At 43.0% G+C, this 144179-nt stretch overlaps 1 protein-coding gene across 1 annotated transcript; it reads right to left on the bottom strand.

The window, feature by feature from the left end:
* Positions 1-4110: 4110 nt before the first annotated feature.
* On the bottom strand, positions 4111-69640 carry LOC147439934 (large ribosomal subunit protein bL19cy-like). Its single transcript, XM_086484430.1, has 5 exons — positions 69400-69640; positions 68955-69131; positions 68675-68761; positions 68454-68587; positions 4111-4673 (listed from the first exon to the last, which is right to left on the bottom strand). The coding sequence occupies exons 1-5, from the start codon at positions 69439-69441 to the stop codon at positions 4562-4564; spliced, it is 552 nt and encodes a 183-aa protein (XP_086340556.1). The 5' UTR covers positions 69442-69640; the 3' UTR covers positions 4111-4561.
* Positions 69641-144179: the final 74539 nt, after the last annotated feature.

The raw sequence follows: 144179 nt of genomic DNA on the forward strand, positions 1-144179 counted from the left end.
CAATTAATTATTTCAAGTAATGTTGACATTGATATAGCTTCTTTTAGGAATTCTATCGCTTGGTGGCATTTTGTTTATGGCTCTCAAGTGTGTTTCATATTATAGACTCTTGTATGCACTCCCTTATGATTACATATAAATCATCCCTTTCAAGCTTTCTAAAACAAGCCTTAAAGAAGAAGGGACTTAGCCATACATTTGGTTGTTGCATGTCAAGCCATTGAATGATTGAAATCCTATGTTCTATTTTAGTTTGCAAATGAGTTTTCATTTAAGAGTCTCATGGGTGTCCTTTTGATTCTAATGTTTTAAATTGCCAATGTGACCCTTCACCTTGTTTGGATCAAGAAGAAGAAGTTGCGACATTATATCCATTGTTGTTGTTTAGTGCTTGTATGAGTGTAATCAAGCTTGTAGAAGCTCAAGATCTATTCTATCTTGCATAGTATCATAGCCTAGCAAAAAAATTGAGTATGTTGGGGAGTGCTAGTGCTCTCTGAGCCTCTCAACACCGTCAGACACAATCTTGATAGCCATCAAGCTAAAGCACCAATGTCATCAATAACATCAATCTCAGTATCAATCACATATGCAATTGGTGCACCTTGAATCAACACCGACACCATACACACTAGATGGAATCATTTGTGATAGCGATTGGTGTTGTTTATGGTTGGTGGGGTGATTCAATCAAATACAACCAAGTCATCAACTTATTTACAATCGACATGGCTTCAATTTTGTCATCTTCTCAACTCTACAACCATCATCAATTCCCAATGATGTAACAGCCATAGAGACTGCCTCAACCCAAGCATATTATTCTCATTCATCATAGCCCTTGCAACTTTTGCAAAGTGCATGTCCCTCTACTCAAAAACACCATTTTTCTATGGAAAGAAGATTCCCAAGTGGATCAAAGAACTCCCTGGTGAGACCATCCCAACAACCTGGTGACTTCCATTTACCCAAACCACTAAGTGCCACATTCAATTATGTTTTAGTAAATGAATGTTCTAACACTTGAGCTTTGACAAGGGGAAAAAATGATTTTTCAACCAAAAAAAAACATCATGAAGGGAAAACGTACTTCATAGTAAGAACAACACGTCAACCACATGCAGTGCTCATCCATGTACCATCTTGCACGACATGCACAATACCTTGCATTTGTCCTGAAGTATGGAGTCCTTTGAAAAAGGATTTAAATGAGTAACCTTTATTTTTCAAGGACTTATGCCAAGCCCGGAATGACCATTTCTCAAGCTTGTGTAAATCATTAGTGGAAATACAAGATTTTGCACCTATAAGAGCTTCATATTCTTGTTCCGTCAAAGATCTAAGACGATTAAGTTTACTGTAAGTTTGGAGCAAACATTTTGTAGCTTCCACTTATTCTCTAAGATGCCTCAAATACCATTTACCATACTCATGCATGATCATTTGCATGCCAACAACAAAAGTACCCCAAGAAAAATCAAGATTCTCATGAATTTGTAAAAGCAAGAGATGAACAATTGAACAAATTTTGCAACAAAAGAGTGTCGTACACAACTATTGTTTGTAATAAGCAACTGTTTAGGAAGATCATGAGTGGATACCCCAAAATCCAATGATAACCATAGAGTAGCATGATCTAAAAGACATAATAGATGGTTTATCCCCATCGGACAAGCGTAGGCATCATATTGATTTCTATTTGGAAAATACCATCGATCCAAGCGAACAAATATGCATTATGTTGAAATATAAAGCTAGGAAGAACACATATGTGTCTCCCAAAGATCAGATGCATGTGAAACCAAAAGCAAACAATTCCAATCCTCATCTTTCTGTGTAAACATGTGTGAGTGATATGAGGAATTTTCAGTGGCAGCAGACGAGTTAAAAACATCAAATACGAAAGCATCGACTCTTTACTAGGAGGTGAAGGAATTGGCTACTGCTTTGCCTTTATCTTGAGGAACATCTCCAACCTACTTCTCTTTTTGAGACAGTAGTAGGTGGGATGGTTTAGAGACCCGAGGAGGAGGTATGGCCGTAGCAAGAGGTGGCAATGTTTAAGGTGCTTCAGAAGACATGTGCCCAAGTAAAACATGCATCATCAAATACTCCCCGTGTCAAATGTAAGCCGCATACAAACTCCAACACAAACCATTATGAGAGGAGGGGTAATATCCATATCCCCCAACATACAAAATCTACTTGAGTTAGGATGGGACGGACAAATAAGCTTTCCCAAGCTAAAAGCGATTTGGGCAAAGCAGCACAAAGATATTTGGGAAATCAACAACCGCACCAACCTTCAAGGGCAGTTATGAGGAATCAAACTTTGATAATCCCAAGTCATGGCATTACATGCGAGATCTACACCCCAAAAGGCAATGAGGATTACTCAATTGTGGCTCTGAGAATTAGACCTCATATAATCCACGAGCCGCATAATAGATGCCATCTATGCCATGTGCTCCCAATTGCAAATTGAGCCACTGATCCACATCATTTCCGTTTAGCATTTTGCCAAGGACAAACAAAATAGCATCATCCTCTAGAAATCGGTGTACCAAAGACAGAATATCAGGTAGGGTGAGTGTGACATCATGTTCTGGAGGAGCCTTATCAGCATTTTCCCGAGCATGACAAAACATAGCATCAAACAGAATGTGAGCATCTGCATTCTCTGGATGTTGAAATTGCTATTCATCATGCCTGTGCTTAGGTTCCACACTTGCGGACCAATTCCTCCGCTCTGAATCACAGCTATATACAACTAGATGGAATGTAGTTCAAAACAAAACGGTGCCATTATCAGGGAAATCCTTCACAATAATCTTTGCAAAAGCTAAGCCATCAAAATTCTGTTCAAGTGCTTTCATGTGCGTTCCTTCACCATCAGAGTTAGGACAAGAAATTACTATTTCATAATTGTTCGAAAGGGAAGCCACATTTCTATCTTTGTCAAGAATGTTAAACTAAGCTCAAGTTCAATAACCAGTCTAGTGCATAAAAAGTCAAGACCATCCATCTTGTAGAGTTTTTTATAACCAAACCGATTCAAGTCGGGAACAATAAAGTGTAGAAGTGTACCAGCAACACATTGGAGATGACCACAAACCAAATAACAAAAGCCATTTCAAATATCAGAAACCATACACCAACAACCAGAGCAACAACCACGACAAAAGCCCTATTTCAAAAAAAACCACAATGCCAGTACCACTCCTAAAAGCGTAATCAAGTTCTTAGTATCAAGCATCATGACCAATAACGAACCAATCAAATACTATAATAACAAGGAATCCAAAACCAGTCAATAAAGATTCATTGTTCCCACTTAGTGCAGGAAGCAAAGCCACTCAAGCAATGTAATTCCTCTCTATTTTAACAAAAACCCAAAGCTAAAAGACCATTATAGTACTGCCAGAATCATGAGTATGAATTACAGCCAAGCAAACATAAAGAAAATAGCTCAACTTGCTGTAATTTAATTGATGGCAAGGTATCACAAAAATGGATAGTAAATTATCCAATAAGTCCTTAGCAATGTTATTAGTAGACTAGTCACAGTATCTGCAAGGTGACTATCATAAGCTACTTTAGTGAGGGATAGTGTCCTTACCTATTCCCCGACTCAAAACAGCAAAGAGAATCAATAAGTCTACTGTGGGCAAGGTAACAGTTTCCTCCCAAGCAAATCATTGCAAATCAATGATAGAAGTAATCTTATATGTTATAAGATCAAGTCAAATTTAAAGGCACAAATTCAAAATTTGACCCAAGAAACAAAAGATCTTCAGGAAAGGCTACAATCAGAAGGCTACAACCAGAGGGGAACCCTACTTGCATAAAATGTACGACTCATGTAAAAACAAGACCAAAAGGTAGCAAAGCCTTGAGAGGAAATCAAAGCAAGTAATAACAGAGTGTGTGCGTGCGTGCGTGCGTGTGTGTGTGTGTGTGTGTGTGTGTGTGTGTGTGTGTGTGTGTGTGTGTGTGTGTGTGTGTGTGTGTGTGTGTGAGAGAGAGAGAGAGAGAGAGAGAGAGAGAGACTTGTATGCAAGAAAAGGAAAAAAATAAATTTTCCAAAAAGTTCCTCTTAAGCAATAGACGTACCCGAAAAAACCAAATAGATCCTTTTGGAGGAAAATTCTCAGACGATACTACTACCTATAAAGCATCCCAAACAAAGCGGTCAATTTACTACAGTAAACATTCCTCCTCCATATTTCCTGATGGATGCAGGATGCTTTTAAGGAAATATTCAAAAGAAGCATATCGTAGCAAAAGAATTTATGAGATGAGCACGCCAAACAGCTACTCACTGGACTATAATTGAGCAAAATTTTTATAACAGCTCATTATCATGTGTATGTAACATCTTCAATAAGCCCCAATCAGTGACCGTAACCTGCAACAGCCATCACACAACCCAGTAACATCTTATCATCATGGCCCTGATTTGTGTGCAGGATCTTCCTTGTTCTCTTAAGTATTCACGATCTATCTATCTTTTGCACTTGCTTTCCTTGGACCATGAAGCATCTCAAACAAAGAACAGCTTCTAAGTTATCTTGTTTCGCTTGTCCTGCAACTTGTCCCGCATGTAATACAGCTTGTTTCGGCGTACCCTTCTATGCTCAAGAACTTTCATCTCCTTTATATTGGGTGAGTACCTGCAATATAAGTCAACCAGTTATCAAATCCTACATGAAGATTGTTAATGCTATATAAAAAAAAGTAGTGATCTAAAATACATTAGCAATAATATCTATCCTGGTTTGCTCTCCCGGAAGACTCGCTGCTGCTGCCCTCACGCGCTCGCCATCGCTGCCCATCTCCAAGCTCCCCCTGGGCTGCCCTAAGCCTGCCAGCCTGCCCCATCTCTCCCCCGCCCCCCCGCCCCTCTCTCTGGGTTGCTCACCTAAGCTCGTCTTTAGTGTTGTTTCCCAAACGGCATCAACTCGCCTTGTCGCTTCATCTCGCTCTCATCGACGCCCTCGATCCACCTTCGCTCGCCTTCACAGCAACAGACACAAATGGAGGATTTTGTTCCGTCACAAAGGGACTTGACTAAAGCCCCCTCGCCCGACCCTGAGAAACCCACCATCCAACTTGCTCTTTCGCCGACAGAACAAGCGAGCTTAGAGGCAGAGGTAGCACGCCTTCAGGCCACCTCTATTATCTGCAAGATCATCGGTACCCAGCCTAGCAAAGGGGAGGTACGTGATCTCCTTCATGCCTGCCTTTTAGCAAAGCTGGGAAAGATCATCGACATTCAGCTTTTTGGGTGTGGCTATTATCAGATTGAGTTTGAGACTTCCAAGATGGCATCCAAGGTCATTGTGATAAGCCCCTTGGCCATCCGAGCAGCCAGAGCTCATTTTCGACAATGGCGCAACAACTTTGATCCAGCTACCGATGCTCTTGTCGAGGAGGCAGACCTACCCACCTCAGCCTGCTTCCCTGGCCAGAGGAGAGAGTACCGCAGGCTACTTTCCAGGATAGGCTCCGAGATTGGGACTATCTTGGAGACCCCTTGCACGACAGCTACTATTGCTACCAAGGCACTGGGCATACCTATAGTACAAGTTCTAGTTCGAGACACCCACACCCTCCCGAAGATCTACCTCGGGTGAGTGGTGGTTGGCTTCATCGAGCCGCCCGAATCAGTGCTTCATTTATCGACAAATGGGACATCTTGCGAAGGCCTATCCACGGAGGAGGCCAGGAGGAGGAGGGCTAGCAGCAGGTGCATGGTCGACGTTGCCGGGGACCACCACGCCAGTTCGGCGCCCCTGGTGAATGACCTGCACCAAGCTAGCAGCAGTGGGAACCATTTCGACCCCTTGCAATAGGACAAGCTGACGGATACCCCTTCGACCTCAGCTTCGCCACCAACAGCCCCTCCTCTCGCTCCGCCTACCGCCCCTACCTCACAGCCGGCCCAAGGGACAGGACCTTAATCGACAGCTAGGAGGTCACTTGGCAGTGCTTTTGCCACAAGCCGCCTAGCGCAGGAGCACAAGCCATTCCTATGGATGCCCCTGTTGGTGCAGACGTCACCTTTAGCAGCAGTCCCTAGAGAAATGACTAGTTTCGACATCCGTCGCCTGCGGGACTTCTTCGCTTACGACTTCACACAATTCCTCTCCCGACCTTGAGGCGGCTTGCTTCAGAGTCCACCTACTATTTCTAGAAGCTAGAGGGACGGAAGCCCTTGACACAGCGGTTGGTTTCTCCATCTCACTGTGTGGCAGGCAGACTGAGTGGACTTTGGATTCAGTGATGGACTCACTTCAAGTTCAGGCTCTCGAGTTCTCTCATCACATGGGAGACTTGGGGGTGACAGATTTGATACAGACTTTTTGGCCGTTGGCCAAGTTTTCTGTGACACCACCGGATACAACAAGATGTAGGCACATTGTGGTACACTTTTCTGCTAACACGCAGAGTAAAACCCTGCTATGTATATGTACATGAGAACTCCTGGACAAAGGATGTAGCTCGACGGACCGCACGCTCTTCCTGGCCCTGGGTTGGATAGTCACGACTATCTCCAGGTCGCTCGGATGCGGATTATTCCCCATCCAAGTCGGCCTTGAGAATAGCGAGGTTGGCTGTTGTTGTAGCATCGGTCTTTTCTCACTCGTCCCATGAGGGTTGTCTCATGGAATGTGCAGGGATTAGGTGGACCCCAGTTTCAGTGTCAATGGGGTCGCTTGCATCAGGAGCTTCAAAGGTGCCTTGTGGGTGGTATGATTGATATTCTTATGCTTCGGGAGCACCATCTTTGCGAGAGCCGCATTTGGTGATATGGCCAGATTCTGCATGGCCGCTATGAGACTTTGGTCAGCTGCTTTTGGGCCTGGAGGCATTCAAGGAGGGGTATGTATGAGTATTGCAGACTCATGGCAGCATGCCATTGTGGATAGAGGTATTATTGTGCCACGTAGAGCCCGGTGGATCACTATGCACGTTCATGGCTGCCTCATGGGCTTCCTAAACATCTATGCGCCCAATGTGGCAAGTGTAAGAGCTTAGTTCTCATCTCGCATTGTAGAGTAATTGCCGCATGCAGAGTAGTGGTGTGTCGAGGAAGACTTCAACATGTTGGAGGACCCCTCAGATAGGATTGGAGGTAGCCATGCTACTTTGCATAGGGAGGCTCAATTGGCAGCTTGGGAGCAAGCCTTGAGGATTTCAAATGTTTGGCAACATGCAAGCTTTATGCAATCCCAAGACAGCTTCTCTCTCTCTCTCTCTCTCTCTCTCTCTCTCTCTCTCTCTCTCTCTCTCTCTCTCTCTCTCTCTCTCTCTCTCTCTCTCCGCAGAGTAGGAGGAGTGAATCTATCTCGGATAGATCACTTCTATGCGAGTGAACGCATATGTGACATGGGAGGATCTGTTTGCATTCTGGAAGGGACTTCTTTCTCAAATCATGCGCCAATGATTCTTACTGTGACAGACAGACACAAGAGTGGGAGTGCGATGATGCACATCCTCGAGAGGATTTTGCTATATACAGAGCTCAGAGACCCGGTGGTGGCACTTTGGACACAGAGTCAGGGTACCCCTGCTAGCAGAGTGGCCACTAGACTTGCTAAGCTTAGTAGGTTCTTCCTTCAGGAGTCTGTAGCTTCCTTGGCTGCTAGCAGAGTGGCCACTAGACTTGCTAAGCTTAGTCGGTTCTTCCTTCAGGAGTCTGTAGCTTCCTTGTCTGCTAGCAGAGTGGCCACTAGACTTGCTAAGCTTAGTCGGTTCTTCCTTCAGGAGTCTGTAGCTTCCTTGGCTGCGGCCAAGGAGCAGAAGCGGCTCAAACGAGGCATTGCTTCCTTACAATGGATGCATGAGCGCCAACCAAATAGTCCTTGGTTAGAGGAGCAGATGCAGCAGTCTCGACAAGAGCTAACCTTGGCTCCACCTCTCAAGCGTTCAAGACAAATGCATCCACATCAGAGGCTTCCATTGCGCATCGCCAAATCACCCTCAACAAAAATTGGAATCCTAAATTGAAGGAAGAGGTGGATAGATCGGTTGCCAGATTCTTCTTCCACGATCACATTGCCTTCCATGCTTCGCGGTGAGTGTGCATTGTGACTTATGGCATATGCACATTGCAATCTCCCATTTTGTATTTCATTATGGGGTCTCCATACTAACGCAACATGCTCTTTTTTGTCTGGATAGGTCTCCATACTTTCGAACCATGGTTACGAAAATAGGGGAACATGGCCCCTCTTATGTGCCACCTTCATCGGAGAGGCTTCGCACCGCCCTCCTTGACAAAGAGAAGCTTGACGTGGAGCAAGCGGCCCAAGCAACAAAGGATTTGTGGGAGACCAATTGCAAGCGGTCCCCATCCACTGAGTGGTGGCCTACTCTTAGGGGGAGATGTACTTTGTGGAGTCACATGATGCATCCGATAGTGGCAAGGCTGCGGAGATGCTTGTTGCAGAGTGGACAAGCACCATAGAGATACTGGCCCGGAGAATGTCCTTTGTATGGTTGCAAATGGAGAGGCGTCAAATAGGGGAGCCGTGGCTATCATTGAGGGCATGTATCCCACTATCCATGTCACATTTTGCACGGCGCATTGCCTCAACGACCTCCTCAAGGACATAGAGAGCTTGTCATGGATTTCACCCACCATTAGTGACGCCAATCAAATTGTGTCCTTTGTGCTCAACCATCAAAAAGTGCGCCACGAGTTCTCAAAGAGGAGCCATTTGTCCTTGCTCAAATATTCAGAGACAAAATTTGCATTCAATTGGCTTATGCTAGGCCGCTTGTCTACATGTGGCGGAGCCTTAAGGGGCCTCTTTCTGAGTGATGAGTTCCATGCCGTGCCGGAGTCTACATTAGCAACAAGGTTGAAATGCCGAGAATGGGCCGACGACGCCGCTTGGTGGGAGGAGGTGAAGACTCTTGACGCCATGGTCAAGCCCATTCTACACCTACTTCGAGTTGTGGATAGCTTGCAACCATGCATAGACAAAGTCTACGAAGCCATGGATGTCACGTGACACATCCCAACCCTATGTGTCCGTGGACAAGCTACACCACAGCAAGGTTCAGAGAAGTCTAGATTAGCAGTGATCTGGCACTTTTGTGAGTCTATTCGTAGACCGTGCATGCCCAATCACTTAGCGTAGATGCATATCCTCCGGTTGCACACAGCATGATCATCGGAATTCCCATCAGAATCCATTGGCATCAGTTAGGGGAATTTTCCAGTGCATTTAGCCTATTTTCCTATTTTTGGTTATTTTCACTTATTATTTTTAAGTGACTTTCCAACAAAAGTACGTAGGGCAATTTTGCTAAGTTAATATATAAGCAAACCCAAGTTAGCACTTTCTGGCAGAAGAGGCAGCAGGAGCTTCCCGCTCAACAGGCAACTTCTCAGCAGTAACCCCCCCCCCCCCCCCCCCCCCCCCCCCCCCCCCCCTCAGCACCCTAGCGTTTCCATCTCCAGTAGCCATCGCAAGCAACCTCCACTTCTTGGCGTTTTTACCCCTTTACCAGCAGCAGCATCAGGCTTCTACTAACGCTAGCCAACCTCAGCAAATACATAGAGATTTCAGCCAAAAACGCCAGCAAGACATCAGCCCCTTCAGCGTTTTTGATTCTCAGCCTTTACCGCATCAGACCACAGCATTATCAGCCCTATGACACAGCAGTAGATCAGCCCCAAGATGGTTGCAGATGTTCCCCCATTTTCAGCCATAAAAACGCAGCCAAAACAGTCATTTCCAGCCACCGAGACAGTCCCGAATTTCAGCAGTTAGAAGATCTCAGATTTCAGCCATCAAGTCGCCGTCGTCATCACCGTCATCGGCATAGTCCCATTGCATCAGTCCATTGCATACGCATTGTACACATTTGTGCAATCAAAGTAGACCACTCTCGCCGACGAGAGTGGGGCCTTCGGAGGAGGGTTTTACAACCTCTCGGGTGTCGTATCTCTTCTCTCTCCTTCTCTCAGTCTCATTCACTTGCACGCACAATATCCACTCACTTTGTTCGTGATCATAGCACTCTCCATAAAGACGGAAGGCTCTCTCCTTCCCTAAGAACTAAAAGGAACCTTGAGCAATAAAGATCACTAATCTTGAGAAAATACAACATTCATTCCGCTGCACCTTACATTGGTATCAGAGCTTTGGAAGTGTTCTGCATTACTCAAGGAAAGAACCACAAGAATTTTTTTGCTTGTTGCGATCGCACGAACCCAAGTTCGCTTGGGCGTGTCGATTCCTAATCGTGTTTTGTTGAAGAGTGACAGGAATCCCAAGAAAGAAGGGTTTGTCCAGCCTCCCCTTGTGTCTCTTTTCACTCATTAAGAGCGGACCGTGCACTTAGTGGCCGGCCAATCAACGTGAGGTGGAAAAAAGCAACATTGGTGTGAGCGCAAGGCCGCCAAGGAGTGCGCCCGCAGAAAGGAGTAGAGCTCGGGTGAAGAGAAGATCCTTCTCCAACGTGATTTGCAAGCGAAAGAAAACCTCAAGATCCTCAAGAACCCAAGAACTCAAGAACCTAAGAACCCAAGATCATAGTGCATGGTCGTCACCTGAAGCGGAATGGATACTTCGCATACAGGTGATGAGCATGAGACAGGCGACGGAGACTCGTCCCCACCCAAAGATGATTTCTTCAACCCTCCCCCTTCGCCATCTACGCCACCAAGTGCACCAGACCCTATGGAGGCAATGGTCAAGCAGATGATGGCCATGATGGATAGACAGGAAGACAAGCGCCTTCCTTTGGAGCGTGAGCGCGACGCAAGAAAAGAAAGAAAAGAACTAAGGAAGGAGGAAGTGGCAACAAGAAACGCAGTATTGGAGGCCGATCGTGCCGCTCATAGATTGGCTTTGGAGGCCGAGTGTGAAGCTCGACGAGAGCTACGCACTCAAGAATTGATTGCCCAAGTCCTAGCCTCGAAGACCGAACCACCCAAAGATCGTGGGAGTTCATCAAGTGGCGCAAGCCACGATGCGGATTCCAACCATCCAGTCACAGAGAAGTTGACTTCAGTAAGTATGACGGTAAGATGGATGCTACAGTTATTCATTCTTGGTTGCATCAATTTAATACTTATTTTGCGACAACTAAGAAGACAGGAAATAGCAAAGTTTTGACGGCAGCTATGTACCTTGCCGCTCATGCCATTAATTGATACCACGCATGGCAAGAGGCACAGCTAGCCGCGCACCTAGAGGCAGCCGACGATTTCACGTCCCTCTCTTTTAGTTGGGTTGATTTCCAAGACAAGCTCAAGGCGCGGTTTATGCCACCTCAGTACCTCGCACGATTGAAGGACGATTGGCACGCTCTCAAGCAAAATGGTATGCCGGTTATGTCCTTTTCTAATCGTGTTTTGCAGCTAGGTACTCAATTACGCATGTCGGATGATGAGCGCAAAGAGGCTTTTCTCTTTGGATTGGACAAAATCTATCAAGTACGATGTTGAGGTACTCGATCCAATCGATCTCAACGAGGCGGTAGCGATTGCTCTCGCACAGGAGATGAAGCACAACAAGGGAAACCCTAAGGAGAACAAGACTTCCACAAGTACCTCGCAGACTTCTCAGAACCCTCAGAACGGTAAGAACGGTAAGAATGATAACTCTTCTAACCAATCTTCCAACAGTCTCTCATCAAAGAATTCTTCCAATGAATCTAAGGGTAAGGCTAACACAATTGCTAAACCTAAGCTTACTCCAAATGAAAAGGTAGCACAAGGAATTGTAGAAGGATACATCACTTCGGAAGAACAAAGCACTTATTCTAAGGAAGGTCGTTGTTTTCATTGTCACATTAAGGGTCACATAAAAAGCACATGTCCTAAGCTTGAATTGAATGAATCTAAAGAACCCACAGTACCCACTACATCTATCAATGCAATGAATGATAACGCGATTGTGCCCAAAGTTTCTCAGGACCCTCCCATTGATGATTCTCTCATTAAATGTTCTGGTCGTACGTCGGGGCACCGTTTTGTCATATTGTTTGACCAAGGTAGTAAGCATGATGTGATCAGTTCCTCTCTTGTTGAGAGAGCCCACCTCGAGGTTAGTCCGAGATCTCCTATCGAGGTCTCTGGCTTTCGTCCCGGTATGGACGCTCTCATCACAGAGGAATGCCTTGATATGTTGTTTGCAATTCAACAGATTGCCTTCACTAGAAGATTTGTTGTTTCTCCTCTCTCAAGATGTGATATGATTTTGGGCATTCGATGGTTTCGTGATAATGACGCTCTCATGAAATTTGCGGCTAACACTATAACTATCAATGCCGACACTGATTCTCCTATTGTCATTCATGGAGAGGACATTGCTCCTTCTCCATCTCTCATTGCTAATATGCAGGACAAGGTTGCAAGGATTAGGGATAAGGAGGTTTTCTCAATCTCTTTTTCTCCACAGCATGACACAAAGGATTTGCATGATTATGAGAAGCATGATGATTTGAAGGATAATGATTTGCATGATGATTTGGATGACAAAGACAAGCATGATGAATTGCATGAAGATGATGTGATTGTTCACATGGATGATGTGTTAGTGGATACTTTTGCTAGCGAAGCTAACCTCGTTGTAGATTCGAGCAGTCACGAAGATCTGATCTTGGCTTTCGAGTCGAGGTCCAAAGAACCCCCAAAGAACCCCCACAGGACAATTCAATCATTCAGGACGAACCGATCTTGGCTCTCGAGCCTTGGTCCAAAGAGCCATCACAGGAAGTATTATGTGTTCGCATGATTGATACGCACGCATTGTTCGAGTGTTTCATTCGTGACGGTTTCCTGTATTTTAGTCAGCATCGTTATGTGATCCCTTTTCCTAGGCATGACATATTGTATATTGAGCACGTTTCTCTCATGGATGAGCACGAATGTATGCGGATTGTTCATGAAAAGTTGAAAACTTTGTATGTAAGGAAGTCACATTCCATGTCTCTTCCTTGCATGCCACAGTTTCTGAACGAGCACATGATTGTATGAGCACCAAGCATGGGCATTTCCGTTGTGAATTGCCACAGTTGATTGATTTCGATCAAACAGAAAAGATTCGATTTCATTGTTTGCATGTGTTTGATGAACGGGTTGTCACTCCGTCTCTATGTTCATCTACATTGCATACACAATCTTTAGAGAAGACAATATTTTTTTCCTTCACTTTACATGGAATGGGTATGTTCATGGTTTTGTGTTGGAGATGGTTTCAGGAATTTTCAGCCATGTAGATTCTTGAAGACGAAAGAAGCAGGATACTCAACGAAGTTGAAGCATCAAAGGAGCCACAGAAGACTTTGAGTCGCTTTCGACGCGACCCAAAGAAGCAAGCGTTGCAGACCTTTATGAAGTTCAAGTACCGCACGACCCACATAGCAGATATAACCGGCTTGTTAACTTCAAGAAGGACGGTAGATTTTACTTCAAACCTTGATTTAGCTTTCACCCATTATTAGTCGTCTATTCTACCTGTGCTATAATGACACAAGAGAGGGGAATGGGATACAGATGCTAGAATGCATCTCTATGCGAGTCAGACACTAGACTGGCCCCTAAATTGGCGCCCCTTTCGGTATTTCTTATTCTTTTACAGTTAAGAGGAAGTACAAAGAGTGCTTATAGCACTAAACCTATATCCCGCAGTTTTTAACCTGTATCCCGCAGTTTCTATCCTGTTTGGAGGAATTTGGGCAACATAACGACGCAGAACCCTGCCCAAAACAGTCTACAAGTAGGGAATCCTAAGGAGACCACTGTCCTTGTCCCAATTCCACCTTTAATTGACCAAAACAGAGCATAACCAGCCTCTGTAATTTCTGGTTATTGACTGGTTTTTCTCTGTTTTCAGCTCCATGTAGCCCTTGCACTGTTCCCTGCACCTTGGGCTGGTTGCCCCTTGAATCTGGAAGGATTTAGGGCATCGAAACAGCCCCAAACTTGCAAAAATCAGAGTTTTGGGAATCCTAATCTGTATCCAGCAATACAACACCTGTTTTGGCTAAATTTTGGTAGCACAACGGCTCCAAAATTGACCCCAAACAATTCCCAACACTGGAACTTGATTCAACTGACAAAAACCCTCTGATTCCAACTCAAAAAGAGCAATTACAGCTCGCTGGAATTTCTCGTTTTTCACTTGTTTTGAGCCCCAACACTTCCCAGAAGTGTTCTTTGACAATTGGGCAATGTTCCCAATGCATCTGGCATCCATACGGCTGTAAAACAGTAAATTTCAGACCGCTGTATTTTCTGGTTAGGACCTGTTTTTGACCTAATTTCAGCTGTCAACTGTCCCTGCACTGTTCCCAATGCCTTGGACTACGTGCCCCTTGATTCTGGCATGATTCCGAGCACAAAACAGTCCCAAAATCAGCAATAAAATAGTGCTGATTTTTGCGTGTTTACTTGAGAGGTTATCACCCTCTCGTTTCCCTGCTTTGGAGTAGCAGTTAGCTACTCCTATTCCTATTCAGGGAGGCTCTTGCCTCAGCAATAGAGCATCAAACCACAAGACTGTACATGGTCAATCTGATGAGCCCACTAGAGGGGCATAACCATAAAGAATAGGGGACAGAGAGAGCAGTGAGAGGTGTGCAGGTCATGACATCCTGCACCTCACTGTACATAGAGGGTAAGCCAGCGCTCCATTGAAGCTCTCCCACCTGTGATAGCACTCAAAAACAAGCTCACAGCTGAAAATCACGTTTTTGCCTTCTCTTTAAGTAGTAAACTAGCCTCAGAATGCCAAGTGTCACTCATTTGTTCATTTTCCCGCTTTAGACCCTCGGGTCTAAAAATACCTCACCTGCAGCCTCTGTTGACTTGGCCACAGAGTAACAAAATGATCCCCATGTCAAACTGCACGTAATGATGCGAAGACATTTTGTCGTCCAAAAATAGCAGTCCCTAAAATTTAGGAGTTTCTACCATTACATTCTTCTAGGTCACTTGACCCTCTTTGTACACTGCAGCCACACCCAGAACTAAAATGTAGCCTATGTAGCAAAGGATTCCGCTTTGGCTGGCCAATGACCCCACTTTGGCTAACCATAGTCCTTGTCCAACCTTAGTGCTCTTTAGCCCTCAGTCTTGGACATGGAACTGGCTATGCAATGCAGGGCAGTTAGATTTCCAGAGGGGTGTTTCCAAAAGGTAAAACAAACGAAATTCCCCAAAGAAAGAGAAAATAAACAAAAATGGAATTGCCACTGGCTGGTGACATACCCCCCTCTTGAAATCTCAAACGTCCTCGTTTGCACCTATGTCGTACATGCTTACAGTCAACACTCGGGTGTATTCAACACCTCGTCGACACATGTGTTGCCTGCGCGTGAACCCTGTCCCAATGACATAGTGGTAGCTTCGCACTCTGCCATTGCTTTGAGTCATTAAATTTCCAATGACAAAATGGTAGCGACGCATTTTGCCACTGTCTTTTAGTACACGTTGGATCCAGTAACACTTTCGAGCATACCCAAACCGACAGTTTAAGAATGCAGTTACACATGTACCCTTTAATAGAAGCAATTACTATATCCTTGACAAACTCACAAGAAATACTCACTTCTATAGCACTAACCAAACTTTTGGACATTCCATAAGAGCAATTGCCAAACTGGCAATCTGTACAGCTCTAACATTCATGTAACATGCACTTCATTTGAGCTCACTGTAAGTAACATGTACATCATTTCTTTCAGAAGCCATTGTCACACTGACAATCCAGGTAGCTCTGAATCTCAAGGGGTCAAGGTAGGTTGCAAACCAAGGTTTTAAGTTCCCATACTTTTAGTGACTCTGCAAGTTCACTTTTTTCCATCCACTTGACATCCAGAGGTGAATAGCTTTTGAACTTTACAAAACAGCACCTTGCAACCTTGCCTTTTCTTTTCTTTCTTTATGTGCCAGAAACCTTCACAACCAAAAATCCACATATCCAAGTGATTATCCACACATAATAGAGCACTTTTGCAAACCTGTCCTGGAAATTCAGCACGCTGAATTCTCTGTTTTTAGCTCCTAAAATGCTCCAGATCACTTGTATTACTGTCCTCTAGCTTCCCCGAAGCTCTTGGGACAAAAAGGCATCAAATAGGGTCAAAACCCTAAATCTACAGAAAAATACAGCAAGCTGTATTTTTTTCTTTCGCGTTCTGTTTTGCGTGCCAATCGCACCAATTCGTAGCCTTTGATCTTTTGCATCAGTAGGACTACTTGCCCTTTGATTTACACGAGATTTCTCGCAAGAAATCTTGTTAAATCATCCTGTACCTGTTTTGAATTAGCCTTTAACTAATTCGGTACCTGTATGAAATCATTCCAAGTGGAAGGAGTCTGTCCTTGTAACAATAGTGTATTCCACCACTGACTTGCATTTTTTTTTTTTCAGAAAAGTAGCAGCTTTCCAGACTTAAATGCTCCTTCCAACAAATGCTTTGTCAAACTGTTCGAGGAAAGAGAAAACCTTTGTCCTCTCATCAAAGCCATTGAATGTGTCAATGGACTCACTGATCATCTTCTTTGTATGACTTTAGCTTATCCATTGACTCCAAATTGTCAAAAGAGACAGTTTGCATAATGGGTATATCTATGGGAGCCATCTGTACTCCCTGGCCAGTAACATGTTGATGTGCAGGTGTCATATTCACTGATGGGATTGAAAAACCAGCCATACCCAAGTTGCCTTGTGACACCCCAAACTGACCTTGTGTGCCCTGAAATCCTGGGTGCAAACCAATGTTTGCATACATGGGGTTGGGCACCATGCCTTGCATACCTTAAACATTGTTCCTGGCATGCCAAAACTGCCTTGAACTTGATGTGCTATTGATGAAGATTGTATGAACTCCATAAATCTTGGATTCTCCATCAATTGCTTGAACATGGTCACAGCAATAACAACCTGCAAAGCTTTCTCTGCTTGGCATGAACTCTCGCCAATTTCATCTGCAGTTGGAACAGGCTGTCTATCCTCTGAAGAGGAACCCTCTTCCTTGTAGCTATCCATCCTCTATCCAAAGAAAGACTCGTAGCCTTTCTCACCTGTAAATCCAAAGAAAGACTCTCGTAGCCTTTCTCACCTGTAAATCCACTCGATCTACTTTCAAACTCTCTGTGTTTTCAAGGTCATCCCAAACTCTCTCTGTGTCTTTAACACAAACTGACCAAGGCTCACTTTTTGAGGAAAAAGTGATTTAATCCCGTCGATGGAACCATATAACCGGCCTGTTAACTTCAAGAAGGGCGGTAGACTTTACTTCAAACCTTGATTTAGCTTTCACCCATTATTAGTCGTCTATTCTACCTATGCTATAATGACACAAGAGAGGGGAATGGGATACAGATGCTAGAATGCATCTCTATGCGAGTCAGACACTAGACTGGCCCCTAAATAGGCGCCCCTTTCGGTATTTCTTATTCTTTTACAGTTAAGAGGAAGTACAAAGAGTGCTTATAGCACTAAACCTATATCCCGCAGTTCTTAACCTGTATCCCGCAGTTTCTATCCTGTTTGGAGGAATTTGGGCAGCATAACGACGCAGAACCCTGCCCAAAACAGTCTACAAGTAGGGAATCCTAAGGAGACCACTGTCCTTGTCCCAATTCCACCTTTAATTGACCAAAACAGAGAATAACCAGCCTCTGTAATTTCTGGTTATTGACTGGTTTTTCTCTGTTTTCAGCTCCATGTAGCCCCTGCACTGTTCCCTGCACCTTGGGCTGGTTGCCCCTTGAATCTGGAAGGATTTAGGGCATCGAAACAGCCCCAAACTTGCAAAAATCAGAGTTTTGGGAATCCTAATCTGTATCCAGCAATACAACACCTGTTTTGGCTAAATTTTGGTAGCACAACGGCTCCAAAATTGACCCCAAACAATTCCCAACACTGGAACTTGATTGAACTGACAAAAACCCTCTGATTCCAACTCAAAAAGAGAAATTACAGCTCGCTGGAATTTCTCGTTTTTCACTTGTTTTGAGCCCCAACACTTCCCAGAAGTGTTCTCTGACAATTGGGCAATGTTCCCAATGCATCTGGCATCCATACGGCTGCAAAACAGTAAATTTCAGACCGCTGTATTTTCTGGTTAGGACCTGTTTTTGACCTAATTTCAGCTGTCAATTGTCCCTGCACTGTTCCCAATGCCTTGGACTACGTGCCCCTTGATTCTGGCATGATTCCGAGCACAAAACAGTCCCAAAATCAGCAATAAAATAGTGCTGATTTTTGTGTGTTTACTTGAGAGGTTATCACCCTCTCGTTTCCCTGCTTTGGAGTAGCAGTTAGCTACTCCTGTTCCTGTTCAGGGAGGCTCTTGCCTCAGCAATAGAGCATCAAACCACAAGACTGTACATGGTCAATCTGATGAGCCCACAAGAGGGGCATAACCATAAAGAATAGGGGACAGAGAGAGCAATGAGAGGTGTGCAGGTCATGACATCCTGCACCTCACTGTACATAGAGGATAAGCCAATGCTCCATTGAAGCTCTCCCACCTGTGAGAGCACTCAAAAACGAGCTCACAGCTGAAAATCACGTTTTTGCCTTCTCTTTAAGTAGTAAATTGGCCTCACAATGCCAAGTGTCACTCATTTGTTCATTTTCTCGCTTTAGACCCTCGGGTCTAAAAATACCTCACCTACAGCCTCTGTTGACTTGGCCACAGAGTAACAAAATGATCCCCATGTCAAACTGCACGTAATGACGCGAAGACATTTTGCCGTCCAAAAATAGCAGTCCCTAAAATTTAGGAGTTTCTGCCATTACATTCTTCTAGGTCATTTGACCCTCTTTGTACACTGCAGCCACACCCAGAACTAAAATGTAGCCTATGTAGCAAAGGATTCCGCTTTGGCTGGCCAATGACCCCACTTTGGCTAACCATAGTCCTTGTCCAACCTTAGTGCTCTTTAGCCCTCAGGCTTGGACTCTCTCTGAACAGTTCCACACTGGCTATGCAATGCAGGGCAGTTAGATTTCCAAAGGGGTGTTTCCAAAAGGTAAAACAAACGAAATTCCCCAAAGAAAGAGAAAATAAACAGAAATGGAATTGCCACTGGCTGGTGACAGCAGAGGTCGGCGAAGAGTCCCATTCAGGATTTCGGATGCTGTTGGCGATCTCCCTCAACGCCATACAGTTCGGTACCAGTACCTCACTTTGAAAAGGAGGGGATGTCACGTGACACATCCCAACCCTATGTGTCCGTGGACAAGCTACACCACAGCAGGGTTCAATCAAGTCTAGATTAGCAGTGATCTGGCACTTTTGTGAGTCTATTCGTAGACAGTGCATGCCCAGTCACTTAGCATAGATGCATATCCTCCGGTTGCACACAACATGATCATCGGAATTCCCATCAGAATCCATTAGCATCAGTTCGGGGAATTTTCTAGTGCATTTAGCCTATTTTCTTATTTTTGGTTATTTGCACTTATTATTTTTAAGTGACTTTCCAACAAAAGTAGGTAGGGCAATTTTGCTAAATTAATATATAAGTAAACCCAAGTTAGCACTTTCTGGCAGAAGAGGCAGCAGGACCTTCCCGCTCAACAGGCAACTTCTCAATAGTACCCCCCCCCCTCAGCACCCTAGCGTTTCCATCTCCAGTAGCCATCGCCAGCAACCTCAAGTTCTTGGCGTTTTTACCCCTTTACCGGCAGTAGCATCAGGCTTCTACTAACGCTAGCCAACCTCGGCAGATACATAGCGATTTCAGCCAAAAACGCCAGCAAGACATCAGCCCCTTCAGCGTTTTTCCAGCAGGTACAGATTCAGCCAGCGTTTTTTATTCTCAGCCTTTACCGCATCAGACCACAGCATTATCAGCCCTATGACACAGCAGTAGATCAGCCCCAAGATGGTTGCAGATGTTCCCCCATTTTCAGCCATAAAAACGCAGCCAAAACAGTCATTTTCAGCCACCGAGACAATCCCGAATTTCAGCAGTTAGAAGATCTCAGATTTCAGCCATCAAGTAGCCGTCATCATCACCGTCGTCGTCATCGGCATAGTCCCATTGCATCAATCCATTGCATACGCATTGTACACATTTGTGCAATCAAAGTAGACCACTCTCGCCGACGAGAGTGGGGCCTTCGGAGGAGGGTTTTACAACCTCTCAGGTGTCGTATCTCTTCTCTCTCCTTCTCTCAGTCTCATTCACTTGCACGCACAATATCCACTCACTTTGTTCGTGATCAGAGCTCTCTCCATAAAGACGGAAGGCTCTCTCCTTCCCTAAGAACTAAAAGGAACCTTGACCAATAAAGATCACTAATCTTGAGAAAATACAACATTCATTCCGTTGCACCTTACAATGGATCGGATGATAGAGACACTTGAGAAGCTTGAGCCTCTGACCCTATTCAATATGCCGAGATTCGTGGCTTGTGTGAGTCCAGGTGGAATGCATACTACTCTCCACGTCATGCGGCGGCTTATGTGCTTGACCCCGAGTTCCAAGGAAGGCGTCAAGAGACCGACAAGGAGGTGAGCAAAGGATGGCGGCTTGCATTGGAGCGCCTTGAGCCTAGCAGTGACATTAGGCGCAAGATTAGAGATGAGCTACTCAACTACAGGCAAATGGAGACGCACATTCTTCAGAATGGGCCAATTTTGCACTTTATCCAACTTTTCAGGGTCGACTCAAATTCCATCGCGAGTAATGATGTGACTCAAATACAGAAGCTCTTTCTTGAAGAATTCACACTTGGAAGCCTTAGCATAAAGCTTCTCAATTATAAGTACTTCGAGAACATCGCGTATATGCGCTAAGTGCTCAGACAAACTTTGGTTGTAGATCAAGATGTCATCGAGAAATACAACAACGAAGTTGCCTATAAACGGTCTCAGCAAATCATTCATCATCTGTTGAAATGTAGTTGGAGCATTGGTCACCAAAAACTCGTAGTGACCATAACGCGTATGGAAACCCATTTTGGGAACATCTTGCAGTTTGATCTGTATCTGTGATAGCCTGATCGCAGATCTATCTTCGTAAAATACAACGCTCCATGGAGCCGATCTATCAGATTATCCATGCGTGGGAACGAATACTTGTTCTTGACAGTGAGCTTATTCAACCCCTTGTAATCCACGCAAAAGCGCATAGTGTTATCCTTCTTTCGAGAAAGTAACACTCGCGCTCCCCACAGGGAATTACTTGGCCAAACAGTTTAGTGACAGAAGTACCAAGCACTAATGAATCAAACCAAGCAGATGGTACACATTGATAAAAGTCAACGTCAGAAGACTTTGTATCTTTATACATTTCCAAAGCAGTAACAATTGGTATTGCAAAACCATTATTTACAGAAGTCTGATTATGTCACGTGGCACATCTAACCCTATGTGCACGTGGACAAGCTACTTCATGACAAGGGTTCAGTCCAGTTCAGTCAGTCTAGAATAGGAAGTGATCTGGCACTTTTATGAGTCTGTTCGCAGACCGTGCATGTCCAGACACTTAGATTAGATGCATATCCTCTGGTTGCACACAGCATGATCATCAGATTTCCATCAGAACCCATTAGGAGCATTTTTACAGTGCATAGACCTATTTTCCCTATTTTTGACATTTTTCACTTATTATTTTCAAGTGACTTTTGTTGGAAAGTAGGTAGGGCAATTTTGCTAAGTTTGTATATATAGAAACCTAGCGCTAGCACTTTCTGGCAGAAGAGGCAGCAGGAGCTTCGGTTCAACGGGCACCTTCTCAGCAGGACCCCCCAGCAAGGCCTAGCGTTTTTGCATCAGATCAGCCAGTGTTTTTGCACTAGCAGATTCCCAACGAAGGTAGACAGCAATCAGCCCTAGTGTTAGCAGATTCCCCAGAAGACAACAAATTCCCAGTGTTAGCAGATTTCCACAGCAGGAAGCAAAATTCAGCCTAGCGTTTTTGGTTTGCAGATCATCCTCAGCGTTTTGCAATTCCATCGCGATAGATCCAACAAGAAGACAGCGTTTTCAGTTTTCAGCACGTCGTCATCGCATCGTCGCCATCGACATCGTCACCGACATAGAGTCAGAATTCAGCAGATAAAGATTTGCAGTTTTCAGCCCTTAGCATTTTCAGATTTCAGCCCGTCTCCTCGTCGTCCTCATCGTCATCGACATCATCGGCAAGTCCAAGCATTGTAGAGATTTGTGCAATCAATAGTAGACCGCTCTCGCCATAGAGAGTGGGGTCTTCGGAGGAGGGTTTGACAATATTCTGGTGTCTATTCTTCTCTCTCTATCTCTCAGTCTCAACACCTTCATTCACAGTGTCTATCCACTTTGTTTGTGATCATTTGCACTCTCTCACTAAAGGAACGGAAGGCTTTCCCTTCCGTAAGTAAAAGGAACCCTTGAGCACAGTTCGGAGCACTCATCTTGAGCAAAGTTCAACATTCACTTCCGCTGCACCTTACATTGGTATCAGAGCTTTGGCAGTGTTCTGTATCACTCAAGGAGAGAACCACATAATTTTTTCTTTTGCTTGTTGAGGTCGCACGTAACCCAAGTCCTCTTGGGCATGTCGATTCCTAATCGTGTTTTTGAAGAGTGACAGAAAACCCAAGAAAGAAGGGCTTGTCCAGCCTCCCCTTGTGCCTCTTTTCACTCATTGAGAGCGGACCGTGCACTTAACGGCCAGCCAATCGATGTGAGGTGGGAAAAAGCAACCTTGGTGTGAGCGCAAGGCCGCATTGGGTGCGCCCGCAGAAAAGAGCAGAACTCGAGTGAAGAGAAGATCCTTCTCTAACACGGATTGCAAGCGAAAGAAGAACCTCAAGACCCTCAAGAACCTCAAGAACTCAAGACACCCAAGAACCCAAGAACCCAAGACCCGCAAGAACCCAAGTTCCTCGTGAACTTAAGAACCCAAGACTTCAGTGGATGGTCATCACTCGAAGCGGAATGGATACTTCGCTTGGAGGTGATGAGCATGGAAGAGGCGAAGAAGAATTTTCCCCACGAGGAGGTTTTTCCGACCCTCCCCCTTCCCCATCTACGCCAAGGATTGCACTAACTCCTATGGAGGCTTTGGAGTAGATGTTTATGGAGAGGAAGTTAGAACGCGAAGTAAGGAAGTTAGAACGCGAAGAAAGAAAAGCAAAAATACAACGTGAACACAAAGAAAGAATGGCAGCCATAGAGCATGAGCACAACGAAAGGAAAGCCGCCTTGTTCCGATTCTTTTCTCAAGTGCAGGCACAGATGCAAGAGATTCGCGAAAAGGAGACTCTCTCAAGTCTCTTCTTCTCCAAAGCAAGACACATAGGAGTTACATGATTTGCATAATGATTTGAATGATAATCACAAGCATGATGAATTGCATGATAATGATGAGCATGATGATTTGCCTGATCAAGATGTGATTTCTCACGAGCATGATGATTTGCAGGAAAAAGATGTGATTGTTCACAAGGATGATGGTTTAGTTGATACTTTTTCTAGTGAAGCTAACCTCATTGCAGATTCGATCAATCACGAAGAACCGATCTTGGCTTTCGAGTCGAGGTCCAAAGAACCCCCACAGGAAGATTCGGTCGATCACGAAGAATCGATCTTGGCTCTCGAGTCAAGGTCCAAAGAACCCCCACAGGAAGTATTATGTGTTCGAATGATTAGTCAGCACGCATTGTTCGAGTGTGTCATTCGTGATGCTTTCCTGTATTTTAGTCACCATCCTTATGTGATCCCTTTTCATAGGCATGACATATTGTACGCTGAGCACGGTTCGAATGATTAGTCAGCACGCATTGTTCGAGTGTGTCATTCGTGATGCTTTCCTGTATTTTAGTCACCATCCTTATGTGATCCCTTTTCACAGGCATGACATATTGTACGCTGAGCACGATTCACTCATCGGATGTATGCGGATTATTCATGAAAAGATGACATGTTTGCATTAAAGGAATTCACATTCCATGTCTCTTCCTTGGCATGACATAGTATCCGTGTCACGTGACACATCCAACCCTATGTGTCCGTGGACAAGCTACAGCATGACAAGGGTGCAGTTCAGTCAAGTAAGTCTAGAATAGGAAGTGATCTGGCACTTTTGTGAGTTTGTTCGTAGACCGTGCATGTCCACACACTTAGATTAGATGCATATCCTCTAGTTGCACACAGCATGACCATCAAATTCCATCAGTAGCATTTTTACAGTGCATAGGCCTATTTTCCCTATTTTTGACATTTTTCACTTATTATTTTTAAGTGACTTTTGTTGGAAAGTAGGTAGGGCAAATTTGCTAAGTTTGTATAGAAGCAAACCTAGCGCTAGCACTTTCTGGTAGAAGAGGCAATAGGAACTCAGTTCAACAGGCACCTTCTCTGCAGGACCCCAGCAAGCCTAGCGTTTTTGCATCTGCAAGAAGGTCTAGCGTTTTGCACCCAGATCAGCCAGCGTTTTTGCATCTACAGTAGCCTTGCGACAGCAGAAGACAGATCAGCCCTAGCGTTAGCAGTTTGCACCAGCAAATCAGCAGCGTTTTTTCAGATTAAGACAATTCAGCCCTAGCATTTTTGCATCAGCCTGACCACTCAGCGTTTTTGCAGATCTTCGCGATGGAATCAGCCCTAGACTCAGCGTTTTCGGTTTTCAGCAGTTAGAACCTGCAAAAGAAGTCCCGAACCTCGCAGATCTCACCTTCCCGCAGTAGATCCTCGCCGCACGGTCAAATCCCACAAAGTTCACAGTTTCAGCCTGGAAAACGCAGATTTCAGCATCTGCATTTTCAACGCGTCGTCATTGCATCGTCGTCATCGCATCGTCGTAGAGTTAGAATTTAGCAGATAAAGATTTGCAGATTTCAGCCCTTAGCGTTTTCAGATTTCAGCCCGTCTCGTCGCCGTCCTCATCGTCGTCAACATCATCGGCAAGTCCAAAGCATTATAGAGATTTGTGCAATCATAAGTAGACCGCTCTCGCCATAGAGAAGAGGGGCCTTTGGAGGAGGGTTTTGACAACATTCTCGTGTCGTATTCTTCTCTCTCTATCTCTCAGTCTCAGCACCTTCATTCACAGTTCATTCACTATGTTTGTGTCCATTGCACTCTCTCACTAAAGGAACGGAAGGCTCTCCCTTCCGTAAGTAAAAGGAACCCTTGAACACAGTTCGGAGCACTCATCTTGAGCAAAGTTCAACATTCACTTCCGCTGCACCTTACATTGGTACCAGAGCTTTGGCAGTGTTCTGTATCACTCAAGGAAAGAACCACAAGAATTTATTTTTTTGCTTGTTGCGGTCGCACGTAACCCAAGTCCTCTTGGGCGTGTCAACTCCTAATCGTGTTTTTGAAGAGTGACAGGAAACCCAAGAAAGAAGGGCTTGTCCAGTCTCCCCTTGTGCCTCTTTTCACTCATTGAGAGCGGACCATGCACTTAGCGGCCGGCCAATCGATGTGAGGTGGGAGAAAGCAACCTTGGTGTGAGCGCAAGGCCGCCAAGGGGTGCGCCCGAGGAAAAGAGCAAAACTCGGGTGAAGAGAAGATTCTTCTCTAACACGGATTGCAAGCGAAAGAAGAACCACAAGAACCTGAAGAACCTCAAGACCCGCAAGAACCTCAAGAACTCAAGAACCCCAAGAACCAAGACCCCCAAGAACCCAAGTTCCTCGTGAACTTAAGAACCCAAGACCACAAGAACCCAAGTCCCTCGTGAACTTAAGAACCCAAGACCCACTAGAACCCAAGTTCCTCGTGAACTTAAGAACCAAAGACTTTCGTGGACGGTCATCACCCGAAGCGGAATGGATACTTCGCATGGAGGTGGTGAGCATGGGAGTGGCCTATCGGGCGAGAAAAGCGACATTGACAACAGAGAAGGGCAGAACCATTGTACTCGATATAAAACTTAAGGGCAAGTCTGTCCCTATTGTATCGGCTTCAGCCATTTCTAAATTAATGAAATCGAGTCTGTTTGTTTACTCAATCTTTTTGAAAGAGTTGAGTGATGAGGATAGGACAAATATGTCTGAACTTGATGATTTTCTCCATTCTCATGCCGATTGCTTCTCGGAGGGCCTGCCAGGCGAGCTATCACCCGCTTGTCCTGAAGATCATACCATTGATCTGATACCTAGAAGCACACCACCGAACCGGCCACCGAACTGTGTGAGCCGAGCCCAAAACGAAGAGATTATGAACCAAGTGAAAGACCTCTTGGAAAAGGGTCTTGTCCAGCCTAGTACTTCACCATATTGCTCTCCAATGTTGTTGGTTTTGAAGAAAGACAGATCTTGGAGAATGTGCATCGATTATAGATCTCTCAACAAAATCACCATCAAGAACAGATTTCTGATTCCTAGGATCAATGATATACTTAACAGATTACACGGATCCTCGTGTTTTAGCAGGATTGATTTGAAGAGTAGATATCATCAGATCCGAATCACGCCGAGAGACGTATACAAGACAGTCTTTCGGACTTTGGTGATGCCTTTTGGCCTAACCAATGCTCCTGCGACATTTAACCGGATGATGGATAGGATTTTTCGAGAGTACAGGCTATTTGTTGGCACTTTCTTTGACAATATCATTGTTTTCTCCAAGGATGAGGCAGAACATAGAGATCATCTGCTTCAAGTCTTTCAGGCATTACGATCACAAGTTAGTGATTAATGCAAAGAAAAGTGAATTTTTCTTACCAGAGATACACTTTTTGGGACACATTGTCTCAGCAACGGGAGTGCAGATGGATCCGCCAAGATAGAGACTATCCGTGATTGGCCCGATTCAAAGAATGTCCATGAAGTTAGAAGCTTCTTGGGACTATGTTCGTACTACAGGCGGTTCATTAGAAAGTTTGCAGAGGTTGCTTCCCCTTTGCATATCTTGACACAGAAAGGAGTCCCTTTCTCGTGGGGACCCACAGAGATAATTGCCTTTCAGACTTTGAAAGAGAAATTGACTACGGGACCAATTTTGACTTTGCCGGACTTGCAGAAGTCATTTGAAGTATATTGCGATGTTTGTGGTCGTAGTCTGGGTGCTTAATGCAAGAAGGCCATGTCATTGCTCAATGCTTACGAGAGCCAATTGTTCTCAAGGCCAGAATTCTTTCAGGCATTACGATCACAAGTTAGTGATTAATGCAAAGAAAAGTGAATTTTTCTTACCAGAAATACACTTTTTGGGACACATTGTCTCAGCAATGGGAGTGCAGATAGATCCGCCAAGATAGAGACTATCCGTGATTGGCGCGATTCAAAGAATGTCCATGAAGTTAGAAGCTTCTTGGGACTGTGTTCGTACTACAGGCGGTTCATTAGAAAGTTTGCAGAGGTTGCTTCCCCTTTGCATATCTTGACACAAGAAGGAGTCCCTTTCTCGTGGGGACCCACAGAGGTAATTGCCTTTCAGACTTTGAAAGAGAAATTGACTACGGGACCAGTTTTGACTTTGCCGGACTTGCAGAAGTCATTTGAAGTATATTGCGATGCTTGTGGTCGTAGTCTGGGTGCTTAATGCAAGAAGGCCATGTCATTGCTCAATGCTTACGAGAGCCAATTGTTCTCAAGGCCGGAATTGACAACACAGATTTATGAGAAAGAGCTTTTGGCGTTTATCCATGATCTTACTTAGTAGCGGCACTACCTACTCAGAGCGGATTTTACTATCTTTACAGACCATCAGAGTTTACGCTACTTCTTGTCACAGAAGCAACTATCGGAAGAGCAGATGCGGTGGGCGAGCATCTTGTCACAGTTTCACTTCCAAATTGTCCATGTTCAGGGATAGAAGAATTTGGTGGCAGATGCTTTGTCTCGGAAGCCGTTGGTTCTGGCTATTTCCGCGATACATCATAGGAGCTTCAAGGATATGGTCGACCAGCATGCCACACATCGGATTTTGCAGACGTTTTCACATGGATACGGGATGGGGAGACAATAGCGGGATATTCCATTCGGGATGGCTACTTGATGAGGAAAACCATGTTGTGCGTTACACAGCAGTTGAGGGAAAATGTCACAAACGGGAGCGCATAGCAATATAAAATATACTCGGATAAATAAAATTTATCACTTAATATTGAAGCCAGAGGATATAGAGAGAAATAGATAGAGAGAGAGAGAGATAGAGTGAGAAGATCGACACAGTACTGGGGACCAGAAGATGGGCTGGTCCCCCCCCCTAATAGTATCTTTATTACTGAGGAGAAGTCTATACAAGCACTTGAACCGAACGTATTACCACGTTCGTTCTAGAATAAGACTTGATGGTTCCCGGAAGCCTCAGCTTCCGATTCCTAGGGCAAAACCCTATTCCAAGGAACTTCCGTTCCTTATTCCAATTCCTCGAGAATCAAGGTTCTCGCCTCTGGATCTCACCTTCCAGACTCACGGCATGGCATCCCTGCAACTCTTTTCCAACTCTCTTTCCAGAGTCCTCTTCCCGCAGAACAACTCTGCTTTCCCGGACACGAAGTCCTTACTTGGGAATCCCAACTTCCGGATCGCAACTTGAGAGACTACCTCTCTCCGATCCGTGGATCTACTTCCCAAACTCGGGTACGAAACCCTCAGGCTGATCTGGCTCTAGTTCCTCAGAGCGCTTTTCTCCTATAGAGGCTCATACCTTCCTCTGCTCCTACTCCCTCACTAAGAGGAAGTACACCTGCAAACAAATACTCAGAGTTCATAACATGAAAATCGTTACCTTCAAAGTCTCGACGCTCGAAACGCAACTCCGTTCTCGAAAAGCAATTCCCCGGAAGAGATCTCTCCATAGAAAATCCTCTCTTCCAATCCTACACACAAAAGAGGTGTGTTCTCGGGTTCCTTCTCGTAAATCAACCCCGTCTACGACGTTTATGGGCTGAAAACAGAGAAAAACAGCAACTTGTCGCGATGGAAACACGCTTCGTAGGCACTTCTTCGCAAGGGAACTCGCGCACTGGGTCTTGGCGACATCTGGTACACTTGGGGCAGCCATGGGCATCACCGGCAACGTCTTCTTTACGGCTGAAATCTGCAGCAACATCTCCTCCTTGCAAAGATTGGTCCTCCCCTCTGAGTGAGGGTATGTGATGCTTTTATAGCTCCTAGCCACGGGCACGAATAGCTGCTCGCGTAGAGATCACGCCGTTTTTTTTTTTTTTTTTTTCAAAACTTCTTTTTTCTTTTTTTTTTTTTCTTTTCTGCCAGAAAAAGAGAGAGAAAACGCTGGCTAATCTGTTGCCTTATTTATCAGATGGCTGCCCACTTATTAAGTGGGCGGCCGGCGTATTTTAAAAATAGTCTGAACCTGCCCAAAAACTCAATAAAACCTTATAAGTTAAAAACAATGCTTTCACAGCACTTCCCAGGCGTCCCTGGATGCAATCACACGCACAATTGCAATGCAAACATAAACTTCCTCGCGGGAAAGCATTTGCTTTCCCAAAAAGCAATCCGCTTTCTCAGAAAGCATCTGTTTTTTCCTCAAAGTTTCCTCTGAACCCATCTTCATTCAAGTGCTTGCTTTTTCCTTGTGCACAATTCTAACACAATTCGGAATTTCCTCCCGACTATGGATATTCCCTTTCCGATGCACCCGTCACCCACACTTGTGACGCATCAGGAATACCCATCATCTAGTCCTTTCCTACCGAACTTACGGTACAATCTCCTTCACGATGCTCTATGTCACCCATCCTATGACGCATCAGAGATGTCCGTTCCCGGATGGTCGGATACTTCTTTCCGATGCTCCCTGTCACCCACCCGATGTGATGCATCAAAAGTACCCGTTCCTGGTGGCCTTACAGATATTCCTGTTCTCAGTGTTCCCGTCATTACTTTAAATGACGCACTAGGAATACTCTGTACTCGGATGTCTCCAGTGAGAAAAGCCCTCTCACTTAAAATTCCAATAATTCATTTAGAATTATTTTTTCCTTGGTGTTCCAAGCGAGAAAACCCTCTCACTTATAAATCCAATAATTCATTTAGAATTATTTTTCTATAAGATAAAGCCAATTTAGCAACAGAAAAGGTTATGACGCAATGTCACTGTCCGCCTTTTACGGGTCACCGCAGCATTGCTACCACCATGAAAGGGGTGGAGAGATACTTCTTTTGGCTGAGACTCAAGAAGGATGTGGACGAGTTTGTGCACAATTTCTTGGTATGCCAAAAGGTCAAGTTTGACAAGCATAAAGCACAGCGATTTACAGCCTTTGCCCATACCCACCGGCCCCTGGGAAAGTATTGCAATGGATTTCATTTTTGATCTCCCGAGAACACAAAGTGGTCACAATGGTATCTGGACTGTTATTGACAAATTTAACAAGCAGGCTCATTTCATTCCAGTGAAGAAAACAGTCAAGCCGGATCACTTAGCGAGACTGTTTGTGGCCCAGATTTTCAGATTACATGGCATGCCCGAGACGATTGTCTCCAACAGGGACCCCAGATTTACGATTTTGTTTTGGAAGGCAATTTGGGAGAACATTGGCACGCAGTTGCAGTTCTCGTCATCTTTCCACCCGCAGATTGACGGGCAATCTGAGATTGCCAATTCAGTGGTTTTAGATTTATTGAAGTCTTATATCTCGGATTAGAAGACTCAATGGGAAAAGTATCTACCTTTGGTGGAATTTGCCTACAACAACACAATACACTCTTCGACGGGAAAGGCACCATTTGAGATTATTGAAGGTGCTGAGAAGGTTCCACCGTTCCTAAGCACGAAAGACAAGATTTTTGAAGCTTTGCAGAAATCTCAAGAAAGACAGAAAAAGGCAGCGGATCGCCATCGTCGCGATTTGAAATTGAAGGAGGATGATTGGGTGCTCTTACATTTTAAGAAGGCACGCTTGAGAAAGAAGAAGGGAGGAGAGGCTTTTTCCAAAGCTTAGTATGAGATACTACGGACCTTTCCAGATCTCTGAAAAGATCAATGATGTCTCCTTCTGACTGAAATTGCCTGACGCTTGGAGGATTCACAATGCATTTCATGTGAGTCTCTTAAAACCTTTCAAAGGTGATGTGCCTAAAGATGGGGAGCCCAATGAGCAACCCGAAGTGGAGGAAAACGAGGAGATCTTTGTTCCTGAACAAATTTTGGCACATAAGGACACAAAGAATAAGGGTAAAGTAAGAAGGCGGTTCTTGGTTAAATTCAAGAACTATCCTGCATTGGATGCAAAGTGGACGGAGGAGGAGGACCTAGCAGATACTCCTCAGATTGTGAACCTTTACCTTGAAGCTTTTGGTTTAGCATAGTCTATTCCAAATGGAACCCAGAATTCAGTTTGGACGCAGATCTGGTGCAGTGGGATGCACAAGAGGGGAGTTACTCCGTTCCTTTGTCAACAAATGCCTCGATTTTTAGAATACTAGAGTCACTGATGTCTCTTTGAGCTTCAAGGATACTGAGAGCTAACAGTATTCTGCTCTATGACTTTATGAAATGGAATTCCTGAATATGAAACTGATTTGTTCTTGACTTGTTTTTATTTCCAGGAACTGATAGACGAAATGACTGCAGATTTTAGTCTGAATGATCTCGAATAGACATGGTTGCAATAGGGGTTAGTCAATCGGACATCGATGGGGTTCCTGAGTGGATCTAGATGCGATTGTTAACTGCATTGCCGATAAATCATGGTCTAAGATCCAAATGAATGTTGAATGTGATTTGTCCTGTGATGTCTTGTGATGTTGTGTGATGTGACTGTTGAGTGGTACATGTGCTAGATGTGTGTTCCTAGTGCGTAGGTACTAACAGTCGGTGTCTGCTAAGGCAGTTTATGGCTTTTGTCTATTTTGCAGGCGTAATCGAGGGCGATGACAATGCTTTCAAGAGGGGGGTATGTCACAACCCAGTGACGTGGCGTGCCCAGTACACATACACACACACCCTCTCGGGCAAGGATAGGGGGTTGCCCCGTACATACACCCTTTTTGTGGAATGGACAGCCCTGGCGTGAAAAAATTTGGCTGCAGCTTCTCTTGCGCAAAATGATGACGTGGCATACTGTACGGCACTCTCCGCGATTCACGTTGGTGGAGCGTACGGAAAGGCTTTTGCGTTTGCTTGGGCAGTTTTTGGCAATGTGGGATTTTCCTACGCAAGGAGTTAGAGAGAGAGCTTTTTTTAAAAGCTTTGCTTTATTTGCCAAGGCTTGAGAGAGAAAAGATTAAACTGCTTTATTTTCCAAGGCTTTTCATTTTCAGCTTTTGATTCCAGCTTCTGGGGCTCTGCTTTTGGCATCCCTTGTACTCTTTAAATAAGCAGGCAGGGCCTCATAACTCAGAGCATCTGGACACACAATCTAAGTGTGAGCGCCTGCCCGCACTCTTGTACTTTGAACACAGATTAATACAAAAAGAAATACCGAAAGGGGCGCCAGTCTTTGGGGCCAATATCTCTACGCACGGAACTCCGCCGGGCCAGTGTCAAATCAATTGTGAACTGTGGATTGTTTTGAAGTGTTTATTTGTGTTGTTGTCGCAGTAGATTCTCGACTTGGAGTGTCCAAGTCTGTTACAGTGAGCGCTTCTTTGGAAGCTGTCGTATACTTATCAAAAGACAAAGCTTTCATCAAAAGACTCTGCAATTTGCCATAAGCTTTCAAAGGATCCATTTTGGCGAAATCCTTCTTGAATTTCACGCAAAAGTCAGTCCACGTCGTAGGCTTCTCTGTCATATCACGCCACCGAGTAAGCGCCTTGCTGCGCAAATAAAGAGGAATTGTCTGAATCCTCCATTCATCATGCTCCCCATGGAGATCAAAATACGTCGTCCACTGATGAAGCCAGTTATTTACGGCCAATTTTGTACATTCTTTCTCTTCTCCCGAGAAATTAGTGGTTTTGTATAGAATGGTGACAGTAGGACCACCTTGTGAACGCCAAAAAGCAGCAACCTGCGTCCACAGTTTTTGGAGATGGGTTTCGCCCTCGAAAATACGCGCAGTCATCGACCGAGCCGTATTTTCCAGAGCAGTAAGTCGGGAATTAAGCCCTTGCATGGCCCCTTCGAGAGGCCAAGCGAATGTTCGTTTGAACGTTTCGCGTGGTCCAAGCTCTGGAAAGTACTCGTAATCCATGTGTATAGAGCATGCCTGAACGGAATTTGAATGTTACCTGGCGTGTCGTCACGCTGCACATCCGAGCTGGAGAAATCCATGCCAAAATCCGTGAAAAACTAAAGGTTTCACGCAAAACTCGGGCCTTTTCTATTCTTTTGATCATGAAAAGTTGTATTGTGAGTAGCTCTACGCGTCATCGTGAGCGTCTGAAGGCGGGCAGGTGATCGCGGGGGTGCGGGAGCGCGACCAGGTGAGAGAGAGGAGCGGTGGGAGAGCAGCAGCAGAGCCAAAAAATCTATTCTCTACAAACTTTCTAGTCTCTGTAAATGAGTCTTAATAAACTGCACGTTTCAGACCCTTTTTAGAAAACTCAAAGTGTCTACATTTAAAAGAGCCTGCCCATTTTTCTTTAAGGTAATGGGTACACCCTTAAAAAACTCAACGCAAACCTGCACCCTGGAAAAATACATTCGTGGCTGAAGCTACCGAGTGGAGAAAAATCCAGCCCTCGTGCACCCAACGTGGGTGCGTGTGCCCACGACACTCACAAGCACCAAATTGGAGCCACGTTGGAGAGCCAGCATGTCACAAACCAGTGACGTGGCAACCAAGATACACACACACTGCTGGCTCCACAATCCCATAAAACGCGCTGCAAATTGGCAAACCCGTGAATTGTGGCACAAAATCCAGCAGAAAAAGCGGATGCTGACATGGCGTAACGTACGGAAAAGCAACAGCTGTACGAATTCTCAATTTTGCGCTGGGAAAAAAGCAAGGAAATCCTACGCAATGTTTGGGAGAAGCTTTTTGAAGCTTTGCTTTATTTTTATGAAGCTGATGAGACAATTGCTTTATTTTTAGAAAGATGGTGTCACAAGGCGGGCACCACGTGCCAATAGAAAAGAACAGACTGAACAGACTTTTAGCACTTCAATAACAACTGAACTGAAAGAGAGAGACGACACGTGACACGGAGTGGCGAAATTCCACCCAAGAGAGTATTGGCCCCAAACCTTGTGTTGCTAATTGGACTATTTTCATATTTTTAATGATTAATCTCTTTTTTAGGATATTTTATTGTGTGCACTAAGAACTGTTAAAAGATTGTAGCTACAGGACTACCATCAAGAACGGACAAACTCTGATGTGTCGTTTGATGGGTGACAGTAAACATCGCCAAGGAGTTTCCGTAAGTTCGGTGGAAAGGGCCGGGTTACGAGTGCCCCTGATGGGTCACATGATGGGTGACAGGTGCATCAGTAAGGGGGCATCCCGTAGGCTAAGGAGGAAATCCAAACTGAGTAAGAAAATACGCGTAAGAGCGCAAGCACGAGAATAAAGATGGGTTCAATGAAGCTTTTTACGAAAAGCAGGAACAGTCGCGGGAGGACAGATGTTTCCCCGCGAGGAGTCTGTGTCTGCATTGCACCTGTGTCGTGTCCTGCACCCGGGGACGCCTGGAATGTGTCCGTGTAGCATTGTTTTCGTTAACTAAGTGAGTTTTTAAAGTTTGAACAGGTTCACACTTTATTTTATTAAAGTGGCCGGTCACTTTTAAGTGACCAGGCCTTTATTAATAAAATAAAGCAAGTCCCTCAAAAAAAAGGCAGCGCTAAAAAGCTACGCAGGGGGGCGGGACAGAATTTGCGATCTTTCTCTCTCCTCTCTCTAGGAGCGCCAGGCTCTGCTTTTTGGGCCCCTATTCCCGCCGGGTGCCAGGGCCTATAAAAGGACAGCTAGCGTTCAGTTTCTGGACATGCCAGAAGCAGCAGAAAGCACTAGCGCTGGGATTCTAGAGCAGAGACTGGCGACGGGAACTGCAAGTGTTCGTGTGACGACTGAGTTCGGAGGTCGCTTTTCCGAGTAAGGAGCGACAAGTATACAGTGTTGATACGCATTGAGAATTGTTGCTTTGTGTGGTTTTGTTTTGCAGGAACCTCCCGTCTTACGGGAAAGTACGGCTTTACGCCTAAGTCCCTTAGGGGAAAATACGGCCTCGCGCCTAAGTCCCTTACGGGAAGGAACGGCCTTGTGCCCAAGCCCTTTACGGGAAAGCAGGACCTTCGGGTCTAAGATTACAGAACGGAGGGGTTTCCTCGGGTTCTCGTGCTTGTATAAGAATTCTCCCTGAATAAAAGAATACTCTTAACGGGGGGGACCAGCCCATCTTCTAGTCCCCAATACTGTGTCGATCTTCTCCCTTCTCTCATGTTTGCAAAGTATTATAATTTTCAGATTTTCTTAAGTGCTGGTGTACGCTCCCCTTTTGTGACAGTGGTATCAGAGCTCGGACTCCTCTCTCTCTCTGCAAAGAAGGACGATTCCGGGAAGAACGGGAAGAACCATGTCGGGCCAAGGGAGAAGCGTTGAAGAGGAGCTTTAACAAGTGCAAGCTCAGCTTGCGGAGTTGCAACAAATCTTACTGTTGCCAGACGTCCAAAAGCTTTTGGGCCGAATGAAGAAAACGAATGGAACTGATGCAGCCAAGCATCCAAACAACACTATTGGCGCGAGACCACAGGAGGCAAAAGAAGAAGAACGTGACGAAGTGCACAAAGGATCTTCGGATCGGAATGAACGGCCTACTTCAAGGAAAGAGCGCTCTCTCTGCTAGACGAGAGCAAGGACATCTCTATTTCATCTCCATCTTACTCTCCGGACTATACTTCTACTTCTCGATCATCTCGTCAGAAGAAGGAATCCGCTACCATTGCCACTACCCTACATCAACCTAAAGATAAGCCTCGATTCAAGAAGCATGGTCGCAAGTCTCAACATCGCATGAGAGTCTTCAAATCGGGCGATAAGGACATCAAGTTCGAAACCTACAACGGACGGAGAGACATCTCCAAAGCACTGTCCTTCATCAGACAGTTTGAAGTCGCCTTTACCAATGGGCACTTCACAGAAAGATCCAAATTACGCCATGTGGGGATGCACCTCAAGGAAACGCAAAGTAATTGGTGGTTAGCCAAGATTCTGGAAGGTTCACAAGCCAGAACTTGGGAGAGCTTCAAATCTGAATTTTATGAACAATTTCTGCCACCTGACTTCGAGCAGGACATACGGAAGGAATGGGACTGGCTTGCCCAGAAGGAACATGAAAGAGTAACGACCTATGTGGACAAGTATTGGTCGGTTCTTCTGAAGGTCACTCCCTTCATGAAGATTGCCGACGAGGAAAAGAAACGAAAGTTCGAAGCGGGTCTCCAACCGCAGCTTCGAAAGAGTATGAAGGTGTATCCACATACTCTTCTGAAGGTGTATCCGCATACTCTTCTGAAGGTCACTCCCTTCATGAAGATTGCCGACGAGGAAAAGAAACGAAAGTTCGAAGCGGGTCTCCAACCGCAGCTTCGAAAGAGTATGAAGGTGTACGGAAGGAATGGGACTGGCTTGCCCAGAAGGAACATGAAAGAGTAACGACCTATGTGGACAAGTATTGGTCGGTTCTTCTGAAGGTCACTCCCTTCATGAAGATTGCCGACGAGGCAAAGAAACGAAAGTTCGAAGCGGGTCTCCAACCGTAGCTTCGAAAGAGTAAGAAGGTGTATCCGCATGATACTCTTCAGACGATGATGGAGTCAGCAATCATTGCTGAGGATTTGCACTCAACTGGGACGCCCAGAAAGATGGAGCATAGCACTTACCGTGCAAGACAAAGAGGGGTCTACAATGACCAAGGGGGTCAAGGAAGAAAACGTCCTCCATCTAGGGACGATGATAATTCTAAGAAGCCAGAGGGCACTCGCAAGCGAACTAAGTATCTTTCTCCTACTCAACTTCAAACTTTCAGAGAGGAAGGAAGATGCTTCTACTGTGGCGAGAAAGGACATATGAAACCGGATTGCCCGCTAAAGCAGCAACGGCAAGAACAAGCCTGTACGAGGCAAGAGAAAGCAAGGAAGTAACCCGCACCGCCAAGCTCGAACTCAATCCCAGATGTTCAAGGAAACACAGAAATGGAGAAAGGGAAGCGTCAACTTCTGAAGGGCTGGGGGTCTTTGAACAACCAGCGAGTACTGATTCTTTATGATCCAGGATCCACGGATAACTTCGTCTCCCTGGATACTGCAGAACGTTTGTGCCTCACACCGGCTCAGCTTGGCACACCGGTTACATCCGGATCGGCATTCGAGGGGTTGACAACCAATGAAACTCCCGTGCAAGGATAGCTCAATCTTCGGATTGGCGAGTACAAGGACCGCGAATCATTTTTTATGGCACCCATCAAGGGATGTGATATCATCTTGGGTATGCCATGGCACTTCCACATGACACCTATTCCCGATTATGTGGAAAAGACCCTCAGTTTTGATCATGGGGGTAAGAAAAAAAAGATTCAAGCTGATGCAGGAGATTGGCAGTTCCCAATTGTAAGCCATATCTCCATTAAGAAAGAAATGAAGAAGTGTGTTTCTGCTTACTTGATTTTTGCATGTGAAAAGGATAAAACTAGTAGGGACTCTCTCTCTAGTCTGGAAATTAAGCGTCTTCAATTTATTGAAAAGTACAAAGATTGTTTCACGGAAACACTCCCTGATGAACTCCCTCCGGTACGCCCGGAAGATCACCGCATAGATCTCATACCGGGTAGCTCGCCTCCCAATCAACCCCCTTATCGGGTAAGTCTTGCTCAGCAAGAGGAAATTTTGAAGCAAGTCAACGAGCTTCTAGAGGAAGGGTTAGTACGGCCAAGTGCTTCACCTTGCTGCTCTCCAGTTCTACTGGTGCAGAAGAAAGATGGCACGTTTCGAATGTGCATAGACTGAAGGTCTTTAAACAAGATCACAGTCAAGAATCGCTTTCCGATCCCTCGGATTGATGATATACTTGATAAGTTGCACGGTGCAAGTGTATTTAGTCGCATAGACTTAAAGAGTGGGTATCATCAGATACGGATCGTCCCTGAGGATGTCCATAAGACTGCTTTCCACACAACCTTTGGACTATATGAATTTTTGGTAATGCCTTTCGGCTTGACCAATGCTCCTGCGACGTTCAATCGCATGATGGACCGCATTTTCAGCCCGTATCGAGCTTTTACGGGAGTATTCTTTGACGACATACTCATCTTCTCTAAGTCAGAAGAGGAACATCGGAAGCACTTGGACTTAGTGTTTCAAGAATTGCGAAAGCATGAGTTGCATGTGAATGCAAAGAAGTTTCTCTCAGAGATACACTATCTCGGCCATATAGTCTCTCACAATCAAGTGAGTATGGATCCTGCCAAGATATGAGTGGTAGAAGATTGGCCTATTCCCACTACGGTACATGATGTACGTAGCTTCCTGGGATTATGTTCGTATTATCGAAGGTTTGTCAGAGGATTTGCTCATGTAGCAGGACCACTTCATGACTTGACAAAGAAGAAGATTCCTTTCAGATGGGGATCGAGACAACAAGGAGCTTTTGATCGGCTCAAGTACTTGCTAAGCCATGGACCTATTTTGATAGTGCCTGACTTAAGAAAACCATTTGAGGTTCACTGCGATGCTTTAGGCGATTGCATCGGAGCAGTGTTAAACCAAGAAGGCCATGCAGTGGCTTACGAAAGCCGACGGCTTAAGGATGCAGAGTTGCATGCATCAATCTACGAAAAGGAACTCACGGCTGTGATTCACGCCTTATCCAACTGGAAGCACCATCTTCTAGGAGCGGATTTTGTGATCAAGACTGATCACCAGAGTTTGCGGTATTTTCTTACGCAAAGGAAACTATCTAAAAAGCAGATGAGATGGGCAAACTTTTTGTCTATGTTCCACTTCCAGATCCTTCACACGGCTGGGAGTAAGAATGTGGTCGCGGACGCATTGTCTAGGCGGCCAAGGGTGAACGCTATCACTTCGGTGTATCACCAAGAATTAGAAGCACTACCGGATTTGTATCCGAATGATCCAGACTTCTCCACCATTTGCGGAAAGCTACATCGTGGAGAGAATGAGTTTCCCTATTCCATTCGGGACGGGTATCTCTACCACCATCAGGCCATATGTGTGGCGGAACCATTAAGAAAGAAGATCATGGAGGAAGCACACGCTTCGCCTTATGCGGGTCATCGGGGTATTCTCCCTACGACCTTAGCAATGGAAAGATATTTCTTTTGGCCTAGCCTTAAAGCAAACATTGATAAATATGTCAGGGAATGCTTGGGTTGCCAAAAAGTGAAGTATGATCGGCATAAGACGCCTGGGTTCCTACAACCTTTGCCTGTGCCTAATGAACCTTGGGAAAGTATTGCCATGGACTTTATTATGGACCTCCCTAGAACTCAGACTGGAAATGACGCGATCTGGACCATTGTGGACAGGTTTAGCAAGCAAGCACACTTTATACCAGCCAAGAAAACGATCAAAGCAGATCATATGGCTAGGGTCTTTCTAGCACAGATCTTTAAGCATCATGGAATGCCTAAGTCTATTGTGAGCGATCGAGATCCTCGCATGACAGGAAATTTTTGGCGTGCCTTGATGGATAATCTTGGTACGAAGCTGAATTTTTCATCCGCCTACCATCCTCAAACGGACGGGCAAAGTGAGATAGCCAATTCCACAGTATTGGATATGTTAAAAGCTTATGTGTCAGACCGGCAATCTGACTGGGAGAAATATTTGCCTCTTGTCGAGTATGCGTATAACAATACCATACACTCATCGACGGGGAAAGCACGTTTTGAGATTCTCTATGGTAAGCCTTTGCTTCCACCCATCCTTTTAACTAAGGATAAGATCTTTGCAGCAGATGAATTTGTCCGGGATTTGGACACAGCCTACGGGCAAGTGAGGAGAGCTATTCTACGTTGTCAGGAAAAGCATAAGAAAGCAAGAAAGCTGCAGACAAGCACAAAAGGAATCTAGACTTAACAGTCGAACAGTTAGTCTTACTCAAGTTTGAGAAGGCAAGACTTAAGAAACAAGCGTCTCATAAGGGGAAAGTGGTAAAACTTTCTACCCGTTATTCTGGGCCGTTTAAGATCACTGAGCGAGTGAATGATGTCACCTTCCGATTAGAGCTACCACCTAATTGGAAGATCCATAATGCTTTCCATGTCAGTTTACTCCGGCCGTATGTGGGACCGCCTCCAAGCCAACCTAGTGCTGAGGAACCTCCTGAGGTTGAGGAAACAGAAGAAATACTCCAACCGGAGCAGATAGTAAGTCATGAGGAGTGGTCTCTCAAATCCGGAAAGATAACACGAAAGTATTTGGTTAAGTTTTAGAACTATTCGAATCTAGATACTCAGTGGATGACGCAGGAGGAATTAGCAGCTTATCCCGAGATACTGGAGGTATATGTCCAAGCACTACAGTTGAGGTCAACTGTTTAGAAGCCAGAGGGATGTTGCTAATTGGACTATTTTCTTATTTTTAATGATTAATCTCTTTTTTAGGATATTTTATTGTGTGCACTAAGAACTGTTGTAAGATTGTAGCTACAGGACTACCATCAAGAACGGACAAACTCTGATGTGTCATTTGATAGGTGACGGTAAACATCGCCAAGGAGTTTCCGTAAGTTCGGTGGAAAGGCCCAGGTTACGAGTGCCCCTGATGCGTCACATGATGGGTGATAGGTGCATCAATAAGGGGGCATCCCGTAGGCTAAGGAGGAAATCCAAACTGAGTAAGAAAATACGCGTAAGAACGCAAGCACAAGAATAAAGATGGGTTCAATGAAGCTTTTTACGAAAAGCAGGAACAGTCGCGGGAGGACAGATGTTTCCCCGCGAGGAGTCTGTGTCTGCATTGCACCTGTGTCGTGTCCTGCACCCAGGGACGCCTGGAATGTGTCCGTGTAGCATTGTTTTCGTTAACTAAGTGAGTTTTTAAAGTTTGAACAGGTTCACACTTTATTTTATTAAAGTGGCCGGTCACTTTAAGTGACCAGGCCTTTATTAATAAAATAAAGCAAGTCCCTCAAAAAAAAGGCAACGCTAAAAAGCTACGCAGGGGGACGGGACAAAATTTGTGATCTTTCTCTCTCCTCTCTCTAGGAGCGCCAGGCTCCGCTTTTTGGGCCCCTATTCCCGCCGGGTGCCAGGGCCTATAAAAGGACAGCCAGCGTTCAGTTTCTGGACATGCCGGAAGCAGCAGAAAGGACTAGCGCTGGGATTCTGGAGCAGAGACTGGCGACGGGAGCTGCAAGTGTTCGTGTGACGACTGAGTACGGAGGTCGCTTTTCCGAGTAAGGAGCGACAGGTATACAGTGTTGATACGCATTGAGAATTGTTGCTTTGTGTGGTTTTGTTTTGCAGGAACCTCCCGTCTTACGAGAAAGTACGGCTTTATGCCTAAGTCCCTTAGGGGAAAATACGGCCTCGCGCCTAAGTCCCTTACGGGAAGGAACGGCCTTGTGCCCAAGCCCTTTACGGGAAAGCAGGACCTTCGGGTCTAAGATTACAGAACGGAGGGGTTTCCTCGGGTTCTCGTGCTTGTATAAGAATTCTCCCTGAATAAAAGAATACTCTTAACGGGGGGGACCAGCCCATCTTCTGGTCCCCAATATTGTGTCGATCTTCTCCCTTCTCTCATGTTTGCAAAGTATTATAATTTTCAGATTTGCTAAGTGCTGGTGTACGCTCCCGTTTTGTGACACCTTGGCGCCCCTTTCGGTATTTCTTTATATTGCATCAACACAGTACAAGCCGGTACTCCAGACTCTGCACCTTCGCCAGGAAACATACTAGAGAATGAGCCCTAACCTCATATTTAAAGGCCCTTGGCCTAAAAAGCAATTACAATGAAAAGCCCTCAAAACTCAAAAGCTTTTGGTCCAAAAAGTAATACCAAAAGCTGCCAGCTTTTCGTAAATCGCGCTGGTGTCCGTACAGTAGGCTACGTGTCAACCCGTCACGTCAGCAAATCAGGGGTAGGGTTAGGGTTTCTGATTTTAGGGTTAGGGTTTCAATAGAATTAGGGTTTTGGGCAAAATTAGCGTTTTTGATTTTAGGGTTAGGGTTTCAACAAAATTAGGTTTTGGGTAGAATTAGCGTTTCTGATTTTAGGGTTAGGGTTTCAGCAAAATTAGGGTTTTTGATTTTAGGGTTAGGGTTTCAATAGAATTAGGGTTTCTACACGTCAACAGTTTGTTCCATCTTCCCTTCTTGAAAGAGAGTAATCGTCCGCGATTACAGCATATCTGCAAAACAACTCAAGGTAGCTCAAAAATTTCCGAGGGACAATCAGTTTGCTCTTTTTATTAAGGAGTTAACTTCTCCTTTCTGCTCTTTTGATCAAGGAGTTAGCTTCTCCTTTCAGATGTTTTGATAAAGGAGTTAGCTTCTCCTTTCGTCCAGATCGGAACTCTTGATATTCCGGCATAGTACAATTAGCCATCACACCCAGACCGTACTGATCTAGTACGGGTGTCTTGATACACTAAAATTACATACCCAAGCAATCTCATCCAATTAGGAATATTCAGTAGTTGGCACATCACAATGCAACACAAATGCTTACATATGCATGTTACAAGACATAGAAACATAAAGCCGCCGATGAACACTCCTCCCGCATAACCTAACAAGGTCCGGGCCGGGAGATATTCAACGACTCCCTCATCACTCCTCCCGCATAACCTAAAAAGGTTCGGGCCGGGAGATATAGAAGCCTTTTACAACCAAACGCCCCCAAGACCGCAGCCTACGTCGTTTGGAGGTGCTGACAGTAACCACTGCTCAGACTTCTTAATACTCCTCCCGCATAACCATCCAAGTCCGGGCCGGGAGTCACAACAACAATTATTTCACAAGCATACAACCAAACGCTCCCCAGGCATCGGCCTATGTAACAGACTTGGACACTCCAAGTCAAAAATCAATCGCGACAACACCAAATAACCACTTCAAAACAATTCACAGATCACAATAGATTTGCACTGGCCCGGCGGAGTTCCGTGTCTAGAGATGTTGGCCCCAAAGACTGGCGCCGCTTTCGGTATTTCTTTTTATATTAATCAGTTCAAAGGACAAGAGAGCGGCTAGGGTTTCACTCTCAGACTCTGCGTCCAGATGCTCTGAGAAGTGAGACCCTCACCACTAATTTAAAGGTTACAAGGGATGCCCAAAAGCAGAGCCCCAAAAGCTTTTAAAAATAAAAAGCATCAGTTCTCTCTCTCTCTTAGAGAGTCTCTTTTTTTTTTTTTTTTAAAGCAAGTTCTCTCTCTTTCTCATGGCGTAAAGAAAAACCAAGATTCGTATCACTCGTCATTATTAAAAAAATTTATAAAAATAAAATAAATTCAGTCTCCGCGATTTCCGGAAATTATGGTTTCTGGTAGAAATTAGGGTTTGCTGGAATTTTAGGGTTTCTGTTGTCCGCCACGTCATCACTTTGTGACATACCCCCCTCTTGAAAGCATTGTAATCGACCGCGATTACGCCTGCAAAACCGACAAAAGCCATAAACCGTCTTAGCAGACACTGACTGTTAGTACCTACGTACTAGGAACACACATCTAGCACATGTACAAAATCGACAGTCACATCACACGACATCACAGGACATCACAGATATCACAGGACATCACATGACATTCAACATTCATTCGGATCGTAGACCATGATTTATCGGCAATGTAGCTAGCAATCACATCTAGGTCCAATCGGGACCTCATCAATGTCCGATTGACTAACCCCTATTGCAACCATGTCTATTCGAGATCAAGTAGACCAAAATGCTGCAGTCATTTCGTCTATCAGTTCCTGCACTCACAAGAAGTTAAGAACAAATCAGTATCATAATCAGGAATTCCATTTTATAAAGTCATCCAGCAGAATACTGTCAGCTCTCAGTATCCCTAAAGCTCAAAGAGACATCAGTGACTTTAGTATCAAAATCGAGGCATCTGTTGACAAAGGAGCAGAGTAACTGCCCTCTTGTGCATCCCACTGCACCAGATCTTCGGCCAAGCTGAGTTTCTGGGTTCCGTTTGGAGTAGACTATGCTAAACCAAAACATCGAGGTAAAGTTTCACAATCCGAGGAGTATCTGTTAGGTGCTCCTCCTCCATCCACTTCGCATCAAATGCAGGAAAGTTCTTGAACTAAACCAAGAACCGCCTTCGGACTTTACCTTTCTTCGTATCGTTATGTGCCAAAATCTGTTCAGGAACAAGGATCTCCTCGTTTTCTTCCACTTCAGGTTGCTCATCAGGCTCCCCATCATCAAGCACATCACCCTTAACAGGGTTCAAGAGACTCACATGCAATGCATTATGAATCCGCCAAGTATCTGGCAGTTTCAATCGGAAGGAGACATCCTTTATCTTGTCAGTGATCTGGAAAGGTCCGTAGTATCGCATACTAAGATTTGGAAAAAGCCTCTCCTTTCCCTTTTTCTTTCGTAGGCGTGCCTTCTCAAAAGTAAGAGCACCCAATCATCCTCCTTCAATTTCAAGTCGCGACGATGGCGATCCGCTGCCTTTTTTTGTCGTTCTTGAGACTCCTGCAAAGTCTCGCGAACCTTGGCAAAAGCCGTATCCCAATCTCACGAATATTCATCCACTTCAAATATCTAATCTTTCGTGCTCAGGAAGGATGGAACCTTCGCAGCACTTTCAACAATCTCACATGGCGTCTTCCCCGTCGAAGAGTGTATCGTGTTATTGTAGGCAAATTCCACCAAAGGTAAGTTCTTTTCCCATTGAGTCTTCTGATCCGAGATACAAGACTTCAATAAATCTAAAATCACTGAATTGGCAATCTCAAATTGCCCATCAGTCTGCAAGTGGAACGATGACGAGAACTGCAACTGCGTGCCAATGTTCTCCCAAACTGCCTTCCAAAACAAACTCATAAATCTGGGGTCTCTGTCGGAGACAATCGTCTCAGACGTGCCATGTAATCGGAAAATCATCGTGATCATTCTGTGTTCTTGGGAGATCAAAAATGAAATCCATTGCAATACTTTCCCAGGGGTGGGTGGGTATGGGTAAAGGCTGTAACAATCCCTGTGCCTTATGCCTGTCAAACTTGACCTTCTGGCATACCAAGCAACTGTGCACAAACTCTTCCACATCCTTTTTGAGTCTCGGCCCAAAGAAGTATCTCTCTACCCCCTTCATGGTGGTAGCAATGCCGCGGTGACCCGTACAAGGTGGACAGTGGCATTCAGTCATAACCTTATCCCTCAACGGCTGTGTAACGCACAACATAGTCTTTTTCATCAAGTAGCCTTCCTGAAGGGAGTATCCAGCTACTGTCTCCCCATCCCGTATCCGTGTGAAAATATCTGCAAATCTGTATCTGTGGCATACTGATCGACCATATCCTCGAAGCTCCTATGATGTATCGCGGAAACAGCCAGAACCAACGGTTTCCGAGACAAAGCATCTGCCACCACATTCTTCTGTCCCTGCACATGGACAATCTGGAAGTGGAACTGTGACAAGATGTTCGCCCACCGCATCTGCTTTTCCGAAAGCTCCTTCTGTGACAAGAAGTAGCGCAAACTCTGATGGTCTGTAAAGACAGTAAAATCCGCTCCGAGTAGGTAATGCCGCCACTGAGTAAGAGCATGGATAACCGCCAAAAGCTCTTTCTCATAGATCTGTGTTGTCATCTCCGACCTAGAGAACAAACGGCTCTCGTAAGCTATGACATGGCCTTCTTGCATCAAGACCGCACCCAGACTACGACCACAAGCATCACAATATACTTCAAATGACTTCTGCAATTCCGGCAAAGTCAAAATAGTTCTTGTAGTCAATTTCTCTTTGGCAGTCACCTCTGTGGGTCCCCACCAAAAAGGTACTCCTTTCTGTGTCAAGGTATGCAAAGGGGAAGCAACCTCTGCAAACTTTCGTATGAACCGCCTGTAGTACGAACACAGTTCCAAGAAGCTTCTAACTTCATGGACATTCCTCAAATCGGGCCAATCACAGATAGTCTCTATCTTGGCCAGGTCCATTTGCACTCCTACTGCTGACACAATGTGTCCCAAAAAGTGTATCTCTGGTAGGAAAAATTCACTTTTCTTTGCATTAATCACTAACGTGTGATCTCGTAATGCCTGAAAGACTTGAAGCAGATGATCTCTATGTTCTGCCTCATTCTTGGAGAAAACAATGATGTCGTCAAAGAAAGTGCCAACAAATAGCCTGTACCCTCGAAAATCCTGTCCATCATCCGGTTAAATGTCGCAGGAGCATTGGTTAAGCCAAAAGGCATCACCAAAAACTCAAATAACCCAAAAGTCGTCCGAAAAGCTGTCTTGTAGATGTCTCGCGGCGCTATCCTGATCTGATGATATCCACTCTTCAAGTCAATCCTGCTAAAGCACGAGGATCCCTGCAACCTGTCGAGTATATCATCGATCCTAGGAATCGGAAATCTGTTCTTGATGGTGATTTCGTTGAGAGTGCTATAATCGATGCACGTTCTCCACGATCCGTCTTTCTTCAAAACCAACAACACTGGAGAGCAATACGGTGAAGTACTAGGCTGGACAAGACCCTTTTCCAAGAGGTCTTTCACTTGGTTCATAATCTTTTCATTCTGTACTCGGCTCACACGGTAAGGTGGCCGATTCAGTTGCGTGCTTCCAAGTATCAGATCAATGGTTTGATCTTCAGGCCCTCTGAAAAGCAATCGGCATGAGTGTGGAGAAAAATCTTGGCGTTCTTTGATCAGATCAAAACATATTCAACCTTTATCCATCGTTCAGTTCTCTCCCAAAAGAATGAGTAAGAAACTGAAGTTCAGCAAGTACAATCTCTAAGCCCTTCATTTATCAAAATCGCTTTCTCGGCCCAGTAGTCAACCACGGCGTAGTTCTTGTGGCACCAAGGGATCCTGAGTAGAACGTCACTCGCGTGCCCTGAACACCCCTGTCATTGCAAACAAAGTTTGCCAATGCTCGGTGTAATGGCAACATCCCATCCGGGTGCCAGTCGAACTACCTCTGCCTGTGGCGTCAGTCTGTCGGGCGTAATTCCAAATCGAGCCGCCAATTCCAAGTGAAAAGAAGTTGGCCTTGGCTCCTTCAAAAGAGCTTCCTGATCCTTCACTTTGCCCCTAAAGCAGCAAAGTTTGTACTTTCATTCATTAGATTCGGTGCAGGTTCCACGCCATGTGGTACGAGTTCTGTTTTTCTATCTGCCTTTTCTGCCACGTTCCTCAGCTGCTCTCGAACTCTCAGGCCTGTCGTCGTCTTTATCATTCTATTCTTTCTGTGCCTTTTTAGGGCACTTCGTGGAGATATGTCCATGTTCCCCGCATCCAAAGCACTTCCCCTCTCTGATGAAGCGAGCTCTCTCCTCATGAGTAAGCTTGGGTTGTGCATCCTTTTTCTCTGGGTTGCTCTTTTTCTTTCTACTTTCATTCCCAGAAGTCTGTTCGGCTCGTTGTGTCATGGCCTCATCTGTGGGGTAGGTCAGACTGCCAGAGTGAATGGCAAAGCCCCGCTTCGCATGACTCATCAACTCCTGAATAGAAGCTGACTTCTGTTCCAAGCAGTGATCTTGGATCTTTGTAGGTAGACCCAAGGTAAACCGCTCAATCTGTTCTCTGAACGAGACCTTCTTGAATGAAGAGGCGGGTAGAAAAGAGCTCCAGAATCTTTCACAATAAGCATTGATTGTATCTTTCTTGGTCATCCGAAGATGGTTCCAAGCAGCTCGTACATCTCGTTCATATTCTTGCGTCAACCAAGAAGAAATAAAAAGCTTCTTAAATTTCAACCATTTAACTGGCGCACTCTTGTTAAGAGAAGCGTGGACCACCAAGTACGAGCATTCCCCTTAAGGTAAGAGGTAGCTCTCCGAATCTTGGAGTGCTCTGAATAGCGTCCTCCCGCGAAAGCGATGTCAAACTGCTGTATAAAAGACAAAGCCTTCGAAGCATCTGAGTATCCTGAAAAGTATCAAACTTGATCGAGTGGCCACCTTCCTTAAACTCTCGGACTTTCTTGCTTTTATCTTCGAGAAAGTCATACTGGTTGGCTTTGTAAAAATTCTTCTTGTTCGCATAAAACTTTCCGTCATCGGAATCTGAGCTGTCTGTAGACGAGTCCTCAGTAGAACTGTCAGTCTCTGGGCGAGATGTAGCCTTCTTTGCCTTTTTCTTGCCCTTTCCGAAGCTTTGTTTCTTGCTTCGCTTTTTACCTTTTCTGTCTTCTTCGCTCGAATCCGAGGAGCTAGAAGAACTATCAGAAGAAGAAGAAGAACTGGGTACTCCTTCAAATCGAACACGCTTCTTTTGTTTCTTTGCCTTGTCAAAAGTCGACTTACGACCCAAATAACCTGGAAAGTCAGTGCTTTTCTTCTGCTTTTTGCCGTGCTTTTTGGATTTCTTTTGCGCGTCAAAAAGCTGAGCAATCCGTGCATCAACCACATTCTCCAGTTCCTTCTCCGTATATTTTCTTGGAGGCAGAAGGTTTCTTGAGAGCGGGTTTCGGGAGTGGTGTTGTGGTTCTCTGCCACTCCATATGTACCTCTTCCAAAGAGGTCTGGTTCATATATTTTGCCATCTTCGGGTCCTTGGCAAAATTGAGCATCATCTTTCTTGCATCGCCGATCAACTGGCGACGCTCCATCTCTCGCCGCTCCGCCTAAGTAGGCCAAGGCGGGCCATACTCTTTACCGGAATCTTCGTTGTGATCCCTGCCCGCATCTCCAGATGATGCAGAGGGAGTCGATTGATCATTGCCTGAAGCCATAGGTGCCGCGGAAAAAAAATTCGGGGATCGGATTTCCCATAGAAGAGAAATCGGCCATGCTCTAATACCACTGTAACACACTTGGACACTCCAAGTCAAAAATCAATCGCGACAGCACCAAATAACCACTTCAAAACAATTCACAGATCACAATAGATTTGCACTGGCTCGGCGGAGTTCCGTGCCTAGAGATATTGGCCCCAAAGACTGGCGCCCCTTTCGGTATTTCTTTTTATATTAATCAATTCAAAGTACAAGAGAGCGGCTAGGGTTTCACTCTCAAACTCTGCGTCTAGATGCTCTGACTCCTGAGAAGTGAGGCCCTCACCACTAATTTAAAGGTTACAAGGGATGCCCAAAAGCAGAGCCCCAAAAGCTTTTAAAAATAAAAAGCATCAGTTCTCTCTCTCTCTCTCTTAGAGAGTCTCTTTTTTTTTTTTTAAAGCAAGTTCTCTCTCTTTCTCATGGCGTAGAGAAATAAAATAAATAAATAAATAAATAAAAAATGACGAGCGACGCGAATCTTGCTTTTTCTCTATGCAATGAGAAAGAGAGAGAACTTGCTTTTTTTTTTTTTAAGAGACTCTCTAAGAGAGAGAGAGAGAACTGATGCTTTTTATTTTTAAAAGCTTTTGGGGCTCTGCTTTTGGGCATCCCTTGTAACCTTTAAATTAGTGGTGAGGGTCTCACTTCTCAGAGCATCTGGACGCAGAGTCTGAGAGTGAAACCCTAGCCGCTCTCTTGTACTTTGAACTGATTAATATAAAAAGAAATACCGAAAGGGGCGCCAGTCTTTGGGGCTAATATCTTTCAGCCTCCGCGATTTTCGGAAATTAGGGTTTCTGGCAGAAATTAGGGTTTCTGTTGTCCGCCACGTCATCACTTTGTGACAGCCTGCGTCGTTCGAAGGTTTTCAAACATACAACAAAACGCTCCCCAGGCATCGGCCTGTGTCGTTTCGAGGTTCAGACAATACCAAAACAGTATTTCTCACTTCACCCGGGAGTAAAATCACCAAACATTGAAACCAATATCAAACCAGAGTCAAACAATTCAAATCAGCACCAAAACAGGTTCAAAACAGATACCATCCATTTCAAACAATTCCAAACAGGATCACCAAACAAGATCAAACAGAACTCAAACTTAAAAAGCAATCTCGAAAAGTCGACTGACTTTCCATCTTGAAACCTACACCAAAAATTAGGGTTAAGCTCCTTCCATGAGGTCGTAGCCGATCACAGCATGGTCCGTCAGCTCTTGGACAAACAGTGTTGCTTTGGCGGCGATGGTAGTCCCAAGATAGCAATCGCACTAAACCTCCAAGGTCATCTGCTCGTGAAGAGACATCTACTAAGAGATGTCGAGAAATTTCAAGATATAATCTGCTAGGGTTTTCATGGCAAGCATTTCAGGATACCCGACTCTACCAGAAGTTGCACTCCGAAGGAAGATGTCAGAAATCATATAACTTCGGATCTTTTTTTATTTTGAAAGCTTGCCAAGTACTTGGAGTGTGCTGCTTGGTAGCTGTAGACATCAACATCTGCATGGCACTGCCTCTGAGAAAAACAGTGACTCGAAACAAATCTTGGATCCTTCTTTTGCAAGTGATCTTAATGGCCTTATGCCCGGTAAGACATGAGCGGTGAAGACGGGAGCGCGGCCGATGCGCGATGAAGTAAGGGTAGGAGTAGCTAATACGTCCGGGTTGCAGGGCGAAGATCCCTCAAATAAAATTCAAATACCTCTGTCTGCTCTTTTATAGGACCGGTATGCTTTCAGAAAAGCACACACTTTCCAATATCTCTGTCTGCTCTTTTATAGGACCGGTATGCTTTCAGAAAAGCACACGCTTGATGCTCTAATACCACTATCACAAGGTGGGCACCACGTGCCAATAGAAAAGAACAAATTGAACAGACTTTTAGCACTTCAATAACAATTGAACTGAAAGAGAGAGACGACACGCGACACAGAGTGGTGAAATTCCACCCAAGAGAGTATTGGCCCCAAACCTTGGCGCCCCTTTCGGTATTTCTTTATATTGCATCAACACAATACAAGCTGGTACAACTGCATCTTCGCCAGGAAGCATGCCAGAGAATGAGCCCTAACCTCATACTTAAAGGCCCTTGGCCTAAAAAGCAATTACAGTGAAAAGCCCTCAAAACTCAAAAGCTTTTGGTCCAAAAAGCAATACCAAAAGCTGTCAGCTTTTCGTAAATCGCGCTAGTGTCCGTACAACAGGCCACGTGTCAACCCGTCACGTTAGCAAAACAGAGGAGGTTAGGGTTAGGGTTTTCGATTTTAGGGTTAGAGTTTCAACAGAATTAGGGTTTCGGGCAGAATTAGGGTTAGGGTTTTGGGCAAAATTAGGGTTTTGGGTAGAATTAGGGTTAGGGTTTCAAGGAAATTAGGGTTTCTAATTTTAGGGTTAGGGTTTCAACAAAATTAGGGTTTCGACACGTCAGCAGTTTGTTACATCTCCCCTTCAGTTTGTTACAGATGGAAGCTTTTGGGGCTGTGCTTTTAGCATCCCTTGTAAACATATAAATAAGTGGGCAGGGCTCCCACTCTGCAGAGCATCTGGAGGCAGAGTCTGAGAGTGAGAACCCTCCCACTACCTTGTACTTTGAACTCAGATTAATACAGTAAGAAATACCGAAAGGGGCGGCAGTCTTTAGGGCCAATATCTCTAGGTACGGAACTCCACCGGGCAAGTCCCGAGCAAGTCCCGAACCTCGCAGATCTCACCTTCCCGAAACAGATCCTCGTTGCACGGTCAGATCCAGCGAAGTTTGGCCGACATAGAGTCAGAATTCAGCACTGATAAAGATTTGCAAATTTCAGCCATTAGCATTTGCAGATTTCAGCCCGTCTCGTCGTCGTCCTCATCGCCGTCGACATCGTCAGCAAGTCCAAGCATTGTAGAGATTTGTGCAATCAATAGTAGACCGCTCTCACCATAGAGAGTGGGGCCTTCGGAGGAGGGTTTGACAACATTCGGGTGTCATATTCTCTTCTCTCTCTATCTCTCAGTCTCACCACCTTCATTCACAGTGTTTATCCACTTCATTTGTGTTCATTGCACTCTCTCACTAAAGGAACGGAAGTGTCACGTGACACATCCAACCCTATGTGTCCGTGGACAAGCTACAACATGATCAAGGTTCAGTCAGTCCAATCAATCTAGATTAGAAGTGATCTGGCACTTTTGTGAGTCTGTTCGTAGACCGTGCATGCCCAGTCACTTAGTGTAGATGCATATCCTCTCGTTACACACAGCATGATCATAAGAATTCCCATCAGAATCCTTCAAGGGAATTTTCCACTGCATTTAGCCTATTTTACCTATTTTTGACATTTTTCACTTATTATTTTTAAGTGACTTTTGTTGAAAAGTAGGTAGGGCAAATTGAGTAAGTTTGTATATAAGCAAACCTAGACTAGCACTAAATGGCAGAAGAGGCAACAGGAGCCAAGCTCAGCAGGCAACTTCTCAACAAGAACTTGGTGGACTTTCCCTCCAAGCAAGACTCATCCCTCTAGCATTTTCTTCATCAAGCACCTTCGCTATCCACTGCACAGTCTGGCGTTTTTGCATCAGGACAACATCGCCATAGAATCCCCCCATCAGCTAGCGTTTTTGGATATTCCTTCCACTAGCGTTTTTGCAGACCACAGCGTTTGCAGTTTTGCAGCGTTTTCAGCAATGAATAACCTGCAAATTCAGCCCTAAGAAAGTAGCAGATTCAGCCCGGAAAGACCATCAGTTTTCAGCCTTTAAGAACCTCAGTTTTCAGCCCTAAACCTGCAGATTTTCAGCGACAAAGATCATCAGGAAACAGCCCCAGAATCAGTGTTTTTGGGCTAGTCGCAGATTTCAGCTCATAGCGTTTTTGGACAGCAAATAAAAGATTGCAGATTTCAGCCCTAGTGTCGGCCTCGTCATCCCCGTCGTCGTCGTCAACATAGCCTAGACTTGCATCAGTTACATGCATTCAGTTTGTACCAGTTTGTGCAATCAATAGTAGACCACTCTCGCCGGCGAGAGTGGGGCCTTCGGAGGAAAGTTTTACGTCTCTGGTGTCGTATCTCTCTTCTCTCTCTATCTCTCAGTCTCATGCACTTTCACGCACAGTGTCCATTCACTTTGTTTGTGATCATAGCACTCTCTCATTAAGAACGGAAGGCTCTACCTTCCATAAGAACAAAAAGAACCTTGAGCACAGTTCGGAGCACTCATCTTGAGCAAAGCACAAACATTCATTCCGCTGCACCTAACATTGGTATCAGAGCTTTCGCAGTGTTCTGTATCACTCAACGAAAGAACCACAAGAACCTTTTTTTTGCTTGTTGAGGTCGCACGAACCCAAGTTCGCTTGGGCGTGTCGATTCCTAATCGTGTTTTTGAAGAGTGACAAGAATCCCAAGAAAGAAGGGCTTGTCCAACCTCCCCTTGTGTCTCTTTTCACTCATTGAGAACGGACCGTGCACTTAGCGGCCGGCCAATCGACGTGAGGTGGGAAAAAGCAACCTTGGTGTGAGCGCAAGGCTGCCAAGGGGTGCGCCCGCGAAAAGGAGTAGAACTTGGGTGAAGAGAAGATCCTTCTCAAACACAGATTGCAAGCGAAAGAAAACCTCAAGAACCTAAAGAACCTCAAGAACCTCAAGACCCTCAAGAACCCAAGAACCAAGACCCCCAAGAACCCAAGTTCCTCGTGAACTTAAGCACCCAAGACCCCAAGAACCCACAAGAACCCACGACTTCAATGGATGGTCATCACTCGACGCGGAATGGATACTTCGCTTGGATGTGATGAGCATGAGAGAGGCGACAAAGAATTTCCCCACCAAGAGGTTTTTCTGACCCTCCCCCTTCTCCATCTACGCCACGGATTGCACTAACTCCTATGGAGGAGTTGGACCAAATGTTTATGAAAAGGAAGGTAGAACGCGAAGCAAGACATGCGGAAAGAATGGCAGAAATGGAACGCAGACACACAGAACGAAGAGCAAAAAGAGAAGCAGAAAGAAAGGAAGTCAAAGCAAGACAAGAACAGAGCGACCGACACAACAAAGAGTTCTGGCGACTCTTTTCTCAAGTTCAGACACAAATACAAGAGATTTGGGGAACGGAGACTCTCTCAGTCTCTTCTTCTCCCAAGCATGATACACAGGATTTGCATGATGATAAGCATGATGATTTGAATGATGATGATAAGCATGATGATTTGAATGATATTGATAAGCATGATGATTTGGATGCCAATGACAAGCATGATGATTTGCATGATCAAGATGTGATTTCTCACGAGCATGATGATTTGCATGATCAAGATGTGATTTCTCACAAGCATGATGAGTTGCATGAAGAAGATGTGATTGTTCACAAGGATGATGTGTTAGTTGATGCTTTTTCTAGCGAAGCTAACCTCGTTGCAGATTTGATCAATCACGAAGGATCGATCTTGGCTCTCGAGCCTAGGTCCAAAGAACCCCTTCAGGAAGAACCGATCTTGGCTCTCGAGCGTAGGTCCAAAGAACCCTCACAGGAAGTATTATGTGTTCGCATGATTGATACGCACACATTGAACGAGTGTTTCATTCGTGATCATTTCCTGTATTTTAGTCAGCATCTTTATGTAATCCCTTTTCCTAGGCATGACATATTGTATGTTGAGCACGTTTCACTCATGGATGAGCACGAATGTATGCGGATTGTTCATGAAAAGCTGAAAAGTATGCATTCAAGGAAGTGACATTCCATGTCTCTTCCTTGGCATGACACATTCGTAGAAGAGCACATGAAAGTATGAGCACCAAGCATGGGCATTTCCGTTGTGAATTGCCACAGTTGATTGCTCTAGATCATAAGAGAAAGATTCGATCTCATTGTTTGCGTGTGTGTGGTGAACGGTTTGGCACTCCGTCTATTGATTCATCTACATTGCATGCATAGTCTCTGAGGAAGACAATATTTTTTTCAGTCACTTTACATGGAATAGGTATATTCATGGTTTTGTGTTGGAAGTGGTTTCAGGAATTTTCAGCCATGGAGATTCTTGAAGAAGAGAGAAGCAGGACACTCGACGAAGTTGAAGCATTGAAGGAGCCACAGAAGACTTTGTGTCACTTTCGGCGCGGCCCAAAGAAGCAAGCGTTGCAGACCTTTATGAAGTTCAAGTACCGCACGACCCACACATCAGCGTGGGCCAACGAAGAGTCCCTTCCAGGATTCCGAATGCTATTGGCGATCTCCCTCGACGCCATACAATTCGGTACCAGTACCTCACTTTGAAAAGGAGGGGATGTCACGTGACACATCCAACCCTATGTGTCCGTGGACAAGCTACAACATAAACAGGGTTCAGTCAGTCCATTCAGTCTAGATTAGAAGTGATCTGGCACTTTTGTGAGTCTATTCGTAGACCGTGCATACCCAGTCACTTAGTGTAGATGCATATCCTCTCGTTGCACACAGCATGATCATAAGAATTCCCATCAGAATCCTTCAGGGGAATTTTCTAGTGCATTTAGCCTATTTTACCTATTTTTGACATTTTTCACTTATTATTTTTAAGTGACTTTTGTTGGAAAGTAGGTAGGGCAAATTAAGTAAGTTTGTATATAAGCAAACCTAGACCAGCACTAAATGGCAGAAGAGACAACAGGAGCCAAGCTCAGCAGGCAACTTCTCAACAAGAACTTGGTGGACTTTCCCTCCAAGCAAGACTCATCCCTCTAGCGTTTTCTTCATCAAGCACCTTCGCCATCCACTGCATCAGTCTGGCATTTTTGCATCAGGACACCATCGCCACAGAATCCCCCCATCAGCTAGCGTTTTTGGATATTCCTTCCACTAGCGTTTTTGCAGACCACAGCGTTTGCAGTTTTGCAGTGTTTTCAGCCACAACAATGCAGCGTTTTCAGCAATGAATAACCTGCAAATTCAGCCCTAAGAAAGTGCAGATTCAGCCCGGAAAGACCATCAGTTTTCAGCCTTTAAGAACCTCAGTTTTCAGCCCTAAACCTGCAGATTTTCAGCGACAAAGATCATCAAGAAACAGCCCAGAATCAGCGTTTTTGGACTAGTCGCAGATTTCAGCCCATAGCGTTTTTGGACAGCAGATAAAAGATTGCAGATTTCAGCCCTAGTGTCGGCCCCGTCATCCCCGTCGTCGTCATCAACATAGCCTAGACTTACATCAGTTACATGCATTCAGTTTGTACCAGTTTGTGCAATCAATAGTAGACTACTCTCGCCGACGAGAGTGGGGCCTTCGGAGGAGGGTTTTACAACATCTCTGGTGTCGTATCTCTCTTCTCTCTCTATCTCTCAGTCTCATGCACTTTCATCATAGCACTCTCTCATTAAGAACGGAAGGCTCTACCTTCCATAAGAACAAAAGGAACCTTGAGCACATAGCACTCTCTCATTAAGAACGGAAGGCTCTACCTTCCATAAGAACAAAAGGAACCTTGAGCACAGTTCGGAGCACTCATCTTGAGCAAAGCGCAAACATTCATTCCGCTGCACCTTACAGGAAGGCTCTCCCTCCCATAAGTAAATGGAACCCTTGAACACAGTTCGGAGCACTCATCTTGAGCAAAGTTCAACATTCACTTCCGCTCCACCTTACATTTATCAGAGCTTTGACAGTGTTTTGTATCACTCAACGAAAGAACCACAAATATTTTTTTTGCTTGTTGCTGTCGCACGTAAACCAAGACCTCTTGGGCGTGTCGATTCCTAATCGTGTTTTTGAAGAGTGACACGAAACCCAAGAAAGAAGGGCTTGTCCAGCCTCCCCTTATGCCTCTTTTCACTCATTGAGAGCGGACCGTGCACTTAGCGGCCTGCCAATCGACGTAAGGTTGGAAAAAGCAACCTTGGTGTGAGCGCAAGGCCGCCGAGGGGTGCGCCCGCAAAAAAGAGTAAAACTCGGGTGAAGAGAAGATCCTTCTCTAACACAGATTGCAAGCGAAAGAAGAACCTCAAGGACTCAAGAACCCAAGAACTCAAGAACCTCAAGCACCGCAAGAAGCTCAAGAACCAAGAACCCCAAGAACCCAAGTTCCTCGTGAACTTAAGAACCCACAACTTCAGTGGATGGTCATCACCCGAAGCGGAATGGACACTTTGCTTGGAGGTGATGAGCATGGGAGTGGTGAAAAAGAGTTTTCCCCACCGTGAGGTTTTTCCAAACCTCCCCCTTCCCCATCTACGCCAAGGATTGCACTAACTCCTATGGAGGCTTTCGACAAGAGAATGATGGACAGGAAGTTAAAAAGCGATGAAATAATGCCATAGAGCGTAAATACCAAGACAGAATGGCAGCCATAGCGCGTGAGCGCGACGAAAGAGAAGCAAAATTTGATCGCGAGAACAAAGCAAGAAGCGACTCTTTTCTCAAGTTCAAGCACAGATGCAAGAGATTTGGGAAAAGGAGACTCTCTCAATCTCTTCTTCTCTAAAGCATGACACACAGGATTTGCATGATGATAAGCATGATGAATTGCCTAATAATGATAAGCATGATGATTTGAATGACAATGACAAGCATGATAATTTGGATGACAATGACAAGCATGATGATCAAGATGCGATTTCTCACAAGCATGATGATTTACATGAATATCATGTGATTGTTCAGAAGGATGATGTGTTAGTTGATACTTTCTCTAGTGAAGCTAACCTCATTGCAGATTCAATCAATCACAGAACCGATTTTGGCTCTCGAGTCGAGGTCCACAGAACCCCCACAGGAAGATTCGATAGATCCCGAAGAACCGATCTTGGCTTTTGAGCCTAGGTCCAAAGAACCCCCACAGGAAGTATTATGTATTCGAATGATTAGTCAGTACGCATTGTTCAAGTGTTTCATTGTGATGCTTTCCTGTATTTTAGTCACAGTCCTTATGTGATCCCTTTTCATAGGCATGACATATTGTACGATGAACACGATTCACTCATGAATGAGCACAGATGTATACGGATTACTCATGAAAAGATGAAATGTTTGCATTCAAAGGAATTCACATTCCATGTCTCTTCCTTGGCATGACCCAGTATCAGAAAGCGCACAAAAAGGATTGAGCATCAAGCATCGGCATTTCCATTGTGTTTTGCCACGGTCGCTTGATTTAGATCAGAAAGTCAAGATTCGACCACATTGTTTGCGTATGTTTGATGACCGGTTTGGCACTCCGTCTATATGTTCATCTGCATTGCGTGCACAGTATTTTCGAAGGAATAGTATTTTTCCACTCACTTCACATGGAATGGGTATCTTCATGTTTTTGTGTTGGAAGTGGTTTCATGAATTTTCAGCCTCGGCGATTCTTGAAGAAGGTAGACGCATGACTATAGACGAAGTGGAAGCATTGAAGATGATTGTGTCGCTTTCAACGCGGCCCAAAGAAGAAGGCATTGCAGACCTTTATTAAGTTCAAGTATCGCACGACCCACACATCAGAGTGGGCCGGCGAAGAGTCCTTTCCAGGATTCCGATGCAATTGGCGATCTCCCTCGATGCCATACAGTTCGGTACCAGTACCTCACTTTGAAAAGAAGTGGATGTCACGTGACACATCTAACCCTATGTGCACATGGACAAGCTACAGCATGACCAGGGTTCGGTTCAGTCAAGTCAGTCTAGAATAGAAAGTGATCTGGCACTTTTGTGAGTCTGTTCGCATACCGTGCATGTCCAGACACTTAGATTAGATGCATATCCTCTGGTTGCACACAGCATGACCATCAATTTTCAGTCAGATTCTATCAGAAGCATTTTACAATGCATAAGGCCTATTTTCCCTATTTTTGACATTTTTCACTTATTAAATTTAAGTGACTTTTGTTGGGAACTAGGTAGGGCAAATTTCATAAGTTTGTATATATAGAAACCTACCACTAGCACTTTCTGGCAGAAGAGGCAACAGGAACTTCGCGTTCAACAGGCACCTTCTCAACAAGACCCCCCACCGGCGGCAAACCTTGGATTTTCAGCCACGGACCCAAGATCAGCCCAATGTTTTTCATCAAGGATAGCTTGGAGTTAGCAGAGATAGCAGATCAGCCCTAGCGTTAGCAGTTTGCAACAACAGGAGGCTAGTGTTTTTGCAACAGAACACAGTTTCAGCCTAGCGTTTTTGGATCAGCATAGCAATTCAGCGTTTTGCAGTTCCATCGCGACAAGATCCACAGTAGCATCAATGTTTTCAGTTGTCAGCATACAGACACAGCAAAACAAGTCTCGAACCTCGCAAATCTCACCTTCCCGCAGCAGATCCTCGCCGCACGGTCAAATCCCGCGAAGTTTGCAATTTCAGCCCGGAAAATGCAGATTTCAGCATCTGCGTTTTCAGCGCGTCATCGCCATCGACATCATCACCGACATAGAGTCAGAATTCAGCAGATAAAGATTTGCAGATTTCAGCCATTAGTATTTTCAGATCTCAGCCCGTCTCATCGTCGTCCTCATCGTCGGCAAGTCCAAGCATTGTAGAGATTTGTGCAATCAATAGTAGACCGCTCTCGCCATAGAGAGTGGGGCCTTCGGAGGAGGGTTTGACAACATTGTGGTGTCGTATTCTCTTCTCTCTCTATCTCTCAGTCTCAGCACCTTCATTCACAGTGTTTATCCACTTTATTCGTGTTCATTGCACTCTCTCACTAAAGGAACGAAAGGCTCTCCCTTCTATAAGTAAAAGGAACCCTTGAGCACACTTCGGAGCACTCATCTTGAGCAAAGTTCAACATTCACTTCCGCTGCACCTTACAATTTGGGTCGTCGATCTGCTTTTGCCTCGGCAAGAAAGCAAAAAAAGCATGTCAGATTTGAAGGAGTATCCACTTCTTCTTCTTCTTTTGACAGTTCTTCTAGCTCTTCTAAATCGAGCGAAGAAGACAGGAAAGGGAAAAAGCAAAGCTTCGGAAAGGGCAAGAAAAAGGCAAAGAAGCCTAAGTTTCTCCCATGATAGTTCGGACTCCGATGATCACAGATTTTATGCAAAGAAGAAAAACTTCTATAAAGCCAATCAGTATGGCTTTCTAGAGGATAAAGCAAGAAAGTTCGAGAATTTAAAGAAGGTGGGCAATCAATTAAATTTGACACTTTTGTTGGATTACAAGATGCTTCGAGGGCTTTGGCCTTCATACAACAGATTGATATAGCTTTTCTCTAAAGGACATTACTCAGAGCACTCCAAAATTCGGAGGGCTACCTCTTACTTCAAGGGAAATGCTCGAACATAGTGGTCCACTCTTCTATTGAACAAGAAAGCGCCAGTTAAATGGCTGAAATTTAAAAGGCTTTATTTCTTCTTGTTGACTCGGGAGTACGAACGCGATATACGAACTGCTTGGAACCATCTCCAGATGACAAAGAAAGATACCTTGGACGCATATTGCGAGAGATTTTGGAGCTCTTTTCTACCCACTTCTTCATTTAAGAAGATCTCGTTTAAAGAACAGATTGAGCGGTTTACCTTGGGACTTCCTACGGAGATCCAAGATCACTGCTTGGAGCAAAGGTCAAATTCTATTCAAGAACTGATGAGTCATGCGAAATGGGGCTTTGCCATACACTCAGGCAGTTTGACTTACCCCACAGATGAGATCATGACACAGAAAACAGAACAGACTTCTAAAAATGTAAGTAGAAAGAAGAAGAGCCCCCAAGATCAGAAAGATAAGGATACACGACCACGGCTCACTCCTCGGGAGAGAGCCAACTGCATTAAAGAGGGGAAGTGTTTTGGATGCCGCGAAGTGCCCTCAAATGGCACCGAAAGAACAAGAAGAAGAAAGGCCAGAGAGTTCAAAAGAAGTTGAGAAACGTGGCAGAAAAGGCAGATGAAAGCAGAATTGGTACCACATTACGTGGGGCCCGAACCGAATCAGATGAATGAGAGTACAAAAGTTTGTTGCATTTAGGGCAAAGTGAAAGATCAAGAAGCCCTCATTTTCTTTGATGGAGGAGCCAAGACCCACTTCTTTTCACTTGAATGAGTGGCTCGATTTGAGATTACGCCCAATAGGCTGACGCCACAGGCGGAGGTAGTTCTAGGGACACCCGGACAGGATGTTGCCATTACACCGATCATTGGTAAACTTCGTTTGCAATGTCAGGGGTGTTTAGGGCACGAGGACTTCTACATAAATCCCTTGGGAGGTTGTGACGTCCTCTTCGAAATCCCTTGGTACCACAAGAACAACGCCGTGGTTGACTATTGCGCCGAGAACGCGACTTTAACAAATGAAGGGCACAGCCTTTGTACTTGATGAAAAAAAGTTTCTTTACTTCATTTTCTGGAGAGAATTGAATGATGATTGAAGGTCGAATATGTTTTGACCTCGAAGAAAAAAAAAGAACGCCGAGATTTTCTTCGCACTCATGCCGATTGCTTTTCAGAGGGCCCGTCAAGCGAGTTGCTAGCTCGTCTTGAGGATCATTCCATTGATTTGATACCTGGAAGCACACCATCAAATCGGCCACCTTACAGTGTGAGCCAAGCCCAGAGATACACTTTTTGGGACACGTCGTCTCAGCAACACGAGTGCAGATGGACCCGGCCAAGATTGAAACTATACGTGATTGGCCTGATTTGAAGAATGTCCATGAAGTTAGAAGCTTCTTAGGCTTATGTTCTTACTATCGACGATTCATCAGAAAGTTTGCAGAGGTTGCTTGCCCTTTGCATATGTTGATACAGAAAGGAGTCCCTTTCTCGTGGGGATCCACAGAGGTAGCTGCCTTTCAGACATTGAAAGAGAAATTGACTACAGGACCATTTTTTACTTTGCCGGATTTGCAAAAATCATTCGAAGTATATTGTGGTCGTAGTCTGGGTGCGGTCTTAATGCAAGAGACTATGTCATTGAAAGCCGATTATTCTCAAGGCCGGAATCGACAGCACAGATATATAAGAAAGAGCTTTTGGCGGTTATCCATGCTCTTACTCAGTGGCGACACTACCTACTCGGAGCCGATTTTACGGTCTTCACAGATCACCAAAGTTTACGCTACTTCTTGTCACAGAACAGCTATCCGAAAAGCAAATGCGGTGGGCGAACATCTTGTCACAGTTTCACTTCCAGATTGTCCATGTACAGAGACAGAAGAATTTCGTGGTAGATGCTTTGTCTCGAAAGCCATCGGTTCTGGCTATTTCCACGATACATCATAGGAGCTTCGAGGATATGGTCGATCAGTATGCCACAGATACAGATTTTGCAGATATTTTCACTTGGATACGGAATGGGGAAGTAGTAGCGGGATATTCCATTCGAGATGGCTACTTGATGAAGAAAACGATGTTGTGCATTACACAGCCGTTAGGGGAAAAGGTTCTAACAGAATGCCACTGTCCGCGGCATTGCTACCACCTTGAAAGGTGTGGAGAGATACTTCTTTGGCCGAGACTCAAGAAGGACGTGGACGATTTTGTATGCCGTTGCTTGGTATGCCAGAAGGTCAGGATTGACAGGCATAAAGCACAGGGATTGTTACAGCCTTTACCCATACCCACCCGCCCCTGGGAAAATATTTCAATGGATTTCATTTTTGATCTCCCGAGAACACAAAGTGGGCAGGATGGTATCTGGACTGTTATTGACAGATTTAGCAAGCAAGCTCATTTCATTCCAGTGAAGAAAACAGTCAAGCCGGATCACTTAGCGAGACTGTTTGTGGCCCAAATCTTCATATTACATGGCATGCCTGAGACAATTGTCTCTGACAGAGAGCCCAGATTCACGAGTTTGTTTTGGAAGGCTATTTGAAAGAACATTGGCACGCGGTTGCAGTTCTCGTCATCTTTCCACCCGCAGATAGATGGGCAATTTGAGATTACAAATTCAGTCATACTAGATTTGTTGAAGTCTTCTTCATTGGATCAGAAGACTACATGAGAAAAGGTTTTTACCTTTGGTGGAATATGCCTACAATAACATGATCAACTCTTTGATGGGGAAGGCGCCATTTGAGATTCTTGAAGGTGCTACGAAGATTCCACCCTTCCTAAGCACGAAAGATAAGATTTTTGAAGCCGACGAGTACATGCGAGACTTGGACACCACTTTTGCCAAGGTCCGAGAGGCTTTGCAAAAATCTCAAGAAAGACACAAAAAGGCAGCAGATCGACATCGTCGCGATTTGAAATTAAAGGAGAATGATTCGGTGCTCTTACGTTTTGAGAAGACACGCCTAAGAAAGAAAAAGGGAAAGGAGCGGCTTTTTCCAAAGCTTAGCATGAGATACTATGGACCTTTCCAGATTTCCGAAAAGATAAATGATCTCCTTTAGACTGAAGCTGCCCAATACTTGGAGGATTCAAAATGCTTTTCATGTGAGTCTCCTGAAGCCTTTTAAAGGCAATGTGCCCGATGATGGGGAGCCTGATGAGCAACCAGAAGTGGAGGAAAACGAGGAGATAATCATTCCAGAACAGATGTTGGCACATAAAGAAAGAAAGGTAAACGGTAAAATGATAAGGCGGTTCTTGGTTGAATTCAAAAAACTATCCCACATTGGATGCGAAGTGGATGGAGCAGGAGGACCTGGCAGATACTCCTCTGACTGTGAACCTTTACCTTGAAGCATTTGGTTTAGCATAGTCTATTCCAAATAGAACCCCAAACTCAGCTGGGCGGAATTTGGTGCAATGGGTATGCACAAGAGGGGAGTCGCTTTACTCCTTTGTCAACAGATTGCCCCGATTTTTGATACTAAAGTCACTGATGTCTCTTTTGAGTTTCAAGGATACTGTGAGCTGACAATATTCTGTTGTATGACTTTATGAACTGGAATTCCCGATAATAAGATATTGATTTGTTCTTGACTTGTCTAAGTACAAGAATTGATAGACGACATGACTGTAGCATTTCGGTCTAAAAGATCTCGATAGACATGATTGCAATAAGGATTAGTTAATCGGGCATCTATGAGGTCCCGAGTGGATCTAGATGCAATTACTAAATACGTTGGGATTAATCATGGTCTGAGATCCGAATTAATTTTTGAATGTGATTTGTCGTGTGATGTCAAGTGATGTCCTGTGATGTGACTGTGGATTGGTACATGTGCTAGATATGTGTTCCTAGTGCGTCGGTACTAACAGTCAGTGTTTGCTAAGACAGTTTATGGACTCTGTCTGTTTTGCAGACATAATTGAGGGCGATTACGATGCTTTCAAGAGGGGGGTATGTCACAAACCAGTGACGTGGCAGCCCAGACACACTGCTGGCTACAGAATCTCGTAAAACGCGTTGCAAAGCTGACATGGCAGACCCGTGAATTGCGACGCAAAATCCAGCGGAAAAAGCGGATGCTGACGTGGCAAAACGTACGGAAAAGCAGCAGCTGTACGGATTCTCAATTTTGCGCTGGGAAAAAAAGCAAGGAAATCCTACGCAATGTTTGGGAGAAGTTTTTTGAAGCTTTGCTTTATTTTTATGAAGCTTATGACACAAATGCTTTATTTTTAAAAAGATGGCAGCTTTTGGGGCTCTGCTTTTAGCATCCCTTGTAAACATATAAATAAGTGGGCAGGGCTCCCACTCTGCAGAGCATCTGGACGCAAAGTCTGAGAGTGAGAACCCTCCCACTCCCTTGTCCTTTGAACTCATATTAATACAAAAAGAAATACCGAAAGGGGCGCCAGACTTTAGGGCCAATATCTTTAGGCACGGAACTCCGCCAGGCCGTGTCGAATCAATAGTGAACTGTGAACTGTTTTGAAGTGAATCTCTGTTGTGTCGCGGTAGATCTTGACTTGGGAGTGTCCAAGTTTGTTACAGAGCACTCATCACGCTACTTCTCTGCAGCCTCAACGCTACCAGAGAGGGGAGGAGGTGACTCTCTCTCTCTCTCTCTCTCTCTCTCTCTCTCTCTCTCTCTCTCTCTCTCTCTCTCTCTCTCTCTCTCTCTCTCTCTCTCTCTCTCTCTCTCTCTCTCTCTCTCTCTCTCTCTCTCTCTCGCTGCACTTTGCACAGAGGAACATTACAGAGAGAGATTTGAAAGGATACAGTATGCTGGATTTTACTTACAAATCAGCAAATTAAAAAGTAGTCAGTGGATTTTCATCAAAAATCGCACGAAAACCTTCAAACCTTGTATTCTACTACAGTAAAACACAAGGAGTCAATAAAGTTGCTGATTTTAAACAATCCCACCGGTTTAAAACACTGATTTTCATCAAAAATAAGCATTAAATTTCACCTGTACACATACTCATGAGAAGAAAATAATCGCTTAAACAGTTATTTCATCAAAATTTGCATGAAACGGTGATTATCCGACTCTAACCAGCCCGTAGGTGTGCACACGGTCCATTCCGTAACCTGGCTCTGATACCATGAAACGAAGATGAGGAATGGATCTCCCAGCTACACGGACCGCCTACAGACATGCGTTGGACGAACCACCCGACCACAGCCACCATCCGGCAGCTCCCTCGTGCTGGGGCTAACGCACGAGGACGTAGGCGTGCACCTATAAGACCGAGCGTCCCATACCACCCAGTCTCACCTCCTCGAGGTGACCTCGCGCCATAATAACAGGGAATGGCCGTTTTCAGGTCTCCGTTCCCCATTCCCGTTCCGTATTTCAAACGTGAGTACCCGTAACAGGGAATGGCGTTTTATGGCAGTTGTCGTTCAGCATTCCCCGTTCCGATTTCCCGTTCCTTGTAACTATGCCTCGCGCACTCCTAGCCTCATGGGCTAACCACTCGCACTCTGGCAGTGGAGGTCGATAATTGCAAATGAGGCCTTGGCCTCCCTTTTATAATAATGGCCGGCCACACTGGCCATGTTCACACTACTTCCCTCCGGACACTAGACACCCATCTTGACGGCGTCTGGGCTAGATCCCCTCTCTTGTGAGCGGGACATAACAATTCCAAAGGACATATCCATCTTCATCTCCCATTTGGCATTGCTCTCGCCAATCTTCTTGTGTTGAGGCAACATAGGCTAGCTGGTAACCTTCGTAGACATCGGCATTTGCATATCCAGCCATTCGCTCTACGAAGCATCCATCGGTTTGCAGTTTGGTTCACACCATCCGAGTTAAGGCAGCAAAGGTTATTGTTCGCTGGTAACAAACAAGGGCATCGTTAATCCAAGAGGCAATCCATTGTTTGCAAGTAGATGCATCATCACCATCCTTGTGTTTTGGACATTTCCACATCACCCAAGGGAGCCTCTCTCTCAAAAGAAGTTGTGGAGGACATCATCTAGAAGGAGTTTCATGATTCATCTGAGACTATCGTCAATGAGTTCGGTACTCGTACCTCATCTTAAGCAAGAGCGGATGTCACGAGCACATGGCTCTATGTGCCACGTGGACATGCTTCATCGACTTCCAAAGCCAATCTTCCCCTTCTTCCTAGATAGGAATGTCTAGAATCCTAAGAGGATTAGTATCGGCAATTTTGTGAGCCTATTCGCAGGAACTGCATAACCGGACAAGTCCATTAGATAGGTTTTCCAGTTTTGGAACCCTCTTGCATAAATGGTTTGTACACACGTTTTGACACATGTTAGTACACTACGGTGGGCATTTGGCATGATGTGCATGTAGTTCTAGGTTAGAGGAATCCAACGAGCCATTCCCGCATCCATCGGATTCCCGGGTGGGCGGATGTGCGACAGTTTCACCCAAATGGACACCCCCTGGCTCAATTTTATTTTTATGATTTATTTGTTGGGTGATCTGGTGGACATTTGCCCTAGCTCAACCTAAATAAATTCATGAGGCCTATACCTCACCTATAAAGAGAGAAAGAGATCCCTCATTTGACACAAGTTGCAGAAGCAAAAGCAAACGCAGATCAGCCCTAGCACTAGATTGAGGAGGAACCAGCCCTAGCGTTTTCAGCCAGCAGCAGATGCCAGTGTTTTGGCAAACCAGCCCTAGCGTTTTGCATCCTCTCAGCCTAAGCTGCTCTTCCGCAAGCTGATCAGCCTAGCATTAGTAGTTTTCAGCCCTAGCAGCAGATCAGCCACAGAGTTTTCAGATTTCAGCCCTTCTCCTCGTCCGGAAAAGGCTCGGATCAGCCTACGCGTGTGTGCCGGTTGCAATCTGGTACTTCGGCAGCCCATCGAGCCTCCCCTCGACCATTCACTCGTCGGCATGGAGTGCTCCATTGCTGTCCATCATCTCTGTCATCGAGATCTGCCTTTTCAACCTTGCTTTACGTGACAGATCTGCAATGTTTTTCGTCACAGACTGTGTTTTTGCAGCCAGCCTTCAGCCCTTCATTCCTCACATCGAGAGCGCAAATCAGCCCCAAATCTACCCCTTGGTGGCCATGCGCAAACCCACATCGAGAAGGATCCAAAGGTGCATCAAATCAGCCCCAGAGGTGCCTCGTCTTGAGGAGTTACCACGGCAATTGTCATCATTTGAGTCGGTAGAGTCTGCATTAAGGTATTGCATTGTGTGTATGTCACAAACTGCTGAAGTGTCAAGTCACTGAAGAATGGAGCCAACCTTCAGATCCTGGCCGAGGGACCTAAACCCTAAGCGAAGAAGCAAAAGCAGCATAAGAAGTTTTACCAACTTGAAAAGTCTTGCCGAGAGGCCTATTTTTTAAGAGAAGTTCTCGGCAACTTATGGGACCCCGTCCGATGGGGCCCAAGTGACATAAAGGCATTAAAATAAAGAAAGCTGGCAGTGTACGGATTTCCACAACACGCGCTGGCAACTCTTGGGCGCTAGTGTTTTCGAAAACCAGATGCTTTTGAGTTTAAGGTTTTCATGTAACTGCTTTCAATATGTACATGACACCTAATACACGATTTCACACTACTATACACGAGCTGTGAAAACTACAGCACCAACACACCAACCAAGCTTCCTCCAACACAGATTTGCAAAAACCTAAACCTTTGCGTTCCCACACGTGAACGCACTCTCACTCCAAATCAAGAGGCCGAAATGCATGCAAAAAGGAAATTTAGTTGCATAGGCTTTCTTGAACCGCACTATCTCCCACAAAGATCGTTCCAATCAGAGATCGTTGTTGACACCTCCCAAGAATCGCAAGGGTGGCAACACACGAAGGGGAAGAATGAAGAAACCCTAACCCTCAACCGCTTTTTCTTGATTGTCTCCCACAGCTCCCTAGCTACAATCACGCTTTGATATACCATGTAAAGTGATAGAGGAGAGAGCTTGAGCTCTTGCAAGCATGCATCCAAACAACCAAGAGAGCACATGATGGAGATGGACGCTAAAAGTTGTTGCTGCTTCTTCACTACTCAAAAAGATAATAAGGTCTACAAGAACATGAGTAGAAAATACAACATAATAAGAGAGAATGTACAACAGTCAATATGAACGGATAGTAAGTGAGCTGGTAAGATAAGTGGCAATCACTCTCCGACCTCGGTAGGTAGACCAAGACGATGAGTCCAATTGTAGTACCACTAATGATGATCCTTGTGTCCACTACTTCGTGCCAGTGATAAATGTAGGCAAGAAGTCATCCAGTGTACGATGTGAATTGAGCTTGAAATCTCAACGCCCCCCCTCCCTCCTACACTACCCTCTTACAATCATCACTGCCATACGGCCAGCATTTAAAAGAAGTATTTTTTAAAACCTTACTTGGCAGCATTATTGAAAATGCTAGAGGACAAGAGAGGCAGAAGGCCCACTATCTGAAGTCATTTGACCATATTCCGGCCTACTACATTCTTCATATGACGTCAAAAGACAAAAGAGCATCATGTCCAGAAAAGTTAAGGTGCTTACAATGGGAACAGCAACTCGACTCCAACTCCAGCCAGAAATCTACGTATTCGAAATGTAGACTGGACTCCACTCTTCCTTATGGCCATCACAATACCCCGAAAAGTGGAAACTCTGCGTTTATTCTCGGGCACCTCCTGCAGCAAACCACAATGCACAACTTCATTTGGGTCTTTACGCTTCACACTACCTGAATATCTTTCTCAAGGACATGTACTCCTTACAACTTTGAGCTGCACTACATCCCCTGGCTTTAATTGGGGAACTGGGCGTACAGTTTTTGCTTCTGTAACAGCTTCTCTATCTAAAATCTTCAAAGTCCCAAAGAAAGACAAGAATTAAAGATATGTTGTATAAAATACAATAAAAGCAGCACGCAGACGCAAGCCAAACATTCCCTTTCAGAAAACACGTCTATAGAAAGCAAAAAGGCAATAGAGACACAATCATGTACTTGGCGCATTCAACATTATGAAAAAATTTGAAGGAGAATCAAAGGTATACCTGCATAATATGAGCTGCCGTCTTCGTGAGTTTCTTCGTTTTCATGTAAGGGAGGGGATTCGCCAAGGTTTCCCCCATTTCGGTAGCAGTTTGCAGATTGCGTACAGGAATGAGGGATTTCTTGATATCATCTTTGAGGGTCCATGTCTGCAAATGAGCTTCCCCTTGCCTAGAAACCTGTGTTGATGGCAGCAGCCAATGCAATAAAAAATCATGCAAATCCTCCATGTTAGATTACTAAAGAAGCACATTGATGATTCGAAAGTAAACTGTTCACAACCCAAAAGCAATCAAAAAGCGCTGGCAGAAAGAGCACAACTTAAAAGCAATATTTTCTGGATTTCAGAAGAATTTACTTCTTAAGCGATGCAAAAACTGACACCGAGGAGGCGCTACAGAATACGCTTCAAACAACATCAAAGCCCGCAGCATAGTAGATAAGTACCTTGGACAAGAGCGGTGTGAGCCGGGTTCTGAGCCTCTGCATCACGAAAAATGAATGCTCAAGCTTGCAAGCACTGCGCCAGTTTGGGCAGACCCACTTTCATGAAACTGCTTTTCCTCCCAACATACATATTACACGCTGCAAATTTCCACTAGGGAGCAAGCAAGTAGGGCCAATGACTGCAAGTTTTCATATGGAAATGGTTTTCCTTGACGAGAAAATGACAAATATTTATGCAGAATAGAAAGATGGAGTACAGGGCACACACATTTCAATGATGTTTTTTGATAGTTTTATGCATTTAAGTTGGCTATCATTTGTGATTCCACACATGTATCTATCTCAAACAAGGTGAAGTATTCACAGGGCCTTCAAAAGGTCAAAAGGTGACTATTGAGGGGTCATGAGAGTTAAAAATATGTTTTAAAAAGGTAAAAGCTCACAATGATATCCGCCAAAAAGATATATATATATATATATATAGAGAGAGAGAGAGAGAGGGTATCACTTAAGAGAAATCTTTTATTTAGTCTTTAATGTAAAGTTGTGGAATTTAGTTCACTTCTTAAGAAGTGTTCGAAAAAAATCGAGGTTTAGTGTAATTTTTAACCAGCTAGATTTGTAAAATCTTGGTTAGATTATGAGATGGCCTTGACAAACACCTGTAGATATTTACAAGTTTTAATGTAAAAACCGACAAATCTTTAATATTTTGACATAAAAACAAGCAAACTTTCAAGTCCGCCCTTGATTTGTTTGGTTAGGAAAAATGCTTTTGGCAAGTCTTGTCCTTAAGTTTAAAATGATTTGTGGTTTTTTTTTTTAAACAAAAGTTTTAAAAAACTATTATGTTCAAACTTCAAGTCATTTGTTACACCAAAAAATATTTTAGTGCTTTTTCATAAGAAAATGTAATTTTAATAAACATAAAAGATAATAAAACAAATTAATGAAATAAGTCTTTATGAAATCTTTATGTCAAAGGGCTCTTTATCAAGACTTTACATCATGGGATCAAACTCTTAGGAATACTTTAGAAAATAGCATTTAATAGACCATGATTCTTTTTCATTCACAAAACTTTTGAGCCCCCTCGGGACACTTGTCATCCAAACAAAATTCAACGACCTTTGCCCATAGTGCAGTAAGGCCTTTAGCATGCCAAAAAAAGTTCAAATATGTGATTCCATTGATTGTCATGTATTTTAGTTCAAATTATGTAGCTGCATGAAGTGTCAAAATCCACTTTAGTTACTAGATTTTTGTGCTCAAGTAAAAAGAAAATCACTTTTTACTTTCGGTGCATGCATGCAAGTTAGTACAATAGAGACTCTTGAAATCTCGTCATCGTGTGCATGCACTTCCTTTGTGTGCGCGTATGTCGCACGTGTCAATGCAAGGAACTTGCCGATACACTGTGTGTGAGCCACAAATGGTTCCAAGCACACAACAAGCCTAAAGTAGTAAGCTCAAAGATGGCGATGGTGTGTCACTCACCGCTCTACGCTTGCTGTCGTGGAGGATTCCTCGTCGCGAAGAAGAGGGAGACGCCGCTACGCCGCGCTCAATTGCCTCGCCGCAATGCTCGATCGCTCTCTCTCTCTCTCTCTCTCTCTCTCTCTCTCTCTCTCTCTCTCTCTCTCACACGCATACACACACACAACAAGGAGATGAAGAAGAAGAAGATGGAGATGAAGCAAGAGCACTCTTCAATTGCACAAATGAGAGAATGAGTGATTTTTAGGTTTAGTTGACTTTTATATGAGCTTGCCCCATTCACACTTGGGCGCCCATGCTTAGCCAACTAGTCCCTTGAATGTTCCAGTTAGAGTGCGTCTTTCATCGGCGATCACTCTTACCCTTTTCCTATCGGAGCGACAAGCTCGGTACCTGACTCTACCAAATAAATAATACAATGTCCATCGTAGGTGATAGAAATGTGCGTGAGGGTTAACATGCCCCCCTTCCTGATGTAGATTCCATCCTCGGAAGCTATTGAGTTGAAGCTCGTTCGTCGAGGTGGAAGAGCTTTTGAGATGAATGTCCTTAGCCTCCTTCAGTCACTACAAAATCAAACAACATTGGCATAATAATTGCATTCTCATAAGCAATTAAAAAGCATATGCAGTTGTAGGCAGACAATTTGATTGGTAACAGAATTTAAACCATTTGTCAGCAATAAACATTAAATTGCAATATAATCAAATGCATAAACAGTTGTAAAGGTAAAAAATTAAACAAGTCTGGGATCGCTAATTTAACGGTCGAAAGGCACTAAAGATCGCTATTAATACCATGGGTAAGCTTCTCAATTTTCTCTGGTCAATTAAGTTGTTTAATCGCGAGAGCCAAGTATTTCATGTTCAAGGGTTGATTAGAGGCTATACCTAGAAGACCTTGTAGTTAAGCTACGATAAAAGGAATTTCTCATGAAATCATCTCCTGACTGATTACTTTTTCTTTGACCCCCCAAAGTCTTTTCACAGTGATTCAATTTTGATGTGTGTGCTTATTTTGTATGCCTTGGGTTTTTTGCTCTTCAAGGAAAAGCATCCACACTAGGAACCTCTAGGGCTCTAGTACCATAGGCGCTACATGTGAGTGAAGTACCAAATCAAGCTGAGATTTCTCTTCCAGCTTAAGATTTTACATTGTGGAACTTTGGTTTTTTATTTGTTCGTTTTCAGTATTTTAATTTTGTAACTTTGGGGGGTCATATAACATTGTTACCCTCCGTAGGCTCATCACACTAGTAAACTCCCTTTATAATACTTGAGCTAAAGGTCAATAGGGACTAAGCCCACTGGAAAGCCCTAGTACATTTCACACAATGTTGCCTAAATCGGATTAAGAACCTAAGTAACCATTAATTATTAGGAAGGCATTCCCCATGGTATTAAGAGAAGATCTTTAATGCTTAGCTTGGTCAAACTAGCTTAGTCGGATTGCTTGATTTTTAAACCTTGACAAGTGATTATGACAAAAATTACATTGAATTTAATGTTTGATACTAAACAAAGGCACTGAATATTATGCTACCAATCACAATTAAAGCAAACAAACATGGATGCAAAAAAGATAAGGGGCAATGCTAATGGACAAGAAACACATGTTTGTGTTGATGGTCATGCTTGATTTGAAGTGTGAACGAGAGAAAGATTCCATGAAGGTCCAAATCCTAACAACAGCAACACATTCCTGTTCACACTAGGAAACACAAAGAATACCTCTAGGAGGCACATCAGTGGGAAAAGGTACCAAGACTTATTGAACACAATTAAAAAAAACATAAGGAACCCTAACCTAATTATTTGCACTCCCCCTAGAGAGTCAAGGGAATAGGATATTGTAGAGATTGGGGGGAAACCATAAGGCTAAACCCCTATCCTCGTCGTCGAGATAAAAAAAGTCATCATCCATGAGACCATATGTGCCATCCGTGTAGTCATGTAAATCTTCTTCTTCATCATAGGTACCCATGTTACTAAGAAGGTCACTAGACGTCTGTAGTCATCTTGGTCAAAAGGGTAGGCTTATGCAATGGGAGAAACGCTCTCTACTAAGTATGGATCAGTCGTAGTCAAGAGATGTATCAACCACTCTAACTCCTCGAAATTCCTCTCACATGCTAGCGTACCTACCAAATCCCATTCACATGCAAGCACCGGAAAGACCATGTGAAACATTTGTGAAAAGTAACGAGGGTACCTCTCACCTAAAGCAGGAGTGGATGACTCTAGCGTACTAGCCATATCTGTACACGCAAATAGATGATGGTTAGAGTGCAAATATTACAAGGGTCGTGTTCTTGTGCATAATGTGTTTTTATGATTTTGTGTTATGGCTCTTGCTCTTTTAATTTTTTATCTTGCTTTTGTGAGTATAAGGCTTTATATATACATTCCCTAAGATTGGAGATTAAGAGGTCAGGGAGGAAGGTTGAGAGGGAAGTAAGTGAATGATGGATGTCAGCAAACACTCCCCCCTTCCTTGGGTAGATCATACCTTTTGGAATGATGTCGTCACCCTTTGAAACCAGTTGTTCCAAGTTGTTATAGTTGAAGGCTTTAACCAATAGTTTTCGACCGCCCAATGCGTTTCATCTAGTTGCAAGGGTGGTAAGGTACTCTCCCATGATTTTATTTGCAACATTGTTGTAGGTGGTGAACTTACAACGGGAGGTGCAAACTCTTTCTTGCTTGTATGGATATGTACAATGGTAGGTGGAGGTTGTGTTGAAGCTGCTATTTTTGAACAGGAACTACACGAAGAGCAAGAAGCTTCATTTGATTTTGTTGTTCCTGAGCTAGGTGGAACAAATCGTTCTTTCTTTGGTACCCAAACTAGCTCTGGAGCGGGTGTGTAGCATTCTGTGATTTTTTTCTTTCCGCGATTGTCGATTCATTTTGGAGCTACAGGATTGGGCTCACATGGGTCAGGTGACAGGTAAGAACACAATCTACGTTTTGGCACCCAGATTTGATCATTTCCTTGATAGTAGCCTTGGGCTTCCAATAGTCGTTTAGGAATCCAACGCCACGTTTCCTTACATTTCTTGGAGCGAGTGGGACGTCTCTTACCAGGCTCCTGTCTTTTAGCATTGGCTATGGTCGCTAAAGAATCTTTAGGGACCCACTTGTATGTTTTCTTCCTTATATTAGGATGAGTCTTGTCAGATTCTATATGCATTGCTTGTAGCATATTTAAGGTTACGGGCATTTCATCCCCCTCAGGTGTTACCCAGGTCGTCCCGCTGTTTCCCCAAGTGTCTATGGTTGCTGCTAGGTAGACCCAATCCACATTGTCCGACTCAATCATCCCAGGTAGTACGTCCATATAAGGAGAATCTTCCCCAACATCAGTGTCCGCTTTACACGTGTAACAATACTGCAATGGGGCCGAGTGAACTGTGGTGTCGGATCTATGATCAATTATAAACCTGTTTCCTAGGGGATGTGCTCAACCAGTTACAAGATCCACTCGAATGACAAAATCTTGGAACTGCAAGTAGACATGGTTTTTAGACCAGTCATGCACCATTTTTGATTCCCTCATGAAAGGACGTCCTAAGATCATCTCCGATGCCATAGTGTGCTTGGAGAAATCCATATCAATGAAGGTAATCCTTATTTTATGTCCAAAGACCTTGATCTTGAGACCTTCTAGCATCCCAATAGGTTTAACAATAGACCCATTGGCCATCTTCACTACTATGGTTGTGGTCGCAAGGTGAGGTCTTCCCATAGTTTCCCAACAATTTTTAGTCACAATGCTAACCCCAGCGCCACCATCAAGGATTCCCTTCATAGTTAATCCCTTAGTAGTGATTGGTATGGTCGCATTGGATTCATCACCCTCAAAGTATTGCCCCAACTTGTTAACATGTATTTATATAACAAGGTTATGATCTAGGTTGGGTTGTGGATCTAAGTGTTCCTCCTCTATTGGCATCTCCCCAGCTCCATCCATCTGCGCAAATTGTGGTAGCCCAAACTTTAGTTCTCCATTGAGGAAGGCTCGAAGAGCTGAGACTAGCTCAGGGTCTTTATATAGTTTGGACATGATGGTGGTTCTAACTTCTGAAGACATGAAATCCATCAATTTGGGAATGTTTAACGACACCTTTTGGCCTTGAGTCCCTTGACGTGGGGAAGATGGGATCTCCATTTCTTCAATAGGATCAAGTAGTCCCTCTGTAAACATTCTTTCCATCAAGAATTAAGTACGCCCACTTTCCCCTGACTTTAAGTCACTTTCTTCTTGGATGACACTAGGTATGGCTAAGGGTCTATGGACTTGGTGAGGTTGCTGTTGTGTAGGGAACACGGTATCTGTAATCTGGATCTACCTAGGTGCTGGTTCTAGATCCCTTTGGGTATCTTCTACCAAACTCCTTAATTGCTTGACTCGCTCAATCTCCTCTGTAGGGTTTGGATAAGTTCCTATCTTCTTCTTGGATCCTAGCCATTGTGGCTCATTAAGATCTTCCTTGTTGGTTTCTATCTTAGTGGTCATTTTGGTCTCCATGGTTTCACCTGAATCAGAATCCTCTTCAGCGTCGTTCATATATACGGGGTTGTCACCAGTCCCTATGTTGGTCTTTGAACTGGGGTCTGACTTCGCTGCTTTTTGCGATCTCTTCCTTCGTGTTTTCTTCTTTTTTTGAGATTGGTCAATTGATGCCGTGTCTCTTTCCTCAAGAATATAATTTTGTTTTTGGAGCATCGATCGTGTGAGTACGTTTACTGGTACCACAGGTGTACTTTGTGATGGCTCCACGATAACTTCAATCAAGTTTAATGACGTGATCTTCGGTGCATTTGGATTATTTGGACATTGGGCAATCAAGTGATCTATGCCACATCGATTACACATGAGTATCGACATTGTAACGTGCTCGCTTGATTGGTTTGCATTAGTGTGGAGTTATTTTGTAGCCTAATAGGACACTCGGCTGCACGATATGGACCTCCACACTCATAGCATTGAAGAGGCGGTCTCTTAGCAGTGTAATTGATATTTTGGCCTCTTGCAGCAAGAGCAGCTACTTGATAGACAGGTTTGACTTGTCCCCAATAGTCCTCCATGTAGTATTGTAAACTTTCTTCAAGCACATCCAGCCCATAGGCAATATTAGGATCTATATCTTCCTCACAACCCACTTGATTCACAGAAGTGATTCTCGGATGTGGTGGTTGCGATCCTAGCACTAGAGGTGGTAAGGGTGTTGTTTGAACAACATTTTGGGCCCTAGGGACCATGTGTTGTGTTGTTTGTTCAAGAGGTGGGTCCAACATCAATGTAGGCACTCGAGGTGTGTCTGTCCATGCTAAGGTTGGTGGTCTATTGGCCATCGCGCGCTTAAATACTATGCAATCCTTAGCTTGATGACCATACCTCCCACAGGCATTGCAGTTCCCATTGAATTTTACTCTAAAAATAGGGCATTCACTGTACTATGCAATCCATAGCATACTGAGCACCATTGTTGCTCCCTTCTTGGATACATATGATTGTTTTGCGGAGCACGATTGTCTCTAACACTAGGTTGGTAACTTAACAGGACATAAAAGTGTCCTTTCAAGGTTTTGAAAAAAACCTCCAAAACCATAGTAGATCCACTCATTTTGTAAAATCCTTTCATGAGGTTATAGTTCAAGGCCTACTACACATGGAAAAAATAAGAAACTTGTAAAATTTCTCATCTTTTGGTCACACCAAGCCTCCAAAGTTGATGGACCAGTACATTTTCATCAAAACAGTCATTTCTTACGCTTTGTTGCATAAAAATAAGATTAGGGATTTTTGTAGGACTTGAGATAAATTCCCTAGTTAACTTCAATGGGTTGGTGATCAGAACATATGATTGCTTCTCACTCACTATTTTTTGTTTTGCCAAAAGAAATAGGTACAAAAAGGTTGAATTTTTACCATTCTGCAAACCTATCATCAAAGTTTCTATAGCCACGCTCAATACAAATAATATATGCATGTTTTCTTATTTCCCTATTGTCCTTTAGGTTCATAAGGAGCCATGGAGCATGTCAAAAGAATAATACATCTCTTACCAAGGGGAATCTTGGGGAGACAGATGAAGTGCTAAATACAGCAAACATCAAAAAACTGGGTTCAACATTATGAGTTGTAGAATCCCATAGAAACTATTCAATATCTAGCCAAATTTGATCCTTATGACTAGATATGGTTACTACCTACAAAATGCATGTAGTTGTCACAAGAAACTAACAATATTGAAAAAGCTATACTTGATATACTAGAATGTTTTGTTTTCTTCTATAATTGAAAAAATCAACCATCATTGTCTACTATGCAAAATAGGGTATTAGGTGCCCCAAAACTCAAGGAATATTAGCTTTATGTTACAATATTTGACATAGAAAATCAAAACTGCATTTGGATATCATGAAAGCCACCAAAAAAATCATAGAAGAGCTAAAATTGGCTAAAAAACAAGATTTGACAATTTTTGTAATTTGGTCATAACTTACAACTTTAACATTTATTTCTCCCTAGAAGCATCAGGACATGTTGAGGACTGCTAAAGATAGTTCTCTAGCATTATAGACCTCACAAACATGAATTCTAGAGTGGTATAGTTGCAAAAAGTTGAAAAAAGCCAAAAACAGGACCCGTTTTTTCACACAGTTTAGGTTGTGAAATGTTGTGCAAGCACAAGGTAAAAGATGGAATTGATATTCCAAAAAAATGTCGAGTTTTTTTCAGCTCATGAGACAACTTTATAGACAGATAGCACCTCAAAATACATTTTGAAACTCTTGACATAATTCAAGGAAAATGGTCACTTAACAGGACATAAAAGTGTCCCAGGACATAAAAGTGTCCCATTACCAACCTAGTGCTAAGACTCTCTTGAATAGCCTTGGTGAGATCTGCTAAAGTCATCTCAGATATATTTGGCTCCTTAGCAATAGGCTTTAGGGTCATTGGCTGATCCCTTGATGCTTGCGAGCTAATAGATTTAGGCTCAACAGACATTCTTTCTCCTTGAATCATTAAATTATCCTCCAATTGGATCGCATTGGTGGTGATTGCTTCCCAAGTGGTGATACCTCTAATGACTAGGCCGTTGTAGATATCATCATGTCGTAATCCCCTAATGAATCTATCAAGCAATTGATTATTATTGAAACGCTCATTTGGATTACAACGAGAATTCAAATGCTTCAAGCGACTAATAAAGTCTCTCACCGACTCTCCTTCCTCTCGTTGGGCTTTCTAGAGCTGAGAGGCTACACCCCAAAGTACTCCCTCTCGTATGTATTCTTTCAAGAACAGTCTCCTAAGAGTAGGGTAAATCGTTTTTTCTTCCACCCTCAGGGTTCTATACCAATCCCCAGCCTTTCCACTTAAGGTTAGGCTTAAAGCACCTAGAGAATCGCATATTTGTTCAAACACTTCGATATGCTTTCTCACATCCCCGTCTCCACTAAATTTTTGTGTGAGCTTGGCGATTTGTACTGCCTTACTTCTAGGTTCTCTATCAGGCGTGTTACGCATATTCTCAGCAATAGATCGACCAATAGCTTGAGCAAATGTTGCCAAGTCACCTAAGTGAGCAGGAACTATGGGTGGAGGTGCTCCAAAGACTACATGTGGAGTAGGTATTGGCATTGGGCTTGGTGCATAGGAAGCCCTTGGGTTCCACATTGGGTACGATGTTGTGCCATGTGGTGGCCCAAAGTTCATATGGGTGGCCCTAGGCATAGCAGACGTCGGATGTGACATGCTAATGCTAGCCGGTATAGTCCCATGTAAATAAGAACTTGGGTGTTGTGGTTGTGGAGCATAGGTTGTTGAAACAATTGGAGGGGTAGGGACTACATGAGTGCGATGACCCATGGGTGCATACGATTGGTACACACTTGTAGGTATTGTTGCAGGCATTGAGCTACCATGTAGCAGTGCTTTACTAACAAATGAGGTCCATGGCGTGTTTCTTTGCATACCCATCATTGGGATAGGCATGGTAGCCATGGTGTCATCAAGGGAAAGATGAGCTAGACTTGGAAAGGTAAAGCTGCATTGAGACCCCTGGAGAAACAACGTATGGAGGATCCATCGGACTTACCGAGGGAGTCTCCATTTGCGATAAGGTCTGTTGTTCAGCCTTTCCTGTATCCAAGAATCTCATGAGACCCGTTGAAGGCATGTTGATCCCCTTGTTATGTCGTTCTAGCTCAATGAGTCTATGGATGACCTCACAAACTCTTTGTTATTGATCTTCCACACTAGTAGCACCCATTGTGGATTGTAGGACATCTAACCAACCCACGTGATAGGTGTGACCTGTGTATAGGTCGGTTAGAGTTTCCGTTTGTAGTTCGTACTCCAAGTTCTCATTTAAGAACATTCCATCTAGGATTGAGGTGCTAGGGGTGTCCTTTAAGCTAGATGCAATGTTGCTTTCTAGGGGTTGGCCCTTAGCGGTTGCTAAGTTAGGAGCACTCGATTGCTCTCTTAGCAAGGATATTGACATAGGAGATTTCGCTTTTAACTCTCTTCGTTGCTCCGCCTTGCGTAAGCTCTCGATTTCCTTTTCCCTCGCTGTAAGGATATACCGCTCAACCTCTTGCACTTCGGCAAGGCTTCTACCATCAGGTAATATAACCTCGGAGGGGAATAGCTCTGAAGAGTCAGGAGGTGTAGTGAATGAAGTATTCACGTGCACATTCTCTAAGGTTATAGGGTCTACGTTGGTCACAAATGGAGAATTTACTTCCCCACCCCCCTCATTTATATCATTAGCTCCATGTTCGGAGCGAGTGGCTCTACTAAAGGTTTCCTTCAGGCAGCTAAGCACGCTCGGCCCGGACCACGGGCCCATGGCATGCATGTCTTGGCTTGAGCTATCGGGATTAGGCATTGGGAAACCCTCCATGACGTCCTAGTCAGAGGAAGAGTCACTAGCCGCTATGTTCGGGTCTTGGTTTGTACTACCTTGGGTCCCTGCCGAGGGCCCGGAACCTAAAGTAGGTGGATATTGAGAACTCGCGTAAGTCGAAATTCTCTCTAGTTGCTCCATCTCTAGCACACGACCAGAGCGTAGATGCATGTGCCTTTGGCACCCTACAAGCGTCGGCGAATAACCTCTAAGGTTAATTGCTTACTTTTTTAAGCGTCCGTTTTCACTCGTGTTTTTTACGTTTTTAATGTTTTTTTAGATGTTTTCTAATGATCGATTTTTTTAATTACAGTGTGTGATAGCTCAAAACGAGCGTATCACTCAGAGAGTCGCGGTGTGCTTTACAACACAATGTTTGGTCACCTGAAGCTCCGTTGGTCCTCAAAAAATCGATTTTTAGCTACATGTGAGGCTAAAATACATAATTTCAAAGGGCGACTGAGGCCTGAGCTTGAGCGTGAGCTTGGGCTTGGGTCTAGGAGATATTCCCGATCCCGGTCCTACCTTTAATTATTATTTTTTTATTTTTATTTTTGGATAAGGTCGTTGCAGCCTGCGCGCGAGCACACACGCACTCTACCTACCTACTTACAACTAATACACCTACTGTTACACACTAACACACTTCATTAGATCTCACAGATCTACTTCCTACTTACTGTACTTTGCATTACATAGAACTAACAACCTTAATACTAAGACCTTATCCCAGAGAAAAAACATAGTACCTTTGAAAACTCCATTAACAAAGAAATACACAGTAGCAACACAAAATCCTTCTTCTCAACACACACACCCTCCTTCCTTACCTTTTCTACAATTGAAAATTTCACCACAGAAGAAGCACAGAGTGCCATTCAAGCTTAGTGTATGGCATTCCCCGGCAGCGGTGCTAAAAATGTGCGCATATGTCGCACGTGTCAATGCAAGGAACTTGCCGATACACTGTGTGCGAGCCACAAATGGCTCCAAGCACACAACAAGCCTAAAGTAGTAAGATCAAAGATGGCGATGGTGTGTCACTCACCACTCTACGCTTGCTATTGTGGAGGATTCCTCGCTGCGAAGAAGAGGGAGACGTCGCTACGCCGCGCTCAACCGCCTTGCTGCCGTCGTGCCACCGCAATGCTCGATCGCACATTCTCTCTCTCTTTCTCACGCATACACACACACACACACACACACACACACACACACAAGGAGATGAAGAAGAAGAAGATGGAGATGGAGCAAGAGCACTCTTCAATTGCACAAATGAGAGAATGAGTGATTTTTAGGTTTTGTTGACTTTTATATGAGCTTGCTCCATTCACACTTGGGCACCCATGCTTAGCCAACTAGTCCCTTGAATGTTCCAGTTAGAGTGCGCCTCTCATCGGCGATCACTCTTACCCTTTTTCTATTGGACCGATAAGCCCGATACCTGACTCTACCAAATAAATAATACAATGTCCGTCGTAGGTGATAGGAATGTGTGTGAGGGTTAACACTTTGTAAGTAATCACGCTTCGAGCACTCCACTAGAAAGATGATAGTTTCGGAGCATCCTTGTTATGCAGCTAGGTGTTTTATGGGGACATCAAAGCCATTAGGGAAATCAGAACCAAGCAAAGTTGCAAAAATTATAGCTTGTGGCTTCTCCAATATTTTTGTTTGTTATCAATTCTCTCTCTCTCTCTCTCTCTCTCTCTCTCTCTCTCTCACACACACACACACACACACACACACACACACACACCTCATTTTCCTTCCTTACACACCCATGACCAATTAAAGAGGTGAAAGTCAAGTAAAAAATTGATTGATTGAAGAAGATGGTCAATATCAAGTATGGTGTCTTTGCAATCTCTTCTATTTTTGTTTCCATTGTTCATTGCGTGTTTTTATCGGTCATTGTTTATCATTAAGATGTTCAAATATTTTGTTTTGTCTGTCTCGATCATGTTGAAAGTATTTGGGAACGAACTAGGTGGCTAAACAATGGTACTAGAACCTTGAAAACATACCAATTGAAATGTAGAAGCAAAGAAAATTGATCCCCTCAAGTGTATGGTACTAGAGGAAAGTAACAATGGCTAACAATGGTACTAGAGCCTTGAAAATGTTCCAATTGATGTGTAGAAGCAAAGGAACGTGATCCCCTCGAGTGCATCAAAGTAATTCTAACAAAAAGACTATCACAAGATTGTTTTTTATGGTTTCTTTTGAGAAAAAGAAGGGATATTTTCTTAGTTTTATCTCTTTGGGTGACTTTTTAAGGGGGAAAATCGTATGAAGGAGACAAGAGCAAGTGTGCAACAAATATGATGACTGAATGTGTTTCTCTTGGGTGAAACATGATTTCAAAATAGCATACAGACCAAAGACTTGGTATAAATTCAAACAATGGTAAAAAGATAATTGCTCCCTTTTTAACATAAAATCTAGGCATGCATGGGGTGCTTATCAATCTAGGGGAATATGTTACATAATCCATAGCTAGGTCTTGGAGAATTTCACTTGCTCTTCAAAACCTAGAAAAGTTTCCTCACTCTACATGTAACCATCGGTATATACAAGCTTGGAGTACACTTTGTGCACTAACGTCAATAAATTTTGTCTACAAACATTAGAGAGAGAGAGAGAGAGAGAGAGAGAGAGAGAGAGAGAGAGAGAGAGAGAGAGCTACTTTTTCTAACAAGTAGACTATCACAAGATTTTTATTTAAAAATTTATTTGCTACAGATTTAAGTTAGGTTTAATTTCTACAAGCTTCCCCATCCCACCAACTCTTAATCACACCTATGAGAAATTAAGTTTTGGAGCAACAATAAAGATTATTGTAGAAAAGCAACAAAAGGAGTCATACATCACTTATTTTAAAAATATCAAATTAACAACCATAAGCTGTTGAGGTATTAGCCCCCCACTTCACTCAAAGGTTGATACAATCATTTGTAAGACAATAAGACGCTCTTCATACACTTCATTTGCCTCTATTATATCTGTTATGGATAAGGGATATGCACATTTATTACTCAAGTGCTTATTACGAGCTATGGCCATTTATGACGGCCGACCAATGTTATTCATTTTTTAGCATTGAAGAATCTATAAATAAATACGTGCAAGAGGGAAATGCTCACTCTCGTACGGGGGGAGATTGCACCCAATGCTTGTGTCTATTCTTATTGCCTCTCCCCTCTTCTCTCTCGCCGTTCTGGTGTAATAATCTGCTCTAGGAGGTGCACCTACAGGTCCTCTCTCACTCTATGTCTCTCTATGTTCGTGTATAGCTCGATTATGTGCTTGTGGGATTGCCAGGTATGCTGATTTGTCGTTTTATGATGTGTATTGTGTTAATTGTTTTCTATTTTGCAGGGCCTTCTGCGCCTCCATTTGTAGCAATGGTATCAGAGCATAGCTATGCTCTTGGCTACACAATAATTACGGATACGATGAATCTCGTGAACAAGCAATCAAAGCTAAGTATTACTGGTTTTATTTATTCTTGAAATCTTGAGGTTAGGTCGTCTCCCTTTCATGGACTGTTTATGTTTAACTTATTTGTCCTTGATTGATTCGAGAACGATTGATTGTTAGATGTAGCTCTTTGAAGTGTATAATAGAGAAATTAAGCGCCTATAGGGGATACATGTTAGAAATAACGTTAATCAAGCAGATACAAGAATTAATGAGTGAAATTTTAATTGCAATTAGGAAGATTGGGTTCTACAAGAACGATCTTTTTTTGGGGGGGAAGGCGATCACGATCCAACCACTCCTCGTCCAGTACTCAAATCATCACGTTCTGTTACTTTAAACACGTTTGGAAGGCTAGGAACGGTCGACTGTTCGAGAACCACATTGAAACAGCAAGATCTATGGAGATTATTCAGGAATGCAAGTTAGCGATTATTGCCATTGGGAAATGTTGGGATGCAAGGTTTTGTTGCATCTCTTGTGTGAATAACCCCTTCCACCTCATGTGTCAAGCCATATAAAAAACCTCTTACAACCTTTGTGTAAAGCACCACCACTTGTATTTATGCATAGGCAGCCACCTCTTGTGCTCATGTGTCAAAAGGCTGTCTATTTGTATAAGCCTATATAGAGGCACATTGTGTTGAATAATATCAAGCTTTATATCATTTGCAATATATCCTATTGTATTGTGCAACAATCTCTCTCTAGCAAGCTCTACACTAACCTCTCCAAAGCATGCAATTAGCATGAATGGCACACTAACCTATCCACCTTAACCCTACAACTGGTATCAGAGCTATTCCTAGATTAGCATTTCCTAGGCATCCCCTCCTATGCTAGATTGCATTGGATTTCTCTCCCTAAGCCATTGCAGTTGCTAATTATACCTCTCGTGCATTGCATAATAGCATTATCTCCAATCTATTTTCTAATTGCTCTTGTTTTTGGGCATGTTCTTGGTGTATACCTTGGGCCACTACCCTTACATGAGCAATTACGGTAGAATTTTGTGCTTAGTTAGCATTTACTTTAGCCTACTTTTGCTTCTTTTTGTATGATTTTTCTTAAGTTTGCACATAATAAAAAATCCCTATCCTACTACACTAGAACATATCTGTGAAGCTCTCTGTTTTTAGCTTCATTTTGAACCATCAAGCTCAGAAAACAGAGGACCGTACCTCCCTCAATTGCATTGTGAGCTATGTGTGTGTGTGTGTGGCTATAAGGACAAAACTGTGTGGGAGCCACCCATAAACAAGCCAATTGTGGCCAACTAGGTGCCGCAACCTTGGTCAAAGGAGGCCCAACCGGGCGGATCTCAAAAGCAAGAAAAATTTTGGTTGTTTGCCCTCTTTTGGGTTCGAACGAATAGAATGGACCAAACAAAATTATTTATTCTTCCCAACCGTTCACTACTAGGCAATGGCGCCCGACGTTTTCCATCCACCTGCTTCCAACCGGCACCCAACCCACTGATCGCTCGATGCGTCTGCCTACTTCTGACCGACATGCCACCTGCCCACGCCCTGCCCGGATCGCCGCCCGTGCTGCTCGCGCGTTGCCCAACACTGCCCGTGCTGCCCGACCAGCCAATGCCCTAAACCTCAACACAAGGGCCCCTTCCCACAAAGGCCTCAAGCCCAAGCTAGGGTTGTGTCAGCTACTCCCCGCCAAAGTGCACCATGAAAGCCCAAAGAGCCATGCTCTCTCTCAAACTTGTCGAGCATTTAAAACCCCTAATTTCCATTATCAAACGGAGCTTTTTTTTTAGCTCACCATATTCTTCAAACATGCAATCTTCAACTCTAGAGCACTCTCTAATTGCCTCATTAATGCATGCAACTCTCAATAAGCTCTTTACACAAAGCACTTAAAGGCTATATTGTTTTACAGTGAGCACATACAAGATTAGCATCGCTTTGATTTGCAGATCCTAAGCTCCAACATTACCAATTTGTGAAGAGGTACTCCATGATATTGGAGAGTGACTTCACAATCAAATCGTAAATCATTGAAATTAACTGCTGACAAGGATTAGACACTGCCCAATTATCCGGGTAAGACCTTTCTCTCACCACACCCGGGAGTGCACCATCATGGGAGAAAAGGGGATCGACAAATTCAATGGCCATAGCTTCCACACGTGGCAAGAAAAAACTAAGGGCTACTTAATGCGAAAGCAATTATGGTATGTCATTAAGCCGGTAAGTGACGATGACAAAATCAAAACACGACAAAGCTTAGCACAGTTTTTCATCTAAAGATGAGCAAGCTCTCGGCATTTTACTCACTTCGCTTTACAACAACTTTGTGCATTATTTAAATGATTGCACCACTGCACACAATGCATGGATAACTTTAGAGCAATATTTTGGTGCTATTGCTAGGCATTCCAAAATTGCATTAAAAATACAACTTTATGGATTGCTTGTGGAGCCTGGAGAAGATGTGTCATCTCTAGTCAATAGGCTCAAAAGTATTTACACACAATTGACATCTATAAAATTCCCTATAGATAATGAAGACCAAATTGCTGTGCTTCTCAAAGCAGTACCAGATGCAGATTTTGGCCAAATTGTAACAATGCTTAAAGAGAAAGACCCAATCCCTAAAATTGAAGATGTAATAAACTCTCTTTAAGAGCATGAAAAGAAACTCAAAGGAAGTCCACAACAGTCAGGTGGTGCTTCGTGCTCTTTTCAAGAGCACAAAAAGAAACTCAAAGGAAGTCAACAATAGTCAAGTGGTGCTTATGTAGTCTCATCCAACCGCTACAACCGCAATCACAAAAGCAACTTAAAGTGCAAAAAGGATTGCTATGAAATCAACCCTTGTTGCATTTGTGGCAAAAACATGTAGACTCAACAATAAATCTTCATGGGTTACCAATCACAAAGAGCATTTCAAAGATCAAACAAAACCAAAAATCAACCTTGCCACCTCTGGATATTCTGACGAAGATTACGACAACAATATTGGCTTGGTTTATGATGATGTATTGTGAGCATTCTCTCATTTGTACCTTACCCTCTATTTGTGCCAGGGGAGGCTTGTCTGTGCCTACACCCTAATGTTTTGTATGCCTACACCCTTTGTGTCTAGGGGAGGCAACTTTGTGTTCAAGGGGAGGCTTGTGAATTGTGTGCCTCACCCTAGTGTGTATTGAGGGGATGATTGTGTGAGCGATATGCAACCAAAACCCACATAGGGGAGGATTGTTGGGATGCGAGGTTTTGTTGCATCTCTTATGTGAACAACCCCTTCCACCTCATGTGTCAAGCCATGTGAAGAACCTCTTACAACCTTTGTGTAAAGCACCACCACTTGTATTTATGCATAGGCAGCCACCTCTTGTGCTCATGTGGCAAAAGGTTGTCTATTTGTATAAGTCTATATAGAGGTACATTTTACTGAATAATATCAAGCTTTATCATTTGCAATATATCCTATTGTATTGTGCAACAGTCTCTCTCTAGCAAGCTCTACACTAACCTCTCCAAAGCATGCCATTAGCATGAATGGCACACTAACCTATCCACCTTAACCCTACAGGAAAAGGAGAAATGTGAAGAGTGGGACACGGTTGTGAACTGAAGCATTGTCGGAACTACGTGGATAAGGATATGTCTCTAGCTTCTCACCATTGCCATGGGTGGCCAGTAAGCCGATGTACTAGTGTCTATTGTATGGCTTGTCATGAGAATGACTAGTATATGTAACTCTTTTGGGTCACTAATATGATATAATCACATTGGTGAATTTTGCACAAAAAAAGGATAATAAATACATGGATGGCCATGCTAGCTAGAAAATCACTAAAGGGAGAAGCTTATGACGAGTGCAAAGATATGAATAAGGAGTTGTAAAAGGCGTAGAGGAAGAAGAAGAATGATAGAGTTTTTTTTCCATTGTAGTAGGAACTACTCGACACAGTTGTGCAGAGTGCGAACCGATTAGAGGTGGCAGTGTGGTGGGAACCACCTTGTAGGAGGGTTAAGTTTTAATTTAATCCGCTAACTTATTGTCGTTTGTGTTCACCATCGTCATCATCGCCACTGTGATGTTCATCACCACCACCATCCAAAGACCCAGCTTGTCGCCCTGGTCGCCAGCTAGAGACATCAACCATGATGCTTGACAGTTTTTCTCTAATGTCATTATATGACGTGATCGTGACGTTGTCAGTGGGAGACAGCTATAGGTCCATCCCATGCACCACCAACCTCATCACGCCTAGGCATCGTCAGCATAGCACTCTTCCTTTGCAACTCATGCCATGGCATCTCTTAACGACGACTTCACATGTGTTAGTAGTGCACTCGCAACAGATCACGCATGGTGGCAGTTAGTGCTAGTTGCACGCACCCACCCTTAGTACCATGCACAACAATACATATTTGCATGGTAACTGCACTCACTCATGCCACACAATAGTAGCGGCCTTGCTGGCTGATATACTACACTCGCAATCTTTTTTTATTTATATTTTTTCTATTTTTACCACTATGCAAAGGTCACTATTACGACCTTTTTATCTACAGCCAATATACACGCATACAAATAGACAGTTTCTGCCCAATTGTCACTATTCATCTCTCGTTCTCACTCTCACTAGCCACCATGCAGCATTTGCAGCTGTGGTCACTTAACAAGCAGTAGTCACCCCGCCTCTCTCTCCTTTTCATCACCTAACAACCACATGCACACACTTTTTGCTGCATGTTGTGCATGCCAATCACACACACACACACACACACTTGATTGCACCCATTATCTCTCTGTAGGCTGCATGCAATAGGTCATTGCACTCTCAGGAGCCTCAATAGATGTGAAATTGCCCAAGCCACCTTTTCCTTCACCTCTACAACCACCAACCTCCCACCAGGGATTTTCCAGAATTTTTGGCATACAGACGCCGCCACCCCCCCACCCACCCAAAAAAAAAAAAACCAACCACGATAGTTGTAGCACTGCATGGAGGCTTTCTTCATGGTGAGTGGGTACATGCACGTTTGGAGTGGAAACACTCATCAAAGCATGGGTGGCACGTTAAATCTCTCATGCAGGTAGCAAGCCCACTAGTTGCCATGGAGAGTTTGTGCATGGCGCAACACTCTTTCCTTCCTCCCTTGATTGGTACACACACCTACACAGGGCATGCAACTCCTAAATCTCTCTCTCTCTCTCTCTCTCTCTCTCTCTCGTTTGTTAACAACGCCATGCACCAGGCAGCTACCCAATCTCTCCCTTGCTTTCTACATGTTGCAAAGGGAAAGCTACCTACTCTAGCATGCAACAAGCCATTCCCTCATGCTTGCCAGTAGCCCATCATTTTCAGACAACAGATGCAATCGATAAGCAATAGAGAATTTCCGCCGGGACGTGTGATGGAAGTGGTCGAGTAGGGATGGAGAGTGAAAACTCATGCAAATGACGACAAAATCAAGGTAGCCAAGGATGAGGTTTTTAGTGTGTCATGACTACAAAAGGATGTAGACGCAAAGGTGGAGCATGTTTAGATGATCAGAGATAGAGGCTTCAATGAGGGATTACCTCTTATGTAGCAGGGATTGATTTTTCATCTCTTGCACGTTTGAAGGATATAATACCTACAGAACAACAAAACTCTCTCTCTCTCTCTCTCTCTCTCTCTCTCTCTCTCTCTCTCTCTCTCTCTCTCTCTCTCTCTCTCTCTCTCTCTCTCCCCCCCCCCCCCCCCCCCCAGTACGACTACTTATAAAGACGGACATTTACAAAGCTCTTCAACGATCAGCCCAATACTTCCTTGAACAATGCATGACATCGGGCATCCACGTGCATTGATGATGATGATATTGATTTTCATCACGATTGTAGGCTTTTAGTTTTAATTTTTCAGTCTTTCACTATACTTCAATTTATTTTTGTACCTAGGCATTGGAATAGATACACAAGGATTGTATCAGTTTGCTCTCATACGTAATTTTGGCCTTTTGAAGACTGTTAATATAACATTTCATCTCCTTTCTTTCTCTCATTCCCACCCTCTCCCCCTTCCCTTTTGGATGATGGTCGATATCAATGATCAAACCACAATGCGGGGCCTACCTTTGTATTCAATTGTCCACAACCTCGCAAGTCGATGACCTTTTGCCACCCACACACACACACACACACTCGCTTGTCAATTTGGATTATATATGCGCGCGCGTGCGCACACACACACACACACACACATATACTGTGAGTGTTCTATATGGTCTTTCATAGCTTGGATTTGATGTTCGAATCATTATCAAAATAGTGCAACAACATCAGCAAATTTTTGCCAAGGCTTAAGTTATTAGGTTCTATCAGAGGAGACTGAATATTATTTTCTTCATGTTTATATTTTTTGTAAAATGATGGATATAGAGACTATGTTACCAAGACCTAAGCTAGGTCTAATATTCTTGTTTGATAAATGCTCCATTAACTTTGCTTTCTTATGAGTTGCTCTCTTTATTTGTGACTCAAGTTGATCTATGCTATTAAGTTGAACTGCAGAGTTTTTCTTCCTGCTCAGTTGTCTTACATTTCAGTTTCCACAAGGTTATGGCTCATTTTTTGTTTGTGTTCCACCTTAATTTACTTTTAACTTTACGATTTTTGAGTCCAGGTGCCAAGTTTGTACGTTCTAAATGTGCAATCTATTTGCTTCTAGTTTTCTTGCGACAATCACAAGTGGTTAAAAATTACATATACAATCCACCTCACCAATCACACCCTCATCTCACACAAACCTTTGGTCACATTACCTTGCACACTAGTTGAGACATTGTACATTGTTATGGCAAGGATCTTATGGGTTGTTGGACTGAATTGGAATGGCAAAATTTCTACACATGCTAGAGCTCCTACACCTAAAGAGGGTATGATTCTTCGCTCCACACCTTGTTATGGAAATTTATGGTTATTGACACGTGTATTAGAGTGCCCACACCTCATGAGGTAGGACTCTCTGCTTTGCAATAATGTTATGGAAAATTATGGATGTCGATACCTGTGTACTAGAGTGCCTATGCCTGATATGGCAGGACTCTTCGTGGTTGCATTATATGTGGAGCTGGACCACCACATTTGGTATGGATTGATATGAACGGATATGATGAATTGGTATGACAAGTTCGAAGGGTGACAGATGGTGGTCTATTTGGAACAAGATTTCTGACCAATATTGCACTCCGCAACTATGCACATTTACCTTATTTTTTGCACTCCCATCACACCATACACATGTTACACATTTTTTTGCACTTTTAAATTGCTTCCTACTAATCATTGCTACTCTTTTGGTTTTTAGTTACTCATTGTGCTATGCAAGCATGTACCTAGCGTCTTGTACCTCGCACTTGACTCCACCACTTATGTACCTTGCAACAATTGAGGGCAGTTGTTTTCCCAACCCCGGAGTATGTTATGGATAAGGGATATGTACATTTATTACTCAAGTTCTCATTACAAGCTATGGTCATTTATGCATGCCGGCCAATGTGTATTCAATTTTGAGCATTGAAGAATCTATAAATAAATACGTGCAAGAGGGAAATGCTCACTCTTGCACATGGGGAGATTGCACTCAGTGCCTGTGTCTATTCTTCTTGCCTCTCCTCTCTTCTCTCTTGCCATGCCAGTGTAGCACTCAGCTCAAGGAGGTGCACCTACACGTGCTCTCTCGCTCTACGTCTCTCTCTATTCGCGTATAGCTCAATTATGCGCTTGCGGGATTGCCAAGTATGCTGATTTGGCGATTTATGTTGTGTATTGTGTTATTTTTTGGTATTTTGCAGGGCCTTCCACACCTCTGTTTGTAGCAATATCATTCCAACTGGCTCGATGGTTATAAATGAACTTTACTAGCTCATATTCAATGAAATAACATGCACTAACAAAGTCACAATAAAGAATACATTTTTGGTTCCAAGGATTGTTGGATTGTTTGATAAACTAAGAGGTCAATCCTACATTCTACTTAGTAGACTTGTTCTTAAAAATGGTTATTAGCAAATTTGAATAGTGCTAGAAAATATCATACGACTACATTTAGAACACTTTTGGTCTATATAAATATGTGGTGATGCATTTCAGACTCACTAACACATCGGCTATATTTAATCAGATGATGGATAAATTGTTTCATAAGCATAGGGCTTACATAGGATTCTTCTTTGATGATATCATTATCTATTCCAAAACTCTTGATGAGCTTAAGGATCACCTGAGGGCAATTTCTCAAGAATTGCATGACCATCAGCTCTATATCAAAGGCAATAAAAGTGAACTCTTCTTGCAAGAGACCACAATATTTAAGTCATATCATTTCTAAATATGGCATATGGATGGATCCACAAAAACCTAACGCGATAGAGGAACGGCCCACCCTAAAGAATCTCCATGAACTTCCAAGTTTCATTGGTATGTGCTTTTATTTTTTGAAGATTCATAGAAATCTGCTATGCACTAGCTAGCCATTACAAGAATTAACCAAGAAGAATGTTAATTATTAGAGCAAACAAGAATCTTGTAATACTCTTAAACAAAATCGTATCTCTCGACTTGTGCTTGTACCACCTAATCTCACCAAGCATTGTGATGCATGCGGAGATTGTTTCGGTGTTGTTTTGTTACAAGAGGGGAATTCTATAACGTATGAGAGCCATCGTCTTCATCCATACGAGCGTATCCTGAGAAAATATAAAATGTTTGGAGTACACTTTATGTGCTAAATTGATGAGGCTCATCCACAAAAATTCAAGAGAAAGATATTTTTTAGCTCATACTGTTGAAGCTCCTAGAAGTAGGTATCCAAATCAAAAAGCACACAAGTATTCTATAAAAACTCTTCACTACTACCATAACTTGTGAATTCAAGTACTTCCCAACCAAGGATGAAAGAGGTTGTGGAAAACCATGGGAAAAACTGACAATCCATCTCAAGAATCAAGATAAGGTAGTTATGCCCCTATATGTAGAACCGATTGCCATTGTGCGGATTTTCTTGGAATAGAGATGTATCTCCCTATCGTCAAAAACAAAAATGTGAAGTGTTTCTAAGCATGCTAATGTTTTACCAAGTGGAACCTTCCTCAAGTCTATCTTTACACCAACAAACATATGCTCGCAACATCCTCAAGCACTTGATTACGACTCTCAATTTTTTGTACGTCAAAGGATGTACTAAGATTAAGAGTAGTACCCAGATTTTGGAATACTACTTGACAAAATGGCCATCAAACTTCCGATTGTAGTTGCTAACAATATTAGTAGGTAGGCCCTAATAACACTTATAAAGGTTCTCCCCCCACAAATAGCCTTTCTACTTTAGGAGACTTGGATATGACCTTGGTAGGAATAAACCTACACATCTTGGTCATACAATCTACAATCAATCAAATAGAATTGTGGTCATGACTTGTAGTTGGTTAACCCACTATGAAGTCCATAGGCATGTTGTGCCATTGGCTATTAGGAATCTCCAAGGGATGTAAGAGTCCATTGACTTTAAGCCACTTTGCCTTTGTCAGTTGACATGTCTGGCAATGTAACACACATTGTTGTATGCCCAAGACGCTATTATCTTATTAGAGCCTAGATCTATCACAAATTTATTACTTACGACTTAGCTACAAAGCTGGGTGTTCAATTGATTGAGATAGGTCCTTAGTTGATGGCAATGGAGCTTTAGAGAAGCAAGAAATTATGATCACTCCCTTATCTAGAAATCTCCAATCACATGTGCAAGGGAATGTAGATCGAGAGATCCTACATGTATATGTATAAAAAGATTATATATTCACAATTGTAAGAAAAATAAGCAACTTAATAAAACCTTGGAACCTACCTACTAGATGTATACATGTATATGTATAAAAAGATTATATATTCACAATTATAAGAAAAATAAGCAACTTAATAAAACCTTGGAACCTACCTACTAGAGGAAAATCTTTGTCATTTTCAAAGCTAGTTAAATTGCTAACCTTGAGTATACTACCACTTAGATAAGCAAGTTGAAAAAGACATATGACTTGAGCAAAAGAGGAGAGACAAATTCAAGCACTGTCCCCAACTTTTATGTACGCTCTCTTTATCTCTCTCACTTGTGTAATTGATACTCAATTGATATGTGCTTTCATAGCTACCTATGTTATTGTACTATGGTAAATTCTAATTGGTGGAGATTTTGATTGATTTGAGTACATCACTCAATCTAGAACGCCTAAAAGCAAACCAATGACTCTTAGATCACCCAATTTTGACTTTGTGGAAGGGAGATATGAGTTTTTCACATTTGGAAGCTCTTTTCCACTAAGGTGTGGGAAATTTGCAAGCGAATTTTGATTCATCAAAGTGGAAGGTACGTGCTGACTATGTAGGGCTCCTCTCCCTCCCTCATCTCGCACTTGGCTCTTTTTCATCTAAATAATAAATAGATCTCATCAACAAAAATATATTTATGATCTATATGGTTGAAGTGATCTCAGAGTCTTCCACGGCCCTCAAATATAATCCTTGTTGAGTATTTTGATCGATCGCTTCAATAAGGTTAGATCTTGTTACATCAAATATAGTTCCCAATAGTAATCGCAAAGCTTTTCATTTTTCAACCCTACAACTCCCCAATAATAATATGTGTCTCTTACAAATTGTGAATCAATAATTGAAGGCATGCTGGCTAAATTTGAGTGTTGCCCCCAAGATTTGAAAGATTCATGAAAGTGTTGCTTTTAGAAAAAATAATGTGCTTTGTTCTCCTATTTGGACCTTAGAATATGGTATTATGTCTAATCCCGCAAAATAATTTATATTCAAAAATGGTAAAGAGACATTAAAGTAAATATAGTTTTATGGAAAACATAGAAAAACTCTTAATTTCAACAAAGTACTTGTTGAAAGGTCAACCTTTCAACAACGCTTCCACAAAAATTCCATGAAGATTCCTCAAAGATTCTCTAAAGATTCCAAATGAAGATGCTGATGAAGTGATGAAGACGAAGATGGATGCTGTAATGTGAAGATACAAGCTCATGGACATCATCAAATATCCCGTTATTATCATTTTGAGCCATTACGGCCACTTTTGTAATGTTTACGGGAACTTCATATTTTAAGTCGGCAATTGTATTTTGGCCACAGATGCTTGTTGGATGAGCGAAGCCAGCTCACAATGTTGTAATTAAGCTCTATAGAAGCCTAGGGACAAATCAGGACATTAGGTTTTCTAAGGCTTAGTATATAAGCCAAAACCTAAAGCTTTGTAAGGGGACTTCTAATAATCCGATCTTCTATGTCGTTGGGAGATTGTGAGAGAGTGAGAGAGTGTGTATGTGTGCTACAAGAGCTACGGTGGTCGAAATCGCAAACGGAGAGCAGCAGTGTGTTGCCCACGAGGAGAGCTACGCATTGATGCTTACATCACGCGCGTTCGTCTGTGTTTTGGCAGATTCACCCGCGAGCTACTTTTGGAGTTTCGGTGAGTAACTGTTGTCCGTTTTTGCATATCCACGCGATCAGAGCGAGTAGAGCTACACATTAGGCACTTTAGTTTTCGAAAACGTCGACCTGCAAAAACCGGCCAGACATCCTACGCGTTTTCTGCACGGAGGGTATTGGGTAGGTTTTTTGGTCACGGACCTTAGGGAGAGTGGCCTATTGGTGTTGATAGGATATCCCTCAAGTTTCGTAACGTTTCGAGAACGTCTAATGGGCTTTTGGCTTGCGGTAGCATCATAGGAGACTCTCACATTCACAGAACCGATGGCATGTAGATTTGATATCTCTGTAGGAAGTAGTCATTAGTCGGTCGAGTAGAGGTTGACACCCTTTGCTTGCTTCCACGCGCCTGCGGGTCGAGATTCGTCCTCAGTTGACATTATATGTTAGGTGAGTTCTCGCTATGCTGACGTCCGTCGCGGCGTATCCGTCCAACATTGGCGCCGCTGCCGGGGACGAGGGCCCTAAGTAGGTGATCGAGACTAGTCCTTGAGGATAGAGGTCCCTTTGGCTTGCCAGAGTATATTCGTTCTTTTAGATAGGATCAGAGGGTGGTGGACTCTCTAGGTCTTACGAGGAGTCTGGGGAGCGTGTGTCTGGCGTGGATCTTTCGTCTTAGGTAGTATTAGGTAGTAGTAGGTTGTGGTGTAGAGAGTAGGAGTTGGAGTGGTAGATGTGGTGGTAGGTTGACTTGAGAGTCCGTCTGAGGCCAGGAAGCAACCAAGACATCAAAATCACCATCTCACATTGATGAGTAGGAGTAGGGTAAGTAGGATATCTTGATTGCTGATCTAGAGTACTTTATGCATGTCTTATTTGCTGTTAGGCTCATCAGAGAAGTGGAAAACGTTAAGTAGGAAAGACGGTAAATTGTGTTTGGAAGCTGATTTAAAGTCCAAAATTTTCTGTGATTATTGTTGAGAGCTCTACAGAGCATAGGGAATACTACTGCCAGAAAAAAATTGCATTTTAAGACAGTAGACATCCTACGCGTAGGATGTCTCCAGGGCACTTTTGGCAGGGAATTTGGGGAAACTGAGGTTACTTGTGGGCTCAGAGGGTAGGTTTTACCCTAGTAACATATTGACTTGAGTGTTTTTCCCTATTTTTGTTGACCAAAAGCCAAAAGGCGAAGTCAGAAGACGTAAAATTTCAAAAAAGGCTTAAATTGAGTGATTTTTGCATGTTTTTGCAATTGTGAAGCATACTTGCACTTGCTGAGAGCATAAGGAAGCATCAGGGACACTTCAGTCTGAAAAAATAAGCAGTAGACATCCTACGCGTAGGATGTCTACAGGGTGATCTGGGCACTTTTTTGAAAATCTGAGGTTACCAGTGTGTTTAGAAGGTAGGTTCTACCCTATTTTCACCTGGAAAGTGGAAATTTGACCAAATTTTGACAGATTAAAGCCAAAAGACGAGAATTGCCAGATATCCTACCCAAATTGTGTCCAAGGCCTAATTTTGAGACCAAACCATAGGATGAATCCATAGGCATGTTCTAAATGTTGTATTGAGTGCATGTGATAAATTTCATCTCATTTAGGTTAGTAAAAGTGAAGACTGAACAGACTTTAGCATTTTTGACTGAAAGAGGCAAGAATAGCTAGTTTCGGGGTCTTTTGACATCCAAACTCAAATCTAAGCATACTAGTGGGTTGCTGAAGACTAGGGGAATCTTTGGTCCAAGTTTGGGTTCATTCTGGGCAAAAAGACATCCTACGCGTAGGATGTCTACTGCATGATTCTGAGACCAAAATTCTCCTGTGACCATACCATGCTGTCATATAGCCTTAGATAAGCCCCCTAGACAAATTTAGTCCAATTTGGAGTTGATTTGACTTGGGAATTCATCAGAACAGACATCAGGCTTTTGGAACAGATTCTTGATCATTTGACCAACCTATAGGTGTCAGAATCAAAAAGTAAAAATAGATGCGAGTTTAGCACATCGAGGGGAAGCTACAGTGCAAGTTTGAGCTGAAACAGAGCAAAAAGACATCCTACGCGTAGGATGTCTCCAGGGCCATAAAGTGGTCAAAATTCTACTTTGGTCATATACGGAGGTTCCCAGTGTCTTAAGGATTCCAGAAATTTTTTCAAAAGTGAATTTGGACCTTGTTTGGCCTATTTACCAAGCAAAGACAAGAATTGTCAGACATCTACTCTTGGAGTGCACTAGAAGCTTATGCAGCCCAAATGTTGACCTATTGGCATCCAAAGTCAATTTTGAGCATACCATTGGCTTGTTGAGCACTAGGAGAATCTTGGGATCAAGTTTGGACAAAATCTGAGCACTTAGACATCCTACACGCAGGATGTCTCCAGCCTGATTTAGGACTCCAAACCAACTTATGAGCACACCACTGTGATCAGCACATCAAAGAGAAGCTGGGGTGAAAATTTCAAGTCATTCTAAGCAAAAAGACATCCTACGTGTAGGATGTCTCAAGGCCATTTTTTAGGTCCAAATGAAATTCTGAGTATACCATTGTGTTGCTAGACTTAAGGGGAGTCTCTGGATCAAATTTTGTTAAATTCTGAGCGCGTAGGATGTCTCTAGGCCAGTTTTAGGGTCCAACTGTAATTTTGACTATACAAGAGTGTTCACAGTGTCAGAGGGATCCCAAATCTTTTTTCATTGCTTACTAATCAATATTTTTCCTTGACAAAGTCCAATTTCTCGATTGACAGAACATCGAATCCTAAACCATGCTATCGGAAAAACTTTGAACTACAAATTCATGCTTCAACAGGCTTAACAAACTACAAATATATTCCCAAAGCTAACTTGGACAAGCCAAAGGTGATAAGAACAACAACATGGGAATGGAGGCAGAAAACATCAAACGGCCAACACACTCTCCCAAAACCATCTTAAAATGGATTCCCTAAGTCGAGCCAAACCAACTATTTGACACAAAAACGATAGTCACCAAAACAAGCATTCACAAGAGGGAAATTCATCTTCGACAACTTCTATTTGAAAAACAAAAAATGGATGAAATCTTGCGGGAAAATTCACTGAAAGATTGGTTCGATACCCACATCTTGCACAAAATTGTGTTACCCAATGCATCTCTTCCATAAGTATGATAGGACCATATTTCACTGCCTTGCATAGACATGTTGATTGCACCCGTACACATTGCACAAACCTTCGTCTGGGGCCACTCGGAATGGGAAAGGGGGAGTAACCATAGCTATAGTAGCTAGAGCAGCATATTACTTAGGCTACAAGATGTTGAGAGATTACATGTACAATGTATACAGTGTGTTTTGTTGCTTAAAATTTCACTTTTTTGTAGACTTGTAGTAGAATGTTTCTCCTATCATATATAGAATTGATCCATATTGACAAATTTTGACGAGTGAGATACCTAGAGTGAGAGTATGTATATACGAGTGTGAGGAATAATTTTGGAAATTTTTTTGTTCTATTAATAATATTTTTCATTAATTTTCTTCCCTTTTTAACCTCATAAAGACAAAAAATCAATAAACAAAGCCAAGAAAGTCGGATTTGAGTTTTGAAAACAAATGCCGAACTTACAAAGTAAGAGCTCCGGCATGTCAATTACAAAAGGGTTTGGCACGTGATGAAATTTGGGCCAACTTACAACGAACCAGAACTACAAAATCAAGAGCAAGTGATGACCAAGTAACCGAATGATGAATCGTCTAAGTTGCAGGTGATGTGACAGGTGAAAGGTGGACAAGTGAGTTAAGTAGGAACTATGCACTTGGCACAAGTCGAGCACTTATAGGCAAGTGGGGAAAATGGAACCTCATTCCAAATTACCACTTTGAGGGGAGAGAGAGAGAGAGAGAGAGAGAGAGAGAGAGAGAGAGAGAGAGAGAGAGAGAGAGAGAGAGAGAGAGAGAGAGAGAGAGAGAGAGAGAGAGAGAGAGAGCCTTTGTGACCTAGAGTTTCCTGACCGTCCTCTGCTTGCTATGGCCACACCGGATACCCACTCTACATCTAATTTTCACAGGTATGATCACTAGTACATGAACATCTGTGATAGTCACATATGTAGACAAACAACCAGAATAGTAGAATCAATCAAAACCAAGTCGCAATCTGTGGGAATTTTCAAGGGACTTTTGGGCAAGCAAACAATGTCCAAAATCAATTATATGTGTATAGGGATACTCCTCTCATTGAGAAAAAGCAGGCCATGTAAAAACAGTCACCAAAAGGGGTGTAACATGGATCACGATCCATGTCCCCGGTTTCAATTTCCAAAAGTAAGTGGTGCAAAATACTTCCTGTAAAAGCATCTACAAGCTACAACAATCACAGTCAAGAAATGTTGTTGAACATGGATCACGATCCATGTCCCCCAACATACCAAGATACAAAAAAAAATGCACATGCAAGTTGACCTAGCCTTGGGGAATGTTCCCTACAAACCTGGTGTAAAATGGATACGGAAATTACCAAAGACTAAGTGAAATTAGTATTCCAGTCTCCAACTAGACATTTTGACCCACAGTGGCTAAATTTGACCAAAATCCAAAAAAACAAGTACACCAATAGCTTAGGGAACATGCATGGCAGCTATGCCATAATTTTTGTGCAAAATGGTATTAGAATATGGATCATGATCCATGCCCCCTAAAGCAGATTCTTCACAAAATGGATGGAGATTGTGTGTAGTGGTCATTAATTGGAAAACGTGTCAAATTTTTAGTGTTTGATCATTTCAAGTGTTTCAATTGTCAAGTTTAGCAAAGTCAAAGTGTCAAATGTAGAAGTTGTGGTCTCGGGTAGAGTTTTGGCATCAAAAGAAGTTTTTGAACTTGTTGTAACTAAAGAAATGCCAAAAAGTGCCTGAGAAATGAGTCAAACTTGCCAGAGGGCCAGGAGGGTCCAAACAAACTCCAAATGGGATGGAATTCAACAAACAGTTGGGATTGGAGTTCTTCTTCAACTCCAACTCATCAGAATAGCCAAATGCCAAATAGATTGATCACAATCAAGGATCAAAATTACCAACCAAAACCAAACATGGCAAAGTCGGACCAAACTGGTTCATAACTTGGAAAACTGGAGAGAAACCTGTCCAAACTAGAAAATTACTTCACCAGTGTGTTAGGATAGGCTATAAGATTAGGTTCCACAAGTTTCACCTCAAATGGCTACTGAACATGGATCGCAATCTATGACCCCCTACAAGCTTTCCAAGCAAAAACCCTACTCTCAGGCTCCAAATTTGAAAGAAGACCTCATCTTAGAATTTCAAATTGTTTGAACTTCAAAAGCCTTGTCAAACTGCAAGAAATCTCTAGGTCTAAGAAAATCTCCAAAAACTGGCATAAATTCAAACCAATAATCCAAATTCCAAGAAAAGTGAACCATAGCTTCCCCAAAGCATACTTTACCAGATGGCATCACTAGAAGTTCAAATTTTGTTCCAACATGGATAGCAATCCATGACCCCCTAAGTCAAAATTGACTTGCAACCACTTAATCTAGTGCTTGTAGTTTTCTGAGATGCAGTGGTGAAGTTTGGTCAAGTTTGGACTTGTTTTGATAATTTATGCTCATTTTTTATTTTATGGTCAAGCTTACATTGTGAGCGGGATGGAAACACACACAACACCTCTATAATCACCCAACACACACTCTTGGGATGACACACACACACACACACACACACACACACACACACACACACACACACACACACTATGGGGCACCACTCGGCTTACACAACCCACTTGGCCGAGACGAGGAACACACCGTTGGAGTGAGAGGAGAGAGACTATCTATTTGCCCACTCAACACAGAGACACACACACACACACACCCAAAAACTTAGCTCAAAAGAGGAAGATTTTTGATGTTTAGATACAATTGAGCTTGGGCCAACACCAATGGGGCAAATGGCTCACACAATATGGATGAAATATGCCAGATACAATTACAAATTTGAGTAGAGGCTTCGCTCACAGGAGAAACTTACACAACCAAAACAACAGAAAAATAGTGAGGAATTTGGCAAAATAAATAGTGTCATTGCGTCTGGAACGGCCCAAAACCTCAGTCTACAATATCAAAGTGCTCAAATCCGACCTCGGATGAGCAGTTTATGGCAAAACAGGTTCCAAAAACAGCAAAGACTCAGTTGCAGCTGTTCCTCCTCTTCTCTCCACGTTTTTTATGGTTTTTTTAAATGTTTTTCAATGTCCACACTTTACTTTATCCCTTGGGCATCTTTGGCCTTTTGATTGACCTCAAACGGACCCCGAACATGCCAAAAAATGGCCACACACTACGTTTTTGTTACCCTTCTACATCCATCCGCACACCTGGCACTCAACTTTTTCCAATAATGCATCCCACAATCACGTGAAGTGGGCCCCAAATACAGTTCTCATGATGACCTTTTTTGCATAATTCATCACAAGGAAACACCCCCATTGTGTCTGTACTTATCCACGTGCAAGTCTTGATACCATTCGATTTTCCTGACGCCACTAGATGCCACTTAACGCACCTGCTTACCTCATGGCGCTGGCCCGCTGATAGCTTCCTCAAGAAGTTTTACACTCTAACAACTCCTCATTATTATAAAAAAAACACATTGATACTGGTGATGATGAAAATCGATGTACTATGTACACGTTGTCGTACCTATACACATATGGGCCCCACGTAACCACCTGGCTCTAGAAAATGGGCAATTCTTTATTCGATGCACCATGCATGTGTATGTACATATGTGCAATCTCTTCTTCCAAAAAACTCCTAACATAGTTTGCCCATCCCGTAGCCTGCTAGATCATTCATGATCAACATCAGCAAAAAGAGATATGATACTCGCTGCAGTCTCTTCTTCCAAAAAACTCTTAACATAGTTTGCCCATCCCGTAGCCGCATCGCAGGTCACCTCATCCCCCACAGACATTACTTGTTCTGCACACAACTCATCTTGCTCCACCATTATTAATCTAGCATGATATAATTTAAGACGCAATCTATTTACCCTTGACTTATGTGAATCCCATCCAGGTAGCCAGTTGATGTGTACCATTTGGAAAACACTCCACTACCTTGAAAGGGCCTTCCCACTTAATTTGAACTTCTTTTGGAATGTCTTGTCCAACTTATTGTTGTAGTGCAAAACCAAGTCATGTTTCTTGATACCCTTACTTTTGACCTTTTCATTTATCTTTGCTAAAACCTTATCTTGTATCTGTCCATAATGTTCCAATGCGCTCATTCTATCCAGATGAACCTCTTGTAATTGTAAGAGCCTCTCTTTGAATGCATCACTGGACTGCACAAGCAACTTCTCTAACATCTTGACTGCAGGAAACTCTACTTCCACAGGCAATAGTGCTTCCTTTCCATATACCAAATGAAATGGAGTAAACCCTATACCTGTCTTTACCGAAGTATGGTAAGCCCATCATGCACTAGGCAATTCCAAATACCAATTCTTTCCTTGATGCTCTGTCACTTTCGAAAGAATTTGTACCAACTCACCATTGAATCTTTCATTTAAGCCATTACATTGTGGATAATAAAAGGAGTGGTATGCTGGTGCCTAATCTTCATCTTCGCGCATAAAAAGTCTAATAGTTTAGCTCTAAATCCTGGTCCCTTATCCGAAAGTAGCTCTAGTGGCACCCCAAACTTGTAACATATTTCATCGTACACAAATTTTTCCACATCCTTTGTAGTGATTTGTTTTACTGCTATAGCCTCTGTCCATCTAGAGAGATAGTCCACTGCAGTCAAAATATAGCTTTTGTCCCTGCTTGTGATAGGTAACGGGCCTATTGCATCAATTCCCCACTTTTCAAACACATCAAATGCCATAATGGTTTCTCGTAGCTCTGGCTTCAACACTCTCTCCCAAATGCTTGACACCTATTGAAGACCTACACCAATGGTGAACATCCTTGTGCAAACTAGGCCATACATACCCCTCTTGCAAGATCTTATGCAAGGTGATCTTTAGAGCAAAATGTCTGCCACTCTAAAAAGTTCCTCCGCCAAGGTACACGTCTCAACACGAGATCAATACCTTTCATGTATAAGACATCACCAATCAATTTGTACTTGGATGCTCTACGCACAAAACCATACTTCTTAGACTTCTGAATGTCCTTCGAAATGATTCCTGCTAGCAAAAACTCCTCTTCTTGAGCCAAACTTTCCCAGCCATGATAAAGAGGTAAATTGGTCCTCAACACAAATAGCTCCCCAATCATGCTTTAAGCTGCTTCATGTCCCTCTCCATTTAGAGCATGTTCAATGTTTCTGATGCTCCATGCTTCAAAATTTTTTAACAGGCCTTTAATTCTGAAACACGTTTCCTTCAATGAGGTGTTCTTGCTCTTCCACACACCCAACACTTGCTTTACAACTAACAAGGCATCACCTTTTATGCTCAACCTTCTAGTCCCATGCTTCAAACAAATGTGTAATCCGGCTTCCGAAGTAGCATATTCAGCCTCATTGTTACTATGAGCATCCAATTTGAACCCTCTCTTGCATACTAGCTTCCCCTATGGATCATAAAGTGCTATACCCCCTGAAGCCGCATCATGGCTCTTTCTGTATGAACCATCAAAGAACAACACATGTGCATTGCTGATCTATGGCACTTCTTCAGCTACCCTTTTCACCACCTTTCCTTAACAAGAAGGGGATTCTCCTTGTAAGTTAACAAATCAGTTAGGATAGCTCGTGTACTGTCTTCCACTAAAAATGAGAATTCAAACTCTTGCAGCTCAATTACCTATTTCTTGACCACATTTGACATGTTAGTGCCATTATTTAAATGTGGGAAAAAAAAAATCTCGTTAAGAAAACAAAAGGTCGTGGTAGCAAGTAATGATGAAATCATCGACAAGAAAATAGTACACTGGCCATCACTAGCTCTACTTTTGACAATTTTCTTTCTGCGGCCAACTTCACTCGGCTTGCACAATACACTGGCCTCATATAATGACTGCCCTTCCCCGTTTGCAATAGCATGGATCCAATGGTATCATCCCCTACTGATGGATTTACATAAAACGCATGCTCCTAATCAGGAGCCTGCATGGCTGAAAGCCATCTAACACCTCTTTCACCTCTAAACTCTTCTTTACACTTGTCATCCCATTGCAATGGATCATGCTTCTCCACTTGTTGTAATGGATAAAGGAGCTGTGAAGAAAATGGAATAAATCACGCCATGTACTTTTCTTTGTGTATAAAGATTGCCAATTGCTTTGTACTCTTAGGTGATGGAAGAAGAATAATAGACTTAACCTTGTCTGGATCAGCCTCAATGCCATTTTCTGACACCATATGGCCCAATAACTTCACTCTTGGCTGTGCTAGATGAAATTTCTTTGGATTTTAGTTGTCCTCCACATTCATCATATCAAGCCAATACCATCTACAGCTTCTCATGGTGTTCAGCCCTACTGTTGTAGACACAAAAGTCGTCCATAAAATCTTTAACACGACTACCAATGAATGGTGCCAATACCCAATTTTCTCTCTCTTGATAGAAGGATGGTCCATTTGACAACCCAAATGGCAATACCGTGTAGCAATAGCAACCCCATGGTGTAATGAAAGTTGTCTTTGTTCGGTCTTTAAGAGCAATCTTCAATTGAGAATAGCCTAAAAAACCATCACACACACTGTACCTCTCATAACCTACCACTGAATCCAAGATCTGATCGATGAATGGAAGAGGATATGGGTTCTTCTTAGTGGCTGCATTTAATGGTTTAAAGTCTACAAAATCCTCCACTTTCCATCCTTCTTTGGGCTAACTACTACTAGACTCACCCATTCTGTGGTCTCCACTGGGACTATGAACCCTGCCTTCAATAACTTGTCCACCTCTTTCCACAAGGCTTCCATCTGCTCTTGACCCATCCTTCTTAGCCTTTGCCGCACTAGCTTAGCACCTTCTTTCAGCTCTATATGCATCTCTTCTCCTTTGAACCCTCTAATCTCTTCATATGAAGTAATGAATAAATCAAGAAAACTAGCCAGCATGTGCAAATATATCTCCTTCTCCATAGCTGAGAGGTCTCCATTGATAATTAGTGTCATCAATTCCTGCTTCTTTGACAATTCAATCTTTGTTTGCATCAGCCCTTTTCAATCACTTCATAAGGCCCTTCACTTTCATCTTCAATCTCATTTGCGTATGCAACTAAACTAGACTCATGGATTTCTTTGTCCATCAGAAGAAATGCAACATCAACATCCTCATCACTACTGGTAGTACTATCACTATCCTTGTCAGACACTATGGAATAGTCTTCATCACTAGACTCATCCTCATCTTCATAAAGTTCCTCTAATCATTTCCTTGTGTCCATATTATATAGCTTCTTGGCACCTATCTTTCCATAGAGGCTAATCCTACCATGTCTCCAATCTTGAACAGCTCCCACTGCATGTAACCATAACCATGGTCTGCCCAGTATAATAGGATATTCTCCCAACCCCGCTGGCATCACATGAAAATCAACCACCACCTTTGCATCATACGCCTCCACTTCTAAGCTCTTTACAACACCCAAACATTTTACTTTCTGATGGTTTGCCGATTTGATCCGAAAGCGTGACACCCCAGTCACTGTAAGACCCATCTTCTCAACGCATGACTGTGTTATGACACTTCTTTGGGCTCCACCATCAACATAACCTTGTCTCAAGTTTTTTCTTTTGTGCCACACATCTACTATTGGGCAAATGTCTGGTAGCTCATCCATCGCCAATACCTTCACTGAACCTCTCTCTGGTTCTTTCTCCATTGGGTTAACCATGCTCTTCCACTGTTGCCTTAGCTTAGGCACCATCTCTACAAGCTGCCCAAAAGTAACATCTGCTTTCCTGCTTGTCAGATCCTCCTTCAAGACATAGCTTAATTGCCCATCCCGTAGTGGAAAATCTGAAACATAAAACTTGCGACGAGCCCTTCTTTTACTCTTGGCCTTGACATCCTCGTCTTCATGGCTCTTTCCCTTCTTCTTACTAGGACCTGAGGCACTTCTTCCTTCCTTATCCTGTGTGGTCCTCTTCCCAATAGGCATCACTAATGTATCCTTTAGCTTTGCTGCCTTCTCCAAGGTGACTACACTTATCAGTTTTGTCTTTCCCTTTTCCTCTTGGGTTAATCCACTGGTTCCTTCTTCTCCCTTAATTTCAATGGCATAATCATTTGACCTGGTTAGCACCTGTCTTGCAATGGATACATGTCTCCCCCATCCTTGGTGGCTTATCACATTGCGGGCTGATGTGTCCCAACTCTCCACAATTATAACACATGGGCGTCTGCCTCCAGAATCTACCATTGCTTTGTTCAACACCATTCCTGGGTCTTTCTTCGCCTCCTGGCTGATTTGCAAACCTCCCCCGACCTCGATTATTTTCCACATTACCTAGCATGTTTAGGCTGAGATTCTTCATTAAATCTACCACTTGCCTCATGTCAAAATTAAAAAACATTTAAAAACATCAAAAAACAAGTGAAAACGGGGTGCAAAACTTCCAAAAAATCAAGCAGTTTACCCTTCGAGGGTATTCATCGACGCTTGTAGGGTGCCAAAGGCACATGCATCTACGCTCTAGTCATGTGCTAGAGACCGAGCAACTAGCGAGCACTTCGACTTACGTGGGTTCTCAATACCCACCTACCTTAGGTTCCGGGCTCTGCAGGGACCCAAGGTAGTACAACCCAAGGCCCAAACATAGCGGCTAGTGACTCTTCATCCGACTCCGATATTATGGAAGGACATCCTACACCAAATCCCAAGCAAGTAAATGAAAACGTACTTATCTGGGCCCCACAACTTGGATCTAGTGTGTTTAGTCTCTTTATAGAAGCCTTTAGTAGAGCTACTCACTCTGAACTTGCGGCTAGTGAAGTTAACGAAGGTGAGGGAGAGGTAGATTCACCTTTGGTATCTCAGGGGGATCCTATAGTCCCCAAGAGTGTCCACTTCGATAACCTGCCCCTTGCTTTCATGGAAGACCTTGCAAAGCAATTACCCCCCAAAGTTCTACTACTCGATGGTAGGAGTCTTGTGGAGGTGCAAGAAGTTGAGTGCTTTATGCAAGCAGCTAGGGAGAGGGAAATGGAGAGTTTTCTAGAACAACGCCGAGCCATAAAGGGAAAGGCCCCTAGGACAACAAGCATAGCAATCAAGCAATTGAGTGCTCCTAAGTTAGTAGGCAATGTGGGTCAAACTGTGGGGAACAACAATGCTTCCACCTCAAGGTAAACCTCTAGTACGCCGGGCCTAGAAGGGTTATTTCTCAACAAAAATTGGGAATATGACCTACAAACTGAAACCTTGACTGACCTGTACACGGGTTACACATACCATATAGGTTGGTTAGAAGTTGTATAATCTACTTCTAGCGCCACAAGTCCAGAGGAGCGGCAACAGATGGTGTGAAATATCATCCATAGCATCATACAATCGGAGAGGCAAAACCGAGGGATTAAAATTCCTTCAACGGGCCTTATGAGATTCTTGGATACGGGCAAGGCCAGACAACCGACACTCTCACAGATGGAAACTCCTTCAGTGAGTCCAATGGACCCTTCATATATTGTGTCACCTGGAGTTTTGGTACAGTCTAAACCCACAAGTAGTAGTTTTAGTTTTCCAAATCTAGCTCATCTATCTCTCGGAGACACTACGGCTACATTACCTACTCTGGTGATGAGTACAAAAAGTACACCTTGGACCTCGTTTGTTAGCACTGCACTGTTACCTAGTAGCACAATGCCCCCAACAATACCTACAGGTGTGCATCAAGCCTATGTACCTGTCGCACCTCATGTCCACGTAGCTCCCACACCCCCAATTATGCCGAGGACTCACACTCCACAATGGCATTATCCAAGCTCCTATTCAAATGGTGCCATCCCATTTAGCAATAACATGTCGTATCTGGCACCGGCTATGCCTAGGGCCACACCTATGAACTTTGGACCACCATGTGGTACACCACCATCCGAGGTATGGGACTCGAGGGTCCTGCGTATGCCAAGGCCAAGGGAGACAACAATGCATAAGACGCCAACGAGAGGCCAACCTTGGAGCTACACATGCATTCCACATTGAAATAGAGGATGATTGGTTGGAGTCTGACACACCTCTACGATACCCTATTGAGCTAAATAGCACCTATGGAAAAGTACTATATAACGCCTTATTGGACACGGGTGCTAAGTATAATCTGCTATCATATGGGGTGTCGTGTCAGTTAGGGAAGCCACCTCTATCTGAGAGTATTATCCAAGTCAAGGGTGTCAACAAGAAAAAACCTGTTGGAATCTGACACACTTTTGTCAGTTATGAAAATGGGGTTGTAGCTCAAGACTTTTTGGTCATGCTTGCTGTAACTATGGAGGGTAATATAAATCTAGGATGCATGTGGATGATAGCCACCAAATGCACTATTGATTGGGGGACTGGGGTTGTCAAAATGCAGAAACCAACTCTTAGCCCTGCCACTCAAGCCATAGTCCTTGAGATATTGCCTATTAAAGAAATAAAAATCCAAAACATTGCATGTCCAAGAGGTTGAACCATATGTCCCCATAGCCCAACTCTCTAGAGCTTCAACTGTTGTAGTTGAAATAAAGCTTGAGACACATAAGACCCATCCTAATATAACAAAGAAAACATGCAAGTGGGTCCCTAAAGCTTCTTTAGCAACCATAGCTAGTGCTAAAAGACAGGAGCCTGGTAAGAGATGTCCCACTCGCCCCAAGAAATGTAAAGAAATGTTGTGTTGGATTCTTAAAAAACTATTGGAAGCCCAAGGCTACTATGAAGGAAATGATCAAATCTGGGTTCCAAAATGTAAATTGTGCTCTTACTTGTCACTTGACCCATGTGAGCCCAATCTTGTAGCTCCAAAATGAATTGATGATCGCGAAAAGAAAAAAATTATAGAATGCTACACACCCACTTCAGAGCTAGTTTGGGTACCAAAGAAAGAACGATTTGTTCCACCTAGCTCAGGAACATGGAAGTCAAAATGAAGCTTCTTGCTCTTCATGTAGTTCCTATACGGAAATAGAAGCTTCAAAACAACCTCCACCTACCATTGTACATATCCATACAAACCAGGAAGAGTTTGCACCTCCTGTTGTAAGTTCACCACCTACAACAACGTTGCAAATACAATCATGGGAGAGTACCTTAACACCCTTGCAACTAGATGAAAAGCCTAGGACGGTATAAAACTATTGGTCAAAGTCTTCACCCATAACAACTTGGAACAATTGGTTTCAAAAGGTGATGACATCATTTCAAAAGGCATGATCTACCCAAGGAAGTGGGGAGTGTTTGCTGACATTCGTCATTCACTTGCTTTCCTCTCAACATTCCTCCTTGACCTCTCAATCTCTCAATCTTAGGGAATGTATATATAAAGCCTTATACTCACGAAAAATAAAAATAAGAAAGTAAAAGAGCAAGAGCCACCAAACAAAAATTTGAAAACCTACAAGTTCTAGTACGTGACCCAAAATCATAAAAACACATTATGCAGAAGGACACGACCTTTTAACACGACCCTTATAATATTTTCACTCTAACCATCATCTATTTGTGTGTACAGATATGGCTAGTACGCTAGAGTCATCCACTCCTACCTTGGGTGAGAGTACCCTCTTTACTTTTCACAAGTGTTTCACATGGTCTTTTCGGTGCTTGCCTATGGATGGGATTTGGTAGGTATGCTAGCATGTGAGAGGAATTTTGAGGAGTTAGAATGGCTAATACTGTCTCTCGACCACGACTAATCCATACTTAGTAGAGAGCATCTCTCCCATTGCACAGGCCTACCCTTTTGACCAAGATGACTATAGACGTCTAGTGACCTTCTTAGTAAACATTGGTGCCTCTAATGATGAAGACGATTTACATGATTACACGGATGACACATATGGTCTCACGGATGATGACTTTGTTTTTCTTGATGACGAGGATAGGGGTTTAGCCTTAGGGTTCCCCCCAAAATCTCTACAATATCCTATTCCCTTGACTCTCTAGGGGGAGTGCAAATAATTAGGTTAGGGTTCCTTATGCTGTTTAATTGTGTTTAATAAGGGTTGGTGGCAATAACTAAGGAAGTTGTGGCCAAAAACCTATGCTACAAGAACCATCTATTACAATCAAATTTATTAAAGTACATCACTCCAAAGCAGCTACAAGAAGAGGTTCTTGAGCCAAAATTTCTTTATTTCCAGATTAACCCGGAGGATGTGGATTTTTCAGTACCAACATTGTCGTTGGAATTTAATAACCGCAAATTTTCCGATGTTCTATTGGATGGTGGATCAGGGGTAAACAAACTTTTGGAATCAGAATTTCTAAGGATGCAAGATGTCAGGTTGGAACCAGCTCCATTTCAAGTGCGTATGGCTGATCAAAGCAGAGTTCAACCAGTGGGGATGTTAAGGAGGCAAGGAATTATCATTCATGGATTGCAGTTTATGGTAAACTTTGTAGTCATCAGGATGAAGGATTCAAAAAATACAAATTCTATGTTGTCGGGGAGGCCATGGTTTCGCACGGCCAACCTAAAACAGGATTGGGGAAAAAATGAAGTGCCGGTTAAGAAAGGAAGGAGAGAAGTTATGTTACCAATGGCGTTGAAGAAGGAATTGTCAGAAGAGACGAAGCCAATGTTGGCACAAGCAATTAACATGTCTGAAGGATTGGAGGATGATGAAGAAGCATATTTCCTAGCAGCAAATCCAACAATTGTTTTGGTATTTGAGGTAGATGTGGAGCGGATCATTGACAAATATGCAGTGAAAGAGAACAATTTGGGAATTGATCAGTTGCAGAGGAATACAAATGGTGTGGAACAGGAAAATTTAGAAGAGAAGAAAATCCAAGTGGAAACTGTGGTGGAGGATTCGGAATTGGAGCCAAAGGAGGCAATTTAGAGAGCGGAGGCTCTGTATGATAAGATGATAAAGAAAGTTTCTCGAGCTAAGGAGGATGATTTACAGGATCTGAATTTGGGCACGGAGGATCATCCAAAGATGGTAAGAGTTAGTGTTCATTTGGAGGATGGCTTCAAGAAGGACTTGAAGGAATTACTGTTGGAGTATATTGATGTCTTTGCATGGGATTATTCTGATTTGAAAGGCATGGATCCTCAAGTGTACAAGCATCATATAAATTTGAGAACAGATGCTATTCCAGTGATTCAACAAAGATATAGGATGAATCCAAATTATGCCAAGCAAGTGAAAAAGGAATTGGATAAATTGTTGAATGCAGGATTCATAGTACCGGTGGATCAGGCGGAATGGTTGTCACCAATTGTAGTGGTACCCAAGAAGTCGGGGAAGTTAAGGGTTTGTGTGGATTACAGAAAATTGAATGCAGCAACAGTTTCAGATCCATTTCCATTGCCTTTTATTGATTTAGTTCTGGATGATGTAGCGGGACATGAGATGTACACTTTTCTTGATGGATTTTCAGGGTACAATCAAATACCAATGACTGAGGAGGATATTGAAAAAACTGCTTTCATCACAGAATGGGGAGCTTTTGCATATACAGTGATGAACTTTGGATTGAAGAATGGACCACCATCATTTTCGAAGGCAGCTTTTAAAACCTTTGAGCCACATTTGACAGATTTTATGAGGATTTTAATGGATGATTTTTCAGTGTTTGGGGAAAAAATCAGGCATCTGGAATATTTGAGGAAGTGTTTTGAAAGATGTAGGATGTTTCGGATGTCACTTAATCCCCAGAAGTGTGCAATAGCAATACAGAAGGGAAAATTGTTGGGACATATCATCTCTCAAGAAGGAATGTCGATTGATGGGGACAAGATTAGTGCAATTCAGAAAGCTGTAGCTCCAAAAAATTTGAAGGAAGAGATGCAGTTTGTTGGACAGATCAAATGGCATGGTAGGTATTTACGGTATTTGGCGGATGTGAGCGCACCACTTAGTCATTTGACCAAGAAGGAAGTGGAATTTGTTTGGGGAGAAGCTCAAGAAAAGGCTTTTCAGATTACCAAAAGATGTTGGTGGTTTCACCTATACTTCAAACACCAAATTGGGAATTGCCATTTCATGTGTATGTTGATGCTTCTGACATGGCAGTAGGAGCTGTTTTGATGCAGGAGAAGATTAAGGGACGGTTTAGACTGGTTTATTATGCTAGTAGAATGTTGAGAGCACCGGAGAAGAATTACACAGTTATGGAAAGGGAAACTTTCGGAATGATTTTTGCTTTGGAAAAATTCCGACATTATCTGTTAGGGAATAAAGTGGTTTTTCATGTGGATCATCAGGCTTTATTGTTTCTTGTAAAGAAGCCAAAATTGGAAGGCAGATTAGCAAGGTGGATGCTCATATTGCAAGAATTTGATTACATAGTTGTTCATACTCGAGGAACTCAGCATGTAGTGGCAGATTACCTCAGCAGATTGGAACATAAGGAGGAATTACCAGGAGTATCGGATAAATTTCTTGATGCGGATTTGTTTTGTGTGGAAGGACAGTTTTTTGATAATTGGTATGATCAGATGGTTCAGTTTCTGACAGATGGAGTTTTACCTTCAACAATGTCTCCGGATCAGAGGAAGAAGTTTGCATTGAGGAGCAGACCATTTCTGATTATAGCTGGAGTATTATATAGAAGAGGAGCAGATCAGATTATACGACGATGTGTTCCGGATGAAGAGCAGAAGGCAGTGTTGTAGGAGGCACATTAGGGATCAGCTGGAGGACATTTCTCAGGGGAAATTATAGGTCGGAAAATTTTACAAGCTGGACTTTGGTGGCCTTTGTTATTGAAGGATGCACACAATTTTGCCAAGGAATGTGTTCAATGTCAGAAGATGGGGCAACCTACACAAGGGGATAGGATGCACGATCATCCAGTCTTGCCATTAGAACCATTTCAGAAGTGGGGAATGGATTTTGTAGGTCCAATAAAACCACGGGCAAAGAGGACGGGTTCCAGATATATTCTTGTTGCAATAGATTATGATACCAAATGGGTGGAAGCGGTGGCTTTGAGAGATAATAAAGCAGCAAGTGTGGCATGGTTTCTATATAAAAACATTATGACAAGATTTGGATGTCCTATTGAGTTGGTGTCGGATCAGGGAACACACTTTTTGAATTTTGTGATTCAGGAGTTGACATCCAGACATATGATTTTGCATAAGAAATCTACTCCATATCATCCGCAAGCAAATGGACAGGCAGAAAGCTCTAATAAAGTGATGGTGAGAATTTTGAAGAAGATTGTGTCGAAAAACAAATCAGATTGGGATGACAAGCTGGATTCAACACTATGGGCTTTTCGGACGGCTTTTAAGGTGGCGACTGGAATGACACCTTTCAAATTGGTATTTGGGATTGAAGCTGTGGTGCCAATGGAATATGTAATTTTAAGTTTGAGGTTGTCAGTTCAACATAAGTTAAATCCGGAGGAATCAATTTCTCATAGACAGAAGGAGCTACTTAAATTGGAGGAGGATAGAATTAAGAGTGCCTATTTGGTGGAAGTTGGGCAGAAGAGGAGGCAAGCATGGATGTCTAGGCAGGTGAAATTCAAAATTTTTCAGAAAGGGGATTGGGTGATGTTATATAATTCTAAATTGGGACCACATCCGGGTAAGTTGAAGCTGAGATATTTGGGACCTTATCAGATTGAATCAGAATAGGGCCAAGGAACATTTTTGTTGAAAGATGTTTTCAGAACAAATATTTTGAAACCTGTGAATGGATTCAGATTGAAGAAATTTTATGGAAAGGTGCCCGAGGTTCCCAAGTGGATGGTCAATAAGGCTGAGGATATTGGCTGTAAATTGTTAACAGTTGGTGTTTTGGGGGTTGCAGTGGAATATTCAGAGGCAAAATTGGCAATTTGTTCTAGCTATTCAAAACCTATAAAGGGATCTGGAATTCGGAATTCGGAATTCAGATTGCGGACTGGAAGTTGGAATTCGGACTATCGGATTTGAAGTCTGGAAAGAGGAAATTCGGAGGAATGGAATTGGGCAAAAGGGTACAGAGGTACTCATAAGTGGGGGTACTCATTTTAATGCAAAAAACTCGCTTAGTGCTGATGTGACTCACTTAAGGACGAATATTTTTTGGGCGAATCCTGCATGGCGTGCCCGAATCGAGAAAAAAATTCATCATCATAAGAGTAAGGTGGTGAGAGGAGTTGGAGATCACATCCAAGTGTGTGAACATCGCAGTTCAGTGACTGTTAAGTCGGGGAAGAAGGGCGAAATGTTTTCTGAGAATATTAAGGGAAAGCTGATGGCGGGTATACAGGATGATGCGTCAGAATCGATGCCGAACACCAGGTCGATGAAGATGGTGATGGAGGAGTTGTTCAAGGCGCGGCAACAAGAAGAGCACGTCGAGGTGGAGAGTGATGAGGCTGAGTCTCTGAGTGATCAGGGTAGTGTGGAGATGGCGATGGCAGCGTTTGACCCAAATGAGGCGGAAACCCAGGTATGGCTCAAGCGCATAGGCCTTTATGAGTTTGCATGTCTACCTTGGGATACATGGGTAGAGAATGCGTTCGCTGAGCAGCAGTGGAACATGATTAAGGAGAGTGATGGAATGATTACAACGGATGTTCGCTTGACACCAAAGTTGGTGTCCAAAAAAGATTTTGGGTAAGATGAAACGTTCGAAGTTTCCAAAGGATGGTTCAGTTAGGGCCACATGTAGGTTGCAGCTTGTGGATAGTGATGTTTGTGGGCCCATGAAAACTCCGTCCTTGGGCAATTACCTTTACAATGATGATTACTCTAAGCATGCATGGGTGTATCCGCTTAAAGCAAAGTCCGTTAAAGCAAAGTCCAAAGTGTTTATGTGCTTCAATATTTTTTCTGGCTATGGCTGAAAATGTCTTGAAATGTACTATGGCACCCTTCGTTCAGAGTGAGGGGGGGAGTATATGTCTCATGAATTTAATGTATTTTTGGCTAGTCATGGGATTAAACACCAATGTACACTACCGTATACACCTCAACAAAATGGTTTTGCCGAGAGTAAAAAGAAGTCACTTATGAAAATGGCACGATGTATGGTCAAAAGTAAATCTTTGCCGCATTTGTTTTGGCTTGAGGCCATCATGTGTGCCACTTATGTACTTAACAGGTGTCAATAGGGGTCGATGGAAGCTTTGCAATCTATGACTCCATATGAAGCATGGCATGATAGAAAGCCTTCTATTGAGCACATGCATGTTTTTGGTTGTTTTGCATATGCTTTGGTGCCACAAACACAGGGAAAAAAATTGACTGATAAGGCTGTCAAATGTATTTTTGTTGGCTGCAGTGCTAAAAGCAAAGGTAACAGGTTGTACCATATGCAAACAATGTGTATCTTGGTTTCACGGAATGTTGTGTTTGTGGAAGATTATGTTCAGCCCTTGTGGTCATGTACTAGAGACAGTAATGTAAGATCAATGGACATTTATGACAATTTGTTGCATCTTTTCAATGGTGAAAGTTTGAATGTAAATTTAAATGAGGCAAATGTACAGCCTATGGGGGTTTCAAAAAATGTTACAAATCAGCCTATTATTACTGATGCAGATGTACATGATGTACTTGATGAGGAATAATGTCTAGTCATACTCGTTCAAGTTCTTTCCATGTATCGGATGCATCAGATTGTTATGCTTTGGCTGTGTCTATCTTATGTGATTGTGAGGAGCCTCTGTCTTTTGATGAAGCACATAATTAAAAAAATTGGATGGATGCCATGAAATTTGAATATGATACACTTATACAAAGGAAATCCGGTAGGGATGAAGGCATACTATATGGTGGAGAATGCGGGTGGAATCAGAGCCTCAAATTTGTTTTGGTATTTGGAAAAGGTCTGCATTCTGTAGAAGACTGCCTACATGTCTAAGGAGGCTTTTGCACCATTGTTTCAGGCTGAGAGAGGCATTAAGGTTGATTGGGCATCAGTTTTGTATGATCGGATGCAGCTTACTGGAGAGAGATCGGCGTCGGACACCAGCAGTGGGCAGAGTAGCACCTTATTTGGATGCAATTTTTGAGCATGTTCTGAAGGTTTTGACAGTAGCAACAGGTTTGAAGACACTAGTGGAAGATGTGGCAAAAGAAGAGGGAATATTATGTGGAAGTAAGAGAAGGAAGTTGTTGTTGGGCTCTCCAACTGTTGAAAAAGGTAAATCACCTTTTAAAGTTTCTTGGAAGGGTTTGGAGGAGTCGGAATCGAAGTTGAACGGTTTCACAATGGAATCAGAATCAAAGAAGTCGGAGTCCAAAGGAAAGAAAGTAACAGTGTTTATGAAAGGAATGGGTGGAGCTGCGGAGAAGACTGCTCTGGAACGTTTGAAAGTTAAAGCAGGTAGCAATGACAGTTATGAAAACAGGGGGATTTTCTCTATGGAAGAGGCAGCTAACAATTTGACTCAACTGAATGAGTTCCTGCAGAATCAAGATGCAGCGCTTAGGGTGATGGAAGCTGAGAAGATGGAACATAAGTGTAGTGCTATTCCAGAATGGGAAATGCAGAAAGTCAGGATGCAGTTATTTCAGGAGAGATCGGATAAGGAAAGATTGCAGGAGGAGGTTAAGAGGATTACAACTGAGGCTATGGCAAGAAATGTTGAAGTTCTGAGTGTAGTTGAGGATTTTACTAGGTGGGCAGACGGACTGAAGACTACAGTGGATGAGCAATTTAAAGAACTAGGGGACAAGGTGGCTGAGTTGACCACTGAGACTGTTTTTTCGAGGATTAATGGATTAACTCCATTACTCGATATGGAGAAGGCGGCATTGCAGAACCAGGGAATGATAGGTATCTTGGTAGCTGATCGGATGCGGATATCTTGAAGCAGGAAGTGCTGGAATATGCACAAGAGATATGGAATAAAGAAACTAGGCTTTGGAGGGAGCACATGGAAGTGTCGACGGACCGCTTCAAGAATTGGTTTTAGCTAGCTGAAAAGGAGAGCATTAGGAGGGAGAATGAATCCTTGAAGATGGAGAATGAGAAACTAGTTGCAAAAATGGAGGAGTTGAAGAACAAAATCAAGGAGATTGAAGTAAATGCAGGGGGTCTGAGTAAGTGGACAACGGAGCTGAGCAGTGATGTTTTGGGACCAGATCGGATTGTAGCAGGAGGAGTGGAATCGGAAGTGGAAAAGTAGGTGGGAGCAGAGGTGGAAAAGCAGGTAGATTCGGATATTGCAACAAAAAAGGCAAATGCAGAAGGGGATGCTGGGGAGTAGATTGTTTGATCAAGGGATTGTGGATCCAGGTCAGCCTATGGCTCTAGCCACCGGGCTGTGCCAGGTGTTAAGCCTAGGGAATTTTGGATGCTTTACCTTAGTGGAATTCGGAATATTAACTTTTGTACTTTTGGGATTCCAAGAGGTGTTCTTGGAAAAGGGTGTTGCCCATTAGTATTCTTGAACTATGTAACTGTCGACCAGTGTCTTCTTGGGAATATGAAAGCGGAAGTTATGGTGGATTTAGTCTGTTGTCAGTTTCTGTATTCCAGTTCCAGTTCCATTCTGATTCTCGTGTTTGTCTATTCTGAATGTCTATGCCTTAAACAATTACAAAGGGATTATACCCTTAATGGAGCTCTCACCTTGCTTCACTCTCATCACCTCACGTACACCTTGTTTCATCAACTTCACAATGCACCACAATGCATTTTGTGTGTATAGAAGAGGCCTCCTTTTATAGGCCAAAAGGGCTGCCCTCTCTCATGAGAGGTAGCCGTGTGTAGGCTCCCTTAGGTGGAAAGGTCCAAGTTGTCCATGTGTGGCCGTCTCCTTGAGAAGACAAGTGTGGTTAGATCATCTACACGGTTAGTGCGTTGGGTATTGAATGACCTACATGGCTAACACGTCGGGGATCTTGTCTTGGCTTTGTCTAAACACCTGTCAATGGGCATCGAAGAGGTGTGGTGCCTAAACTGGTATGGTTGGTGTTGATACCCTACCACTTGCTAGTATTTTGGATCCTTTAAAAGCTTGAAGGGAGGTGGTTAGACTCATCTACACGGTTAGTGCGTCAGGTATTGAACGACATACACGGCTAACACGTCAGGGATCTTGTCTTGGCTTTGTCTAAACACCTGTCAATGGGCATCGAAGAGGTGTGGTGCATAAACCGGTATGGTGGGTGTTGATACCCTACCACTTGCTAGTATTTTGGATCCTTTCAAACACTTGTCAATGGGCATCGAAGAGGTGTGGTGCCTGAACTGGTATGGTTGGTGTTGATACCCTACCACTTGCTAGTATTTTGGATCATTTCAAAGCTTGGGTTCATGGAGGGAGGTGAAGCGTCTCAGTCTATGTCTAGCTCAGGTAGGCTGGAGGTATTTTAGCTCACTCCCAATAAAATCAAAATCTCTATATCCGTAGTAGAGCAGAAGTGGATGGGTGGGCTGGTCAATCCTTACACAGAGTCCGCTGCTTTGCTAGTCATTTTATATTCTTAACGTTATTGTATACCCAAATTTTGTTATTGCATTGATACACCGATTTCTTGTTTCATTTAGATGGGGCATTTAAAGATTCTCTTTTACCATTCTCTTGTGTCTCTACGCACTCTATTTCATCCTCCACTAATCTCTCTCTCTCTCTCTCTCTCTCTCTCTCATCTATTTCTGCAATATGGTCTACACTTATATTTACCCTCCACAATGTTAATTTTCTTGAGTATGCTTTTATTCATATCACCCATTAAGAGGTATCACTAGTTGCTAGGTGCCTATGGATGCAGTCCTACTCATGGCCTAAACTCCATGCTAGGTTGGGTGCTGAGAACTCCTTCCCTATACAAATGCTCCCACAACTCTGATGTATATTAAAATTGTATAAAAGTGTAAATTGTGTATTTTGTACATAGACCCCTGGGGACAGGTATCTCTCATCTAGTATCAGAGCCTAAAGTTATGGGCATAGCTTGAAGCTGATAGTCGGGTTAGTTATGCATCATGCATGCATTCTTGCATGCTATTTGATAAAGATTATTGTATTCAAGATGCATCTATGAGTGACATTGATTGGTGGTACCTGCTTGACTTATCTTCTTGTACATGATTATGTGGTCTTCAATTATCATGAAGTGATTGAAGTCTTCAACAACTGTATTAAGAATTTCTTTCAATGTTTTTTTTGTAGTAACAAATGGCTCCTAAGGTGACGTTTGAATGCTTCAGCAAGGGGAACAAGGTTTTGGCCATAGTATTCAACAATATGGCAACACAATTACCGAGGGATGCGAGGGAACTCTTTTACCTAGAAATCGAGACCAAAGTCTTTGCAGTGCTAGGAAACACATTTGTTGGAAGCGTGTTGACTGTAGTTACCTTACTCATCATTAAGATCCCTTCCGTTAGTTCTTTATTTACATTGATGATAGTCCAAGAGATTGGTTTGTCAGCCTCAGACTACTTCAACTTAGGATGTGGCTAGGTCTAGAAGATATGTACTACTACTTGGCAATACGCTCACATACGCTAAGGATTGCCAAAGTTGCCAAGAAGTTTGAAGCACTTGCAGTGATCATAGGAAAACAAAAGCTAGAAGATAACTATAGACCACACTGTCGTGTGGGAGGTCTAAGGGAATATTGAATCATGAGAATTAAAAGAGTATTTAGAGATTTGGATCCGAAACATCAATAGTGTTGTAAAGAAATAATAAAAATCAAATTTTGTTGAATAAAAAGCGTAGACTCAGTTTTGATATACATGTGTACTAAGTCTTCTCTCTCCTTGTCTTGTTTTTAGATGGATCTTCTTAACCGTCTAGATGAACTCCCAAGTGATTTTGCACGAAATATATTTTTTAACTATGCGGTTGGATTCAATGTTCATTGGGGAATTGAAGTGGTTCGAGCTTCAAAGGGGACTAGAGATTACCTTGTTCCAAATACTTACGTAGCATGGAAACTGTATGTCAAAGCACAACCTGAACATCGGACCCAAGTGCCTGATATGCACATGGTCAATTTATAACTTTGGGTCAAGGAGAATATTCAGGAGGGCAACATCAAGGTTCAAGGATATGTTCTTTATCTTAACATGTGCTCACTTCTAGATACACCGAGTCGTGAAATCATCCTTAGTAAGAAGGCACTCATGCTCAACTAAAGATATGGCTTCTGTGATAAAGTCATAATCCAAGTCTAAAAGAAGTCAAATAGCAGAAACCGATTCTATTATGTACCTCAGGAATGGTTCAATAGAGTCTATGGACCTTTTCTCAAGTTCACTCCTTGCAATGTCACTATCACTTTCGATGACTATGAGAAGCCTAGATGTATTTACGATTTTGCTCAGGCATATCCAATGGCAGTGAGCTCAAGTAGGAATTTCTATAGAGATGATATCAAGAACGACACGCTCATGTAAACTACTTTAATGCATTACCGCCCATGCTATCTCGAGGGGAAGAGTGGTATGAGAAAAAGGATGTGAATCTCACCGCACAAGTAGAAATTTTAAACTTTGAAACCTAAGATGTAAACAAATACAAGGGTAGAACCTCAATTCTAGGAACCAAGAATTGACCTTTTTGCATTTATGTACCTTCCTCAAAGTAGACGTAACCTTTTGACTCTTATGGTTGTAAAAACTTTATTGGATATAGTTCATATTATCGTAAGATCAAAATCTTTGAGTTTGACTTTTGTTTTACCAATTCTAACTAACTTGAGCAATGGGGTGTGTGTATAGATGACTGAAATGCTACCTTAAGGGATATGGGCAGATATACTATCTCGCCTTATGGGAGAAGAGCATCTTCAGATAGGAGTGGAAGAACAACAACTTATCACGACTACATGCAATGGAGTGGAGAAGAAGAGGTTACTATTGACGCATTGTATTGTGCTAAATAAAGTTCGAGAGTGGTATCATTGTGCTGTGGGAAACCCCAGAGTTTAGACCACCAAGATATAAACCTTCGCCTGTGGGAAGTATCAAATTGGTTCAATCCAAGTTAGGGAAGAAGATCATTGTTACTAACCAAATGTTGTATATAAATGCTCACAAACTTACCTTGAGACCAACAATAAAAACATGGATATGTAGGAATATACTTCCCTTAGTGATGGCCACAGGATGCTTCAGTATTGTTGTGTTCAATGTATGAGGTCGTCAATGTCAAACCAATAATAAACATTCCTTTTAGCCCAGTACCTTGGAAGTTATTCTTCGACTTGTTGGAAAAACCATAATCCACAACCCACACTGCTTATTTTGATGATTACTTTGATTACAAAAATACAACAATTCACAACGAAATGGGAGTACCTGTGACCAACCGTTCAATCACACAGGAGTGGTACGACTCGCATGCCAAAAAGAAAATGTTTCAGTCAAAGATCATGAAAAATTATTGGGACAGCTTGTTAGACATACTTCAAGAATGGGACCATTTCAATCCATTAGGTGAAGAATGTCGTAATGAATAATATAGAGTACATTATGTTAGAGCCATTAGAATTTATTAAATTTTTGTAAATTTTTAAACCTCAAAAATCTTGTGATATAGAATTGATTTAATTCATTCGTTATTTTTTCTCCTACTCTCTTATCTTATTCTCAACCGTCTTTTGCTAAGTGGGACTTCGAGCAAACTAGAATATTGTACTAAGAATAGTCTTGGTTGATATGGTGTAGTAAGTTACCATGCTTCCTAGAGAAAATGCGACGGCTGCACCAATGTGCCAGTTGCACCTCAATAAACGATCATTGATTAGCGGGGAAGGCAAAGATGTAGACAAAGTTCTTGAAGATTGGATTGAGCGCATAGACCACTGTATTGAGAATAATGTTGACCATAATATAGAAACTTGGGATTATCTTCTAGTAGGATGACTCAAGAAGTCAAAGTAGCATGATTCGTGTCAGGGTTACATAATCCTACGAAGATTAGACTTCAAAGCTTACGACCTACAAACTTTGTGGATGTCCTTGATGCGAGGAAACCTATCGAGCTAGAGTTATCAAATAGTGGGAAGAGGAAGCCAGAACCTGCTCCTGTTCGTGAAATATAAATACCTCATCCTGAGAGCAAAGGTTTGAAAACTCACAGCAAAGAAGAGAGAACTTACTGCATATAAAGGCCATACGAGATCATATATGTTATACTTGTCTTGATCTTGACCATCAATCCACAGATTCTTCTTTCAGCAATTCAATCTTCACAGGATTAGTGAACAATTATGAAACCCAAAAACTTCAACCCTAACCGGAGCTTCAAAAATTTTAGACCTAGATCGCTTGCCGCTCAACAAAAATTCAACTAAAATAAAAAACAACCTCAGAACCAAGGAAATTTTAGACCAAGGAATCCACCTTTTGTCCAAAATGGACCACCCGCCAACAACAACAACAACAACAACAATGGGAATAACTTCAACCGTCAACATCGTCTAGGAGAAGGAGGAAATGAAAAACCTCAGGGAAGAGCTTAAGCTAACAGATCTCAAGGTGCTAGAGGTAAAGGAAATCAAACAAATGCATATGTTCATGTTGCAATCAAACATCAGGGAGTGAATGAACATTTTTCACTGATTCACATCCCAACAGAGTATCAAGGTAACCATTTTACCTTATTGATTGATTTTGGGAGTACACATTCTTTAATCTCTCCTAGATGCATTAGAAATCTCATTCTACCTAAACACCCTAATTCAGACCTTACAATGGAATTAGCTATGGGTAGGAAGGTTAAGTCTTCTACTTCAGTGGTAACTTGAATTTTGTATTGAATGGTCCAATACATCATCGCACTAGCACACTTTAGAGTCTTACCCATAGGAGTCTATGATGGAATCCTAGAAATGGATTGGCTTAAGGCCAATGATGCTCACATACATTGCAAAAATGCTTCATTGACTTTTGTAAGTGACCAAAACTCCAGTTACAGTTCACGAGAAACAAGGGAAACATAGAATTCAATTGGTTAACTTTACCAAACTAATGAAGGGCTACATAAAGAATGATTAAACTTCAAATACTACAATAAGTGTTAGGAAATAAGACGTAGCTAAATAGATAATTGAGTAGATTACTTAATGGAGAGAGACAGATTTATATACACGAGATTATAGAGTAGAGAGAGAGAGAGAGAGAGTACACACGATATACGTGGTTCACCCAATGTGGGCTACGTCCACGGGAAAGCAGCCACTCAATGGCTTTAGTACTTCAAAACAAGAAGTAGTTTACAAAGGGATTATACCCTTAATGGAGCTCCCGCCTTGCTTCACTCTCACCACCTCACACTCACCTTGTTGCATCAACTTCACACTATGAAATGTGTGTAGAAGTGGCCTCCTTTTATAAGCCAAAAGGGCTGCCCTCTCTTATGAGAGACAGCTATGTGTAGCCGCCCTTGTGCGAATAAGTCCAAATCGGACCCTCCAATCTGCCCATGTGTGGCCGCCCTTGAGAAGACAAGTCCGCTTTTGAATTCGGCCACCGGCCATTGAATTCGGCCACCGGCCACCGGCCATTGACTTCCGACCACCGGCCACCGGCCATTGACTTCCAACCACCGGCCATCGGCCATTGACTACCGGCCACCGGCCAACCGACCGGTTGTTTTCCGACCACTTTTCGGCCGCCGGCCGGCCATAATATTCCGGCGAAAAAGAATATTCCGATGAAAAAAAGTCTCGGGGGCCTCCGCCCCCGAGGCCTTTAAAGTTGCCTCTGATTCTTGTCCGTTAAAATTTTGGTTTCCGGTGAGTGATTTTCCTTCACGCACAATGGCTTCTCCTCATAATGGGGGCCTTACAAATGTGCGCTTTTACCACAGAAAATTACAAGGGTAAATCAGGCTCCATACTTAACAATCTCCCACTTGGAGACTGATCTCCAAACCAAACATGTGACTGCTTTCCATTCTGGCTTCTTATCCTTGAATGCCGATTGAAGATGAGCAAAAGCTCAACTTCTCCTTGTTGACCACCTTTGTAAACATGTCTACAGGATTTTCACTTGTATGCACCTTTCCTAGCTTTAGTTGTCCCTCTTCCAAAAGAGTGCGTATGAGTGATATCGCACCTCAATGTGCTTTGTCCTTGAATGAAAGGTTGAGTTCTTCGCAAGATGGATAGCGCTTTGGCTATCACTGTACAAGACACAATTGTCTTGTTTGAATCCAAGCTCTTCTAAGAATATGTGAAGCCACATAATTTCTTTGCTTGCCTCCGTCATTGCTACATGCTCTGCTTCCGTGGTAGAAAGTGAAACCACTTTCTGCAGCTTTGAAGCCCAGCTTATTGCTGTGCCTCCAACCGTGAACACATAGCCAGTAGTGCTCCTTCGCGTATCTTTGTCACCTGCCATATCTGCATCAGCATACCCTTCTAGAAAAATATCAGTTCCTCCAAAATACAAAGCATTTGTTGTTGTCCCTTTTAGATACCTAAGTATCCACTTCACAGCTTGCCAATGCTCTTTACCTGGGTTTTCCATGAACCTACTCACAACTCCCACTGCATGTGCAATGTCTGGCCTTGTCCAGACCATAGCATACATTAGAGAACCTACCGCTGTAGCATATGGAACTTTAGACATATAGGCTATCTCCTCTTGTGTCTTTGGACACATATCCTTCGTTAGTTTAAAATGACCAGCCAAAGGTGTAGAAACTGGTTTTGCATTTTGCATTGCAAACCTTTCTAGTACCTTCTTGATGTAATCTTCTTGAGATAGCTTTATTGTCTTCTTCGTCCTGTCCCTTGATATTTTCATACCAAGTATCCTCTTTGCAGCACCTAAATCTTTCATTGAAAAAGATTTGGACAGCTCCTCTTTTAGGTCTTTGATGTCTTGCATGTTAGCACTTGCAATCAACATGTCATCAACATACAACATTAGGATGATGAATTTCCCATCTCCCAAATTCTTCGTGTAGACGCAGTGATCCGAGTTGCATCTTGTGAATCCATGATCCAACATCCATCGATCAAACTTCAAGTACCATTGTCTTGATGCTTGCTTTAAACCATACAAGCTCTTCTTTAATCTGCAAACCATTTTCTCCTTACCTTTTACTTCATACCCCTTTGGTTGAAGCATGTAGATTTCCTCCTCTAAGTCACCGTGAGGGAATGCCGTATTTACATCCATTTGCTCGAGATTTAGATCATGAGCAGCCACAAGGCTTAAGACAAGCCTAATTGAGTTCATTTTTACAACAGGAGAAAATATTTCATTGAAGTCAATACCTTTCTTTTGAGAAAAACCTTTTACCACAAGTCTAGACTTGTACCTTTTCTTCCCACCTTCTTCTTCCTTCAGCTTGTACACCCATTTGTTTTGAAGTGCCCGCTTACCTTTAGGCAACTCAACCAACTCCCATGTTTGGTTGCGATGTAGTGAGTCCATCTCCACTTGCATGCTCTTCGTCCATTGTTCTTCGGATTCATGTTGCATAGCTTCTTCGTATGATTCCGGCTCTCCAGAATCTGAGATCAAGAGATGATTGAAGGAAGGAACAAACCTTTCTGGAGGTCTACTTGCTCTTGTAGATCTTCGGGGAATAGGTTGAGGCTCCTCATTTGGTTGACGTTGTTGCACATTGTCACCGTTTGCAGTCCTTGAGTCTTCACCGTCCTCAAGCTCCATGTACTCATCACCTGTTTCTTTTGTTTGTTTTCTTTCCAAGTAATCTTTGTACATATTTTGTTCGTTAAAAATTACATCCCTACTCCTTAAGATTTTACCATCTTCAGGATTCCATAGGCGATACCCAAAGTCTCCATCTCCATAGCCAATGAAGAAACACTTTTTGGACTTTGCATCTAACTTTGATCTTAGGCTTCTATCTATGTGCATGAAAGCCTCACACCCAAACACTTTGAGAAATGCATAATTCGCCGGTTTACCTGTCCATGCCTCTTCTGGAACTCCCCCATCCAATGCCGTTGAGGGTGACCGATTGATTAAGTACACAGACGTACTTACAGCTTCCGCCCAAAGCTCAAGCGGTAGGCTTGCATGTAGCCGCATGCTTCGTGCTCGTTCCATGATTGTCCTGTTCATCCTTTCCAAAATCCCATTTTGTTGAGGTGTCCTTGGGGTTGTCCTTTGCCTCCGAATGCCATTGCTAGCACAAAAGCTTTCAAAAGCTTGGCTGCAATATTCGCCTCCATTGTCGGATCTGAGGCATTTAACCTTGGTACCTGTTTCATTCTCCACAAAGGCTTTCCACCTTTGAAATATGGAAAATACATCGGATTTATTCTTCATGACATAAACCCATGTTTTTATAGTCGCATCGTCTATGAATGTTACATAGTACAATGAGCCACCAAGTGATGGTGTACTTGCAGGACCCCAAACATCAGAATGAACCAACTCAAGTTTTTTATTTTTTCTTTCATTTCCTGATTTTTGAAATTTTACCCTCTTTTGTTTACCATAAACACAATCTTCACAGAACTCTAAGTCCACTTCTTTCAAACCTGGTAGAAGCTTCTTTGTTTGAAGGATTTGCATTCCTTTGGCACTCATATGCCCAAGTTGGTAGTGCCACACTGCACTGTCAACTTCTGTAGTTGCTGCACAAGCTGAAGGTTGCGTGCTAACAGTACACAAGTAAAGTGTACCGACTTTTTCTCCCTTGGCAACCACCAAAGATCCCTTTGAGATCTTCCACCGTTTGTTTCCGAATGCAATGTTGTGACCTTCATCGTCCAATTTTCCTGTAGAGATCAAATTTTTGCGAAGAGAAGGAACATGCCTAACATCTTTAAGCTTCCATTCATTTCCGTTAGCATTTTTGACAGAAAGTGTACCTTTGCCGACAATCTCACAAGCTTCATCATCTCCCAAGTATACATACCCAAAATTACCTTTGGTGTAGTCTTGGAAATGTTGCTTGTGTGGTGTCGCATGGAATGAAGCCCCGGAATCTACTATCCAGGAATTAGACACATTGTCTAATGAGAGAATTAGAGCATCTTGCTCTACTTTACCTGCCACATTGGCCTCCGATGTTGGCTTGTTGTCTTGAGACTCTGTCTCCTTCTTCTTCTTGGACCAGCAATCCTTCTTGACGTGGCCCTTCTTGCCGCAGTTCCAACATTCAAGAACTGACTTTGTGCGTGACTTGCTCCGCCTTGAGCGATCACGACCCTTTTGGTTTTTGAACCTCTCTTTAAGCCTTCCTCTTGTTTCCACTGATAGTGCAGCACTTGATGATTATCCTGTGCTTCTCCTTCGCATTTCCTCGCTTAGGAGAACACCCACAACATCATCAAACTTAAGAGTATTTGTGCCAGAGATAGAATTACTTACAGCCATCACAAGGCTGTCCCAACTATCCGGTAGAGATGATAGTATAAGGAGAGCTCGCACTTCGTCATCGAAATTGATTTTCACTGATCGAAGTTGACTTATGTTTGTGTTAAAGTCATTTAGGTGTTCTGCAACTGAACCATTCTCTGCCATCTTTAGATTGAACAAGCGCTTCATAAGAAATACCTTATTGGATGCCGATGGTTTCTCGTAGAAGTCGTCAAGTGACTTCATTAAGTCCTCCGTGGTCTTCATCTCCGAAACATTGAAGGCCACCGTTGACGCCAAGCTTAACCGGATTGTTCCCAGTGCCTTTTGATCAAGGACAATCCATGCTTCATCTGCCATTGTTGCGGGCTTCTTCGCAAGACCGCCTAGTGGCAAATAGAGGTCCTTCTGGTAGAGATAGTCTTCAATCTGTATGTTCCAATGTTGGTAGTTTTTGCCGTTGAACTTCTCAATCTTGAGCTTCCCTTCCTCCGCCATAACTCCCACTCAATTCAAGGAATCCTTTCCTTGAGATAATTTAGCTACGAGAAAACCTTGCTCTGATACCAGTTGTTAGGAAATAAGACGTAGCTAAATAGATAATTGAGTAGATTACTTAATGGAGAGAGACAGATTTATATACACGAGATTATAGAGTAGAGAGAGAGAGAGAGAGTACACACGATATACGTGGTTCACCCAATGTGGGCTACGTCCACGGGAAAGCAGCCACTCAATGGCTTTAGTACTTCAAAACAAGAAGTAGTTTACAAAGGGATTATACCCTTAATGGAGCTCCCGCCTTGCTTCACTCTCACCACCTCACACTCACCTTGTTGCATCAACTTCACACTATGAAATGTGTGTAGAAGTGGCCTCCTTTTATAGGCCAAAAGGGCTGCCCTCTCTTATGAGAGACAGCTATGTGTAGCCGCCCTTGTGCGACTAAGTCCAAATCGGACCCTCCAATCTGCCCATGTGTGGCCGCCCTTGAGAAGACAAGTCCGCTTTTGAATTCGGCCACCGGCCACCGGCCATTGACTTCCGACCACCGGCCATCGGCCATTGACTACCGGCCACCGGCCAACCGACCGGTTGTTTTCCGACCACTTTTCGGCCTCCGGCCGGCCATAATATTCCGGCGAAAAAGAATATTCCGGCGAAAAAAAGTCTCGGGGGCCTCCGCCCCCGAGGCCTTTAAAGTTGCCCCTGATTCTTGTCCGTTAAAATTTTGGTTTCCAGTGAGTGATTTTCCTTCACGCACAATGGCTTCTCCTCATAATGGGGGCCTTACAAATGTGTGCTTTTACCACAGAAAATTACAAGGGTAAATCAGGCTCCATACTTAACAATAAGCTCACGATATACCTATTGTAGAACATCCAAGATACATTAAACTTACACTACTGTAAGGAAGAGTTTGTTTTGGTCAGGATTAAAGCGTGATGTGTTGAACTATGTTACAAGGTATTTAACATGTCAACGTATTAAAGATAAACGAGTTTGATACTCTGGTAACATTCAACCTATTGATGCACCACATATGAAATGGGAATGCATATCCATGGACTTCATTATAGGACTTCCTACATGTTTGGGATATGACTCTATTTTTGTGGTTGTTGATATGCTTACAAAAATGTCCCATATTTTTCTGGTCAAGGCAACGTTTACGGCTAAGAATATAGCTCAAGTCTTTGGGAAAGGTATCTTTAAGTATCATGGTTTACGTCGCCATATAATTTCCGATTTGATGCAAAGTTTACATCAAATATTATTACATGCAAAGTGATCCAAAGCCTTATTCTCAGCTACAGGAATCCAATTGGCCTTTAGTACTGCTTATCACCCTCAAATAGATGGGCAAACAAAAAGGACCAAACAAATTATTGAGGATATATTGAGAGATTATTGTATGCATGAACATAGTAAACAAACCAGATATTTGATTTCGTCAAATTTGCATATAATTCCTCATCCTAATGCTCAATTGGAATGTCTTCTTTTCAAGAATTGTGTGGACAAGAGTGTCTCACTCCATTAAACTGAACAGACCCTCTAATACGAGTTTAGGCATCCAAAGATATGTTGGATAAAATGCAACTACAGAACGGACCTTATATGACAAGATATTAAGAACGCTCAAAAGATAGACAGAAAAGTTACACTGACTTTAAATGATCTACTCAACTCTTTGAAGAAGGAGTTATGGTATTTTTTAGAGTGAAACACAAACATAACTCTTTATGTATGGGTAAATGTAGGAAGCTTAGTGCTAGATATTGTGGACCTTTTGTAATCATAGAGAGGATCAACTACCAAGCTTACAGACTCTTGTTACCACCATACATAAAGGTATATGATGTTTTTCACATCAACTTACTCAAGAGGTATGTACCTAAAACAAATTACATTCTTGATTATTTTCTATTATCTACCTCTATCGAGGGAACTTTTGAAGTGTACCCTATAGCAATTCTTCAAAGTAGAACTAAGCCTCTTCATAATTAAACCATTATTAAACACCTTGTTAAATGGTCAATGTATCTTGACGAAGATGCTACTTGGGAATGCAATAATGATATGGGATTAAATAACCCAGAATTCATGTCGAGACGAGGACACCTTGAATTTTTCAAGTGTGCGAGGATGTAAGATCCCCAAATTATGGGCCTCTTTTAAAAATAAGCAAAAATAGATTCTAATGTGTGTTTCGTAAAATTTTGGTTAAGAATGCTTATCTGGTAGTGTTGTAAGGTTCTAAAGTAAAAAGAAAGGTCGTTTCCATGTTCCGGTAGGTCAGGCGGACGTTTGGTTCAATTTTGAAAAATTCCATTTTTTTAGCATTTTCATGCTTTTTGTGCTTTCTAGTGCTTTTTGCAAAAATCAAGGCCAAATCCTTAACCTACGAGTCCCAAGAAAACTATGGTTCAATTTTGTAAAAATCTGCTTTTTGAATGCTTTTCACTCTATTTTAAGCTTTAATTATGATGGGGTATCACGATGCGGCATGGTTTAGTTACAGTCGCATTAGTTGCTAGGATACTGTCCAACTAGTAAATTTTTATTGAAAAACTAAAGAAAAATTGGAAGAGTTGACCACCAAAAGCTGATGTCACTCTTTACAAAACTGCTGTTGGATGCCTCATTTATGTATGCAACACGAGGCCGGATATTTAGTTTACAGTCTCACAGGTCAACAAATTTATGCATGGCCCAGGGTCGAAGCATTGGTAGGCTGTCAAGAGGATTTTCGCTACCTTAGTGGCACTTTACATCTTGGCTTGTTTTATCCCAAGGGGGCATCATTGCCGCCAGACTTACATGCTTTTTCGAACTCAGATTGGGCTGGTTGTTTTGACACGCGTGTGTCCACAAGTGGTTTTTGTTTCATGCTTGGCAGCTCATGTATATCATGGTTGAGCAAGAAGCAACCTACTGTGGCCACTTCGAGTTGTTAGTCTGAGTACAGAGAAATCTTCACAGCTATGGTTGAGTGTGTATGGCTCAGACGCCTTATGGCTGATTTGGGTGTTGGACAAGACACTACCAACGCTATCTACACTGACAGTCAGAGCGCATCGGCACTTGCGAGGAACACAATTTTTAATGCTCGCACATTGAGGTGCATTACCACTATGTCAGGGAGAGGCTCTCAGCAGGAGAGATTAGCTTGGCTTATGTGCCAACACATGATAACGTTGCAGATCTTTTCACAAAGGCATTGTCTTGTGAGAAGTGAGAAGCTTTCCGCAAACCTTTGGGCTTACTCCCCTTTGTGGACTAATCATGTCCTCAGGGAATGGCACTTCCCTTTACTCATGTGCCAGCTCTCGTTCACTGCATCACTCTAGGGGGGATTTGTTACCATATACATGTGGTAGTGATGTGTGTGAACACACTAGGACCGCCGGGGCATTTTTCCCCTCTTTAAGAGGTTTTTCTCCCAGTGCATTTTACATACGCTCATCACGCTAGGGCTATCTATCTTTCCATTGCACACTAAGTAACACACTCTCTATTGTGTGCCTTGAGCTTCCTTCGTCTTCTTCAAGCTGTGTGCATTTCTCTGCAACCCTAATTCCAACAATTGGTATCAAAGCAGGTTGCATCCTCCCGGGCTTAGTTGCCAGCTGCTCCAGCACGCGCCTACTCATTTTCTCCGATTCGTAGAGCTTAGTCTGCTTATATTTTGATTTGGGCTCATTTTGGCCTTCGTTTCCACTACAGGTAGTATTGCACATGCTATTTTGTCATTTTGTGCAGAATTTGTGTCAATTCCATTTTTTGCATAACAGGTGCCTTACAGTCTTCTATGGTTTGTGCTTATAGCACGTGTTGTTTCCACTTTGTTTCTCCTCTTTTCGAGAATTTTTCACATCAGGTGCAACATTTACCATGTCCGACAACAACACAGATGTGTTCAAGATGTTTGCTGCTGAGGACAGATTGGATGGGGACAATTACCCTATGTGGACTTACATGATGCAACATGTTCTGTGTCAAAGGGCGTCTCGAATATTGTGCAAGGCATTGATGTATGTCCTAGTTCTGAGGATGTAGGCGATGTGGCAGGTCTTGCTGCTATTAGAGTTGTTTTTCCTACGGCATAACAATCTCGTTGGGATGTAAAGGATGTACATGCTCATGCATTGATTGCATTGTCTGTGAAGCGCACCATTGTTCCTCACATTTATTCAGCAAAATTTGCAAACCAGGCTTGGGATAATTTGGTTGGTCTTTATGCAAGTCACAATGAGGCTAAAATTGCTTTGCTGCATAAAGAGTTGGAGTCAAAAATTATGCATGAGGAAGATGATATGGACACTTCCTTACTGGTATCAAGGATATCAATGAGCAACATATTTCTGCAGGTGAAGTCATTTCAGACAGTTCCCTTGTGCAGATTGTTCTTGATACCTTACCAGATTCTTACCAGACTTCTGCTAGTACTTGCAGACTTATGACCTAAGGAAATCCTGAAGTTGTCAAGTTTGATGCATTATGCACATCGCTGTCGCAAGAGTAACTTTCCAGAAAAAACAGGACTAGACAGCGTGCCATTGAACATGCTTTTATTGCTTCTCAAAGAAAGGGTGCACTTCTTATGGTTCTGCTGCAAGTGGAAAAACTTATGTTCCCAATGCTTCTGCTAGCAACACTTCGTCTGGCAATTCTGGTGATAAGGGCAAAAAGAAGATGCATTGCCATTATTGTAAAGCTAATGATTACTTGATCAAGCAGTGTCCTAAGTTGAAGGCCAAAGAGGCTAAGAAGAAAGAGGGTGGTTCCACTGCAAATGCTGGTTCCAATACAAATGCAGCCATTGTTGAGTCTTCTGTGAAAGGAGACTGTGATGCTAATGTTGATGCAGAATGGGCTTTTAGTGAAGAGTGCACTTAGAATCCTACTGTCCATGATGCATGCATGTCAATTTCTGCAGATTCACATGTGTGGTATTTCGACAGTGGTGCTACAAAGCACATTATCTCACATCGTGAATTGTTCATCTCTCTCGAGTCTGTCCCTCATGGGAATTCAGTCACTTGTGCCAATAATGCCTCTTATCCGGTTTAGGGAGTTGGAAAGATTGTGCTTTCTACTGCAAATGGTAGTTCTTTCACACTTGTTGATGCACTTTATGTACCTGGGATCAAGAAGAATCTTTTGTCTGTATCTGCACTTGCTAGACTTGGACTTGTAGTCAAATTTGTGGATGAGAGATGTACAGTTCATGATCTCAGTGTTGGTGATAAAATTGCTGCATCTCGGCTTTCCTGCCATGGGCTATATAAGCTCACTTTGTATGACAAGCGTGGACAAAATTTTGCAAATGCAGTTGCAGATTCAAGGGCTATTTCAGATGCAAAACTTTGGCATGCACATTTTGGTCATCTGAATTTTGTCAGTTTGCTGCGTTTGCAGAAATCTGATATGGTTGCTTCTTTGCCGCTTCTTGAAGCACCTGTCAAACATGTTTGTGAAGGCTGTATTTTGGGTAAGATGCAGCGTTTGAAGTTTCCAAAGGATGGTTCAGTTCAGGCCACATGCAGATTGCAGCTTGTGCATACTGATGTTTGTGGGCCCATGCAAACTCCGTCCTTGGGCAATTACCTTTACTTCATGACTTTCATTGATGATTACTCTAGGCATGCATGGGTATTTCCGCTTAAAGCGAAGTCCAAAGTTTTAATGTGCTTCAATTTTTTTTTGGCTATGGCTGAAAATGTCTCAAAATGTACTATGGGCACCATTCATTCCGATCGGGGGGGGGGAGTATATGTCTCATGAGTTTAATGCATTTCTGGCTAGTCGTGGGATAAAACACCAATGTATAGCGCCTTATACACCTCAGCAAAATGGTGTTGCTGAGAGAAAAAACAGGTCACTTACGGGAATGGCACGATGTATGGTCAAAAGTCAAGCTTTGCCGCATTCTTTTTGGCTTGAGGCCATCATGTGTGCCACTTATGTACTAAACAGGTGTCCTACGAAAGCTTTTCAGTCTATTACTCCATATGAAGCATGGCATGATATAAAGCCTTCTATTGAGCACATGCGTGTTTTTGGATGTTTGGCATATGCTTTGGTGCCACAAACACAACGTAGAAAATTGGATGATAAGGCTGTCAAATGTATTTTTGTTGTTTATAGTGCTGAAAGCAAAGGTTATAGGTTGTATCATCAACAAACAAAATGTATTCTAGTTTCACGGGATGTAGTGTTTGTGGAAGATTCTGTTCAGCCCTTGCTGTCATGTGCTAGAAACAGTAATGTAAGCTCACATGACATTTATGACGCTTTGTTGGGTCTTTTCAATGGTGGAAATACGAATTTCCAATGAGACAAATGTGCAGCCTATGGGGGTTTCTGAAAATGTTACAGATCAGCCTATTAATGATGCACATGTACATGATGTACTTGATGAGGAAAGGGCTGAAAATGAGCAGGCTAGAGGTATGCCAAAATGGCTTGTGCATACATTGCGTGACAGTAAATTGGATGCACCTTTGTCTAGTTGTACTCGTTCAGGCTCTCTCCATGCATCTTATGCATCAGATTGTTATGCTTTGGTTGTGTCTAGCTTACATGATGTTGAGGAGCCTCTGTCTTTTGATGAAGCATAGAATTTAGAAAATTGGATGGCTGCCATGTAATCAGAATATGATGCACTTATAGAAAATGACACATGGACTTTATGTGATTTGCCTCCTACAAAAAAGGGCATTGGTACGAAGTGGGTTTACAAGTTGAAACGCAAGCTGGATGGTGAGATTGATCGCCATAAGGCTCGACTTGTTGCAAAGGGTTATGCACATAAAAAAGGCATAGATTATGAAGAGACTTGTGCTCCCACTTGTCGTATGACTACTGTGCGTTTTCTATATGCATTGGCAACTCATTTTGGTTGGGATGTACATCAATCAAACATTGTTATTGACTTCTTCAATGGTGACATATTTGAGGAAGTTTATGTAACACACTCTCACGGTTTTGTCAAGAACTGACAAGAGGACAAAGTGTGCAGATGTAAGAAGGCTTTGTATGGGTTGAAGCAATCTCCTCATGCTTGGTATGAGAAAGCTGACACTCATTTGGTCAAACAAGGCTTTTGTAACAGTCCAACAAAAAGCACACTGTATGTAAAGCGTGAGGGTGATGTACTTCTCATTGTGGTTCTTTATGTAGATGATTTGTTGATTACTGGACCAAGTGAGAGACATATTGCTGAATTCAAGGCTGATTTTAATGCTACTTTCAAGATGAAAGATTTGGGACTATTGCATCATTACTTGGGTATACAGTTTAAGCGGTGTGATGGTGGTATTTCCTTGTGTCAGAAAATTACATAGAGACATTGCTATGTAAGTTTGGACTTGAGGATTGCAAACCTATTGCCACTCCTATGGAAATAGGTTTGAAGTTGAGTCTACATGATGCTGGCGATCTTGCGGATGTCACTGTTTACCAAACTACTGTTGGATGCCTCATTTATGTATGCAACATGAGTCCGGATATTCAGTTTGCAGTCTCACAGGTCCACATATTTAATACATAGCCCATGGTCTAAGCATTGGCAGGCTATCAAGAGGATTTTTTGCTACCTTAGTGGCACTTTACATCTTGGCTTGTTTTATCCCAAGGGAGCATCATTGCCGCCAGAATTAACATGCTTTTTCGGACTCAGATTGGGCTGGTTGTTTTGACACGCGTGTGTCCACAAGTGGTTTTTGTTTCATGCTTGGCGGTTCATGTATATCATGGTTGAGCAAGAAGCAACCTACTGTGGCCACTTCGAGTTGTGAGGCTGAGTACAAAGCAGTCTTCACAGCTACGGTTGAGTGTGTATGGCTCAGATGCCTTATGGCTGATTTGGGTGTTGGACAAGACACTGCCAACACTATTTACACTGACAGTCAGAGCACATTGGCAGTTGGGATGAACCCAGTTTTTCATGCTGGCAAAAAGCACATTGAGTGCATTACCACTATGTCAGGGAGAGGCTCTCAGCAGGAGAGATCAGCTTGGCTTATGTGTCAACACAGGACAACCTTGTAGAAGGCATTGTCTCGTGAGAAGCTCGAAGCGTTCCGCAAACCTTTGGGCTTACTCGCCTTTGTGGACTAATCATGTCCTCAGGGCATGGCACTTCCCTTTACTCATGTGCCAGCTCTCCTTCACCACATCACTCCAAGGGGGATTTGCTACCATATATATGTGGTAGTGATGTGTTCACACACATCACTACCATATATATGTGGTAGTGATGTGTGTTATGTCCTAGTGTGTGAACACACTAGGACCGTCGAGGCATTTTTTCCCTCTTTAGGAGGTTTTTTCCCCCGTGCATTGTTTATACACCCATCACTCTAGGGCTATCTATCTTTCCATTGCACACTAAGTAACACACTCTCTATTGTTGGGGTATAAAGCCCAATGTGGTTTTGGGCTGAAGCTGTATCAACATCTGTTCATCTTGTAAATAGATCTCCTAGCAAGGCTTTGTAGAAGGATTCAGTGCCAGAGATGGTACGGTCAAGCAAAATGCCCTCATACAAGCATCTCAGAGTCTTTGGCTGTGAGGCATATACTCACATTCCAAAGGAATTTAGGAACAAACTTGAGCCAAAGAGTAGAAAGTGCATATTTCTAGGCTATGGTAATGCTGGTGAGATGGGGTACAAACTTTGGGATCCCGAATCCAGAAAGGTTGTCCGCAGCAATGATGTTCACTTTAATGAATCCAAATATCATTCTAAACCAGAGAGGGTTGAGGAGATTAGAAGAGTTGTCTTCCAAGAAGATGGACCTGCACGTGCAAGACAAAATGTCAGGGCTCAAGAGGAGCAAGGAAAGGATAGACTGGAACCACAGGTTGTGGCTGAGCCTGAGCCACCTATTGTGCATAGATCTGGACGTGTCACGCGACCTCCTGATAGGTTTGTTCCATCTATGAACTATGTCATGTTGACTGATTGCAATGAGCCTTCATGTTACAAGGAAGCAGTGCAAATGAAGGACTCCGGGAATTGGCAATTGGCCATGCAGTCGTAGATGACAGCTCTGCATAAAAACCAGACATGGAAGCTAGTTAAATTACCACAGGGCAAAACGGCTCTACCTTGTAAATGGGTTTACAGGTATAAGATCACCGCTCATGAAAGTCAGCCAAAGTACAAAGCAAGGCTTGTTGCCAAGGGCTTTAAGCCAGAACAAGGCATTGACTTTGATGAAGTCTTCTCTCCGGTGGTCAAGATGACTACATTGAGATGCTTTCTTGCATTGGTTGCCATATTAGATTTGGTGTTGCACCAAATGGATGTCAAGACAGCGTTCTTACATGGTGATTTAGATGTGGAAATTTACATGCAGCAGCCAGAAGGGTTTGTTGAGAAAGGCAAGGAAGATTTGGTATGCTAGTTGTTAAAGTGTCTTTATGGCTTAAAAAAATCACTGAGGGCATGGTACCATAAGTTCCACAAGTTTATGCTTTCTCAAGGCTACAAACGTAGTGAGTTCGATCACTGTCTATACACAAAGAAGGCTAAGGATGGCAGTTGGATGATCCTTATTTTGTATGTGGATGACATGTTGATTGCTGGCAAGCACTTGGAAGAAATTTCAGCTTTGAAGTCAAAGATGGCAAAATCATTTGACATGAAAGACATGGGTGAGGCAAGTCATATACTTGGTATGCGCATTGAGAGAGACAGATCAAAAAAGTTGATTTGGTTATCTCAAAGAGAGTATATTGACAAGGTTTTGCAACGTTTCATTATGGAGAAGGTAAAGGCATTGAGTGTTCCATTGCCACCATATGTGAAACTTCTTAGCAAACAAGATTGTCCTGTGTCTGAGGAAGAACAGGCTGAAATGGATAAGATTCCATATGCGTCTGCAGTGGGTAGTTTAATGTATGCAATGATTGCTACTCGCCGAGACATTGCATTTGCAGTGGGAGTAGTAAGTCGATACATGTCAAACTCAGGCAAGAAACATTGGGAGGCAGTGAAAGGAATATTGAGATACCTGAAAGCTACAAAGAGTATGCGTATATGCTATGGGAGTCAGGAGCTAAGTGTAAAGGGTTTTACAGACTCAGATTATGCAGGTGACTTAGACAACCGAAGGTCTACGTCAGGGTATGTCTTTACATTGGCTGGTGGAGCAGTATCATGGCGTTCTAGATTACAAGATTGTGTTACTTAGTTTACTACAGAGGCTGAATATGTTGCATCATCAGAGGCATGCAAAGAATCAATTTGGCTTAATCGACAGTAACAGATTTGGGAATCAAAGACGAGATGCCTGTGTTATATTGTGATAGTCAAAGTGCTATACAATTGGCTCGCAATCCAGTTTATCACTCAAAGACAAAGCATGTGGATGTGAAGTATCATTTCATCAAGGAAATGCTCGAGGATAAGCAACCTCAACTTGTCAAAGTTCACACCACAGAAAATCCTACTGATCTACTTACAAAAGAACTTCCCTCAGAGAGCTTTGCGCATTTTCACAAGCAGTTAGGTGTAGGGTAGTACATCACTTCTCTACATCTCTTGTATATTAGCATGTATAGTAGCTTCTCTCACACTTAAAGTACCACATTGGACTTTAAGTGGGAGGTTGTTGGGGTATAAAGCCCAATGTGGTTGCCCAGGTAAGTGGGCGGGCCGCCAAGTATGTACACATTTATTTTGTAAAAACCTAATAAGAACTCACTATGCTCTACACATTACAGTAGAGCGAGTTCACCATATTGTCGTGCTCTTCTTCTCGCACTCTCTCTCGCGTCACACTTCCGCTCGTACTCCTTCATCTATTGTGTGCCTTGAGCTTCCTTCATCTTCTCCAAGTTGTGTGCGTTTCTTTGCAACCCTAATTCCATCAAAAAGATGCTCTCTTGTTGACAACTCCAACTCAACAGCAATGCAAGGTCCTTCATCTGCATCCAAATTCCTTGCCTATGCATTTGCTTGGTCCAACACATAAAGCCTACAAGGTAGGGTACGGATTCCATTTTTGATGATTTTTGGAGAGACCTCAGTGCCAACTCTCCACCGTAATTTTGTATAGAATTTTTGCATGAGGTGAACTGTATGATTAACATTTTCACTCTATCACGCCTCATTGAAAGAAGACATGTTTAACTATTCACATTGGTTTTACGTAGCTTGATACAAACATTGTCCTCCGGCTTGGAAAATTAGATGACACTCGTACAAGAATATCAGGTCGGTAGTGCAGGTCAATTTGGATAGTTTGTTGATGTTTTTTGTATTTTTTAAGTTTGTCAATGGTTCCTTAAGTTTAGTTCAACTACATGTTTTTCTCACTAGTATATGCTCAATCTTGATCATCATATTTACATATCAAATAGATACACACTTTTTTTCTCATAGTTGGGCAATTCAACTTATGTATGCAGTATTCAATGCACTTTGTACATGTTTACTTTATTTCCATGTGTTGATGTAAACATACGTATGTTCTTGTTTAGAAATAAATTTTCATTTTATATATTGTAGTCCAACCTTGTCATCTACATAACCATTCTTTACCACAAGGGAAACCCTTTATCCCAATGTTTTCTTCCTCATATATGTTTTGCACCAGGTTCTGTGATTGCCACCAAGACAACATGTAACTCTCTCTCTCTCTCTCTCTCTCTCTCTCTCTCTCTCTCTCTCTCTCTCTCTCTCTCTCTCTCTCTCTCTCTCGTTCTACAAGAAATAATGAAAAATTGGCTACACTTGATTGTGAGTAAGATTGGTCTCCGGTCTGGAGTCTAAATGGATGATATTACTAGGCTGAATGGTAATTTGCAAACAACTACTAAAGTAGATTAAGGAGTAGGATTTAAGCAGAATGATAAAGTTGCAACCCTTTGCTCGATTCAATTACCCCCTTTAGTAGCCCTTTGTTGTATAGTCAACCCTATGGGACACAACTGGCTTCTTCCCGATGCTTATCAAGTCCCAAGCTGAGCTATTATTGTTGCCTATCTATTGGTTCTACTCATCCGCTTGTGTTCCACAACAAAAGTCGATGCAATAGTAATCACAACAAACTAAGGAAGTTACAAAATGTGTTCTAAAATCTATTAGAACTCCCATGGAAAGGAGCAGTGCGTTGTTCTCATTGCTCAAACAGTTGTACAAAAAGCTGCAAAATTCGACCATTTCATAGACAGCTATATAGGCAACCCATCATCATATATGCAATTATTTATTAGAAATTTACCAATGCACTTTGTGCTTGTTTACTTTAGTGCTAGATGCTTGATGTGAATTTGCATATGTCATGTTATGTTCTAAAGCAATGCCTACCAAGCAAGACTAATTTAGAAAGTTGACTCATCCTTCTGGGAAGTTGGAAGAGAGAGAGAGAGAGAGAGAGAGAGAGAGAGAGAGAGAGAGAGAGAGAGAGAGAGAGAGAGAGAGAGAGAGAGTGGTTGTGGGATGCATGTCTAACCTCACCATCCTATCTTATTGCAGTATTAGTGAGAACCACGATTAATTTGTCAAACCATGGGACTAGTGCATAGAGGCTACAAGAGGTTGTCAATCTCTCGGAAAACACTAACAACTTGCATCTAACTCAAGCTACACTCAAGTGACTAAAATCACCAAAACCCAATTGCTCATCGGCAAGCAAATCACATCCGTTACAGCATCAAATGAAATCCAAATGTAACGAAACTTCTAGGACAAGTTTATAAGACCTAAGCACACATGCCTATGGTCTCAAACCCCACTTTAGGTCAAGTTCCAAAATCGTGATTATGAACAGGAGCAGTGAATTTTTGACTTAGTCATTTTTGACCCAGAATGCATCTAAATGCTTAGCAATGATGCCTCAATACCCCGCCTATGCTTAGTTTTTGATTTAAAAGTGTAAATTCCTAATTATGATGAAATTAGGCCGCGGTTCGATGACACCAAAAGCTACTAAATACTGTGAATGGCTTATGTCAATGCGTAGAGCTCTTACCTATGGTTGCAATGCAACAAACACAATTGCAACGTGACAACCGGAAAGGGAGTAGGAAGCGCGAGAAGGAGAGAAGTGAGCGCCGTTAGCTCACGCTGTGTATTTCTTCTCCAAAAGCTTATAAAAAACTTACAAAAATTGGCTTTTATACCTTAGCCAAGGTTTTTTTGGATGGTCAAAACTAATAATCTGGAGTTCTACCAAAGCTGGGAAATGACTGGCTGATACAATCTAGAAGCTTGTAGCCTCGGCTCATTAATTACAAAGTTTATCTGAGAAAAAAGGAGTTACAATATTCTCGATTGATCAAAATAATAAATGTTTTACAAAGAGAGCTCCAAAAAATGGTGTCCGTGTTAGCTTGCTACTAACATTCCCCCCCTCATCGCCTGTGTCGTCCCTTGACACAACTTTATGGGCTGAAATAGTCTTTAAGCGCATCCAGTGCCTTCTGGTATCCGATTCTTCGTTCTTTGTTGGGCACTTGCAAAAATTGCATTGTTACTTTATTCTTCAGCTCCACCGCTGAGTAGCCTACAAACCTGGATGTTAGGTTGCTGATCACCGGTGCAAATATCTTCGTTCGCCAGGTGAAGAATCCAGTGTAGAATGCTTCTTCAAAGGCTAGCATATTATTCGATGGCAGGAACATACATCTAGCATAGAATCCGCAAAAGACTTCTTCTGAAGGTTGCCCACTTAGATAATAGCATAAGCCTTTGTTTCCTTCTAAGAATGATAGCCATGGGGATCTTGTTTGCTCAGGCTCATTAAAAACTTATATACATGTGAGCAACATTCTGCAGATCTCACATAACATGGCACAGGAGAGATTTGACAACTCTTGAAGAAAGACATGGCACCCGTTAGGGTTTTCACAATGTATTCCTCTGTCGCTTGGCCTCTCTCTGGAGCTGGCAGCCCGGGGAAGTTAAGCCAAGTTGGCCTCTTCTTTTGCAGTGCTTCATGCGCTTGCCATGTCCTTACTCTGGGTACAGGATAGGATGTTGTATCTCTTTGAAGGGTTGCAGGTGCTCTTGTGAACAGAATCAGGTATCTCGGATTCTTGTTCAACCAGCTTAACCTCCACTTTGGGTGGTCTTTATCTACGTTATCTTCTTGCATATCTTTGTATAGCCTTTCTTTCACGTGTAATAATTCTACTTTGATGAGAGGGTACGACAGGGATTGTTGATGCCATTGAGCGTTGATCTGATTGGGAGTGAGTTGAATGACATTGACAGAGTGTAAAACTCTCAACTCCCAATCCATTGCAGCTTTCCACTGCTCATCCACCTCTAGGGTGATCTTCTCCTTCAGTGCATCTTCTTCATCTTTCGACAGCTGGAGCATTGGCACTATGTCTTCATCCATGATGTTAATCTGAAAATCTTCATCACCACTCGGCTTTGCTGTTGACTGTGTCTCAAACTCTGCAAACGAGACCGAGGGTATGTCTATCTGTGGCGGCTCTGAAGTGCCTGCCTCTTCCTGCGTGTCTGGTTTTCCATTTTTGAGGAGTTGATTAATCCGCTTGAGTTCTACTATCTCCTTTAGAAGCCCCTCCTCTCTCTGAACCCGCATCAATGCCAGGTCCCTGCGCTGTGATTGTTCTAGTTTTAATTCCAATTCTAGGTCTTTGTTTTCTTTTCAAGTGCCTTGTACACTTCATCAGTTCCTTTGATTGAGGCCACGACTGTATTTTCTCTGATTTGCCGTAAGAAAATGGCATGGTCATTGATCCGCTGCTTTGAATACTGTAGAGAAGCATTGGCAACATTTGATTGTACCTGAATTTTTTGAGCTGACAGAGATGTCGTCAGAAGTTCATTCGTAACTTCTGTCAGCTGCTCATCTTTTTCTTTGCAGACATCGGATAGTTTGGTGAGTAGAGCACCTAACTCCTCCATTTCTTTTTGTTGCCTATCTCTTGCTAACTGATGTTCTGTTTTTGCCTTCAGCTCTTGCACCTGCCTTTGAAGATCAGTGATGACAGTCATCCTGTCTTCTAACTCTCCTTGGAGAGCGTCGATCACCATCTCAAATTCTTTGGCCTTGGTGCTACGGTTTAGTGCTGTTGAGCAAAGTCGCTTCGTCATTTCCTGCATCTGCCGTGCATATTCATTGACTTGTACTACTACTTCATCGTTTGACTGCCACTCCTCCTATCTTGCCAGCTTCGATGTGCCTGCAGCCTCATGTGTGGCTTCTTGCTGCATCGTAACTGCTGGTTGTTCTTGTGTAGAGGTAGATGGTCGGTCTTCTTCTTGGGTATCCTGAGGCTTTGATGGCTCGGCAGTTTCTGGCTGAGTAGAAGTAGAGGGTGTGGGCTCCAACCTTGTTGTCTCTTCAGGTGCCGGCCTTTCTTCCTTCTCTGGCTCAGGTTCTGTCTCATGTGTAGTGGTAGACTCTTTTCCCGCATCTGCTTCTTTATTAGTCTTTTGTTCAAATCCACTTGCCTTTTCCTCTTCTGGATTTTGAATATCTTCTGCTGCCTTCTCCGGTTCCGGCTCGGCTTCTTTTTATTTTTGTTCGTCGGGGTGGTCAGCTTCTTGTGCAAATTCTGTTTGTTGAGTGGACTCAGAATCTTTCTCTTTCTCAGGTTCCGCTTCTTCTTTGGTGTCTTTGCCCGCAGGTGATGGTGGTGGGCTAGGCATGAGATGGTCTTGTTGTTCTGTAGACGGTGAGGTGGGTTGGGGAGATCCATGACTTTGCTCTTGTCTAGCTGTTTCCTCGGCTTTTCTTTGGTCTTCCACCTCCTTGGCTTTTTTAGCAGCTTCTTCTGCCTCCTTCAGCTTTAGAGCTTCAATCTCTTGGTACATTCTTTCTAAATACTCTGTTGGATCATCCGCCTCTTTTCTTGTATGATGCTTTGTTCGAGGGCCTTTAAATCCTGCAGGTACCCATTTTTTTGGGTCCTTCCCTTGTGCTTGCCTACTGTGCTAGTACGCCTGTTTCTTTCTTTCAAAGCATGCTTGTTTTGAGCTGGCTCTTCTTGGTGTGCGGCCACAACTTTTCTTTTCATCTCTTCTCTCCGAGCTCTTTTTTCTTCGTTGTTAGAGCTCTTGCTGCTGTGCCTTTCCGGCGAGCTGTCAACTGACTCTTCATGAGATTTATATGGTCTTTTACCTGACCTTGTAGCTCTTGGAGAGGGTTGTGCTGCCAATATCCATGTGTTCTGATCAGGGACAGGTGGTAGGTTGTCGGCCATGCCAATGGCATGATATGCTATTTGAGTCAAGACCTCTAGCGCACACAAGTATATGATTTTGCCTTCCTTCTTGGTGCCCTTCAAGGTTGTCAAGACATACTGCTCGTGGTCCATTGGTTGTCTTGTTGTCGACTTGAGAACCTGAGTGAATGTGGTGAAGGAGTACGAGCGGAAGTGCGACGCAAGCGAGATTGCGAGAAGAAGAGCACGATGATATGGTGAACTCGCTCTACTGTAATATGTAGAGCATAGTGAGTTCTTATTAGGTTTTTACAAAATAAATGTGTACATACCTGGCGGCCCGCCCACTTACCTGGGCAACCACATTGGGCTTTAT

Source organism: Adiantum capillus-veneris, chromosome 16, assembly GCF_014529385.1.
Source record: "Adiantum capillus-veneris isolate H3 chromosome 16, ASM1452938v2, whole genome shotgun sequence".
Taxonomy (NCBI): domain Eukaryota; kingdom Viridiplantae; phylum Streptophyta; class Polypodiopsida; order Polypodiales; family Pteridaceae; genus Adiantum; species Adiantum capillus-veneris.

Excerpts from the sequence above, each read along its gene's own strand:
- LOC147439934 (XM_086484430.1), bottom strand. The coding sequence starts at position 69,441 with ATGCAGAGGCTCAGAACCCGGCTCACACCGCTCTTGTCCAAG. Across the intron at positions 69,132-69,399 it reads TCACACCGCTCTTGTCCAAG|GTTTCTAGGCAAGGGGAAGC; the intron begins GTACTTATCTAC and ends CCATCAACACAG. Across the intron at positions 68,588-68,674 it reads ATGTAGTGCAGCTCAAAGTT|GAGGTGCCCGAGAATAAACG; the intron begins GTAAGGAGTACA and ends GGTTTGCTGCAG.